This window comes from Pinus tabuliformis, chromosome Q (genome assembly GCF_031772625.1).
Source record: "Pinus tabuliformis cultivar Carrire ecotype Pingquan chromosome Q, CPIR1, whole genome shotgun sequence".
In the NCBI taxonomy this organism is placed as follows: Eukaryota; Viridiplantae; Streptophyta; class Pinopsida; order Pinales; family Pinaceae; genus Pinus; species Pinus tabuliformis.
Genome location: NC_142296.1, coordinates 189052257 through 189196435, shown reverse-complemented (window position 1 = coordinate 189196435; position 144179 = coordinate 189052257). Strand labels below are relative to the sequence as shown.

The 144179-nt window shown below is 35.5% G+C and overlaps 1 pseudogene; it reads left to right on the top strand.

Moving 5' to 3' along the window:
• Positions 1-39172: 39172 nt before the first annotated feature.
• On the top strand, positions 39173-128326 carry LOC149218851 (uncharacterized; annotated as a pseudogene).
• Positions 128327-144179: the final 15853 nt, after the last annotated feature.

Here is a 144179-nt window from a genome sequence, read left to right as displayed (position 1 = left end):
TAGTTAAATGATGATAAAGACTGAGTTATAACTGAATAACTAATTCTTTCATGTGCGGGAAGTAGTTCGCTATGACTTAGGTAACTTTTCTGGCTAAAAAAAAAGGAAGAGAGGGAGGAGAGGTGAGGCTGGGATAGCCAAAGTTATCAGCCTCCAGGCAATTGGAAGGCCCTGAAAGTTGAATATCTGGTCTGGGAAAGGCAGAGTTTGTAAGTAGTTTTCATTGTTAATATGAAGACTTTGTTTTAGAACTGCATTGATTAATTCAGAAATTGTGTATTTAATTCCTATGATTGGGGCTTGAATGGTAAATCCATGTGAACCGAGTAAGAGATGAAGGAGTGATAGATCACTGTTAATTTAAACCTATGTTTGCATTAAATGGGTGCATATCTGCTTTAAGCTCTGTCTATTTTGAATAGAATCGTTTCATGTTTCATGCTACTGTGCAGCAATATAATTCTGGTTTGAAAAGCGTAAAGTAGGAACAAAGGTTTGAAATTTGATGTTAGAACCATTATGATTTACAGGCATAGAGAAGTTTACATTTTGAATGGAAGGACGTATAACGATTGCTGAGAGTTTAATTGGCAAATGGAAATCTCCTGTTATGAATCGTAGGCATTGAGTATTGGAATGTGTTAACTCTGTTAAAAATTAAACAGCATTTTATATCTGGTTTGATAAGTTAAGTTCTGGCCTAGGATTGAACCATTGACATGTAGAACAGGGTAATGGAGCAGTGTTGGCTTGATTGAAGTTTTCGTTGGATGTGCCATTGAATGAGGCGTTCGATCAAATAGTTGACAAGTTGTAGTTTGATAATGAAATGTTTAATTCCATGTGGGAACTACAGTTGATGTCGATTGTATTTATTGCCAGACGTGATAAGGCAGAGGTCAAATTATATAATTGCCGAAATAATGGTTTGCAGAAGTGGCAGATTCGACGGATGAACACAAATCAATTTACATAAATCGATGCTCATTTGTGTTAGAATTCCTACACCAGGAGTCAAGGGCGCAGAGAAGGAGCTGTCAATTCGAGCATGATGGATGAATGGTAAGTCATAGTTCAGTGTTGGTGAAAACTGGTACAGAACGAGTACCATAATGAAGATTGTTGAGTATATGACTTGAAATTCAGGAGCTTCAGCAATTGAGGTGTGTACAAATTGCCAGAAGGAGTCTTATCTTGGAAAATGTTTAGAGATGCATTTTTATATGCATGAGAAGAGTAAAGATTCTGGGTTTGTAGGGTAGACCTGCATAAACTGCATCTCTAAACATTTTCCCAGATAAGACTCCTTCTGGCAATTTGTACACACCTCAATTGCGGAAGCTCCTCAATTTCAAGTCATAAACTCAACAATCTTCATTATGGTACTCGTTCTGTACCAGTTTTCCCCAACACTGAACTGTGACTTACCATTCATCCATCATCCTCGAATTGACAGCTCCTTCTCTGTGCCCTTGACTCCTGGTGTAGGAATTCTAACACAAATGAGCATCGATTTATGTAAATCGATCTGTCTTCATCCGTCGAATCTGCCACTTCTGCAAAACATTATTTCGGCAATTATATAATTTGACCTCTGCCTTATCACATCTGGAAATAAATACAATCGACATCAACTGTAGTTCCCACATGGAATTAAACATTTCGTTATCACACTACGACTTGTCAACTGTTTGATCGAATGCCTCATTCGATGGCACATCCAGCGACAACTTCGATTAAGCCAGCGCTGCTCCATTACCCTGTTCTACGTGTCAATGGTTCAATCTCAGGCCAGAACTTAACTTATCAAGCCAGATATAAAACGCTGTTTAATGTTTAACAAAGTTAACACATTCCAATACTCAATGCCTACGATTCATAACAGGAGATTTCCATTTGCCAATTAAACTCTCGGCAATCGTTATATGTTCTTCCATTCAAAATGTAAACTTCTCTACGCCTGTAAATCAATAATGGTTCTAACATCGAATTTCAAACCTCTGTTCCTACTTTACGCTTTTCAAACCAGAATTATATTGCTGCTCAGTAGCATGAAACATGAAACGATCCTATTCAAAATAGACAGAGCTTAAAACAGATATGCGCCCTTTTAATGCAAACAAAGGTTTAAATTAACAATGATCCATCACTCCTTGATATCTCATTCGGTTCACATGGATTTACCATTCAAGCCCAAATCATAGGAATTAAATACCCAATTTCTGAATTAATCAATGTAGTTGTAAAACACAGTCTTCATATTAACAATGAAAACTACTTACAAACTCTATCTTTGCCAGACCAGATATTCAACTTTCAGGGCCTTCCAATTGCCTGGAGGCTGATAACTTTGGTTGTCCCAGCCTCACCTCTCCTCCCTCTCTTCCTTTTTTTCAGCCAAAAAAGTTATACCTAAGTCATAGCTAACTACTTCTCGCACACGAAAGAATTAGTTATTCAGTTATAACTCAGTCTTTATCATCGTTTAACTAAACTAGACCACTCTTAACTACCTACCCTTACTGAAATTAACACAAATTTAACAACGAAGTCTTCCTCAAGTCTTGCATTAGCCACAACATGTGACCAACCCGTCACATTGTTGGCCCAAGTCTAGATGCTCCTGCATCAAATATGTTGAATTTGGGCGTATCCATGCATTAGAGGCTCATAACCCCTTAAGTTAAAAGGACACATTGGATATCACAATTAATGTAAATAGTGTTTCTAAAATGTATACAAATAAGAAGGATTCTTAGGGTCTTGGAACTCTTGATATCAATCGTACCTTTGAGGGTTATTAGGTTTAAGTCTTAAAATAATTTCCACTCATATTGAGTGAATAACCTAGGTAAAGCACTAGTATTTTACCCCAAAGTTGAGGAATCATGTAATTTAGGGCTTAAGGCATATGCTCTAATTGGTAGAATTCGAAGGAGGCATTCAAGGGGGTTTCTTTCCATGGATAAAACATGGAGTTTCATGGCATAACATATAAATTCTTTTATAGGAAATTGCTTCATGTTTTAGTATATCACACAAAACAAAATCACACATTATTATGGTGTATCACATGAAAATAATGTCCATGTGATTTATGGTTTATTACATGAAAATAAATTTCACACAATATAGAGGAATCCATGAAAGGTTTGGGGCGAGAGAACTATGCGGTAAAATGTTTATCAACATAAAATATTCTTGTAGTGCAATGTATCACAACACACAATTTTGTGGTGTGATACACCAACACCATCAATCATTTTCAAGGTTGCAATATTTTCATGTTGTATGACATAGCATGTCGTAAACTTTTATGAAGTAATTCCTTGATGCCATTTTTTTCCAATGATGCAACAAACTAGGACCATATTATGACATGGTCGAAAAAGATCAGTAGTGCATTAAGGAGCTTTGAGACCTAGGCCACATAACATGAAAAAATTTCTTTGAGTCAAATATATCACTCCATATGTAACAACCCTGGTATAGTCCCCCTAATTTTTGAAATGTAATTGTACTTTGATTATAAATGATTATAAAATTATTTGACTGACCTAATGAGTGGGACCATAGATCCAAGATTTTACGAGGAAGAGGAAAAAGGGCCCCAGTGGTGTTGTTTAGCACCATGATTAATCAAACATGCAACTAGAAAGAAATATTTTGAAGAATGTTCCGTGAGGAACATGAAGAAATACACATGAAAAGGATTAAAAATATTTCAAACATAAAAAAAATGACTCTCTCTCTGTCACGAGGATGAAATAAATTGGATGAAGGACATAATTTGATTTTTGGGGTTGATAAACCACCTGTAATGAAAATTACCGTACTCTTTGTGCTGAGCATAATTTCCAACTGAGTTTTCTTGAAAAATCCCCTTGGATAATGTATCTCGCTCACGGGTGACTACTCCAAGAAAAACACGTCCTGGTTAGTCTATGGTTGGGTGGAAAATCGAAGTCGCACCTTCTGTTTCAGCTATTGTTTCATCTAAGATAATGTTATTATTTGTGACCTATGAATATGATGATTAGTTCTTTATTGAAATTAATTGATAGTTTTGTCATAATTTTGCATGGTTGTAGGAAATTGTTACATGGAATAATAGGTAGAATGCCTTGAATTTGTTTTTATTATATTCAAATTCTACCTGGAGGTTGTAGAAAGATGCCTTCATTTTTATGTGGAAGTTAATATGTTGGATGTGAAGATTCAGGGCTCTATGATTACTATCTCTCACTTTTCTACTATAACTTTTCTTATGTATGGTTCTAGAGATTGATAATTGGTCCATAGTGAGGGAAAATATTTCTAATCAGCTGATCCAACTTTCAAATCTTGGATCATGTTGTTTAAGGAGATATTATCAGAGGAATTTGAGCTTCCTAATTGCTCCTGAATTGTGCATCAAACAGGGCACGCTGGAATTTTGGGAATAACTTTTCTTCTAGAAGGTTCCTAGAGTAGAAAATTAGCCCATAGTGAGGGAAAATCCCACTAATCATTAGGTCCGACATTCATATCTTAGATCATGATATTCTAGGAGATATAATCAGAGAAGTTCGAGCTTTATAAATTCTCCTGAAATCATGCATCAAACGGTCATGTTGACATTTTTTATATAACTTCTCTTTATGGAGGTTCGAGAAGTTGAAACTTGGATTATAGTGAGGGAACTCCCACTAATCATTAGGTTTAAATTTTAGACCTTGGAAAGCTATAATTCAGAATATATGATATGTGGAATTTTCTATGTCAATTTTCATGAAAAATGTCTAAAGAAAATTCTAAACGGTCTAATGATTCATTGCATACAAACTGTTTGATGAAATTCCACAATGAAATTGTTTTTCTGTTATTGGGAATATTATTGTTGTAGCTAATATATTCCTATTTTCATGCAAATAAATTGAAGAGATGTGTTAAAGGTATTTTATTAGATTTTGGATACAAACTATTTGATATAATACCCCAAAGACAAAAATCAAAAGTTGCATGATTGAGTGGCATAACTCAGCCAATATGTTACAAGTTGAATAAGAGAAATGTTTTAGATTTGATTTCATACAAAATATTTGACAAAATGTATACAAGAAAAATACTACTTAATTGGTTGTATACAAAGTATTTCAAAAAAGGCTTACATGTGAAGTGCTTGACAAAACTTATGAGAGATGAAAATGAAGTTTATGCAAGTGTGATTATGATAAATATAATAGAGTTTATGTAATAAAGTTGTGTTAGAGCCTATTCTAAAGCCAGTAAAAGAAAAAATGATATTTTGGGTACTTTGTAAACTATGGAAGTCATTAAGGGAACTAATTATGTTACAAAGTGATATCAAAGCTTCCATGTTCAACACTTGGATTGGGTGGCTCTATGATAGATGAAATGAAGAGTAAATGATCTATACTAAACATTTGGAGATTAATAAAATGGTAGAGCTCACTGTTATTTAAAAAATGATTGTTTGTTGAGTGTGATTTTTTGTTGTTTGTTGAATTTCTTTGGTGACTATTTACTACATGCATATGTGGTTATGTGAAAAAAATTTGTTGCATATATGAATAAAAGTATGCTACTTAAACATTCTTTTGCGTTGATGCAACAATACAAACATGTAGAATACTGAGTAGATTCCCTAGAGCATCCCAACATGATTGCAAACGTTCATGACGGAATGATGTAGTGAAAATTATGAGGGGGATATAGTAACTTATATCTTGTTAGCTTATACTTTTATTTGATACTTTGAGACATTGTCATATGGTAATAAATAATATTATAGGCATAATAAAATGCAAAAGATGAAACAATTTAGAGAGGCATAGTAAAATGCAAAATATGAAACAATTTAGAGAGGCATAGTAAAATGAAAAAGATGAAATAAGTTAGAGAGGCATAATAAATGGCAAAAGATGAAATTGTTTCTAGTGGCATGTCAATTGAATATATATTAAATAGTCATATTCCAAGATGCATGAAGGTATCGTAGGTACATATAGTATTGGATGTCTAGGAACCAAGATTATGAGTAGTTCTTTATCATAACTTAATTCAAATGACTAATAGTGTTTAATGATAAAAATGTAACCAGGAGGAGGATGCGATCACAGTTGGGAAGCTAATGAAAGTGTGGCATGTAGTATTGAGGAACAAAGTTTACGGAAAATATGGTGCTAATGAGAGAATGGAATAGGTGATACCTATGCCTGTTAATATACATGTCATGATAATGTGGCAAGTACATTAATAGGAGGTTTTCAACGAGTCAGTGGTATTTTCTAGATAATTTTATTTATTATCATTCTTGAACCTTATGCACATTTAAAGTAATTTTGGAATGCTTCATTAAGTGCATGACATAAGTATGGGACTATGATATTACGTGAATGAATGACAATGTTTTAACATAATAGAACTAATAAAATGTGTGTTGAGATAGTTGATATGCATAAGAGTGCAAATGGGTTCAAATTGTAGCACTATGGATGATGACTATGAGTTGATTATAGACTATGTCATGGATGAAAGCGTTGGTAATAGGATGATTTCAAAATTTTATGATACTTATCTCGGTAAAATGTTGATTTGGAATCTTGTGAGAAGATGGTTATAAACATGATGATATGAATTCTTGATTCTTTGAACATGTGACTAACATGAATTTTAGATGTGTGAATAATTGCAGTTTAATAAGCTTGGTATGAGTTGCTTATAGACTATGTCATGGATGCAAGCCTCGGTAATAGGATGATTTAAAAATTTCATGATACTTATATTGGTAAAAGGTTGATTTGGAATCTTGTGAGAATATGGTTATAAACATGTTGATATGAATTCTTGATTCTTGGAACATGTGACTAACATGAATTCTAGATGTGTGAATAATTGCAGATCAACATGATTAGTATTAGCATAACAAGGTGTTGGGTGTGTGTAACAACATATAACAAGAATCAATTGCAAGTGTAATTAAAAGCACAGACAATTGTATGGTGCAACATAACATGGAGCAAGTCCATCATGAACAAGAAAGAGGAAGTTCCCCTGAAAGAGTAGATTCCTCCAAGAGTTATTTCGAAGGATGTTGAAAGCTTATGGGTGCCATAAAACCTTTGGAAGGCTTGGCGAAATTATATATATATATATATATATATATATAGCTTAAGGTTGGCATAAAACCTTGAAGGAGAATCAATTTTATGGCTAATGATAATAGTATTCTCCAAAGTTTTATGACAACCTTAAGATACACACACACACACACACACACACACAAACATACATGGTGGGGTAGACACATTGAACATTGAAACTCATGGGATTGAGTTGTTTTGGGTTGATGAATGTTTTATAGCTTTTGAATTTTAATGATTGAGTTCATATATTCTTCGTTGTTTTGATTGTTAACTTTGATCATGGCCATGATGATTTTTTTTTCCTTGTCTTGCCATTGTGGTTTTATATGTTTTCATCCTTTTTTATTGACATTTGTTGTTTCACCTTGGTGGTTTGTTGGTTGTGAGAAGAGAAGGAAAAAGGAGCTTTAGACAAGATGGATATTAAAATAAAACAATTGGATGTGAGAGACCTTGGCTAGACCTTGTTGATAAGATAAATGGTAGTAAGTGGAGAAAGAAGATGATATAGAAAATTAAATTAACTTGGTTGAATCTACATAAAAAAAATGGAAACAATGTAACATCCATGAAAATGGCATAAGAAGGGAGTTCGCTTAAGTGAACTTGCACATGGATAATATATGTACTTTTTATTTTTTGAATAAGAGAAAATGCATTGAAGCTATAAAAATATGTTTTGGTTCAAAAGGTCACTAGTTAAGAACAATGATAATAGTAAGATAAGTGGTGAATATTTAAAATATGATCACTGTGTGAATGGTGTGAATATGGAATTTTCATTTTCCAAGTTATTGGTAACATTGTGAATTTACTTAATTGATTCCATGCCACATAAAATATCCATGAGGCAGATATGAAAAGTGACCTAATGATGTAAACTACCATTGTTAATGTCTTATGTTGACACTTATGACCTTTGTTTTATGCATGAATGAAAATAATGAAGGTTGGAAATTAAGATCATGTGTTTTGTATGGATTACGAAATGTTAGAAGTGAATGAAAATGTAAATGCCTCTATGAAGCTTACACTGAAATCGATAAATAGATAATTTCATGGAATTATGACTAATGTGTGTGATTCTATGATCATTTCAAGAACCGTTGAGGATTTCAGACGATAGGAATACCATAAGCTAGTTGGACCCTTCAAAAGGTTTCAGATAAAAATGATGGGAGTGATAAGCGAGTAAGAACCTAGCTAAAGAGGTAAAAATGAAGGAATTGGGTAGGAATTCCTTCAGTTGAAGTTGAAAATTTGTTGTTTCCAAATTGTTCATAGTTGCATGGAAACAAGGAAGTGGTGTAATGAAGGAAGGGGTCCTTCTGTATGAAATATTACAACAACTTTTACAATGCTAGATAATTGGAAAGGTCAATTAAAGTGCTAGTGAATTAAGAGATATTCATTTGTCGGTCCCAATAAATTATTTTGTTGGAAAGAGTGCTTGAAATAAATGTGATACACATGTATATTACCATGTCAATTTATTTCAACTGAAGTGATAGATTTGTTATGGGTGTGACAATTTCAAATTCAGTTTCGACTATTGAGAATTTATGTAATTATATATGTATGTATGATGATGCACGTGTATAGGTCGAGCATAAAAATTGATGAAGACTGGACAAGAGATGTCAATGTGATGGGGTGGTTATATGGTAATGTTGGGAGAAATTTTTAAATGTTTTGTAAGCAATTGTAAATATTTAACTTAGGAGTGATTTTTTTTTAGAAATAAGTTGGAGAAGTTATTTTCTAATGTAAAAATAAGTTTTTAGTTACCTTCTTTTGTGGATAAGGGTAAAGGATTCATATTTTTGTGACTCTTGTTTGTCATAGATAGTTTCTTTTGAGAAACAATACAGATAAAGTGTTTGGGAAGTTCCTAAGGTTGGGAGAAGCTCTAGAGAGGAGAAGAAGAGCGGAGAGAGAGGAGAAGAGGGGAAATCATTGTTTCCCTATGTAACTAGAATTCTGAACATTTTCAGATGCTTGTACTTTCCAATCTGTATGAAGCGAAAGGTATTTTAGTGTGAATTGTATAACAAACAAAAATTGGGTTGTAAGTTGTGTGATTGCTAAATGAAACGAAGCTCTGTGGTTACACTGAATCAAATTTTTCTTATAAAACATTATTATTTGCAGTGTTATTCCTATGTGTATTGAACAATTTCAGAGTCTGTAACTTATTGAATCAATTTAGATTAAATATTTGAACCTCGTGTCTTTATTGTTGTGGTAATCTATTTGTATTTTGATTATTTTTACATTAACTTAAAAAATCCCACAAAGGATCATATCAGCTATGTTATCGAATAGTGATTCCATGGTATTTACAATGATTTGAGAGTAGTTATAGAGATAGAGTACCGTATTGGGAATTCTTGAAAAAAAATCTCTTTCACTATTTCTTCGATTGGAAAATTTAGCATTGAAAACTCTAATGAAGGAAGGTAGCGGAATTGTATATTGTGTTAAGGAGAAAGTTAGGGACATTGGGAGTAAATCTGGGAAAGAGTCGAGTCATTTATTCTTCGCAGAAATTGCAATACCAAATTTTAACGCATGCTATAAAATCATTTCATAGCGACAAAACTGTAAATTGGAGAATATGATCTAACAAATCATTTCGTAGCAACTGCACACAAAATATTTGGGATTATGTATTCAGTTTTTAAACCCCCTTTTGGCTTGGACATTGTGCCATTTTTTAAGTTGGAACGTATGTAATTGGATTTATGAAATGAGGTGAAATAAAGAGTGGGAGGTGAGAGGGAAAAATTTCATGAAATTTATCATAATAAATTCATATTATTATATTGAAGGCATATGTTAAATGTTTCATGAAATATTTTTGAATTGGATGTAAATATAGAGGTGTGGATGGGGTAGATTGGGGATATTGGCACCAACATGGCTTGGCTTCCACTAAGTGGAATCAGAGCCACTGAAGTCTCTTTAGATTGACATATCTCAGAGGGGGAATATAAATCTTATAAAGAATATGATTTTTCACCAAAAGAGAATGGAAATTTGAAAGAAAGGAAGCGAGTAAAGTCGAGAGTTCGCAAGATTGAAAGAAACAATCAAAGTTTATGAAAGGAAATCTACTTTAGGAGAAGTAGATCTAAATTTATTTGAATATAAATTCAAAAAAATAATATTTTGAGTTGAGGTACATTAGAATACTGTAAAATTGAATGGAGAGCCAACAAAGAAAATACAACAACAACATATGTTCAAAGAGAGATTTGGACGATGAGTTGATTACTCTATCCAAGAACAACAAGAGTTTTTGATGAAGATGGGAATGAAACTTCTAATGAAGAAGGAGGATAAAAACGTTCTAAAAGGCGAATGGTGAGCAGTTAAATGAAAAATCTAGAAGAGGAGGGAGTGCTCAAATGAAGATTCTAGAGGAAATATTCAGTAGAAATAATCATAGAAGAATAGGAATGGAAGAGCCTAGTATGGCATTTAAAAGTACACTGATGGAGTCATCTTTTTGTAGTGGCTTGTTTGCAGCTCACAGTGAGGAGGGATAAGTTCATAGAAGAAGGAGATTTGTGTCTACTGAGATTCATAGTAAAGGTTTTCAGAGAGAAGCCATAGTAGATCAAGTCAAGAAAAGCTTGATAAAGAAGTAGAAGTAATTAAATATTAGCTAGAGATGATGAGAGGACTGATAGACAATGATGAGGAAGACCAAAGTTATAGACGGACTCTCTGAAAGAGAGTAAGATGGAATTTTTAGTAGGTGAAGCTAAGATAGAGATCAAATGCTCATTTGATTGACAAACTCAAGGATCTTGAATAGAGGTTAAATGCTCATTTGGGAAGAGAAATGGAACAAAAATAAGGGAAAATTAATGAAGAGACTTTTTATGAACCAGAAAAAGGATCTATCCTTGGAGCGGATGATAGTGATGAATAAGATGTGTATGAGGGACTCACTGGGAACTTCATAGATTATTTGGAGAATGAATATTAGCATGAAGAAATGGTATACGAAGCATAAAAAGAGGCTACAAGGGCTTGTGATTTTGAAACTGACTAATTATGTGTGTTTGTAGGTTGCACAAGTCAAAAAGAAAGAAATCCATTGAAGACTATCATAGAGGTGAAGCTAAATGAAAAAAAATGATTTCTATTCCAAAGGCTATGTGTCCTCAAAAGAATGTACATAAGGTTTTTTCTAGGAGATATTTGCGACAATATATTTTTGTAGAAAAAAAGTGGAATTGACTTATGTAGCTAGCCAAAGGAGAAATGAAGAGAATTATTTAGATGTAATGCTTAATAAATTTGGTGAAGAAATTTTGTTGTTGGAAAATTTGCTACAGAAATCTGAGTCTAAGCTATTATTAAAACGACTAGTTGAACATTCAATTTTGATGTTCAAGAATTTTGAAGAACAAATGGGATTTTTTGAAATTTTTCTACACAAGGATTCAAGTAATGAAAACTATAGGAAGTTAGTAGACTCAGTTGAAGAGAAGGAGCATACTAGAGTACCACACAATAGTGATATATAAGAGGAAGGAATGCAACGAATAGTGTGCATGACAACATAAATTTTCCTTAATATGAAGAAGATCTCATGCAACACAGTACTGTTGAGAATAAGGGAAATGTGAGAGTGGACAATTTTGAAGAGGACAATAATCTTTTTGTTGGAAGAAAGCAAGGAGGAGGACATTCAAATATCTTGAGTATCTGTGGAGAGGTGTACTAAAGAGGAGGGAGATAAGAATACTAAAAGTCTTATACAAAGAAAGATACAAGTACAAATTGATAGTATTTGTAAAGATAGGGATGAAATGGATGTTGAAATTGTAAAATTGAGAGAATTGATGATGAAAGAAGTTCCTAGGAGGAGGTACATTGATGTGGAAGTAGAGAAAATAAGGAATTTGATGTTGAGGAAGCCTTAGTTGAAGAGGCGTTAAGGGTAGAGGAGAATAAAGGACAACATATTGTAGATGGTAGAGAAAGTTTTCATAAGTAAAAAAGGAGGAAGAGTACAACAAGAGAAAACAGTAGAGCAGGCACATGACAAGGAGAAGGACCAACTACAATATAAACTTTGGGATCAAGGAATATTCAATTCATCACTACATCGTCAAGAGATTATAAATGTTTTTCACCTTGGGAGTCATCTGCATGTACATAGGCCAACCACAAAAAATGACGAAGACTGGACAATAGCTACCAATGTGATGGGGTGGTCACATGGTAATGATGGGATAAGTTTTTAAATGTTTTGTAAGAAATTGTAAATATTTGATTTATGAGTGAGTTTTCATTTTTTCTATAGATAAGTTGGAGAAGTTATTTTCTAAAGTAAAAATTAGTTTTCAGTAACCTTATTTTGTTGAGAAGGGGAAACAATTCACATTTTTGTCACTCTTGGTTGTCACAGACAGTTTCATTTGTGAAAGAATAAGAAATTAGTGTTTGGGAAGTTCGTGGGGTGAGGAAAAGATCCAGAGAGAGGAGAATAAGAGAGGAGAGGGAGAAGAATAGATGAACTTCTTATTTCTCTATATAAGTAAAGTTCTGAAGTTTTGCAGACACGTGTACTTTCCAATATGTGTGAATCAAAAGGTATTTATGTGTGAATGGTGTAATGAGCAACAATTAGGATATAAGTTATGTGATTCTTAAATGAACTGAAACTTTGTGATTAAATTGAATCAGTTTTTGATTTTGAACCATTATTATTTACAACTTTATTTCTATGTGTGTTGATCAATTTGAGAGTCTGTAACTTGTTGAATCAATTTACATTAAATATTTGAACCATGTGGCTTTAATCATTGTGATAACCTATTTGTCTTTTGATTATTGTTACATCAACTTCAAAAATCCCACAAAGGAACATGTAAAATGTGTTATGAAATAGTGATTCCCTGGTATTTACAAAGATTTGAGAGTTGTTACAGAGATAGAGTACACTGTGGGGAATTCTAGAAAAAAAAAACCTCTTTGATTGTTTGTTCGACTAGAAAATTTAGCACTGCAAACTCCAGTAAACGAAGGTAGGTGAATTGTATAGTGTGTCAAGGATAAAGTTAGGGACATTGGGAGTTGATATGGGAAAGATTTGAGTCATTTCATTTTCCCTGAAATTGAAATACAAGATTTTAAGTGGTGCTACAAAATCATTTCATAGCGTCAGAACAATAAATTAGAGAACATGCGCTACCAAATCATTTCATAGTGATTGCACAAAAAAAATTCAAGATTGCGTGTATGGTTTTTAAACTTGCCTTTGCCCTAACCATTGAACCATTTATTAAGTTGAAAATGTATGTAATTGATTTATGAAACGAGGTGATAAAAAGAGTTGGAGGTGAGAGAAAATTCTCTCATGGAATTTATCATAATAAATTTGTATTCTTATATTGAATGTATATGTTAAATGTTTCATGAAATATTGTTGAATTGTATGTAAATACAGAGTTGTGGGTGAAGTGGATTGGGGATATTAGCGTCGAGGTGGCTTGGCTACCATCATATGAACACTAAAAAGTGTTAGATGATCGAAAGATTAGGCTTGCAAGAAAAGTGTTCGAATGGTGCAAAATCAAATCCATCATGACATATTAGCACCACCTACAAAGAATCCCAATAACATGATTAAAAGTATCACAATTATGAGATTGAACATCTCGATGAAGATATGATTAGGAAATTAAAATTTATCCTTTCAAATTTTGAGTATATCTCATGAAATAAATTTAATGTTCTGATGTATGTGGCATGATGAGTTGCAGCCTTACGAATAATATTCTCATGAAGGAATTTCAACCTATGGCACCTTTCTTTAACTCAACAGAGAAATTCATAATTGAGGCCTTGACTATAAGATCCCATGATCAGTTCAAAGGAGTACGCTATCTTTGGACTTCGCATTAAGACTCCATGGACATTTCATTAGAGCATGACACATGGCTATTGGATCAGCAGATTTCATGAAATTGGTGTTGCTTGGCTTCGAAAGGGTGATTGACTAACAAGGGCCCACACAAGAAAGCCTTTTTCTAGGTAGACTGCGTGGAATGAGGGTTGCTTGGGACTATAAAATTGAGAAGCTAATGGGCAAATAAACATGCCTATCTTGATTATGAGGTGAGAATGGGGAAGCCAATTGGGAGTTGTTGAAGAGACGACATGGAGCAATGTGACTGTCATTGAGTGCTTTCCTTAGGGTTGAGAACCACTAAACAAGTTAGAGTTGAAGATGGACCTAGTTGAAATTGTGCGGAGCAAACATAACACATAGTGTTTGCTTCAACTGATAAACCACTTAGTGTAGAAGCATAGAGGAAGCCAAAGTGATAAGTAATAATTATTGATTTAAAATATATTTCTATTCAAGATATGATTTAACATATTTTAAAGTTTTTATGATTAGCTATCATAATATTCATATGTTTATCATGTAGGAGAAAGAGTGAACTTACCAACACATGTGTATGAGGCTAACTGCAAGGTAAACACCATCAACTTAATGACATTAGAGAGGCAAGTAGCATAATGGAGGTAAAGGATTTAGAAATTAGGTTGTAAAAAATCATTTGATTTTGAAGAGAATTTAATCAAAACACACCTTTATTTTAGAGCATACTTTTGAGACTTTACATTTTCTTATGTAATATTTTTTAAATGTTAGTGATTTTCATGCCAATTTGAAAAGTGTTGATGCAACATCAACCTCTTTAATTTGGGCTTATTTTTGACACTCTTTTTTTATATTAATTATGGATAATTTTTATATAATGTTGGTGATTTTCATACAGACTTTGAAAAGAAGGAAAAACATCAACCTCTATTTTTATGGATATTTTTGTCACTCTAAAATTTCTTATGTCCTAATTTAACACATTTTTTAATAAATGTTGATTATTTATCCATTTTTAAATCACGCTTATTCATTTTCTTGTTTTTCGTCCTAAGACGTTTGTTTTTTAAGGGATTTACAAACTTGTGTTTTTTTTATTTTTCTTTGCAATGTTTTTTATAATGAAATTTTTAATTCTTTTTGTAAAGTTTAAAAAAATTAATAAAATTAATATTTTGAGGTTATCATTTTTATCTAATTACGTATCGTTGATTAATACTTCAATACATAAAAAATGTTTGTCACTAAAAAATAATTAAACGCTAAAAAATGCACATTTTGCATATAAATATAATTAAAAAAATTACGTAGTTTGGGACCTCTTCGATAAAAATGACATGTTATTTTGTTTTTTTGAAAAAATTGAATAATTTTTTTGGAAAAATAATGTCTTTTATGAATCTTTTTTTTTATGAATATTGCATCAAAAAATCACAACATTCGAAGTTTAAAATTTAAAGTAAAAATAACAAAAAAAAATTAAAACATAGAAATTAAAAAAAAAACAATAAATTTAAATAAATAAAAAATCTTGAAAATTAAAATAATAAATAAAAAATAAAAAATAAAAAATACAATTAAATTTAAAAAAATAAAATATTAAAAATAAAAACACTAAACAAAAAATTAAAAAACAAATTAATAAAATTGAAAGAAAAAATGTTAAACTAAAATATAAAATATAAAATATAAAAAAAAAAAATTAAAAAAAAAAATTAAAAAAAAAATATAATTAACCCCCGCCCAATGACATATGGTTGACTGATTCCTAGAATCAGCAGCCCTTGCCCAACCGCATAAGGGGCCACAAGCCAGCGCGACGGGAGTTGATTGTGACTCCCACTACCATGACCCACAGACTTTCGTTAGGCTAGTGTGTGTGTGTATATATATATATATATATATATATATATATATATATAATTGTTTTTTTATTTTTATTTTTAGTTTTAATCATTTATTTCTAATTTTTTTTTAATATTTGATTTATTTATTAATTATTTTTGTTTTCCTTCATTTTTTTTAATTATCCAAATAGGTATTATATATTTTATTGTAATTTTATTTTGCTAACTTTTTTCTTTTTTTTTTACGTGTGTGAATTATATTTTTTTTGAAATTTCTCTTGTTTTTTCATATATATATATATATATATATATATATATATATATAATTAGTTTTTGGATTTTGATATTTTTTAATATTAGTATTTGTTTTTTTTTTTTTAGGTCTTTTTTTTTTTTTTTTTTTTTTAGTTTTAGTTTTGTTTTATTCAACATTTTAATGTTTTTTTGTTTTGTATTTTTTGTTTTTATTTATTTATTATTTTGATTTGTTTTATTTTTTTGCAGGGTTCATGTCGATCTTTGAGTAGCAACTCGATCCCATTATGTGCCAATTTGATAGTTGATTTTAATTTTTTTGTTATGATAGATCGACTTCACTCCCACAATGTGTCAACTTCAACGTTGGTTTTTAAGCTTTCATTGCAATGGGTTGACTTCACCTACACAACGTGTCAATTTTAATGGTTGATTTTTAATTTTTTGTTTCAATGTTTTAAGTTGTCTTAGAGTTAGATTTTAAAATAGCTATAGTTTTAACATTTAATAAATAAATTACTCTTGATATAATGATTCTTTCATTTAGGTGTTCATTTTTAAAGTTTTTTTAGTCATAATTTTTCCGTAATGCCATGGTTGAAATATGTTGAAAACTTAAGGTTTTCTATAGTAATTATCTTTGGTTTTAATTTCAAGGTTGAAAATTTGTGAAAATTTTAAGGTTTTTTTCAGTCATGATATTTTGTTTTTAATGCTGTGGTTGAAAACAATTATACGTATTTTGTCTTTACCCTTATCAAAAATCGTTAGAATTCTAAGACTTTTCAAAGATGTGATATCTTATGTTTAATGATATGCCTAAAAATCGTTGGAATTTCAACGTTTTTTGGAGTCATGATATTTTATCTTTAAGGTCATTGCTAAAAAATATTGAAAATTTACCAAATAAAATTTCAACACTTTCCATTTTTAAAGTTTTTTTGCACAAAAAAAATTGTTTTCATGGCCATTTTTAAAAATTATTATAAATTTAGCCCAAAAAAAAGTTCTTATTCAAGGTAAACAACTTTTGAAGAACACCTTTTTGCTTTCAAGCTATTTTTTCTGACTTTTACTTTCTTTTACTAAAGATCTATTCATTTTTAAAAATTAGTTCTCGTTTGATAACGTCCGATATTATTAATATATTTGAAACATAAATATTTAATATTACTCTGAATGAATACTGCAATTTATTTCCACTCACGAAAATATTGTAATATGTCATCCGTCTTATGATATGATCATTGCCTTTCCTACCTTATCCATTTAATCATTATGATATCTAAGTTGATTCAGTCGCTAACCAAACCTTCTCGCGACAATTAAAATGCATGATTAATATCTCAAGCATGATTGGAATTAAGAAACGAAGGCCTCATAAACAATATTTCAATTAGATTCAAATGTTGTAACCAAGCAATCTGAGGATTACCGGATGGAAAAAAAGTTGGGTGGTGTGTTATGAACTTCTAGCAGCAACCATTGAGACTATAACCATATATTTCAAAGAGTCGTTTTGCAATTGTTGTATGCAATATTGTAGGAATATAATGTAAATGTGATTTAGGAATTTGTAGAAACCTCTGATGGAATGTTTTCAAACTAGCAATCTTATGCATGTTTTAGGGAATTCATTAGTTGTGAATACAAGATTAGCAAGGAATGGGACCACATTTATGAGTAGAGCATGGAAACATCCAAATTGGGAAAGTGGTACCTCAAGAATGGTTAGTAAACCCATTGCAGGAAATAATTTTCTTCGTCTAAAAGTTTATAAGGGAGGTACAATTTTATTTACGTATGTCATATTTTAACTCTCATTTATTGGAAAGTTAATCAAACAATCAAAGTAACATTGTATTTGTTGAGGAGTCTGAACAAGATGGAAGGAAATTTTGAGAAGAAACCGAAGAATGAACGCAATAGTTTGTATCATTATTAAGTAATTAAAAATATTGTTATGGTTGAACTGCAGCGAAGGAATCTATCTTCGTGACAATTATTGACATAAAATGGAGTTCAAAATAGACCCATCACGAAAGGTTAGGGATATAAAAATAAAGATCTAATTTCCGAACATAAAAGGTATTCAAGTTTAGATAAACGATGAATTAAGTCAAGAATTCCAAGAAAACAAAAGAATTAATTTTCAGAACAAAACCTTCCGTTTAGAGAAAATTGCTAGTGGAATGTTTAGAAAAATAAATTAGAGCTATACATAACAATATTATTGGATAATGAGGAACATAAGGAGAAGGTTTCAACTTTTAGCAGTCCATCCAAGAAACATTGAAGTATATATTTTACAAAGCCACCAAGAAGTTTGGTAATAGGCCTTCATCAACAAAGCTTTTACGATTATCTGGAGTCTTAGGGAATTGATGAAAAGGTACCATCTCAAATAATTTCTAATGAAAAGGTACCATCTCAAATAATTCCTATTGATATTCAAGAATCTCAAGTAGCTAACAATGAGGTATTCCCTCCATATTCTCCTAATGTTTTCTTTATTTCTTTTCTTTATTATATTTCTTTTTCTTTTTATAGGGGAGGGAGAAAAAAATAATGAATTTAGATATTTATGGAAGATATATAAAAAAAATGAGAATGAGAGTTAAAAACAAAAAATCCAAAATCATAGAAGAAAATACATATTACAGTATGAGAATAAATTACTAAAGAACTATGTTTACAAATGTTACAAGGAAAATAATAAAATGAAGCTTCAAAATCACAGAATGAAGACTAAAGGTTTAATGTAGATACTCGAAATATATATTAGCACACATTCCACTTGTTATTTGGTGATGGGACCAGCCCTAAACACCTACGGCTTATAATTAATTGTTGATTGTATTGTTGATTGCTTTGTGGTTGGCTGACTTTATGGCGCGGTACTGTGCTTTGATTGATTTGAGGACAAGTGTCCTGGTCTTGGGGCTCACTCCTCCTGCCTCTTACTGTACCCAAGAAACCCTAGCTCGGCTCATTCCACTGTTGCTCCGGTCTTCTGTTGCGCTGTCGAGGTGAGTGTTTCCGCTCTGTCTCACATCGCAGCTCCTCAGGGTTTCGCTTACACACTCGGCAATGTCCTCTATTTTGCACCCTATTTTGAAGTTTTGGGACCCTTGGTCTCAGTCGTGGGTTTCTGTTTATTCGGCTCTGGTTATGGTCTTGGGTCCTTGTTGTTCTCTGGTTTCGATTATGCTACTGGTTTTCAGATGTCCACCTCGTTGTTTGACTGTAAATTTTGTTTTTTTCTGTAGGTCATGGTTGTAGGGTGGCTCGTCTCTCGGCTCTCATTCGACATTTCACTAGAGGTGAGTTCTCCTCCTTTACTTTGTGTTTCTGCCTCGTTTTCTTCTGTCACTGATTGTTCTTTCTCCTTGTGAGTAGTGGCCACTCTGCGACTGTGACCTTGGTCCGCGGCTTCCTTCCTCATTCACACGGGCTCGGCTCCTTTGGTAAGTCTCTCCTTAAACCCTTGCCTCTGCTTTCAGTTCTTTGTTTTTGTGGCTCCGTTTACTGGGTTCTAATGACCCTGCTTGTTGGCCACGCAGGTATATAGTTGGGCTCTCCATTCGCTAGTCTCGTGCCCTGACACCTACACTTGTATCGGGTAGGGTCGCTCCTTGTTTTGCCTCTGTCTATCTATCCGAAGTGTTCTCTGTTGGCAGTCTTCTTTGAGTTTGTTGTTGGGGGTTTCGCTTCGGCCACACTGTGTCTTGGCCTGTGTATTTATGCCTCCAGCTATTTAACTTATGAATTGTAATTATATCGGTCCTATGTTGACCTCGTGGTTGTATTTTGGCGTTGTTACTGGAGGAACTCTGTTTTCATGGCTTATCTATATTTGGTGACTATATAGTGGACTGTAACTATTCAATATTGATATATGAGTTCTATTGGTACCTGTAACTATTTGCTTATTCCTTCAACAGTGATTTACTTGATTCTTCTGCAAGCTCACTCCGTTGTTTTGCTAAAATTGTCCACATACTCTTTTTTCTTCTGTGTTAGTTATTCATTCTTTGTCTTCGTTATAAAATGGTTAAATGATCTTTGTTAAGTTAGAAAGAAAATACTCAGGCTGCAATATATGGATTTAGACTTTCTTGTGTTTCAAAATGATTTCATGCTTGTTTCTATTTAGCAGTATGATGATCCTTACAGTAGTTGTTTCCTTGTTTTTTGTATAGATCATTGTATAGTTATTGAACTGTCAGTAGTTACATTTAGTTATTCCTTGATAACTAATAATTGTTCTTTCTTGACTGTATTCAAAAAATAACTTTTAAACAAAAATAAAAAGAACGTAAACAAAAACAAATAGTGGGCTGAGACGACCTCAAACTTAACATAAGGTCCTAAATGCCATCACTAGAAGTTTAAATGAAAATGAATAAATAAATTAATTAAAAAAAGAAGTAGCTAAAACTCATTCTATTTGCAAAGACAAACACTCCAGCTATGACCTCCCTTAGCTAGATGCTACGGCATCAAGCTCCTGGGGTAGATGAAAATTCATGGCTCTGGTCCATGAGCTCCTCAATATAATCCCCTGCACATTGTATCTATCTTGCGTCAAGCCACGAACTGTCCTCAATAGGGCAGTTCTTCCACTTGATGAGATACTGTAGGTACTCCTTTCTTCGAGTCTACTTCGCCACCTGTGTATCGAGGATTCCTTTGATTTCAAGATGTTGAGCTAAAGGCATTTGTCTCATCCACGAACTACTCTCTTCCTGGGTATCCCATTCTTGTTGCGCCGAACTGTCCCCATTAGGACTAGCAGTTTATGGGAATAAATCCTCTACATTAAATATGGGTGATATTCCTATACCTAGAGGCAATTGCAGCTCATAGGCATTTGAAAAAAATTTACGTACAATTTTGCAAGGTCAAATTTTCTTAAATTTCAACTTATTGTATTCGCCCTTACAGAATATTTCTTTGCATAGATGCGCTACGACTTGATCCCCTACGTTAAAGTGAACCTCCCATCGTTTCAGATCTACTTTCTATTTGTACCTTTGACTGTTGTCCTATAATTTTGACTTCACCTGCTCATGTAGGTTGTTAATTGCTCTTTCGAAATCTTCCTTGGTAGCACTTCTTCTCTCTAATTGTCCCAAATCTCATAACTCATGCACTCCTCGGGGATGTGTTCCATACAAGATCTGGAAAGGACTACTTCGTGTGCTTCGATTTAGTGAATCGTTGTAAGCAAATTCCACTTGGGCAAGTACACGATCCCACATTCGTGAATTTTCTCCAACTAGACTCTGTTGTAGGTTCCCTAAACTCCTGTTCACCACCTCCGTATTCCCATCGATCTATGGGTGATAAGTAGAGCTGAAATTTAACTTTGTATCTAGATTTTTCCACAAGGTGTGTCAGAAATTTCCTGTGAATTTCAGATCCCTGTCGAAAATAATGGACTTGGGTAAGCCATGCAGTCTGATGACTTCAGTGAAAAACAAGTGTGCTACATGGGTAGCGTCATTGGTTTTCCTACAAGGGATGAAGTGTGCCATCTTGGAGAAACGGTCCACCACCACCATGATGGAATCGAAACATCATTATGTTTTTGGCAGACCCAGGACAAAGTCCAGACTGACTAAATCCCACAGTCTGTTTGGAATAGGTAAGGGTGTATACAACCCTGTGTTCTGACTGTGCCCTTTCACCAACTGACATATCTTACACCTGGTCACACATTGTTGCACGTCTCTTCACATCTTTGGCTAGTAATAGAAATGACTGAGCTGATCCAAGGTCTTATCAATGTCAAAATCTCCAGCTAGGCCTCCACTATGTTTTTCCTGGAGGATGTTCTCCCTCATCGAACATTCTGGAAGACATAGTTGTCCTCCCTTGAATAACAGCTCTTCCTGTAATTTATTGTCCAGCCATGCACTATTATTCCTCAACAAGGGATTTTTGTAGGCTTCATAAGCCTCCTTGAAATCTGCATCTATTTGATACAAGTCCTTCAGGTGTTCAAAACCCAACACTTGTATCGTTCTCTCCTACAAGAGTAAAACTCTTCTACTTAGTGCATCTGCTACCTTGTAGGCTTGACCACTGATATGCTTCAATATGAATGTAAAACTCTGCAAGTACTCCGCCCACTTTGCATGTTTATGATTTAGATTGTGGTGGTGCATAATATACTGTAACGCGGAATTATCAGAAAACAAGACAAACTCATTACCCAACAAATAATGTCTCTAATGCTTCAAGGCTTGGACGACGGTATAAAACTCCTTGTCGTATGACGTGTATTTTTGCTTGCTTTCATTTAATTTCTCACTGAAATAAGCTACTGGTTTGTCTTCCTGGCCGAGTACGGCTCCAATGGCTATACCACTGACATCACAACGAACTTGGAAAAGTTTGTTAAAATCAGGCAACCTCAAAATTGGCCTTTCAGTGATCTTTTTCTTCAATGTCCAGAAGCTCTTCTCTGCAGCTTCAGTCCAATGGAAAGGATGACTTGCCTTTTTGATGGTATCCAACATGGGTGCGTAGATCCCACTAAAATCCTTTATAAACTTGCGATAGAAACTTGTCAACTAGTGAAAACTCTAAACTTCGAACAGACTCTTAGGGGATGGCCAGCTAAGTATAACTGTAACTTTTTCTGGGTCCATTTTCAGCTCATTTTCTGCAATCACAAAACCCAAATAGACTAACTCCTTTTGAAATAAAGAACATTTTTTCAAATTTATCAGCAACTTATTTTTCTGCAACTTCTCAAGAACATATCTAATGTGTCGAAAATGTTCTTCCCTGGTCTTGCTGAAAATCAGTATATCGTCAAAATACACAATTACGAATTTCCTAATGAACTCCTTCAACATCTCATTCATCAGGCGCATGAAAGTGCTAGGGGCATTATTCAACCCAAATGGCATCACTAGCCATTCATACAGACCTTCATTGGTTTTGAAAGTTGTTTTCCATTCATCCCCCTCTCTTATTCTAATCTGGTGATATCCGCTCTTGAGATCTATCTTCAAAAAATATGCTGCTTCACTCAAGCGGTGCATCATATCATCAATTCGTGGCAATGGAAACCTGTACATGATACTAATTTTATTTATTTCTCTCGAATCTGTACACATCTGCCACTCGCCTTCTTTCTTGGGAGCTAAAACTACCAGAACTGCACAATGACTTAAACTTTCCCGTATCAATCCTTTGTCCAACAATTCTTGTACCTGCTTCCTGATCTCTTCGTTGTCCTTAGGACTCATCCGGTAAGCAACTTTGTTTGGTAAACTAGCTCCGAGGATGAAATATATGTGATGATTGATACTCTACTTTGGTGGTAACTTATCCCGTAAATCATCCACCTCAATTTCATTGAATTCTTGCAACAAATCCTGGATTTCTTCAGGTAAGTCAGAGATTTTAGTATGCAACAACACTGCTCTCGGTATGCTTACAACGGCATACTTTATCTCATTATCTTCAATGTATTTTAAAAATTCTTTTCCTCCCATCAGTAGCACTTTTGTCCCACTAGTTTCTGTTGTTTCTTCTTCCTTGATGGGTACTAGTGTATACTTAACCCCATCCTTGACAAACTTGTAACAATTTGTTTTCCCATCATGAACAAATTTTTGGTCTTACTACTAGGGTCTACCTAACAGAATATGACACACGTCCATGGGCATGATATCACAAATCACTTTGTCCCTATACTTGCCAATATGGAACTCCACCTCACACTGCTCATCAACTAATAGTTAATGTCCTTTCTGTAACCAGGACACCTTATAGGGAGTTGGGTGCTTCAAACTTTTCAAACTCAATTTCTCCACCATCTCCGTTGCAACCAGATTATCAACACTTCCACTGTCTATAATCAGTTTGCAACATTTTCGATGTGACTTGCACACAGTCTGGAATAATGCCTTTCTCTGGGTTTGTTTAGCTATCTCCTTTGCCTGTTTTAGCAATACCTTATTCAAGACTAAGGCCTCTCCTGTCTCTGGTACATTCCTTACCTCTTGGGGCGGTGCCTCTGCTTCCTTCGTTTGAGCAACATATGCTCCTCTTTTTCCAGCCTATTCACCTTCAGGACACTCAAAGGACATGTGCCCCCACTTGTGGCACTTGTAACACTAGTAGGTAGCTCCTCTTCCTCTGCCATTACCCCTTCCTCTCTGGTATGGCCTTCCTCCCCTAATGCTACCTTCCTTTTCTATTGTCCCTGAGGTCTTTGAACTATTGCCTTCTTCACTATTGTTGGCAGTGCTTCCTCTACCAAAGGATTGTCCTTTCCCTTTGCCAGATACACGTCCTCTTCTAGCATTTTGCTTCCTTGCGATCTTTTCTTCTGCCTTCAAGGCACTCTGGTATGCTTCCTCTATGGTTTTTGGAGAAATAATACTTATCTCATCTAATATCTCCAGCCTTAGGCCATTCAAAAACCTTTTTGTCTTTTCTGGGGTGTCTTCAATGTAACCAACTCTCAGATTCACCCGATAAAATTCTTTGGTATATTCTTTCATCGTCATTCCTCTCTACTTAAAATTCTACACCTGCTGATATAGAGCAATCTCGTAATCTTTGGGAAAAACTTACCCTTCATCTTGGCAACCATTCTGGTCCACTTTTTAATAGGTAACTTATTTGATCTTCTCCTTTCTGCTTGGACATTGTCCCACCATAAGGCCACATGTCCTTTTAACTTGGTGCCAGCGAATTTAACTCTCCTATCTTCGATGATTTCCTCACATTCAAAGTATTTGTCTAGCTCACTAATCGAGTCTAATAGCACTTCTGTGGACAAACTACCATCATAGTTTGAAATCTTAGGCTTTGTCTTACTACTAGCCAATAAAATTGATCTTAACAATCTAATTTCAGGTCCTTCATCATCTGATCCATCTTTCGTAACTACAACTTCTTCATCATTGTCGTCTCCTCCTTCTGGATCCCTTCTCCTTCCTTCTTCTACTGCAGCCAAATGGGCATTCAGGATCCTAATTTCTTCTCTTAGTCCTTCTTCTACTACCCTTCGGACAACTCTACCACAACCTCTTCTTCCGACTTCCATTTTGTAAAGAAAAATAGATTAACTTTAACCTACTCTGATACCAAAAATTGATGGGACCAGCCCTGAACGCCTACGACTTATAATTAATTGTTGATTGTATTGTTGATTGCTTTGTGGTTGGCTGACTTTATGGTGTAGTACTGTGGTTTGATTGATTTTAGGAAAAGTGTCTTGGTCTTGGGGCTCGCTCCACCTACCTATTATTGTACCCAAGAAACCCTAGCTCGGCTCATTCCATTATTGCTCCAGTCTTCTGTTGCACCGTCGAGGTGAGTGTTTCTGATCTGTCTTAGGTCGCTGCTCCTCAGGGTTTCACTTACACACTCGGTAATGTCCTCTGTTCTGCACCTTGTTCTGAATTTTCGGGACCCATGGTCTCAATCGTGGATTTTTGTTTATTCATCTCTAGTTATGGTCTTGGGTCATTGTTGTTCTCTAGTTTCAATTATGCTACTAGTTTCAGATGCTTGCCTTGTTGTTTGACTGTAAATTTGGTTTTTTTCTATAGGTCATGGTTGTAGGGTGGCTCGGCTCTCGGCTCTCATTTTGCATTCCACTAGAGGTGAGTTCTCCTTCTTTGCTTTGCATTTCTGCGTCATTTTCTTCTGTCACTGACTGTTCTTGCTCCTTATGAGCAGTGGCCACTCTGCAACTGTGACCTTGGTTCACAACTTCCTTCCTCGTTTGCATGGGCTCAGCTCCTTCAGTAAGTTTCTCCTTAAACCCTTGCCTCTGCTTTCAGTTCTTTGTTTTTGTGGCTCTGTTTACTGGGTTCTAATGACCCTGGTTGTTGGCCACGCAGGTATACGGCTAGGCTATCTGTTCGCTAGTCTCGTGCCCTGACACTTGCACCTGTATCAGGTAGGGTCACTCCTTGTTTTGCCTCTGTCTGTCTGTCCGAAGCATTCTCTATTGGCAGTCTTCTCTGAGTCTGTTGTTGGGGGTTTGGCTTCAGCCTCACTGTGTCTTGGCCTGTGTATTTATGCCTTCGGCTATTTAACTTATGAATTGTAATTATATCGGTCCTATGGTGACCTCGTGGTTGTATTTTGGTGTTGTTACTGGAGGAACTTTGTTTTCATGGCTTGTCTGTATTTGGTGACTATATAGTGGACTGTAACTATTCGATATCGATATATATACACAGTGATTTCTTTTTGTTAATTAAATAGCAAAGGAGAATGATATGAGTTCTATTGGTACCTATAACTATTTTCTTATTCCTTTGACAGTGATTTACTTGATTCTTCTGCAAGCTCACTCTGTTGTTTTGCTGAACTTGTCCACATACTCTTTTTGCTCCTGTGTTAGTTATTCATTCTCTGTCTTCATTGTAAAATGGTTAAATGATATTTGTTAAGTTAGAAAGAAAATACTCAGGCTGCAATATATGGATTCAGACTTTCTTGTGTTTCAGAATGATTTCATGCTTGTTTCTATTCAACACTATGATGATCCTTACAGTAGTTGTTTCCTTATTTTTTGTATAAATCACTTTACAGTTATTGAAGTGTCAGTAGTTACATTTAGTTATTCCTTGATAACTGATAACTGTTCTTTCTTGACTATATTCAAAAAGTAACACTTAAACAAAAATAAAAAGAATGTAAACAAAAAAAAATAGTGGGCTGAGATGGCCTCAAACTTAACATAAGGTCCTAGATGTCGTCACTAGAAATTTAAATAAAAATAAATAAATAAATAAAAGAACTAACTGAAACTCATTCTGTTTGCAAAGACAAACACTCTAGCCATGATCTCCCTTAGCTGGATGCTCCTGCATCATTTGGACATTTATATTGGGGTAACAAAGCATGTTTATGTATTGGAAGGAGTGCGCTACAATTTTCTTCCAATTTCAAAATTACAACATTACATGCAGACCTGCAATGTTCTATCGGGGAATGTTGAAATTACATTTTGCCTTTAGTTGTACTATAAGCTAAAATAATATTGCCCCTTTTCTCTCTTTTCTAACCTCAGGAATAATTATTTTCAATAAATTCCTCGTGATTTCTAACAATTAAGCTATAAAGGAGCATATAAAGTAATAACTTACTATTTTCTCTTAATTCCTATTTTGATGGTTTGAATTATTTTAAAACATAATTTACTAACCAATGAGTGTAGGAATTACATGATCTACTAATCCATTATTGGTTTGACTAGTTGCACTTATTCAATAGAAAATCTTCGACTTAGATGTTATTAGTAATCTTCATTGCATGGTGAGGTTACAATCAAATCATCCTAAAGATGATGAATAGTCTGTAGTAAGCACTTTGTTAATGATAGTTGTGTTTTAGAATCACGATTTCAATAGGATATTTCGGGATTGACCATTTCATTCCTAATATCATGGGGTCATGAGAGTATGATGCTGCAATTATTTCATTACAGAATCAACTAAGGAATCATATTAATAAACTAAGCAAGGAATATAAGGATATTTTATCCTCCATATTGAATGCTAATAGAAACATAATATCTCGTAGTAACGAAAAAATATGTCTTACTCTTCACATAATTTTATTATTTTGTTGTAAATTTCATAAATGGGGATGGGTGATTGAGGTACAACTAGCAAAAGTAAGAACTAGAAACCAAAGAATCATGCTATAACCTATTCCCCACGCTGCAAATACAAGAAGATTTATGATCAAATAGTGTGTTGATATTCCTAAGTACTATTACTCATTATGTAATGTGTGTCATATTTGAAGGGCCGCGTTTTCTTATACATGATGTATCTTTTAACATTTTTCTCTATTTGTTATATATTTAGATTATCTAGGTCTGGTATAATACAAACTCATGATAAATATTGAGATACTCTATTATGTTTTTGCTATAAAATTAATGATTTCGTAGATTGATAGTAGAATTCATGAATGTAACCCATAGAAAATATTCATTTCTAATTGTTATTAGATTAGTTAATGACAGTATTCCCACAAGAAAAACGCGTTCCACAAAATTGTATCAAGAATTATAACCCGTGTTCCTAAGAGATTATGGTTGGAGGATTGGATTTCATCTCATATTGGTTTGGTTATTTACTCAATCTTTTATAGTTGATTACATTAATTTTATTTTTCTTGTATTTTGAATTCACATTATTATTTTATAGTAGTGTGCTGATTGACGTATCAAAGTGTCTTATGAAATTATAAGCTGAATTAATTGAAACAAAGAGTTGTTATAGACAATACTCTCACAAATATTCTTATGAACCTAATACTAGAATCATAAATGAAAGTAGTAAATGGTTGAAAGATAACTTTCACTGCATCTTAATCATCAACATTCTTTATTTTGATTTCTTACATTAAGTTTAAATATAAATAGAGTAGCTCATACGGTTCTAAGTGTTAAATAAACCAATTCAATACATAGAATGCTGGCATCCCATAGGTTTACATACCTTGGTAAGTAAGTAATTTTGGTAAGTAAGTAATTAAATATTGTAAATTTTATGAAAATAAACTATCTGATAATTATAAAAACATACTTGGGAAAACAAAAATAAAAGCATATATAACTTTATTATAAAATTGTTTCTTTGCTCACATTTTAAAATGCAATATCAAAACAAAATACCATATAATTGCTCAATATTGACTTGAGTTACCAGCAATTGCATTTTCCATTGTATTACACACGACATTTTTGATTCTTTGTAATCTTCGTAGCTCAACCTCCTGCCTTCCTAATTAAGAATGATCGCGCGTATGCATTCACTTTCTCACTATTATCATTATGTATATACAACTCTTTGTCCATGTACAAATATTTTATATATGATGTCAGCTCTAATATAACTAATAACTCTTGTATATGACATAACTAAAATATATGTGCATTTATGTACATACATGTGTGTTTGCATGTCCTGATATAACCACATTCAATGTTGTATTAGTAACATTATGTATTAAATAATGTATTTACTCAACTAGGCCAAGACCTGCTTTTATTAGAAGAGCAATGGCTCAAGTTAAGGGAACTTTCGTAATTGCAAAAAGCTCTCATAAAATTATATCCCTTTTAGGTTAAGAATGCGCTTAACATGAGGTTTGCTGTCATTAAAACTGTTTTTAATTTGCTGGAATATGACATAGATTTTCCATGCCAAAAAAATTATCCTGGTCTCTTACCTACTCGAGTGAACTTCATGTTAGAGAAAGGTAGCCAACTAGTAAAGACCCATATACCTATTAGCACATATCTTGAACATACGTCATCTAATTAGCCAAAGGCTTCCCTATATTGACCCTAGGTGGCGTTGTTTACTTATATTTTTTTTATTTATCGACGGTCCTAATTGAGTTTTAAGGGAATATGCTTGTTCTGGATTATTAGTGGACGGTTGGGCAGGATGGGAATCCGAAGAGTTGGACTAAAACATATTATTTCTCCACTATCTCCTTTTGTTCCTTTTCTACGTTAGGATCCATGCACCAACTTGCTCTGTAATGTATTCCCCTTAATATTCCTCTATGTGGATGGGAATTGGACCTTTTCATCTTCAGGCGTATGCGTTGCCCCAATCATTCTTCAGACGTATGCATTGCCCCGATCAAATTGATCAATATGCGTTTCCCCAATCAAATTCATTAGATCGTCAATTGACTGCAGACCTTTGGTAACATTGAAGTGAAAAATGTGTTCTAATGGTTTCAAATTCGCAAAGATGGCGAGCAGCAAAGACAAAAACAAGAGAGAGTGGCGTCCATAATCAGTTTCTTCAACCACCTTTCTTCGCAGGCACATTGCACAGAAGTGATAAAGCTCTTGGACACCTTATTCAATCTTGGTCACCTTTTTCCCATAAGCTTTCGCTTAGGATTTGATACCCTTGGATACACATTTTATCTGTACTTGCTTTATGTAGGGTGACGACACAGTGGGGAGTACAAGATAAGTTCGGATGGTCTCGCAACTTCCAACGAAGAGCAGCACTAAGCGGCTCAAGATTATGGATTACCAACATCAACGGCAGAAAAACTATTAGTGCACCACAGTTCATGAAGTAGATAAGAAGGACGAGACACTAGCCATTGAGTTATATGTGGTGGAACTGGACATTCCGGAGGGGAACAACCCGAGTGATATGTGCCTATGTACACCATTATTAAATGCAATATAGTCGCTGGCTCACATACATGAGCTTTTTCCCGCATGTTGCGAACCAAAGCCTATGGGGTTGATGGAAGGAGAAACGTGCACCATGCCTCGCTGTTGGCTGTTGACCTCGGTATAAAAGTCTTCTGTAATGAGTTCCCCATGGCGTGTCATTTTTGTGAACTGTTTATATAACATTTTTAACATGAACTAACATTGCTAAGATGCAATTGTGTGTTGTTGATTTGGTTGAAGTCTCTTGTTTCATTACCTGAAAAGGTGGCGGAAGCCATCCCAACCCCGAACAGAAAGCCGCTGAATTAGCCCGTTTCTTGCGTGTATCCATTGAAGGGTTTTGAAATCGGGGTGCCTTTATCCTCGACATATATTCAAATGTTTTTACATTTGAATGTATGTCGAGGATAAAGGAACATGAATAAATATCCAATCAGGAAATTTCAATAAATATTCCATTTTCATACAATGAAATTTCAATAAATATTTCATTGTATGAAAATGGAACGATATAGGATCTTGACGAACAATATACTATTTTTATGAAATAGTATAGAAAGAGGTAATATAGAAAAAGCAATAAGTTAAAATAGAACTGGTACTGATATGTTGATTTGAAGATTCTCATGTTCGAAATTTCATGACAGAAACATGGAATTGCTTAACCACGCATTTTTGGAGCGTCTTTATTTAGTGTTTATTAATGTTTTAGATCTTAGAGAGATGTTCTGAAGCAAGATTTTTGGAGCGTTTTTATTTAATATTTTAGATTTTAGAGCGACGTATGAGGGAATTTGTTCATACCATTAAAACAACCACCAAGACATGAAGTCGTTATGTTGTCGTTCTAATCTCTTCTTTGTTTTATAATTTTAGATGTATTTGATTATAACAAATCAATGGCCCAATTTGATTATATTAGTTCTTCAACCTAGTTTATTTATAATAAATCATGGAATGGTGAACCCTTGGTGTCGAGGAAATAACAAAAATATTTTGATGAGGATTTAGAAAATCCTCATACCTAGCATGTCATTGAAGAGCTACAATCTGCCAATGGCAATGTTATACATGTTTAAGATTATATAGGTTCTAACTGCCAGTGTGGAGAGATACCATTTGCAAGGTATCATGTAAAAACAGCCGAGAGACGAAACACGGCTGGAGGCTTGTTACGTCAAATCCTAAACACCCTGAGAATAAGTATCGCTGCTACACGTGTGGTTGACGTTGTTGGTTTCTTTGAATCTGTTGATCGTATCACCCGCCTATTGCAAACTAGAATTTAAAAACACCTCAGTGTAGTCGAAATGTTTTTGTCCTTTCATTCAGCATAATTGTTAATAAATTTTAGCTAACATTTCATTAAAAATTATTCGAATTTAAATTTTTTTAATTGCAAACTAGAATTTAAAAGCAACTTAGTGTATTCTAAGTCTTTGTTGAATATGTAATTTCAACTGCGCAGCCGTACTATCGCCAGAAACTGTTCAGCAAACCCGCCTGAGATTTCTCGGACCACTTTCCGGCAAAGGGATTTTCAGTATTTTTGAGCCGGATGCAATATGGTGCAGACGCGTGGCTCTCCCCATACGTAAGCAAGTCTGACATTCTTGGGACATAAAGCTCTGCAACAAACAGCCTCCCGATATTCTCCTCCACCGTTCGATTGTTTCCATCGCTCTCCACCGTCGATTGTCCGAAGATGCATACGAGCCTGCAGTAAATGTTGCGTGGAGTAAAATAAAAGCTTGGTTGACTGCAGACTTCTTTTTTAATGAAGACATTTAATGAAAGTAGGTGAATATTGAAGTTTTTATATACAGCACGTAAGTTTTTTTTTGTCGAAGGTAAGGTGCATTTAAAGAAAGGCATGGTAAGTTTGTTTTTCTTTTTACGCAATGTAATATTCAAAAAAAACAAAGGAGCTCGTATATTATGTTTTTGTTGGTTGACTTTTTGTAATGAGACTTGAGGTTTGCACAGCAGTGCAATATGTGAATGAAAAAAATGGAGACAAGCATTGTATAATGCGAAGGCGAATATGGCACAGCAGTGCATAAAGACAGAGGGAGGAGCGCATAAGTTTTTAGAAAGGTTTTAATGTGACCAGTGTATGAAGTAAAGAACGCATGGTGTGAGTTTTTTTATATAAGTGAATGTAATGAAATTTTTACTGTGTATGTAAAAATTTGTTTTACAGCAGTAATGTAAAAAGGGTTTTACAGCAGTAAACCCAACTCAGTAAATTCTCAGGTGGAAACAGAGTTTTGTAGAATGAATTATTTTTGGTGAATCACTCTCAGCAAAGAGGATGAATATGTATCAGACATTTTGTTTTAATCAATGGAAATCTTTTTATGGTGGTGAAATACTCTGTTCCTCGGTAATTTTTCTTTAAAAGCTTCCCTGTGCACAAAAAGATCCTGGAGTAAAGGAAACAGAGCATTGCCTTTGTGAATTTATTTTCTTTGTTTTTGGGGTTTTATCAGAAAAATCCCCAACAGTGGTATCAGAGCAGGTTTAGGCTCTTTGAAGGTGTTCAAGAAGCTGAAGGGAGGAGTTTGTTGTAGTAGTAAAACTTCTCAAGCAGAGTGAAGGCTCAGTCAAGAAAATACTCAGGGATTTCACAAAGTTTTTTTTGGTGTTGCTGAAGAAGCAGTCAGTTGTTTTAAAATACACAGTCAAGAAATTGAAGCATAGTTGAGGCTGCAAGAATGGCTGGCACAAGCACCAGTAATAGCATGGGTATGCAGCTCCCATTATTTGATGGTAAAAACTATGACTATTGGGCAATAACAATGAAAGCCTTGTTTGCTTCCCAAGACTTATGGGAAATAGTTGAGGAAGGTTTTGAACAACCAGCAAATGAAAATGAGTTTAATGCATTAACTCAAGGAGAGAAGGATCTGTTGAAGAGCTGCAAGAAGAAGGATTCAAAAGCCCTTTTCTTCTTGTATCAAGCAGTGCATGGAAGCGTGTTTCCAAGGTTAGCAGCAGCTAAGACATCCAATGAAGCATGGAAAACCCTCAAGACAACCTATCAAGGCATGGAGAGAGTGAAGACAGCAAAACTACAATTGCTCAGGAAAGATTTTGAGAATTTGTGCATGAAGGAGTCAGACAACATTGACTCATTCTTCACACATGTAATTGGTTTGGTCACACAGATAAGGACTCATGGAGAAACCCTTGAAGATAGGAGGATTGTGGAGAAAATATTGAGGGTGTTACCCTCAAAGTTTGATGCGATTGTCACCACCATTGAAGAGACAAAGGATCTCTCAAAATTTTCAATTGATGAGCTACATGCATCACTGATAACACATGAGCCGATTTTGAGTAGAAATGATAACTCATCTCTAGAGCAAGCCTTCAAGACCCAGATGTCCTTTGGAAGAGGAAGAGGTCAAGGCAGAGGAAACAAAAGAGGAAGAGGCAGAAGCCAGAACAGAGGTGGAAGGAACAGCCCAGCAAATGCTCAAGGAAGAGGCAACAATCCAAATCAGAACGAAGGCCAAGGCAGCAGCCAACAAAGAGGACAACATCATGCTCAAGGACAAAGGTATGAAAAATCCAATGTCCAATGCTATTATTGTAAAAAATATGGGCATTATGCCAGTGAATGTAGGAAGAAGCAGCATGATATGAACAATAGATCAAATGCAAATGTCACTAGAGAAAACAACAACCAAAATAATGTGTTGTTAGCTTGTAACATGGCTGAAACAAACAGTGAAGACATATGGTTTTCAGACTCAGGTTGCAACAACCATATGACAGGAAACATAGCCTTCTTTTCTGCTCTAGATCAGAATGTGAAATCAGAACTTACACTTGGAACTGATAACAAAATCTCTGTTATGGGAAAAGGGGAGGTAAAAATATTTACAAAGCAAGGAGAAAGGAAAACCATAGCAGATGTCTACTATGTCCCTGGAATGAGATGTAACCTCTTGAGTATTGGACAGCTTGTCCATAAGGGGTACAATGTTTTCTTTAAAAATGATGTATGCACCATCATGGATATAGCACCCAGCAAACGATGCATTGCTGAAGTAAAAATGATAAGGAACAGGATGTTCCCTCTCAGGATCAGGGTAGATTTGAAAAACAAAAATGTAATTGCAGCAGTTACCCAAGAGGCTTTCCAAAGCATGCCAAAGGATGAAAATTGGTTGTGGCACTTGAGATTTGGACATCTCAATTTTGGAGGTCTAAATTTGTTGAATAGGAAAGGAATGGTAAGAGGACTACCATTGATAGAGAAACCGGACAGCCTTTGTGAAGGCTGCATATTGGGAAAACAACATAGAGAAAGTTTTCCATCAGGGAAGAGCATAAGGGCAAAGGCACCCTTAGAGATCATCCACTCAGATTTATGTGGACCAATGCAAGCTCCATCATTAGCAGGCAACCAATATTTCCTAACATTCATTGATGACTTTACAAGAAAAACTTGGGTATATTTCCTTAAAAACAAAAATGAAGTGTTTGAGAAATTCCGAAATTTCAAAGCACTTGTGGAGAACCAAAGCGGGCTGCATATAAAAGTTTTGAGAACTGATAGAGGAGATGAGTATATCTCCAAGGAATTCCTAAGATTTTGTAGAGAAAATGGAATTCCTAAATAGTTTACAGCAAGGTACACTCCGCAGCAAAATGGAGTTGCTGAAAGGAAGAATAGGACCATCATGGATATGGCGAGGAGCATGTTGAAGGCAAAGCATTTGCCAAATGATTATTGGGCTGAAGTTGTAAATTGTGCAGTGTATATTTTGAACAAGTGTCCTACAAAAGCAGTGTTGAACAAAGTGCCGGAAGAAGCATGGAGTGGGAGAAAGCAAGGAGTCACCCACATGAGAGTTTTTGGATGTGTGGCTTATGCACACATTCCAGATCAGCTAAGGAGAAAGTTGGACAGCAAAGGGGAGAAATGCATTTTCATTGGATACAGTGAGGAATCCAAAGCCTACAGGTTGTATATCCCATCTACCAAGAAGTTTTTCGTCAGCAGAGATGTTCAATTCATTGAAGAGGAAGCTTGGGATGGAATCATAGAGAAAACAGTGAATGTTAAAAATTGTTTGTCTCATGATGAAGATGAAGAGGAAGTGGCTGAAATGCATCCCCAAACAGCAGCGCCAACACAAGGACAGCAAGGGACACCATTGAGGATAAATGAGAGTGCTTCTCCAAGCACACCACAAGGAGGAAATTCAAGTGCATCTTCAAGCACTTGCACACCAAATGAAAGAGGTAAGAAATTTAGAAATCTAAGTGATATTTATGATGAAGGAATGAATTCCTTATTTGCCTTGTATTGTCAAGTTGATGATCCTATTCATTTCGAGGATGCAATTAAAGATAGGAAATGGATAGAAGCTATAGATGAAGAGATGAATGCCATAGAGAGAAACAAAACATGGGACTTGGTTGAGCTACCAAAAGGCAAAGAAGTCATTGGAGTAAAATGGGTTTACAAGACCAAGAGCAATGCTGAAGGCAGGATAGAAAGGCACAAGGCAAGGCTGGTTGTCAAGGGGTACAAGCAGCAGTATGGGAGAGATTATGAGGAGACTTTCGCACCGGTTGCAAGAATGGAAACCGTGAGAGCAGTGCTGTCCATAGCAGCACAAAACAAATGGAAAGTCTACCGAATGGACGTGAAGTCAGCATTCCTAAATGGAGTGTTAAAAGAAGAGGTGTACATTGAATTGCCTCTCGGCTATGAGAAGAAAGGTGAAGAGCACAAAGTGTGCAAATTGAAGAAGGCTCTTTATGGGCTGAAGCAAGTGCCAAGAGCATGGTACAGCAGGATAGATTCTTATCTATTGGATAATGAATTCAACAAGTGTGAAGGAGAACCCACCTTCTACATCAAAGAAAAGAATGGTAAAATTTTAATTGTTGTCTTATATGTTGATGATGTTATTTTCACAGGTAATGATGATCAGGTCATTGAGAATTTTAAAACAGTCATGAAGGAAGAATTTGAAATGACTGACATGGGTTTCTTGAGATACTTCTTAGGCATAGAAGTAGAACAAAATGAAAAAGGAATTTTTTTCTCACAAGCAAGATATATAAATCAAGTATTGAGCAGATTTAACATGCAAGAATGCAAGGCAGCGATCACTATCACAGTAATGGGATTAAAACTCAGCAGAGAGGACAACAACAAGGATTTTGATCCTAGTTTGTACAAGAGTATTGTTGGCAGCCTTATGTATTTAACAACTACTAGGCCTGACATTATGTATGATGTTAGTTTAATTTCCAGATTTATGGAGAGGCCAAAGGAGGCACATTGGCAGGCAGCAAAAAGAATTTTAAGGTATGTCAAAGGTACCAAAATGATTGGAATTTTATATAATGTCTCAGAACATTCAGATTTGGTTGGATACACTGATAGTGATTGGGCTGGAAGTGTAGATGATCGGAAAAGCACTTCCGGTTATGTTTTTGATATGGGTTCAGGAGCCATTTCATGGGATTCTAAGAAGCAGTCCATTGTAGCATTGTCTACAGCAGAGGCTGAATATGTGGCAGCTACAGCAGCGGCATGTCAAGCAGTGTGGATGAAAAGAATGTTGAGGAGCTTAGGCCAAGAGCAGGCAAAAACGACAATGATTTTTTGTGACAATAGCTCAGCTATTGCATTGTCAAAGAATTCAATGTTTCATAAGAGAACAAAACACATTGATACAAGGTTTCACTACATCAGAGAATTGGTGAACAATGAAGAAATTGTCTTAGAACATTGCAAGACTCAAGAACAGGTTGCAGACATCTTGACAAAGCCATTGGATCAGAAAAGCTTTGAATTTTTGAGGAAGTGTCTGGGTATGACCGAATGCCCACCAGTTGAAATTAAAGGGGAGTGTTGAATATGTAATTTCAACTGCGCACCCATACTATCGCCAGAAACCGTTCAGCAAACCCGCCTGAGATTTCTCGGACCACTTTCCGGCAAAGGCATTTTCCGTATTTTTGAACCCGATGCAATATGGTGCAGACGCGTGGCTCTCCCCATACGTAAGCAAGTCTGACATTCTCGGGACATAAAGCTCTGCAGCAAACAGCCTCCCGATATTCTCCTCCACCGTTCGATTGTTTCCATCGCTCTCCACCGTCGATTGTCCGAAGATGCATACGAGCCTGCAGTAAATGTTGCGTGGAGTAAAATAAAAGCTTGGTTGACTGCAGACTTTTTTTTTAATGAAGACATTTAATGAAAGTAGGTGAATATTGAAGTTTTTATATACAGCACGTAAGTTTTTTTATGTCGAAGGTAAGGTGCATTTAAAGAAAGGCATGGTAAGTTTGTTTTTCTTTTTACGCAATGTAATATTCAAAAAAAACAAAGGAGCTCGTATATTATGTTTTTGTTGGTTGACTTTTTGTAACTAGACTTGAGGTTTGCACAACAGTGCAATATGTGAATGAAAAAAATGGAGACAAGCATTGTATAATGCAAAGGCGAATATTGCACAGCAGTGCATAAAGACAGAGGGAGGAGCGCATAAGTTTTTAGAAAGGTTTTAATGTGACCAGTGTATGAAGTAAAGAGCGCATGGTGTGAGTTTTTTTTATATAAGTGAATGTAATGAAATTTTTACTGTGTATGTAAAAATTTGTTTTACAGCAGTAATGTAAAAAGGGTTTTACAGCAGTAAACCCAGCTCAGTAAATTCTCAAGTGGAAACAGAGTTTTGTAGAATGAATTATTTTTGGTGAATCCCTCTCAGCAAAGAGGATGAATATGTATCATACATTTTGTTTTAATCAATAGAAATCTTTTTATGGTGGTGAAATACTCTATTCCTCAGTAATTTTTCTTTAAAAGCTTCTCTGTGCACAAAAAGATCCTGGAGTAAAGGAAACAGAGCATTGCCTCTGTGAATTTATTTTCTTTCTTTTTGGGATTTTATCAGAAAAATCCCCAACAATCTTTTTTTCCTTCATGCAGCATACTTTATAACAAGTTTTACCCAACGTTTGATTAAAAATTGTTAGAATTTATAAACCGGTATATATTGCATAATCTAACCCCTATGCATAATTTCTGATATATATATTTATCTAAGAAGAATTTCTGAGTCGGTTTGACTGTGTTAAATAATTAGAATTTTTAATTATCTTTTTTTTTATTATATTGAGATTGACATTGCATCCTCATATATATTACATGTTTACAATTTGTCATATACCAGATTATGTTAGCATTTTCTCGATGTTTATTAATCATAAATTATTGCGTTTTTAATATATAAATTGATCTTAAATTAATTTAAATTAAATAAAAATTCTTACAATTGTATATAATATAAATACGAAAATAATAAACGACATTATGAATAATATAATATATGAAATTAAAAGATAGTAGATAATGTAATTTAATTAGTTATTAAATAATTAAATATGTCATTTCCTAAAATAAATAGGATACAATCTTAAATATGTCAATTATATAGTATCTTGAAGTTATACAAAGAAGCAGAAGAAGAAAAAAGATATCAATATAAATAGTAAAATAACTTTTGGATTTATTTTTAATCTTTAAAATTTTTAATTTCATATTAATTAGTATTATTTACATGAAAATTTTTATTGTTATTATTATTTTAGATAAGAGATGATGTGAGGGTTAAAATAGGTTAACCATGACTCATAGTTGAATGAAAATATGCATTGTGACGACAATTAAGTAAATGATAATATAGATTGCTCAGGGATCTCTGAGGAACTAGGGTTTTGAACAAGGGGCGATAGGAGCGTGCTAGTAACTATGGAGAGGATTGGAGGAGGGAGCTCCACTACCTCCTACAATAACGTGGTTTCAAACAGAAGCAAAGAGGCGAGTCTGAACAATTTCCGAAAACCTGTGGAGGCAAAGACAAAGACAACCGGCACTCACAAGCGAGAAAGCATGAATTCCCCTGAAAAGGAAGGGACCCATAAGGAAGCTAAGAGGGAAATGAATCTTGGAGACAACAGTCTGAGAACTAGGAGAATGTCTGCGATGGGACCCTGCAAGCCCAAGGCTAACATTAAACCCTGGGTGGTTTTTAATGATCCTACACTACATGCGCACAGAGATCACATGGCAACTTATGCGGTCATTTTCAAGTTCATGGGCATATGGCCCACTAAGAGAGCATTGTATACATGGATAAGAAACAACTAGAAATGGAAGGGAGAAATAAATATACATCTTGGCTCCAAGCGCTTCTTCACAGTGGTTTTCACTAACCTAGAGGACAAAGACAGAGTCTTCGAAGGAGGACCCACCTTCTATGTTGCGCAAGCCTTTACATGCGACCTTGGGTGATGAACTTGTTCTGGAGTGGGAAACGTTCACTTCGGTCCCAATATCGATTAGATTATACTCCTTACCTTTACATTATTGGCTACCGAAATCTTTGAAAGCTATAGGTAACAAATTATGGCATTTTATAAAGATATCAGAGGTGACTCTGCGAGGAAAATATACCTGCTTTGCTCACATATGTGTAGAGATGGACCTATTAGGAGCACTTCCAAATGAAGTCATCCTAGAAGTATATGACGAGGAATGGGTACAGGCAGTCGACTATGAACACATCCCATTCAGGTGTCATAAACGTCATGAACATGGGCACCTCTTCAGAGACTGCCCACTCAACAAAAGGGAGGACTACCCGAAAACTAGCAAAGGCAAAGACCCTGAAGGTTTACCAAAGTGGGAGGTGTTATAGACATTTTTTGGCACTACAAACCCAAGAATAAATGTCCATAAACCAAGGGCTCCTAAGTCCCTAAAGGTGTTGTTCCAACCCCTAAAAGAACAAGGTCAACTGATTACAACATCTCCCAAAAGTTCTCCATGAAAAACTACTCAGAACTGATCAAAATTGGACCATTTCACCTGCTCCATAGGAAAAGTAAGTTGCATCCCACCTCAATACACACAGTAGGTGAATTGCATTTCAGAAATCCCTTCTATATGGTGCGATGGGCGAGAAGGGACAAATGGCAGGGTCAATCCGCAAGGTGGAGAAGCATGGAATCTTCCAGAAACTTCTCCTATGACACTTGCCTCTCTGAATTTGACCAGGGATGAGTAAGAGATCACCAATTTCCATGTGGAATCAAGAACTATCAGAGGGAAGACACTAATCAAATCTCGAGATGACTCACCTCCCTTGCAGACATCTATATATGGATCCCTCATCCCAGAGATCCGGAGGCTAGAATTCTGCATCTTGTAAGGAATTGTTGTTGGTTTCTTGAGACAACATCATAGTGTTGGGTGATCTAAGCTTTTCATGAGGTGGAGAAGGGCTTTCTTGCTGAGAGGATGATGCTGGGTCAGAACAATTGGTTGTAATTCTCTTGGCTCTTTCTTGATTATCAATAAAACTATTCAAGTTTTCCTCCATACACTTGTGTGATTGATGTTTTATGCATTTGTTTGGTTAATATAAGTTTGATCCTATATTGCTTATGATAATAGATCCATGTTCTCGTATAGTGTTATGCTGCTTTGATTCTACAGGTACTCTCTGAAGCTGGGTACGAAAAAAAGTAGCAAAGGACTATCAGAAGAGAGAGGAATCGAGCAAGGAACCAGGCACAAGATAGAGGTTGGTCTCCTTTATTCTTCTCTCATCTATCTTTCATAAAGGAAGACGAAAGTGGTTTTTGTTTGTTTGTTTCTAAGATAGCTACCAGCCTTAGTGGGATTAACAGTTTTGCATAGACACTATTCCCGGTAACAAAATGGCGACTCCACTGGGGACCGAGTAGATTGTTTGTTCATCTACATTTGTTTACTTTATAAACTTACAGATGGAGCCTGAAGTCAAGCCAGCTAGCTCTCGAACTACATTTTCTATGCAAGTGCAAAGTAGATCAACGATGCTTTAGTTAATCTCCGGGTTTTGTTTATGAACTAAACAATTGATTTACAAGCTCTCTAATTGCCCTTATGGTGGCTCTAGTAACCTCCTTAGATCCACCCCTGTGATTGATTTACTAATTACCATTTGCTTTGCCTAAATCCCTGAACTGAACTGCAAACTGTGACCCGGAATTCAATCAAAGTCTCGTCCCTGGTCTAGTGCACTATCAGTTTTGTGAACTTCAAATCCAGCGCACTTCCCGACTGTAGTAGGTGCATTGCATTTCAATTTCACTGTGATACAGGTGCGCTGATCAGACAAGGCCTTGTTCCAGAATTTTGGTTTCTGTGTTCACTCTTTTCAAATCTATTTAGGAGTTTTGCTACCTGTAGTCAATACACCTATGTTCGAAACCCCTTTCCTTGCTGTTATTACGCCTCCATTGTGCAAGGAACTGTAAATGTTTTTATGTATTTTTTGAGTCATTTTCAGTTCTCCTTTACAAAGAAGTAGCGTAATTGTACTGTCGTTTCTTGATTTGAAAGTGTCGCAAGTGCCGTTTTCAGTCATAGAAGAGAATCTGATTGTTCTTGATAGTCGATTACACAATTACTATTGTATTTGATCTGAATTAATAGTTTTTCTAGTCTCGAAAGCAAGTTTTCAACTCCAAATCGCAAAGTGTTGCCATTGTCCTCATTTTGTTTTGAAAAGAAGCTTGTTAGTAATTGTCGCTTTGAAAAATAATTCAAATTTGCGCATTAGCTTTCTTTTTATCATTTACACATTAAGAAGTCTGAAAACAAATACATGCACGTGCATTTGCATTTAGACTGCTTGTTGGTTTGATTTAGGATAGTGCATATAGTGTGTGCTCTTTGATCTTGGTTGAAAGAAAGCCATCTCTCTTTCCTTAGTAGCTAGGATTTTCATTTGCAAAAAGAAGATTAAACGACTGTTTATCATCTTAGATTGCATTTTAGGAATTGTACATCTACATCACGCGGTGAACCTGAAAGGAAAATTTCTTAAGCAAGATCAACTATAAAATAGATTTAATGAATCTAAAAATGCTTTGGAACCTAACACACAACATTTCGAATTCTAGGCTAGAGACGTATTCCGAGGTCGTTAAGCCTGGTAACTATTGTTTTCACAGTTGGTTGGGTGATTCATCCACTTTGAGATGATAAGTGCTAGTACGGACTTGTGCTCCCACGTACCGACGAGTATATTTTGGGAGACCACAGTAGGCTTTATCCTTTATCTAGAGGAAGCTGTGTCTGCTACCCTATCAATCTCAATGCACTGAACACAGCATTCGGGAAGATAAACTACCCTACCGTAAAAAGTATTTTGCAGTTTTGCAATTGGTTTGGTAATCCCTCTGCGTAGATTTCCAGAGCAGTCCCTTTCGTTCCTTTTCAAACTCCTTAACGGAAAAGGTTCATCTCAGCACTTGTCACTTTAGGCTCATTAAAAATCGAAGGCGACTAGAGTCATCTCTTGTTTTTTCTCGACTCTTAAAAATTGAAAAAATAAGTTGTGTCAAAGCGTCTAAAATTTATTTTAAACGAAATAATTATCACCTTTCCTACGTTGATCTTAGGTTGAGGAAAATGGATTCCACCCACCAAGGAGTTCCCCCTGGAAGAAATCCTAGTCCCTTCTCCTCTTGGGGAGATGTTGGTGCCCCCCATATGGCCACATTGTCACTTCCAGGATTGATAATTGGCTTGCCCGTATGGATCTTCTCAACCTCCGTCGTTCAGAACACCGCGATTCCTGAACAATCGAGTCAGCAACTAAACGATTCCAGAGTTACCCCCCAACCCTCTACTTCGTCCAATTCTTCCTCTCCTCCTTCCTCTTCGCTTGATGAAGCTGGTAAAGCAAAAAATCAAGTACATGAGAAGAAGAAGGAAAGGAAGAAGAAATAGAAGAAGAAGAAGGTGCCAAAGGCGAAAAGGGGCAACCAAGCGTCGTCTAGCAAAAATCCACACACTGCACCGACCAGGCCTAAATCACCATGTGTCATCTGCAAAGGAGACCACTGTCATCGAGATTGTCCTTGCATCCCTCGGACCTTAAGGGACTGGTCTACTCATTTGCACAATCTGGTGTTGTCAGCCTCTGATGATCATGTTGAAAATACACCGTCAACTAGTGAAAGTGAAGCCCCTGGACAAAAAGGAAAATGTAAATTTCCTTGTAAACTGTGTGGAGGCGATCACGCCGTCCACCGTTGTCCCTTTTTAGAGGAAGATAAAAGAGTCTTGGATGACTGTCCGGTTTCACCATTACGGTTTCCTCCTAGATACAAGGAACTCTTATCGAGTTAGTCACTAGTTGAAAATCCGGCTGACATGCCCTTGTGATCGGCCGAAGCTTCTATCATTAACGATAAACCATCTGAATCCATACCAGATGAAAGTCAAAAGGTCGAGACGACAGTTGACCTGGTCATGCCTCCAGAGGATCAATCTTTAGATGATACAGTCACCAAAGACAACAAGAATGATACCGTTCAAATTCTCTTCGTAGACACAGACTCCGATGAACATGGGGGCAGTCTACCCATTCCTTTACTTCAGGAAGGAAGTTCTTCAAAGTCATACCCGTCCGTCTATTCGGTCCCACCTCCAAGCAACCTGGTTGTTTCCTTTGACTAGATTCTACTAGGCAGACCCCGTTTACCGGCTAGTATACCATTCCAAATCATCGCTCAAGTATATAGAATGGTCATGGTCGATACCATCATAGATGAAGGGGCTTCTGTGAGTATCCTTTCCTAAATTGCTTGGAAAGCGCTTGGTTCGCCATCGCTTTTGCCTGAAATGAGAAATCTAACAAGCTTTGAAAAAGGAACCAGTCGATCGTTAAGGATCCTTCCCGATGTGCCCATAACATTGAGAGGGAAAACCATTCACATGAATGTAATGGTAGTCCAAGGACCCCTGGATTATAATCTACTCCTTGGACAAGACTATATTTATTGCATGGGAGCCATTGTCTCCTCACTCTTTAGAGTAATGTGTTTTCCGCACGAAGGAAGAGTGGTCAAGCTCGTAGACCAAATTTCATTCCCCAGTTCACGCATAGAAAATAGTAATATACCATCCGAGAATGGTCTTTTTACGTAAGGAATGTCTCATTAATCCCCAGTCCATCCTCCTGATGAGCGCGAGTGATTCAGAGGGCATGACTAAAACCCAGGGGGCATGCACCCTGGCCTATTTCAACAGGAAAACTCCAGATATAAGGTAGGTTTCCAGGAAGGATATCTGACTAGTCTGACACTCCCATCCATTTAGGAAAAGGGGATTAGACTAGAATAAGATTCCCTCATCAAAGTTATGTGAGTGGAGGCTTCTGCACCACTCACATTCGCCTATTTTGGTAGACATCGCCGAAGAAATGTTTTGTTTGTGACACAAATAGAACAATCTTTGGTAACCTGAAAAAGGTATGCCTTTCCCGATAAAACAAATGTTTTGTCTGCAAATTGAGGGGTAATCTGAAAAGGTAGGCCTTTCCCGATAAAACAAATGTTTTGTCTGCAAATTGAGGGGTAACCTTGAATCTCTATTTCACTATACCTGGGGGCATGCAAACCTTTTGGTTTGCAAGTGAAGAGCGACCATTCATTTTTTTAAATTTGTAGGTCCTCTAACCCTCTAAACTCGTAGGATTGGTCGTTTCCTAACTTGCATAAAGAAAGGATGTGGGTCAAAGCTTTGAAATAATGTCGTTTTATGTATGAGACATCCTTATTATACAACTCGATTAATCGATCAATTTTATCACGGAATTTAAGCTCGTTAAAAAATAAACATAAGCCATGAGCAAGTGTTTCCCCCAGCGTTTAAGCTCATTAAAAAATGAACCAATTTCCGGTAAATAAACATCGTGAATGTAGTAATTCAACCTTTAAAGCCTTGGTCGTGTTCTCATCATCACGTCCACTTGATTGTTTACCCCTTTTGAGGAACAACTGCGAAGAGTGATCCTGTTGGCCGTCCTTGTAACACTGCCGTGATTGGAAAATTCCAAACCTTACCTAGAATCAGCTCCTACCTGAACCTATCACTCGTTCCTCAAAAACCGAGTCTCCTTTAAGCTCTTTTCAACTGACTCGTAAAATATGAAAAGATTGCCGAGCCATTGGCCTCTCCAGCTCATTAAAGTGACTAGAAGTGCTATCACTCCTTTAGATTTTAATATTTTTGGACCTGATGGATTATTACACAAAAAGATCGAGCGCTTGTCTTGTTCAGCTCGTTAAAAGTACCGAAAATTCATCCCTTCCGTATTATGTTATACTTTTTCGGACTTAAGGGATTAGATGATGAGAAAGGATTTTGGAGTTTCATTTACGTTCCTTTTCAGACTCTCTAAGATCGAAAAGCTCTGAGATATCTTTGTCGTTAAACTCGTTAAAACCTAATCCTGACAAAATAGTCCATAACAGACAAGAACGAGTTTCACTATCGCTAGGCTCGTTAAAACATAGCGATGGGTTTGCTCGAAGGGAAAATTATAGAACAAGCATATGTTATCATCCTCAAGCTTGGCAAAAATAAAGAGGTATTGGTTAGCAATAACTAGGGAAACATTTGGAAGAAAACTTGAAGAAACATTGTTGGTAGCAAGAAACTCTTGAACATGACACTTTCACTCCACATCCTAGTCGGGCTGGGTTGTTCCATTCACTGGTCATATCACCATGGTTCCATCATACCATCCACATTTGGGGTTAATGCTACCAATCCATCATGTCAGTGTCGCCAATATGTTCAAGAAAAGTCACTCAGAGAATTCACCTGTGTCTCACCCACTATAATACATTTTCTCTCCATTCTTTCATGACCGCCACCCTGAACCATATATCACCAGATTGTTTTCACCTCCATTAAAGTCATTTTCTCCGTTCTATGTCATTGATGTGGGATTCATTAAGGCCCTCCTATGACAAATCGCTTCTTGTCGACATCAGCTCATTATCCAAGAAGTCGATCTAGGAACAACCCTTTCAGTACTTTGAAGCTTGCGTGCCTCAATGGCAAGTTTCTCACTTCTAGTGACAGGTTTACATCAATGGCCTTTGACCGAAAGATTTTACGTGGTGTTCGATGCAAAGTCCCTTATTCACACCACGTGAATTGTACTGCAGTACCTTGAGGATCATTATCATTATCGGTGATTCCTCTAGCGCCTGTTAACAACTTACATCATTGGTTAGTAATGAGGCGATGTCTTTCCATGTTTGACTCCAGAACATCTCTCACATGGATTGACTTGTACTTTGATTGAAGATCGAACGAGATTGAAGACCCCGGATCTAGTTTCATCTATCCGGTTTGCGATATATATTCAGGAAAATAAAGTCATCAAATGTACATCATTGCTGCATGAATAATCATCCAATCTAAGGGATGATGTCTCTACCATAATCATCAGTCTACACTCAGATGATTGTCTATCCTATGTACATGAAAATGAATTTATAAAGTTGAGCATGGGAATGCCCGCCTCATCTAGATCATGAAAATATTATGAAGATAATGTATTGTATTTTATCTTATTACAGGTCTCCTTCCAGCTTGAAAGAACTTCGGATCCTCATGATAAAGCATTTCACCCGACATCAAAATATTAACGACCTCATGCTTTAGGGGGCAACTATTATAGACATTTTTGGGCACTGCAACCCCAAGCATAAATGTCCATAAACCAAGGGCTCCTAAGTCCCTAAAGGTGTTGTTCCAACCCCTAAAAGAACAAGGTCAACTGATTACAACATCTCCCAGAAGTTCTCCATGAAAAACTACTCAGAACTGGTCAAAACTAGACCATTTGACCTGCTCCATAGGCAAATTGCATTGCATCCCATCTAAATACACATAGTAGGTGTGTTGCATTTCAAAAATCCCTTATATGGGGTTTGATGGGCGAGAAGGGACAAATGGCAGGGTCAATCCGCAAGGTGGAGAAGCATGGAATCTTCCAGAAACTTCTCATGTGACACTTGCCTCTCTGAATTCGACCAGGGATGAGTAAGAGATCATCAATCTCCAAGTGGAATCAAGAACTATCAGAGGGAAGACACTAATCAAATATCAAGTTGACTCACCTCCCTTGCAGACATCTATATATGGATCCCTCATCCCAGAGATCTAGAGGCTGAAATTTTGCATCTTGTAAGGAATTGCTATTGGTTTCTTGAGACAACATGATAGTGTTGTGTGATCTAAGCTTTTCATGAGGTGAAGAAGGGCTTACTTGCTGAGAGGATGATGCTGCGTCAGAACAATTGGTTGTAATTCTCTTGGCTCTTTCTTGATTATCAATAAAACTATTCAAGTTTTCCTCAATATACTTGTGTGATTGATGTTTTATGCATTTGTTTGATTAATATACATCTCATCCTATATTTCTTATGATAATAGATCCATGTTCTCGTATAGCGTTATGCTGCTTTGATTCTACAGGTACTCTGTGAAGCTGGGTACGAAAACAAGTAGCAAAGGACTATCAGAAGAGAGAGGAATCGAGCAAGGAACCAAGTGCAAGACAGGGGTTGGTCTCCTTTATTCTTCTCTCATCTATCTTTCATAAAGGAAAACAGAAGTAGTTTTAGTTTGTTTGTTTCTAAGGTAGCGACCGGCCTTAGTGGGATTAATAGTTCTGCATAGACATTATTCATGGTAACAGGAGGGGAGGGGGAAAGTCCCAAAAAAAACCTAGCGAAAGCAAGATACTAAGTCATAACAATTTCAAAATTTTAGAAGACGGGGGGGGGAATGGAATGCACAAGAAAACAGACTATCAAATAGAGAAGGAAAAAGAGGATAGCATGGAAATCATAGAGGAATACAATGAACAAAAGGAGAACCTACTAAGCACTATGTAACTTGGAAGGGACCATGAGATGACCCCAAGCGAAGGAGGTCCAAAGGATCAAGACCTAGAGGAGATCCTTGACAGGGAGAACCTTGAACTAAAAAAAATTCTAGAGCAGGGAATCAGCAAAGGAATTGACTATCTACCTCAAGAGGAGTTTAACAGAGTACAACAACTATTCCTCCGAGGGTCTCAAACAAAGGTTGTAGGAGTCAAAAGGAACCATGACAGCCAGGCGAACATAGGAGTTAAAACAATGGAGATAATATCAGGACACTCCATGAAAAACCCAGGCAAGAAAAGAAGAAGAAAGAGACAGAATGAACTGCTGACAAAATGTTGAAAACTCGTGATTAATTCAGGTAAGATGAAAGATCTCACTAGTTACTCTTTTACAAACGCATCATTATGAAGCTTACAACATGGAACATTAGAGGACTAGGGAGTAAAAGAAAACAATGAAATCTCAGTAACAAAATAAAAGAAAAAAAACCAGATATGGTGTTTATACAGGAAACAAAATGCTCAGTAGATAAAATTAGAGAAATGCATAGAAAATGGATTATTAAGTATGAGTACCTAGAAGTCAAAGAAAATAATTCGGCTGGAGGAGTTCTCACTCTATGGAATCCTCAGAAATTTGGAATCTTGGATGCTGAGGTATCCAAAAACAACCTTTCAATGGTTATCCAACATTTGGGGGACAAGGATTGTTACATGACCACAAATGTCTATGGTCCTCAACTTCTGGAAGACACATTCAGGCTCCTCACCTCTCTGGAGGAGCTTAGAGAGAGACACCCAGCAATGCCCTGGATTCTAGGAGGGCAATTTAATATGATTAGATATCTCACAGAGAAAAAGGAGGAACCAAAACACTTGGTAGGGACTCAATAACCTTCCAGGCCTTCCTTAACAACATGAGAGTGGTGCATATGGATACAATAAATGGCATCTTCACGTGGAACACCAAGAGAGAACAATGTAAACTTTGAAACGGGAACTATTAACTCAAAATGAGAACTCTGCCCAAAAAACCCCCAAAAAACATAAAAAACACTACTAAAAACAAAAAGTGTGTACACTAGAAAGATGGTTTTTTTTAGGGTCAATTTTGAACATGTTTTAAAAATGGCAGTGAGAACGAATTTTTTGTGCAAAAATTGCTCAAAAAACAACTTGAAAATGAAAAGTGCTAATAATGGAACGATGGATTTTTTTTTAGGGGTTAATATTCAACATTTAAAAAAAATGTCGGGAGAACCGAATTTTTATGTGCAAAAATTGTCCAAAAAACACCCTCAAAACGAAAATTGTTGATGCTCGAATAACACTTTTATTTTTTTTGGGTAAATTTTCAACATTTTGGAATAACGGTGTAAACGATTTTGTTATGACTCCGAGAAACATTAAAATTTCAAAAAAATAATGAAAAAATAAAATTAAAAATAAAAACAAAAATAAAAACAATGAAAAAAACACAAAAAAAAAAAAATTAAAAAAACCAAAACATAAATAAAAATATATTTTCAAAACAAAACATAAAATTAAAAAAAAATCAATGATAAAAAAGAACAAATAAAAAAAAAATGAAAACAAATAAAAAAAATTAACCTATAAAATATAAGAATTAAAAAATTAAAAAATTTTAAAGAAATAAATAATAGGAAAAATATATTTTCAAAAAAATAACATTTTTTTTAATGTGGTAAACCATAAAAAAATTTGGAAAAAAATAAAATTAAGTAAAATAAACTATAAAATGAAGTAAAAATAGGAAATTTTAAAAAATCATTAGGAAAAAATAAAATAATAAAATAAAATTAAAAACAAACTAGATTAAAAAAATAGAAAAATAACAAAAAAACGAAATAAAATTTAAAAACTACAAAAATTAAGATGAAAAACATTTTCAAAAAATCCTAAAAAACAAAAATATGCTAAAATTAATAATAAAATAAAAACCTGAAAAACACAATTAAAATTAAAAAAAATAGATATTTTCAAATAATAAAAAAAGACGTTTAAAATTTAAAAGAAAACAATATATTTTTGATTAAAAAAAACATTTCAAATTTTATCTTAAAACATTTAAAATTTAAAATTTAAAATTTGGATTTGACAATGATTTAAAATTTTGATTTAAAAAATAAATAAGAAAAACATTAAAATTAAAAGACGCTAAATATATATTTGATATTTTTTAGAATAGCACTTAAAATATATATATATATATATATATATATATATATATATATATATATATATATATATATATATATATATATATATTACAAATATATATAAAATTAAAAAAACATTATATATATATAACAAAATTTATTCTTTATTTAAAAAAAAACAATTTTATCCGCCACCTCCCCCACGGGCGGCCGGGCAATGGCTATTCAATTCCGAGAATCGAATAGTAACTTTCTGTCCACCCCCATGGATAGTTGGGTGGTGGCTATCCGATTCCAAACGGGCGTTGGCTATTCGATTCTGAGAATTGAATAGCCACTTCCTAGCCAACCTCCAGGGGCAGTTGGCCGGTGGCTATCCGATTCTCGAAATCGGATAGCCACCACTCAGCTGCTTATGGGGGTGGCTGGGTGGTGGTTATCTGATTCTAAGAATCAAATAGCCACCGCTCGGTCGCCCGTGGGGGCGGTCGAGTAGTGGCTATCCGATTTTGAGAATTGGATATCCACCTCAACGATGGTCAAAGGGTGGTTATCCGATTCCAAGAATCAGATAGCCATCACCTAATCGGCGATAGGGGTGGCTATCTTATTCTTGGAATCGAATAGCGATCGCCTAACTGTCCATGGGGGTGGCTATTCGATTCTTGGAATCTAATAGCCATCGCCCGGATGCCCATGGGGGTGGCTATCCAATTCTCAGAATTGAATAGCCATCGCCCGATTGCCCATGGGGGTGGCTATCCGATTCTCGGAATCGGATAATCGGATAGCCACCCCCATGAGTAGTCGAGCGGTGGTTATTCGATTTCGATTACAGGAATTGATACTGTTATGCGTTCAATATTTGTAATATGTGATTTTCGCATAAATTTTTAAGTTAATCATTTTTTTTTTTTTAAAAGTGATTATTATTATTTTTTGACATGCAATTCATTAAAAAAACTATTATTTAACAATTTTTAGTTAAATTTTTCATACAAAATTTATGATTTTGACTTGTCAACTCTAGAAAAAAATTATGAAAACGTGTAGTATTTTAGTTATATTTACGTTAAAAATCGTTATTTGTATGTCTGTTGTTAAAAAATATTGTTTCTTAGAAACAATTATTTCATCTGGATTGAAAACGTAATTAAGGATGTCTAAATATGTAGAATATCGAAAATTCAAAATATCGACTCTAATTTAAAAATGCAAAACAATAAAAACCTCACTACAAAAAAATTAAAATTAAAATAAAAAAAAAAATATGAAGAAAATGACCACTTAAAAAATTATTAAAGTTACAATATAATTATTTACATTTCATACATTAGAAAGTTTAAAGTCAAAAAATAGGTCTTTTAAAAAAGGGTCTGATGCAGAATTACCAGTTTTTTAAATCAACATGAAAATCGCTACCATTCTAAAACACAATGTACATAAAAAAAAAAAATTAAGTACCAAAAACTATGCTGTAAAAAAACATGTGTGTTCTGCATCACTCATTTTCAAAATCAGGTCACTTTTTTGCTATCTCTACGAAATGGGTAATAGTATCAATTCCCATTTCAAAGTTTACATTGTTAGAGGATAAACTTCCCAAGTAGCCATGAGATTAGAAAGATTCATCATCTTGGAGGATCTCCTTCTCACCGGTCGCATCATGACAGCTTTCATCCTCCCTTTCGGAGGCTCGGATCACTGGCCCATCTAGCTAGAAGCTTCCTTTATTGGAGCCCCGAGGAATAGACCTTTCAGGCTTGAAAATGTCTGGCTTACTCCCCCTGACTTCATCACTAACATTGGAAATTGGTGCGTGGAAGAAATGCCCGCCCAAGGCACAAAAACATTCCTCCTGCATCAGACACTCAAACACATCAAGAGAAGCCTCCAAGAATGGAATAAAAATGAGTTTGGCAAAATTTTCAAAGCCGAAGGAGAAGTGGAAAAAAAATTACAGGAAATTAATCAAATTCTCATCACAAAAGGCTTCACAGAGGAAAGGAAAATGCAAGCGGACTCACTTCAACAAGAATGGTAGAAGAGATGCTAGCGGGAGGAAATCTTTTGGAGATAGAAATCCATAGTGCAATGGATTAAGAAAGGGGAGAGAAATACTAGGTTCTTTCACAAGTATACCATGGAACACAGGACACATAATTGGATCACAAACTTATAGATCCTTAAGGAAAAGAGCTAAATACTCACAAAGAAATGGAAGTTGTATTGGTTCAACATTTTCAAAGTATAGCAGAGGAAACCATGGAAGACAGATCTCAATTTACTAAAATTTTTACTGTGCATATTCCAAAAATCGTAACTAGGGAAGACAATTATAATCTCAATAGGCCAGTGATGGAAGAAGAGATCAATGAAGTAATTAAAGAGATGCACAATGGAAAAGCTTTAGGCCCAAATGGTTTCAATGTAGACTTCTTCAAAACGTGTTGGGAAACAACCAAATATAACATTCTGGATGTGGTGGAGGACTCAAGAAAATCAGGATCAGTTCTAAGAGCTCTTAATTAATCCTTCATAGCCTTAATCCCCAAACAGGAAAAAGCCATGACTCTAGACAAATTCAGACCCATAGCTTTATGCAATGTGGTGTACAAAATCATTTCCAAAGTAATTGCTAACATACTCAAACCCCTTCTCCCAACACTTGTGTCACAGGAGCAAACTGGATATGTGGAAGGTAGACAAATTCTCAACAATATCATTCAAGCTCAGAAAGTGGTGCATTCCCTCAAGACCGATAAGCAAGTAGGAATAATACAGTTGGACATAGCGAAAGCTTATGATAAGCTAAGCTGGTCTTATATCAGGGAAATTCTTAAAGCATATGGCTTTGACCACAACTGGATAAGATGGGCCATGGCTGTTGTCACCACTACCAATTGTTCAATTCTTCTTAGTGGATCTCCATCTAGAACCTTCAAACCATTGAGAGGCCTCAGAAAAGGAGATCCTCTCTCCCCCTTCCTCTTCATTCTCATGATGAGAGGAATGGGCAAAGGGATCATTTCAACCAAGGAGGAAGGAAGGATCAAGGGACTCAGACTCACTCATAATAGGGACACATTGACTCATCAACAATTTTTGGATGACACCATGCTGCAGGGTACACCCACAGTCAGGAAAGCCAAAGCTTTCAAACAAATCCTATATGAGTTCGCAATGGTTACTGGTACTGAGGTAAGCCTCTCAAAATCAAAAGTTTTCTTTTTAAACACTGATATTTCAATTCAAAAAAGTCTTTATAGAATTCTATGCTTTCAAAGAGATCATCTTCCCCCAAATTATCTGGGAATACCCCTTATTGACAAACCTCTGAGCAAGGAAGTCTGGGAGTCAGTAACTAATAAACTAAACGACAAAGTCTGTAAGAGGACAAGCAAATCCTTGAATTTAGCAGGGAGGCTAGTTCTCACAAAGGAAGTATTAAACACCATTCCAATTTACATGTTATCAGCCCTTCTGAAACCAACGGGAGTCTTATAATAAATCAAGAATATCTAAAGGGATTTTCTTTGGGGTAAAAGGGAAGAGAAAAAGAAATAGGCTCTGGTAGCTTGGGACAAGCTCGGCAAACCAAAAACCCATGGTGGTTTGGGTCTCCATGACTCGGATATTATAAGCAAAGTTTTGGGGGAAAAAATTTGGTGGAGATGGCTAAAGGAAGGGAGAAACCCATGGGCCAAACTCTGGAAACAAAAATATGCAATGGATTTGCAAGAAATAAACCGCATTAGAACGACAGACACATCAGGGGTTCCCATATTTGGAACAAGGTGTGGGAGAATAGAGTCTTAGTTCGGAAACACAGTTTCCGGGAGATCAGAAATGGGAATCTTGTCTAGTTCTGGGAGGACATCTGGTAGCAGGAACATAACCTTTGTAGAAAAGGACTGGATATCATAAAGAACGATACCATCAACAAAGGACTGAAAAATGTAAGTGACTATTGGGATAATTCAAGGGACACTGGTAAATGGAGAATTTGTAAGGTACGAGATTATAGGAGAGAGACCCCATTGAAAACCCAAGCTAAAGTTCTGGAAGCTATTCTGAAAAAGAGGAAAATTTTGACTTCAACCTCGAATTATCTACTAAGATGGGGGAGAAACAACGAGGGAATCTTCAACCCCAAAGAAGCTAAAAGAATATCCATGAGACTTAACTAACCAAGCCTTGACAAGACATGGAAAGACCTATGGCACAACCCACACTAGACGAAGATCAAACTATTCAGGTGGCTGGTTCGGCACAAAAATATTCTAACTTGGGAAAATATCAGAAAGATAGGTTTTGCTGGTCCATCATTTTGCCAACTATGTGGCTTGCAGGAAGACACTATGGATCACCTTCTCAACCTCTACTGTTTCACCTAAACCTTATGGAACTAGGTGGCCCATATCTTTAATCAGACAAATAGGAACGAAAATGACATCATTGATACTTTAAAGAACTGGAGGAAGGACTTCTTAGATAATGAGACAATAAACACAACTTGGATTCTAATTCCAGGATTTTTTATCTGGGATGTTTGGAAAGAACGTGATAGCAGGATCTTCAAAGATAAATCTGGCTTAGCACAAAGTATCATAACATATATCCTAAAATAGCTCAAAGAAACTGTCAATGTCCTTCGGAAGCAACGTCCTGAGAAACCCTTAGGTCATCAGGATTCTCACATTCTAGAGCTTTTGGGGCTCCAGTAACATGTCCCTTAGGGCAAAAATAATATAGAAAGTCACATATCAGAAGGAAAGCCTTTCTTGCAACCCCCTCCCCATGGCTTTTTAAAATTCAATATAGACGGAGCCTCAAGAGATAACCCTGGGGACACTGGTTATGGAGCAGTCATAAGAGATGAAGAGGGAAATATAAAAGTCATCTTTCATAGTCATCTAGGGAGGGCCACTAACAATATGGCTGAACTCATGGCCATTGAGCAATGCTTAGAGATTTTGATTGAGTTCAATTCACATAATACAATCATTGAGGCAGACTCAGAATTAACAATTAATTTCGTCAAATGACTAGGCACGGGCACTAAACCAGACAAAATCTTGAGACACTAGAGACTTTTGCAGGTATATTACCAAATTCAATCGCACCTAAGAATTCTATTAACCCTTAGTTTTGTACATGTGCACAGAGATGCCAACAGAGTAGCGGATTGGATAGCTAATGAAGGGGTGAGATGCACAAGAGACAACGAGTGCCGCTTGTGGGAGTTGGTCCCCACAAGACAACTGTCTGAGGGCTGCTACACTCTAGCCTGCATAGACAGGGAGAATTATTAGTACATGAAGGGGAATTAGCCCGTTGACCATTAAATAGATGGACGATAAGGGAAGCTTGGATAGCAAGTGGGTAGTCAGAAAAATTGTGACAATCTACTCAAAGTTGTGAGGTATTGGTTGAAATGGGTGGCTCAATTGAATGGATGGAAGTGGGTGAGGAGTTTCCAGGTTTTCCAGCATTAAATAAGTTTTTGGATTATCGGGCGTGCTCAAAACCCAAAGTGGTTTATTAGAAATGAACCCAATGCCACTAAGCATTCAGCACGTGGCTCTCGGAGGAGAGAGAATACCACCTTCATCAGTCGGGTATTCCTCATGCTTCTTCTTCACCAGATTTTTTCCTCAGCCATTGGATCACGTAGCCAAATATCGATGGCTTAGGTTCGATGTGCAGGTTAGTGGGTCCGGGTGATCCTTTTTCTTCCCTATCAGACCCAAAATCTTTATTCTGTGCTCTCTACTCCCCCTCTTTGGGTTCGCTAAAAGTTTTTTCGGGTCCACATGTTTTCGGTCCATTTTGACCCTCGACCGCTTGATCTTGGATCATAGTTCGGGTAGTGGAGGCGGTGTGTTTTGTTTTCTTCTTAGGCCCAAGGCCTGGTTCTCGAGATGTTGACTCTTTTCCCAAAGCTTGAAGTGATTTCTAAATTTTTTAGCCCTCTTTCTCTTTGGGTGCGCTGTATTTTATGTAATCTATTTTTTTAGTGCTAAGATAATAGAAGGACCAACACTTGCTTTAGCAAAAAAAATAAAATAGGTTAACTGTGGTCAAATTTCAAATTGATCAAATGTGGTCGAATGTCAAATTGTATTAAAGATTGTCTCAATATGAAAATCAACCATGGTCGAGTGTCACATTTAGACAAACATTGTCTCAAAATGAAAATCAACCATGGACACCCATGGCTAGTCGTATTCAATCATTGGCAACCATAGTTAAGAATGGTTAACCATGGTCCAACGTTGCATTGTGGCAAATATTGGTTGAATATGAAAATTAATCATGATGAACCATGGTGACCCATGGATCAACATCACATTGTGCCAAAGATTGTGCCAATATGTAATCAACCATAATAAACTATGTTTATTCTAGTATCTATAATATTTATAATAGGGTTTATATACCTTGGTTTATAATACTTATCTTAGGGTTTATCATTGGATTTTGTCATTACGAAAATAAATCATGCTCAACCATGGTCATACATTTTCCAGTGTCACATTATGACATAGATACATTTGAATATGAAAACCATGGTCAACCATGGTCCAACGCCACATTTTGACAAATATTGTCTCAACATTAAAATTAATCATGGTCAACCATGGTCAACCATGGTCTCATGTCACATTATGACAAGGATTGTCTCAATATCAAAATCACCCGTGGTCAACCATTTTCTAACGTCGCATTTTGATAGAGATTGTCTTAATATATAAATCAACCATAGTCAACCATGGCCAATCATTGTCAACCATGGTAACATTGTGACAAAGTTTGTCTCTTGGACAAACGTCACATTGTGACAACCATGGTCATTCATGGTTAACCATGTTCCAACGTTGCATTCTTACAAATATTGTCACAATATCAAAATAAGAAAATGTCAACCATGGTTAATCATCTCCAACCATGGTCAATAACTATGGTCAATCATGTTCAACCATGGTCACATTGTGACAAAAATTATCTCTTGGTCCAACATCACGTTGTGACAACATGGTATTCCATGGTCACCAATGGTCCAATGTCACATTGTGTCAAAGATTGTCTCAATATGAAAATCAACCATGGTCAACCATTGTCAACCATTGTACAATGTTGCATTATCATAAAGGTTGTCTCAATATGAAAATCGATCATGGTCAACCATAGTCCAACATCACACTATGACAAATATTTTGTCAATATGAAAATAAACCATGGCCAACCATGTTTATTTTAAGATTTATAATATTTATCTTAGGGTTTATATACCTTGGGTCAATAACCATGCTCAAAGATAGTTGGCCATGGTTAACTATGGTCAACCATGGGCCAATGGCACATTGTGACAAATATTGTCGCAATATGAAAATCAACCATGTTCAACCATGGACCAACATCGCATTCTCACAAAGATTTTGTCTATATATTAAAATCAACTGTGGTCAACCAAGATTTTAACCTTGTTTGTTTTAGGGTTAATAATGTTTCTCTTACAGATTATATACCTTGGTTTTATAAACCATGGTCAACCATGGTCTAATGTAGCATTATGACAAAGATTGTCAAAATATGAAAATTAACCATGGTCAACCATGATCCAACATCACATTCTGACAAATATTGTCTTGACAATAAAATCAATCATGGTCAACCATGGTTCAATGTTGCATGGTGACAAGGATTGTATCGATATGAAAATAAACCATGGTTAATAATCATCATTGCATAACAATAGTCATCCATGGTCAACCATGTTCCAGCATCACTTTCTGAGAAATATTTTCTCAATATGAAAATAAACCATGGTCAACAACGGTTAATCATGTTTAACCATGGTCAATAACCATGGTCACATTGTGACAAACATTGTCTCTTTATCGAACATCACATTGTGACAACATGTTCATCCACGATCAACGATGGTCCAACGTCACATTGTGGCAAAGATCGTCTCAATATGAAAATCAACCATGGTCAAGCATTGTCTAACATCACATTGTTAGAAAGTTGTCTAAATATGAAAATCAATCATGGTCAATCATAGTTTAATGTCGCATTTGACAAAGATTTTGTGAATAAGAAAATTAACTTTGGTCAACCATGTTTATTTTAGCGTTTATAATATTTAGCCCTTGTGAATAATATTATTCGCTTGGGTCTATAATCTTTTGGGTTTGTAGTATTAATCCCTTGGTATTATTATTCCCTTGGGTTTATAATATTTATCTTAGAATTTGTATACCTTGGGCTTATATCTTAATCACTTAGATTTAATATTATTCCCTAAGGTTTATAATACTTTGGGGTTTTATAATTAATCCCTTGGGTTTATCAATATAAGGGTTCATATTCCTAGGGCATAATATTATTCATAAGGTTTATAATATTAATACTAGGGTTTAATGTAAATCCCTTGGGATTATAATCATGGTCAACCATGCGTAAGCATGGTGCAATGTCACATTATGAAGAATTTTGTCTCAATATGAAAATCAACCCTGGTCGACCATGGTAAACCATGACTGAATGTCACATGGTCACAAAGATTGTATGAATAGCAAAATCAACCATGGTAAAACATGGTTAACCAGGTTTATTCTAAGGTTTATAGTATTTATGTTAGTGTTTATACCTTGGGTTTATAATTTTCATACCTGGGCTTTAATATAAAACCCTTGGGATTTAGTATTAAATTGTTCAGTTTATTATCATTGCTGAGGCCCAACGTCACATTGTGACAACCATCGCCATCCATGGTCAACCATTTTGCAATGCCGCATTTCAACAAAGAGTGTTTTAGTATGAAAATGAACCATAGTCAACCATGTTCAACCATGGTCACACCATGACAAATACTGTCTCTTGGTCTGACATCACATTGTGACAACATCATCATCCATGGTCAACCATGGTGCAAAGTCGAATTCTAACAAAGATTGCGTCAAATGAAAGTAAAAAATTGTCAACCATGCTCAACCTTTTTCCAACGTCGCATTTTGAGAAAGGTTGTCGCATTATGAAGATCAATCATGGTCAACCATAGTTTAATGTCACATTGTGACAAATATTTTGTCAACAAGAAAATCAAACATGGTCAACCATGGTTAAACATGTTTATTTTAGGCTTTATAATATTTATCTTAGGGTTTAGCTACCTAGGGATTATAATATTTACCCCTTGGGATTAATTTTATTCCCTTGGGTTTATAGTTCCTTGGGTTTTTAGTTTTAATCCCTTAGCTTTACTATTCCCTTGGGTTTATAATACGTTGGGGTTTTAGAAACAATCCCTTGGGTTTATCAAGATAATGGTTCATATTCCTAGGGTATAATATCATTCATAAGGTTTATAATATTAATACCAGTGTTTAATATAAATCAATTGGGTTTATAATCATGGTCAACCATGCACAACCATGGTGCAATGTCACATTGTGACAAAGTTTGTCTCAATATGAAAATATCCCATGTCCAACCATGGACTATTGTCACATTGTCACAAAGATTATCTCAAGATAAAAATCAACCATGGTAAAGCATGGTCAACCATGTGTCTTTTAGAGTTTATAATATTTATGTTAGGGTTTATATACCTTGGGTTTATAATATTAATCCCTTGGGTTTAATATAAAGCCCTTGGATTTTTAGTATTAATCCCTTGGGTTTATTACTATTGCTGAGGTCCAACGTCATAGTGTGAGAAAGATTGTTTCGACATTTAAATCAATCAAGGTCAAGCATGGTCCAATGTTGCATTGTGACAATGATTGTCTCAATATGAAAATCAACCATGGTCAACCATGTTCCAACATTGCATTCTGAAAAATATTGTCTCAATATGAAAATTCACTATGGTAAACCATTGTGAATAACCATGGTCACATTGTGACAAATGTTGTCTCTTGGTCCAATGTCACATTCTGACAATCATGGCCATTTGTGGTCAACCATGTTCCAACGTTGCATTCTGACAAAGATTGTTTCAGTGTGAAAATCAACCATGGTCAACCATGTTCAACCATGGTCGACCATTGTCAACCATTGTGCAATGTTGCATTACGAGAAAGTTTGTCTCAATATGAAAATCAATCAATTGGTCAACCATAGTCCAATGTCACGTTGTTACAAATATTTTGTCAATATGAAAATAAACCATGGTCAACCATGTTTATTTTAAGATTTATAATATTTATCTTAGGGTTTATATACCTTGGGTTTATAACCATGATCAAACATACTCGGCCATGGTAAACTATGGTCAACGATGGTCTAACGTCGCATTCTCACAAAGATTGTCATATTGAAATCAACTGTGGTAAACCAAGATTTTAACCTTGTTTGTTTTAGGGTTAATAGTGTTTATCTTACATTTTATATACCATGGTTTTATAAACCATGGTCAAGCATCGTCTAATGTAGCATTGTGACAAAGATTGTCTCAATATGAAAATTAACCATGGTCCAACATCACATTGTGACAAAGATTGTCTTGACAATAAAATCAGTCATGATCAACCATTGTTTAACGTTGCATTGTGACAAGGATTGTCGCATATGAAAATTAGCCAGGGTTAATAACCATCGTTACATCTTGACAAAGATTATCTCTTGGTCCAACATCACATTATGACAAAAATGGCCTTCCATGGCCAACCATGTTCCAGCATCACCTTCTGAGAAAGATTTTCTCAATATGAAAATCAACCATGGTCAATGACGGTTAATCATGTTCAACCATGGTCACATTGTGAAAAACATTGTCTCTTTGTCTAATGTCACATTGTGACCACATGGTCATCCATGATCAACGATGGTCCAATGTCGCATTTTGGCAAAGGTTGTTTCAATATGAAAATCAATCATTTTCAATCATTTTCCAACATCACATTGTTAGAAAGGTTGTCTAAATATGAAAATCAATCATAGTCAACCATAGTTTAATGTCACTTGTGACAAAGATTTTGTCAATAAGAAAATTAGTTGTCGTCAACCATGGTCAACCATGTTTATTTTATGGTTTATAATATTTATCTTAAGTTCTATATACCTGGGGTTTATAATATTTAACCCTTGGGATTAATATTATTCCCTTGGGTTTATAATACATTAAGTTTTATCATTAATCCATTGGGTTTATCAATATAAGGGTTCATATTCCTAGGGTATAATATTATTCATAAGGTTTATAATATTAATACTAGGGTTTAATATAAATCCCTTGGGTTTATAATCATGGTCAACCATGCGCAACCATGGTGAAATGTCACATTGTGACAAATTTTGTCTCAATATGAAAATCAACCATGGTAAACCATGGCCGAATGTCGCATTGTCACAAAGATTGTCTCAATAGAAAAATCAACCATGGTAAAACCTGGTTAACCATGTTTATTCTAGGGTTTATAGTATTTATGTTAGGGTTTATATATCTTTGGTTTATAATATTAATAACTTGGCTTTAATATTAATCCCTTGGGTTTTTAGTATTAAACCATTCAGTTTACTACCATTGAAGATGTCCAACATCATAGTGTGAGAAATATTGTTGTGACATTTAAGTCAATCAAGGTTAAACATTGTCCAATGTCGCATTTTGATAAGGATTGTCTCAATATGAGAAGACATCATGGTCACCATGTTCCAACATTTTATCATGACAAATATTGTCTCAATATGAAAATCGACCATGGTTAACCATGGTCAATCATGGTCAAACATGGTGAATAACTATGGTCACATTACGATAAAGATTGTCACTTGGTCCAACATCACATTGTGACAACCATCACCATCCATAGTCAACCATTTTCCAACGTCGTATTCTGACAAATATTGTTTGAGTATGAAAATCAACCATGGTCAACGATATTCAACCATGGTCACATTGTGACAAATATTGTCTCTTGGTCCAACATCACATTGTGACAACATCATCATCCATGGTCAACCATGGTGCAACATTGAATTCTAACAAAGATTGTGTCAAATGAAAGTAAAAAATTGTCAACCGTGGTCAAGCTTTTTCCAATGTCGCATTTTTAGAAAGGTTGTCTCATTATGAAAATCAATGATGGTCAACCATAGTTTAACGTCGCATTGTGACAAAAATTTTGTCAATAAGAAAATCAAACGTGGTCAACCATGTTTATTTCAGGCTTTATAATATTTATCTTAGGGTTTGGATACCTTGGGTTTATATTATTTAACCCTTGGGATTAATATTATTCCCTTGGGTTTTTAGTTTTAATCCCTTAGCTTTATTATTCCCTTGGGTTTATAATACGTTGGGGTTTTAGAAATAATCCCTTGGGTTTATCAAGATAATGGTTCATATTCCTAGGGTATAATATTATTCATAAGGTTTATAATATTAATCCTAGGGTTTAGTATAAATCCCTTGGGTTTATAATCATGGTACACCATGCACAACCATGGTGTAATGTTACATTGTGACAAAGATTGTCTGAATGTAAAAATAACCCATGGTCAACCATGGACTACTGTCACACTATCACAAAGATTATCTCAATATAAAAATCAACCATGGTAAAGCATGGTCAACCATTTGTATTTTAGATTTTATAATATTTATGTTAGGGTTTATATGCCTTGGGTTTATAATTTAATCCCTTGGGTTTAATATAAATCCCTTGGGTTTTAGTATTAACCCCTTGGGTTTATATCATTGCTGAGGTCCAACATCATAGAGTGAGAAAGATTGTCTCGACATTTAAATTAATCAAGGTCAAGCATGGTCCAATGTCGCGTTGTGACAACGATTATCTCAATATGAAAATTAAACATGGTAAACCATGGTGAATAATGATGGTCACATTCTGACAAAGATTTTCAATTGGTCCAAAGTCACATTGTGACAACCATGGCCATCCATTGTCAGCCATGTTACAATGGTTCATTCTGACAAATATTTTTTTAGTATGAAAATAAACCATGTTCAACCATGGTAAATAACCATGGTCACATTGTGACAAACATTGTACCTTGGTCAAACATCACATTGTGAGAATATGGTCATCCATGGTCAACCATGGTCCAATGTCACATTGTGACGAAGATTGTCTCTATATGAAATTCAACAATGATCAAGCATTGTCCAACGTCACATTTTCAGAAAGGTTGTCTCGATATGAAAATAAAACATGGTCAACATAGTTTAATGGCACATTGTGACAAATATTTTGTCAATAAGAAAATTAAACGTGGTCATCATGTTTATTTTAGGGTTTATAATATTTATCTTCGGGTTTATATACCTTGGGTTTATAATACATCGGGGTTTTAGAATTAATCCCTTGGGTTTATCAATCCAATGGTTCATATTCCTAGGGTATAATATTATTTATAAGGTTTATAATATTAATCCTAGAGTTTAGTATAAATCCCTTTGTTTTGTAATCATGTTCAAACATGCGCAACCATGGTGCAATGTCACATTCTAATAAAGTTTGTATCAATAAGAAAATCAACCATGGTCAACCAGGGTAATCCATGTAATGTCACATTGTCACAAAGATTGTATCAATGTCAAAATAAACCATGGAAAAACATGTATTTTTTAAGGTTGATAGTATTTATGTTAGGGTTTATATACATTGGGTTTATAATATTAATCCCTTGGGTTTAATATAACTCGCCTAGTTTGATAATCCATTTGGTTTTTAGTATTAATCCCTTCGGTTTATTACCATTGGTGAGGTCCAATATCATAGCGTGAGAAATATTATCTCGACATTAAAATCAGTCAAGGTAAAGCATGCTCCAATTTCAAATTGTGACAAAGATTGTCTCAATATAAAAACCAACCATGGTCAATCTTGTTCCAATGTTGCATTCTAACAAATATTATCTCAATATGAAAATAAACCAATGTCAATCATCGCCAATCGTGGTAAACAATGGTGAATAACCATGGATGCATCATGAAAATGATTGTCTCTTGGTCCAACGTCACATTGTGACAATCATGGTCATCCATGGTCAAAAATGTTCGAATGTCACATTTCGACGAATATTGTTTATGTATGAAAATCAACCATGGTTAAACATGTTCAATCATGGTAAATAGCCATGGTAATATTGTGACAAAGTTTGTCTCTTGGTCCAATGTCACATTATGGCAGAATGGTCATCCATGGTCAGCCATTGTCAAGCATTGTCCAACGTCACATTTTGAGAAAAGTTGTCTCAATATGAAAATCAATCATGGTAAACCATAGTCCAATGTTGCATTATGGAAAATATTTTGTCAATATGAAAATCAACAATGGTCAACCGTGGGAAACCTTGTTTATTTTAAGGTTTATAATATTTATCTTAGGGTTTATATACATTTAGTTTATAACTATGGTCAACAATGGTCCAACGTCGCATTGTCCCAAAGATTTTGTCAATATGAAAATAAAGCAGAGCCAATTGTGTTTATTTTAGGGTTTGTAATATTTATCTTAGGGTCTATATACCCTGGATTTACAACCCATGGTTAACCATGGTCCAATATCAAATTATGACAAAGACTGTCTCAATATGTAAATCAAACATGGTCAACCATTTTCCAATGTTTCATTGTGACAAAGATTGTCTCAACATTAAAATTAATCCATTGGGACTTTAGTATTTATCACTTGTGTTTATTATTCCCTTGAGTTTATAATATTTATCTTACGATTTATATACCTTGGGTTGGTAATATTAAGCCCTTGGTTTTAATATTATTCCGTTGAGTTTATAATACATTGGGTTTTTATAATTAATCCATTGGGTTAATAATACCAATGTCTTGTGTTTATCAATTTAATGGTTCATATTTCTCGGTTATAGTATTATTCAGAAGACTTATAATATTAATCCTAGGGTTTAATATAAATACCTTGGGTTTATAACTGTGTTCAACCATGTGCAACCATGGTCCAATGTCACATTGTGAAAAATATTATTTCATTATTTCATGGTCAAATGTCGCATTGTGACAAAGATTGTCTACGTATGAAAATGAGACATGGTAAAACATGGTCAACCATGTTTATTTTAGGGTTTATAGTATTTATACTAGGGCTTATATACCTAGGGTTTATAATATTAATCTTTTTGGTTCATCACTTGATTTTAATTTTACCTTCTCAGGTTTATAATCCCTTGGGTTATTATTATTAATCCCTTGGGTTTATTATTCCATTTTGTTTATAATATTATTCCGTTGGATTGAATTAAATAATAATGAATGAAAAATGAAAAATGAATTATTAATAATTATTAATGAATTAACTATTCATTATTAACTAATAATGATTTTTTTATTGAATTAATTCATTAATAAGGAATTATTATTATATATATATATATCTATATATATATATATAAACTATATATAAACCATATATTCAATTTTATATTAATTTTTATTCAGAGTGAACTATATATATTGTTGTCATATATACACAATTTAACATTTAGATTACTTATTAATATGGGTAGGTGTTTATTAAGAACCTTTATATATATATATATTCAATCGATATTATTAATTTTAATTTTTTGTTACTTAAAAAAATAAAAATAAAAAAAATATGAATTGAATATTATTAGATATAACCGTTAGTTGGTTAACTAATAAAATTATAAATTATATATTTATATATATTTTATTAATTTAAATATTACCAATCTGTCCCCTCTCCCTCCCATAGTCAAACATAGTCGTTTTCTTCTAGCTGTTAGGTTGACCTGTCTTGCTATTTAACCCTATTCCTAGATCTATTTCTTCATCGTGTCGTGAAGATGAACCACACTTGCTGGTTCGAAACACGTTAACCCAAATCTTCAATATGACTTCTCCGAAAAAACTCTTTATATATTGAATTACTAATTAATTAATTAATAATGAATAAAATGCTACATTAAATAACAATATTTATGAAATAAATAATTTATTAATATACAATATATTAATAACCATATTTAATTAACAATATTTTTATTAATAATATTTATTAATGTGGTTGTATATAAACCTCCATATATCAGTCATATTTACTATATAGTTGTGCTACTAAAATAACATCATCTAATAAAATACTTTAAAGAGATTTTATAAAATTTAATGAAATCGTTCAAGAAAATAATGTTTTCCTATAATCTTCTTAACAAAGCATATAATCATCACAAAATTGTTATTTTAATATATAAATTTATTAAATAGTTCAAAACAACACATATTTAAATAAAATTATTAAGTAATTCATTTTCCCACTTTAAATATATTCCCAAACTTTTATTTTATATATTTTATATGGCAGTTGTCTATAATGCGACTTTTTGAAAGCCTTTCCGACAGGTTTTTCCGGTCGAAATCCGGCAGGAATTTATTGGAATCGCAAGTTTGATAGCTAGTTTCTGCACAATGAAAGCGTCCCAGGGGTTTTCCAGGGTGCTGAATCCAAATATGCAGTTGAAAAACCATTTTAACTGCAACAAATCAAGATTTAACCTGAATTTCTTCCGCCGGATTCCGTCACCGGAATCTCCAAAAAATCGCATTATAGACAACTCCTTTTATATGTTTTCATAGTTCAATATAAATGAAAAGAAAATATCGATATACTATATTAGTGTATATGTATGTGTATGTGGACATATATTCTAAACTATCGTGAACTTTGAAAAAGAAAGAAGAATACAATAGTGATTGAGATGACAAATGACCATATTCGTCTTGGTGATAATCCCTATAACTCTCAGAATTTTGGAATAAAGTTATGTCGATAAGAAACCAAACACAGTCTGGAATAATCAATATTTAAAGTCAATCTTAATGCAGAATAAAACGTGCTTCAATGGTACTCGTAAATAACTTGCTGCATTAGCAAGCAAGGAAGATACCATAATGAACTTGGTTGGAAAAGAGAATGTGCTGGGAAGTTCCGTAAAAGATGAGAAGTAAAAACAGCGAACAGAGAATGAGACAAAATAAAGAATAGGATAGGGAGGGTCACACAACGACATAACATTGACGTTACTGTCCATGATTGAGAATAATGCAAATGGAAGTGCTGCTCATCACTTTGACTAATTTTTCACGTAAAAATAGATTTAACATTGAATATTGAAGAAAGAGAAACCTAATAGATTTACCATGGAATATTAAAGAAAGAGAAACGTATGGTTATTCGTAGATAAAGACAATCATTACAATAAACAATAAACATTCTGATGTGATTTTTTTTTCAATATGGTAACGTTTTGTTGTTTAGGATGGATGGATGGATGGATGGATGGATGGATGGATGGATGGATGGATGGAAGGAAGGAAGGAAGGAAGGAAGGAAGGAAGGAAGGAAGGAAGGAAGGAAGGAAGGAAGGAAGGAAGGAAGGAAGGAAGGAAGGAAGGAAGGAATTTTTTTTTAAAACATTATAACATTTTAATTATTGGGATTACACTATTGAAATCTGCGATTCAAATAGATATCTAACAATTTTCCAATAAATATCTAACACAAAATTCACTCAAAGATATGCCAAAATGAATCGAAAATAGCCTAAAAAGTAAAAACATGGACATCGCTTCGGCCTGAATCCAACAAACCATTGCATTGTAAAGCACTGTAAGAAACTGACCTAAAAGAAATATGTATCAGCTAGTTGTCTTTCTTTTTTTTATCCTCTCCTTATCCGTAAGTTAGTTAAATATATTTTGCATGCTTATGTCTTTTTCATGTTGGGTTAAAAGAATTGCAAATCCCATTTCTGACAAAAAATGAAGAGAACAGAATGTGGAGCAGAGGACTACTCTTCCCAGTATTACAAACCACTTATATAAGATTATGTTGGAAATATCAGTAATAAATGACTAGAGTGAAACACGACTAAATTAGAATTAATTGAAACTAAATTGTGACACTTGGATGGACTTTTTTGACACCTAACAAGTGGTTGGAATTAGAATCCCAAACAATCCCCCTTAATTTTCAGCCACATAAAATTTAATTAAGTCACCTGCTAGTCTATGTCTCAGTTAATTTTACAATTTAAAAAATTGACTTTAATTACATTTAATTTACTTCTTCTCTTCTTCTAGATCATATAGCCTCTAAATTGTTCCAACTTTTTCTCTTTGTTGTATACTTCAAACCTCAGTTTCTTCATTTGCTGGTGCAGGTCTTTTATTCTTCGAGGTTGTCTAAGCATGTTCTGGACTTCTTAAAAAAACTACTTGTATGTGGGATGTTGCCACGTATTATATTATGTAATGCACGTTTCATCATCAATATATTGCAACACCATAATACAATTTCATCTCTTCAGGACTCCAATACCTGAAGATTTCATTAATTTCTTCATCATGCATGATGTCTTCAACATTCATTTCTACAACTTCTATGCAAACCTCATCTAGACATGATGTTGCAAGCCATACTTCAAGGAATTTTAATTGTTCTTCATAATCATTCGATGTTCCTACACAGTGGAAATCTTAGAATTAAAAACATTTAGAAAACCACATTGGTTAAGTTCCTTCTCCTCTGTAATGAGAGATTTATGTTGTTGCACTCCCAACTCTACTTTTGCCTACGTTTATGTTTTCTATTTTTAGGTTTCCTTCTTTGTTTTTTCATTTATCTATGTATCTGTCTCTGTGTCGTTCACTTCTCAACTAACTCGTGTTGCTACAGACAAGTTGTCTTCCTCTGACTTAAGTGGGCTTTTCTCATTGAATAACATCATGTCTATATGATGTTTTTGTTGCATCACCTTCAACCATTCATCATTAGCCAACAATTCTTCATCAAATTTTACATAAGAGATATTAATTACTAGATTCACCATAGCATTGACTGCTCCAATGACAACTTAACTGTCATGAGCAAACTTTGTTGCTGGATTCACCAAAATTTCATCGAAAATTTGAGCATATATTTCTCTTATCAATATTCAAAATGGTTAAATACATAACATTTTAAACATAAATAATAAATTACTGAAGTAAAATTCGACACCTATGGAGTAGAACTCATGTGAAACTGGACTGTTTATGACACCTAGCAGAGAACACAATCAGATATGATGATACCTAATGGATAGTGAGCTTAATATCTCAACATCCCCTCTTAATATTGATTGTTACATGTAGTGATACTTACAATGCCTAATTGTTCTTTTTGAAATTCAAATACATTCTTGCCTAATGGCTTTGCAAAAAGATATTCTAGTTGATCTTTGGAACCACAAAAAGAAAGTACTTTGTCCCCATCATTTTTAAGTTCATGGATGAAATGAAAATGGGCTTGAAGTGATTTATTTTTTGTGGAAAACAAGATTTTTTGGTAAGGAAATTGTTGAACTATTATCACAGTAGATTGGAGTTGGCTCCTTATGAATATTTGGAATATCTTTCAATAATATTGTAAACCACACAACTTGACAAGCTGCTCAATTTTCTACTACATATTATTCCTTTGCAAAAGATGTTGAAAAAATTGACTCTTTCTTGGATAACCATGAAATCAGATTAGTTCCAAATGAGAAGCATACCTTGAGGTGCTTTCGGGATCATCTAAACTCCCTACATAATCAATGTTTGTATAACTTGAAGGTGAACAATTTTCAGAATTTGTATAGAACAAACCATAATGTATTGTCCCTGCAATATACCATAAGATCCTTTTTGCAACATTATAATGAGAAATATTAGGTGACTACATAAACCTAGAGACAAAAATTGCTGCAAGCATAATATCAGGTCTAGTTGAAGTGACATATAACAAGTTAGCAACTAGAATTTTATATAGTGTGGAACAACCTTGTGGTGCTCCATCTTCCTCCCTTAGTTTTGGGCCTTGAGAAATTGATGTATCTGAAGGATTGAAATTTGTCATTGTGAACTTTTGGATGATATCACTGGCATATTTTTGTTGACCAACAAAATTGCCATCAGCAGATTGGTGAATTTCAATGCCTAAGAAGTATTTCACGACTTCTATATCTAGCATATCTAGCCCTATTTGCATTTACACTTTGAAATATTCTAACATCATATATCCTGTATAAAAATGGTCATCTACATAAAGGCATATAATAAAAAAATTTCCTTCATGCATTTTGGTATACAAAGTTGGCTCATGATTTCTTTTGCAAAAACCACTTTTGATCAGTTAGATATCAATGTGAGTGTACCATGCACTTTGAGATTGTTTCGAACCATATAGGGATTTCTTCAATCTATCTACCTTATGCTCCTATCCCGAAACTTCAAAACCACGAGGTTAGTCTACATAAACTTCTTCAACCTTATGTTTCTCTCTCAAAGAGTCTTATGTAGGCTTGCCTCTTCTCTCTACTTCTGTCACTTTTCTCAGGTTGCTACTCTCTAATCCATTCTTATGCAAACTAGCTCTGATACCATGACAAAAATTGAAGATATCAAAATGTGGCGTAGAGGACTACTCTTCTCAGTATTACAAATCACTTAAATAAGATTAAATTCAAAACATGAGTAATAAATGACTGAATTGAAACTCGACGAAAGTGGACTTAATTAAAACTGAATTGGGACACTTGGATGGACGATTTTGACACCTAACAGGTGGTTGGAATTAGAATCTCCAACATTTTCATCATGCCATCAACCACCCTCTATGGACAGGGTTTCTAGATCATATCTCGCTATTCCAAACACCATCAACTAAAAGGGAACAACTTCGTGCTTTATTTCCTGCTACGATTTCAATTGGGCTTTTGTAAGAGAGGGATATAATAAAGCACCCATGTCAGTGAATTCTTTTGATTATTACATTTCAAGCGTGGATTAAATTTGAAGATAAGGTTTACATTTTTATTTGAATGGTTAATTTAATTTTAGCTTTCAATATTGATAACTTAAAATAATATATTTTTTAATATCATATAAAAATGAGAAATAATTTAAAATTTTATGCATATTTTACATATGGCATATTTTATTATATCAAGTTGTGAAAATTTCAAACAAATAATTTTAAATTTAGATAAGAAATCCATGTATATTTGAACAAATATGATGTAACTCTAACTCATATTTGATGGGAGTTGATCTTGCAATCTCAGACAATTTGCAGAATCGACACTTCCCTCAACCCTTGGGATACAAATCCCATTCAAAATAGTAGTGGGAAGATCATTTACAAGTGCAAGGCTTTGAAAGGAGTAATAAACTTTGTCTGATTATGGCTTCCATGAGTCAAGGTGTCTGATGCTCATTTAAAATTCCAATTCCCAGATGGTTATGGGCTCCCGACATTTCAAGTATCGGACCCTCCGATCTTGAGACTTATGATTTGAAACTTTTGGTTTCAATTTCTCTAGGCTGGCCCATTATCCATCATTTCCCAACTCTATACACTCCTACCCTCTCATTCCCCAGCTATCCCAATGTTGGGGGTGGGATCCCCCCAAGACAAATTTTGTGGCTTAAAGCCCAAGTTTTGACTAAGTCCAATGTAAAGACTTCGCGATTTGTGGGCGCAAAGTGCAAAGATGGTAAATGAGTCAAAGGGTTCTCCACCCTCATTTTTGTAATATAATGTCGGTTTGAGAGATATACCCATGGTCCATGGACCATGGGAATGTATAAATAGAGCGAGGCTCTAAGTTGTAAAAGGAGAATAAGGAAAACAGATGAATCATAATGAATTGATTCTGATCTCAGTGTAGAGTCATGTCTTTGGGTCGTAGAGTAGGAGAAGGCTCTACAGTTGAGTGTGCAGAGGCCTAGTACTCTGCAGCTGAGTGCATAGGGTAGGTTTAGTATGTAACCCATTAAACCATTGATAAAGAGAAATTTTACAATATTTTTGTGTATCTTTTCCTATTTTATGCATTGAAGTATATCGTGTATGAATTGCAAGTTTATTTGTTGTTTTCTACACTAAATTATATGAATGTGTTGAATAAGTGAATATAATATAAGGTATCTGTTTACGAAAAGATAACTAACTATAAAAAGATAAGTAAGATCCATGGTGTGACTTGGGGAAATAGCGCAGATCTCTGCTCTAGCAGCGCGAAAGCTCCACAGCCACTAGATAGGGTTGGAAAAGCGAATATAACAATGGCACGAAGGCCTCGTAGGTCAGGAAAGTGCACGAAGATATTCACAGTTGGACTAACTTGACCCCTCAGAAATCTCAAGGGTGCGGAAACCTGGTTCCAGCATCCCCCCCCATACTGCTTTAGATGAGGCCTTAGTCCCCACTCCGTGGATTGTTGCCGAAAGGGCCAGTAGTATAGGGATTTATTTGGCTAATTAACTCTCAACCTAGATCAGGCCCCAACAAGCCAACAAATGGTTCCATTTTCAGGACACGAATCTGTATAGAGATATTTGATGTCGTATCATTAGAATCCAACTAAGAAAGAAATTGAAGGTTGGATGGATAGGATAATTTAGGAGTTTGCGGTGCTGGAGAACAGGAATCCGTTACTATTAAAAGAAGAGTGGTTAGACTGCTACCTATACACAAAGATCCATGAAATTTCTTCACATCTTTCCTTACCAAGTTGTACGAGTGGATAGCAAAGCTAGAAGATAGCTGAGGAAGGTGTAAGCTTGACAATCCTATTGTGTGGACCCCAGAGTCGGTGCGTAGATTGGAAGCATCAAAGGATAATATTGTGTGCGATGTTGATCACTGGCTTGATCAAATTATAGGAGGATTTATTACTAAGTTCACAGTAGACAATATGGTAAGCTAGAGTGAGGCCGAGCGAAGCTTTCTCAAAGGACCGTGAGGTATGTACGTTAAGTCTCTGAAAACTTGGATTAAAATTCTACTATGCAAAAAGAAAATTATTCGAATACATTGATGTTCGAGGCTACGTGAAGTGGCAGAATTTATAGAAACGAAGGTAGTGCAGAACTAGAAACTAGCCCCTTGATTTCATCTCCACGAGGGGATGAGGAAGAGCTCGCGAAGGTCTCACCAAGAAGTGTGGTAAGTTTGATAAGGTAGAGGATTCCACACATACCACCCCCACCCATGCCCCCACCAGATTCACTACCTTCACCCCATCTTCTCTTGTACCACCTTCGCCACCACCATGAGTTATTATGGCAAAAACAATAAAGTTATCGGTGTTCAAGGGAGTAGGAAAGGAAGATCCGAACCAGTTTTGGTTCTTGATAAGGGTTGCATGGGAAGCACAGGGAGTTAAATATGATAACATAAAGAAAGCAATGTTGGTCAACGCTCTGTAGGATCGCGTGCTGACCTGGTATATTAAGCATTCTAATGAAAATCTGAATGTGGGGATCACGGATATCCAAATTTCACTGAACAGAGAATTTAGCAGGCTAAAGTTAGAGCTGCAGATGATTATTGGAATCAAAGAGATCACAATTCTACTAGGTGAGACTCCTTAGGAGTTGGATTAGAGATTGAAGTGCATGATTCGTGAAGCTAATATGACTTTGAAAGATGGATAGCATTGCGAATGGTTTGTAGCATCGCTAACGCTGCATTTGAGGACAACAAAGGTTGACAACTGAGGCAGAGGCCTTGGAGATCACAATGAGGCTACATGAGACCCAGATATAGGATCCTAACTTACGAGTTCAATAGATTCACGCGCAGTTGAAAAACTTATGCCTTGAGATGCAGAGTCTGAAACAGGAGAGGACAACTCAACCAGAAGTGGCGAAGAGGTTTGGTGTGTTAAATATAAGGGTCAGTGTCATGAAAAATATTGTTCCCCGATGTTTAATAATTACCTCGTGGGAGGAGGGTTGATGCCATTAAGACCGTAGGCACAAGTAGGACCTAGCACGACTCCTTCTTTATGCTGCGAGATTTGTCAAATAGGAGGAAAGCATGTTACAGATGACTGTCATCTATTGCAAAAGTACACACAGAATTCACAACAGTTGTTATGTAATTTCTGTAGATCAATGGGACATGATGAGTGCTCATGTAGAATTTATGAGTTGAGGATGGATTAGACTCCCACCTACAGAGTTCAAGCTAAAACGCGGCCCCTTGACTAGAACATGGGAGTGGCGTGAACCATATTTGAGGCTTGCAGATCAGGCCAAGGTGGAGGAGGACCTGGAAGAGGTCGTAGACAGCTAATATGTTACAATTATGGGGGGCTAGGAGATTATGCCCATGATTATACAAATCCAATGCGCCCATCATGTCTGTATTGTACCTTGTTTGATAATGAGGTGGAGGATTGTCCCACAGTGATAGCTAGGCTACGCGACAAGGGAGCACTCCAACTTCTCCTAACTCAGAACCTACATATGATGAGGTCTGAGCTGCACGAGGAAGATGCCAATGTGAACATTGTGCTCCGAAGTCGAATTATGACAGGATATGATAAAGGCAACCAGAGTTTGATTTGGAGTACGTTAAGGAAACCTCCATGGAACCTAGGAAGAGCTTCGCTCATGCCTCCACTTCAGGAAGCAAGACAGACCAGACCCAGAAATGGACCCATCGATGCTCATGACATTCCTAGAAACACGCATGAAGCTACTACGTGACAGTAAGGCTATAATGGGATTGCGGGAACTCATTAATAGATGCATTGGGACTGTGCAAGGAGAACCGCGTGTAGTCCAAAAGATTGGAAAGCATGCAATGAGGATAGGAAGAGAAATGAGGTTGGCCACATAGATTGGAGAATATGAGATGAACCATGTAATTCTATACCTTAGGTTAGATGCAATCGTTCTGCCAAAACAGACATGGGAGCACATGGGAAGGCCTAGACTGCAATGGTCTCCTATCTAGCTACGAATGGAAAACTAGCAAAACATAATACCCATGGGGAGATTGCAAGGAATCACCATGGATATTGAAGGAGCAAGTGTGCTAGTAGACTTTGAAGTGAGAGAGATTATTGATTATAACAATCTGTATCTCATGCTCTTAGGAATCGATTGGGCCATTGACATGAACGATGTGATAAATCTGAAGAAGTGCAAGATTATTTTTGCTAAAAATCCTCTACACGTAGTCATACCTTTAGACCCTACAAAAGGATCATGTTGCACAGAGCCGATGCATCACTATGAAAGCAATGATGATTTGGACTCCATATACAAGATAAGCACGTGAGACAAAGATTGGGTAAATCCCACTACGGATGGACGAATCTCATGGGAGCACGAAAGCTCTTGTACGTCAGATTCAGATGAGGAAATAGAGTGATGGAAAAACCGGTTGCACAAGGTGACCATGTTGAACTATAATATGATGAGAATATCGTTGCACTGCATATCGACCGAGGTGAGGGATCTGCCTACTTATGATGGGTTAAGTGAGGTAGATGCTTTATTGAACAGATTTCAAAGGGATGTGCCAGAACAACAACATTTCAAGGCTTTGAAATGGGTACTACATGTTATGCCTACGAGATGGTGGGGTACACACCAATGAAGCTCCGAGGATTGGCGTAAATGCAGGAGAATGATGTGCATGCATTTTGGGAAGCCTCAGATGCGATTAACAAAAAAAAGCGATGATGGGATGATTCGCGCATGCATCTGTCCAAGTGGGTATAGGCATATGGTAAACAACCTGCAAGGATGCACATGGACTTTTCTTTCGTGAAAACGATAAATAAGCATATTTTGGCAAGGAAATTTCTTGAATGGTCCCTCTGGTTAGGACAACAGAGTGTGAAAAGAATGAGTGTGTAAAAGGTTACCCATGCAGAGGCATTTAACAAAATGTGAGAAGCACTAAATAGGGTATATAATGCGCAAAGAAGTGATTGGGACCTATGCGTACCAACAGTTTTGTTGGCTTATAGGAAAATGTGCAAGAAACTGATGGGATAGATGCCTTCTAAGCTGGCCTATGGAGTAAACGTTGTAGTCCCAATAGATTATAATATGCCTAGTCTGCGCATAGTAGCACTCGTGGATATGACGGTTCGCGGAGCCTAGGAAGAAGGGATCACGCAGTTGAATGAAGAAGAACACTTCGGACCTGAGGAAGAAATCTAATAGGGTGATCTTAGGCTCAAATAAGTCATGATAGAAAGAGTGTGGTTAAGGGATAAAAGTGCTCTAGTGGAAGTAGAAGTTAAGAAGCTTGAGGAAGAAATGAAGAAGGATTTTCTCGATAAGAATAATGTGGTGATAAAACAGGGTGCGCACGATTACTTTGACAAATTTTTGGACTATTGCCAAGAGTTGATCAACCTGATGCCTTGGATTAGACTATATGTTACTAGAGGGATCACCAATGATGGCAAGCTGCAGATGGTAAAGTGTGTGATGCACACAATAAAAATAAAAGGTGGATTTTTTCTAGGAAAAGTGATGGATGGTCAGTTGAAGCCGTATACAAGTGGCCCAACCACCTGACTAGTTGTGGGAAACACAATCTTAGTGCTCCAGGTAGTTGAGAGGAGGCTTGGGACTGTAAACTATTTTGCTCGAGAGCTGCGCGATGTCGGGGTTGTCCGCAGGAGCAAAGTGTCACAAGGTTCGTGACTACGCAAGGGTGTTTGCACTACCACGTGGGTTGGATGGAAGGTGACCCTCTTAGTTACTATTCAAAATGTGATCCTTGACTTGAGACCAAATGCAGCTGGCAGGAGGCATTTAAGACAAGCTTTATGGGAAAGATTTCGGAAATATGCTGCCAAGGTAGTATTAATGGTCTAATTGGGGGGAACAGTCGAATTCAAATTCAAAAGGCGCTATAAATTGGAAAGGGATGCCTAGCAAACAACACTTGGTCATTTGCGATTTGAGCTATCATGCGCCCTCAGTCTTCTGAACCGAGATTTATTCACCCTTTGGAGAGCGTTGTTTGAGCACCTGATTGAACAATTGAGATATTTTCGGACGAACAAGATGACAACGTCTGAAGAAGCCAGTGAAATCGCAGAAATGACAGCTAAAGAAGCTGCCCATGACCATAGAAGATGCCCTTGAGAGTGTTAGTATTGTTGTGCAAATCCATAAATCACCAAGCATGCCTAGACCGAAGAAAGATAAACAACCCATGATTCTAGTGCATGTGTCCCCTCAAAACCCGCTATGAACTACATTAACAATGAAGGAAAAAGGGAAAGCGGTTAACCTGGAAACTGATGAGGAGGAAGAAGACCTTGAGGATATCATAATTGAAGAGGATGAGGATGAAGACACGGAGGAGGAAACCATGCCTGTGCACCCTCCAACCAGGTTGATCGCTTATGTCCCTCTGCGAAAGGGGAAGGAAAAGGTGACGAAGGACCTTTATGAGAGCAAGAGCTCTCTGTAGACTACGCTCCTGCTGGACGATATCATTTTTTAAGGAACACACCTGGGATAGGTCTTGAGTTTCAAGTTCAAATATTGCGATATCGTTAACCACGAGAAATTCCCTTATGCAACACGACATAGAGAAGCGGTTTTGAAGGCACGTGTTCAGCCTTGGATCGATGAGGCCTTTATAATCATCGAAATAATTGAAGGCAGTATCACACAAATGCAGGGGATAAAGGAACAGATGTAGGGGATCATTTCTGACACCGTGATCTCGGAGCAATGCGTACCGGAGATACAAAAGGCAGTGGCTCAGTGCATTGTCAACCTGCCAGCTGTTCCAATAGAATTGAGAGGTCTCCATGTGAAGATCTTTGCATCGACAAAGTGACTCGAGGGCGAGTCACGATGTTTGTTTTGGGGGCTTGTTGGGCATGGTATCCCCCCCAAGGCAAGTTTTGGGGCTTAAAGCCCAAGTTTTGACGAAGTCCTATCTAAATACATCATGATTTGTGGGGTGTAGCACGAAGATGGTAAATGAGTTAGAGGGTTGTTCGCCCTCATTTTCATAATGTAATGCCACTTTGAGAGATCTTCCCATGGTCCACAGACCATGGGATTGTATAAGTAGAGTGAGGCTCTAAGTTGTAAAAGGAGAATAAGGAAAACAGATGAATGATAATGAACTGAATCTGATCTAGCTGTAGAGTCATGTCTTTCAGTCATAGAGTTGGAGAAGGCTCTGCAACTAAGTGCTCAGAGGCCTATAAGTCTATAGCTGAGTGCACAGAACCCTACAATAGAGTGCACATGGTAGGTTGAGTTTGTGACCAATTGAAGCATTAATAAAGATAAGTTTTACAATATTTTTGTGTATCATTTCCTATTTTATGCATTGAATTATATTAGGTATGAATTGCAAGTTTATTATTTTTTTGTTGTGTAAAATTATATGAATGTGCCGAATAAGTGAATATAATATAAGGTATGTATTTACACGAAGATAACTAACTATAAGAAGATAAGTAAGATTCGCATGTGACTTGTGGGAATAGCATAGATTGCTTCTCTAGCAGCACGAAAGCTCCACAACCCCTAGTTAGGGTTGTGCGAAGGTGAATATAAAAAGGGTGCGAAGGCCTCACAGGTTAGGAAAGTGTGTGAAGTAGCCTGCACGAAGGTATTCACAGTTGGACTAAATTGACCCCTCACACATCTCAAGGGTGTGAAAACCTGGTTCCAACATCCACTCCATACTGCTTCGGGTGAGACGTTAGTCCACGCTTCGCGGACTGTTACCAAAAGGGCCAGTAGCACAAGGATTTGTTTGGCTAATTAACTACAAGCCTGGGTTAGGGCCCAACAAGCCAACACCCACTTTCCACTCATAACGAAAAAATTTTGCCAACCAATTCTTCGCTCGTCGGTCCCACAACACTGGAAATCTCATATTCAAAATTACTTCTTGAATTTGAAAACTTAGAGTGATGGAAAAATTCTTATTTGCTGTCATTGCCATTAATAAATGATTCCTAGTGCTCAACTCTTTTTGGAAATGAAATTTTATAAATGTTATGGGGTTCTAGGATTCCGGGCCTTCTGGGCCTCCAAGAAAAATATATTACAGGAAGCCTTACAGGCTTCCAGTCTTTTCTGATTTTTAGGAAACTATGTTATGGGTCCTACTAGATGACATTTACAGGTTTATTAATTGATTTCACAACAAATAATTTTTTTTCTAAATGTTGGTATCTTCGGCTTATTCTGTGGTTCTGTATAGTGGCTCCTCTCACCTATCCTCTTAGCTTGGCACCCCTCTTCTGATCACCACTTCTTTTTTCCTTATCTAACAACCCTCTTCTTCTCCTCCTACAATCACTCCAATACATGATGTATATGTGTAATACGTTTTTCGACACTATCAATAAAATATAGTGGCCTTACAAATGTGATTGAGCATCTTTCAATAAAAACAAAATTGTAGAGGGATTGTTTATCAGGGATAACTTGCACACACCTCAGAATCACTCATAATTTCTATATTGAATCAAAAGAACATAAATATCACATTGAGGAATTCGATCCAGATCCATGAATATAGGATCTGAGGATGAATTTATGGAAAATTAATCAAATTACAACAAACTTGGACGAATTTGCCTAATTAAGGAATTACATAACAATCTAGAATAGATTATCTCCTAAAAAACCACTCATTGAGGAACCAACTCACCTACAAAATGATTTTTACCTCTTAGTCATTGAAATTATTGATGCCCCTACATCATACTCCCAACAAAAAATGATCTCATGGAATCTTGTCCATGAGTTCTTCAACAAATTTCCACTTTTCTATATAAATGTGGAATTCATCTAGGTTGCATCTGAAATTGGAAGGTTTTCCCACTTCACCAAGTATTCATAATACTCTTTGTCCTTGGTCTTCTTGATCAATATTTTGGCCAAAATCCTTTCAGGCTGCAAAGGTTTAGCTAATCACAACTGCTTCTCCCATTGTACTAGCTGCTACTTTTGATCATTACTTGTTGGTTGCTTTTTCTCAGGCTCATACTTGTATAGATATTCTACATTAAGTATCGTTGAAATTCCAACTCCATGTAGAAATTCATGTTCATAGATATTAATAGAGAATTTCTTCAAGATCCCATAAGGTCCTATATTCTTGAATTTTAATTTCTTGTATTAGCCCTTTTGAAATATTTCCTTTTACAAATGTGCGAGTACCAAATCTCCTACTTTAATTTTTTTCTCCCTTCTCCTGAGATCTTCTCTACTCTTATATGTAAGACTATTATCATGAATTTTATGTTTTACCTAGTCATGAACTCCTCTTGGGATCATTCCATACACGATATGGAAAGTGCTATGTTTGGTTCTTCTATTGGAGTATCATTATATGCATATTTATATTATGCCAAAATTTAATCCCACCATTTGGGATGATATCCAATCAAGTTTCGTAGAATGTTTCCTAAAATTTTATTCACTACTTGAGTATGGTCATTAGTCTGTGGGTGATATGTTAAGCTAAAATGAAATTATGTATCAAATTTATTCTAGAATGTTCTCTAGAAATGTCCAAAGAATATAGTATCTTGGTTTGAAGTAATACCCTTGGGAATTCAATGTAGTCTTATCACCTATTTAAAGAACATATTAGCAACATGGCTAAAATCACTAGTCTTAGCACAAGGAATAAAATGAGCCATTTTTTAAAATCTATCTACAAACACAAAGATAGAGTCATTACCTTTCTGAGTTCTTCCTAGTCATAAAACAAAATTCATACCTGTTGAATCCCAAGGTCTCTTTAGAATCAACAATGGGGTATAAAACCCAACATTCTAGCTTCTCACTTTGGCGTATTGATATGTTCTACATTTATTTACAAAATTCTGCACATTAGTTCTCAACTTTGGCCAATAATAATTTCTCCTCAGTAGATCATAAGTCTTATCTTGCCCAAAATGTTCTCCAATACCTCCACTTTATCTTTCTTTAATTAAGTTTTCTCCCAAGGAACAATTGAGAACATATAACTAGTTATTCTTAAAGAGAATTCCATCTTGAATCATGTAGTCAAGCCATGGAGTTTGATTTTCAGAAGTTGGGTTCATATAACATTCAAAGGATTCTTTGAAATCAACATCCTTCTCATATAATTCCTTTATGAAATCAAATCCCAACACTTGAATTTGAATTTCCTACAACAATAATTGTCTCTTACACAAAGCATCTGCACTTTTTTTAGATTTTCCATTGATTTTCTTTAAAATGAATGTAAAACTCTGCAAGTCCTTGACCACCTAATACTATTTGGATTTAGTTTAGGCTACTGCATAATATTTTGAAGTGCATGATTATCCGTATATAAAATAATCACCCTTGACAATACATATTGCCTCCATTTTCTTAATATCTTGAACCACTTCATAGAATTCCTTGTTATAAGTTGTATACTTCCCTTTGCCCTCATTTATTTTCTCACCATAATACCAAATGGGTCTATCCTCATGGTTGAGTACTACTCTAATCACATCATTTATGACATCATTTTTCACTTTCAAAGGCTTATTAAAATATGGAAGTGCAAGGACTGACTTATTTGTAATATTATTATTTAGCATCTAGAACCCCTTCTCAGCTTCAGTGGTCCATTGTAATGGTTGTTGATTCTTCTTTATTGTCTCCACAATTGGTGCACTCATTTTACTATAGTTCCTGATGAATTTCTTGTAAAAACTTGTGAAACTAAGAAAACTTTTGACTTCTAAAATATTTATATTAGAGGAACATTCTAAAATAGCCTTTACCTTCCCTAGGTCCATCTTCACCCCATCTCTCGAAATGAAAAATCCTAAATATACAATCTCTAACTTTAAAAATGAACATTTCTTCAAATTATTTGTCACTTTTCCTACCGTAATGTCTCCAACACATACCTCTAGTGTCACAGATGTTCCTCCTTTTACTAGTTGTAAACTAAGATGCCATCTAGGTAAACAATTACAAAATTCCCTATGAATTCTTTCATTACTTCATTGATCAACATCACGAATGTACTAGGTGCATTAGAAAATCTAAATGGCATAACCATCCATTCATATAATCCTTCACTAGTTTTAAAGGTTATTTTCCACTCATCTCCCTCTCTAATTCTAATATGATCGTATCCACTTTTCAAATCATTTTTTTAGATCCAACTAATGCCAGTTAAAAAATCTAAAAAACCATTAATATGTGGCAAAGGAAAATAACACTTGATTGTGATATTACTCAAATATCTCGATTTTGTGCACATGTCCCATTTACCATCATTCCTCAGACTAAAAATTGTAGGAACTACACATGGACTACAACTTTCTTGAATTGTTCCTTTCTGTAACAATTACTGCACTTATTTCCTAACTTCTTCATTCTCCATAGGTGTCATGTCGTAAGAAAAAACTTTGGGAAAAAATTCTCCTTGTATGAAATCAAAATGATGGCTCATACTCATTATAGGTTGTAGTTCACTTCGAAAATAATCCACAACCATGTCATTGTGTTCCTCCAACAATTCTTGGATTTCTAAAGGAAGATCAAAAACAATAGTGGAGGAAGGAACTACTCTAGGTTTGCATATAATAGAAAAATTTACCTCATGTGTCTTCAAATCCTATAAAAATTCTTCTCTCGTCAACAAAGCCTTTGGATCACTGGTTTCAAAAGTCCTTTCTTCTTGTAATGGAAGAAAGGGGTGATTGATGCCATCCTTCTAGAACTTATAAGTATTCTTCTTGCTATCATGTAAAACTCCTCTGTCAAATTGCCATGGCCTACCCAACAAATATGACACGTCCATCAACATCAAATCCCACAAGAGATTATGCTTGTAATTTCTAATCTAAATTTGTACCTAACACTACTCATTCACAACAATTTGATGCCCTTTCTACAGCCAATACACCTTAAAGGATGTTCGATGATTTTTCCTCTTCAACTTGAGTTTGTCTATAACCTCTATAGACACTAAGTTGTCCTTGTTTCCACTATTAGTCAACATTTTACAGAAGTCCCCTTGAACTTTACAAACAATTCAGAATAAGTCTCTCCTCTGTACTAGTTAGACAACTTGTTTCTACTTCTTAATCAATACTTTTTTCATCTTCAAGGCCTCTTCTATCTTTGGAACAATCTAAACTTCCTACACCTCTACTTTATCTTCCTCTACTAGAGCAGTGATATTGTTCCTTTAGTATATTTCTATGTCTTCTGGAAAATCACATGCCATATGTCCAAGCTTACCACACTTGTAACAATAAGCCTCTCTTCCTCTGCTGCTTCCTCGTCCTATGGAAAAGGTTCTTCAACCCTTGGATTCTCCCTCTTGCTCTCAATGTGGAATTTAGTTACGAGCTTCATCTCTTGGTGTAGTAGACCTTCCTCTATATATTTTCTACCCTCTTCGTCTAGCAACAACCTTTGCCTTTGTTAGGTTGCTTCCTTGCAAGTTTTTCTTAAGTCATCAAATCCAATTGATATGCCTCGTCTACTATCTTGTGTGAAAGTACACTAATCACATCTTTTCTATGAAATCTAAGATCATTTATATATCTTGTTTTCTTCTCTTTCTAATCCTCTAGATATCCTTCCCTAATATTCTCCTTGTAGAATTATTTTGTGTACTCTATGACTATCATAGATCTTTTTTGAAGGTTTTACATACTCTTGAAAAAAGTAAGTTGGTAATATTTTGACAAAAGCCTATCTCTGAATTTCTCCACCATCTTGTCCTATATTTTAATCTTCTTATTGTTATGCCTCCTTCTCTTTTCATGTACACCATCCCACTAGAGATTTGTATGACCCTTCAATTTAGTTAAACAAACTTGACCTTCTTTTCCTCATCTATTTCTTCATCTTCAAATAATTTTTCCATCTCTATGATCCAATCAATAAGCTCCTATGGATTCATGCTACATGTATAAGAAGACAGTTCTAGTTTGGGTTTCATAACATATCACAAAAATGCTTTGAAAACTTTAAATTTTCCAAGCTCTTCCACTATGTCTTCCTCTTCTGAATATTTGTCTTCTGGACTCACATCTCCCACTTCTAGTTCTCCTTAAAAACTAGTCTCCATTGAATTATTTCATGTCTCCACCTACTTCATCACCCACAATAATTCTCTATGTGAAATTTGCCTTTGTCTTTTTCCTCCTATGCTTCATTTAACGCCTTGATCAACTCTAGGTGGCATGATTCATTCTTGTTCCTAAAGCAGACACATGGTCTTCTATGATACCACTTGATGCAATTCTGACTTAGATTCATTGGGAGTTGGTGCTACCATCTAAGACAATTCATATAATTGATGCTTTTGTCAACCCTTCAAGATACAAATCCCATTCAAAATCACAGTGGGCAGATCTTTTACAGGTGGGAGCATTCGAAAGCAGTAGCAAACTCTATGCAATTATTACTAAATCTATGCATATAATTATCTCCAACACTTTGTGTTCCTATGCCCGTGTCCCCATATGCCTGAGCTTATGACCTTCCAAGTATGGGACCCACCAATATTGAGACTTAAACTTTGAAATTTTGGGGCTTAATATCTCTCTGCTAGACCACTCTCCACCATTGGCCAACATAGTACACTCCTCCACTCTTACTCCCTGGCTGGCCAAATTTCCACTTATAATGGAAAAAATTCACAAACCACTTCTTCACTTGTTGATCCCACAACAATGCTCGAATCCTATTCAAAATTACTTCTAGGGTTTGAAGACCCAAGTAAAGGGTAAAATTCTCATTTGATGTCGCTTCCGTTAACAAATGGTCCCTACTATCCGACATTTTTTGGAAATGTAATTTTATAAATGATACTAGGTGTTCAGCTTTTGGGCCTTCTATGCCTTCTGTGCCTCTAGGAAAATAGTATTACGAGAAGCCTTATGGGCTTCCAGGATTTCTAGGTTTCTGGTCAACTCTATTATGGGTTCTATCACACGACAGTTCTAGGATTGTTAATAATCAGACTTCTCCATAAAGCGAAAATTTTCTAATTGTTGGTTCCTTCAACTTATATATATGCTTCTGTACTATGACTTCTCTCATCTCTCATGTTAGCTTTGAATGACTCTTCTTATCACCAATTCTTCGCGCTTTCTCTCACAACCCTCTTCCACTCCTCCTTTAATCACCTGAATAAATGATTTATATGTGTAATATGCCTATTGGTAGTGCCAATGAAATAAAATCATCTTACAAATGGGACTGACCATCAATCAATAAAAAAATGCAGAAGGATTGGTAATCAAGGAAAATTCTCGCATCCTTCACACTTAATCATAATTTCTTTATTGAATCAAAAGAATATAAATATTAGATTGAGGAATTTGATCCTGATCCGTGAATATAGGATCTAAGGATCATTTTATGGAAAATTAACCAAACTAGAACAAATTTGCAACAACCTGCCTAATTAAAAAATTATGTAAAAATATAAGATAAATTTTCTCCTAACAAACCAGTCATTGAGGAATCAAATTCTCTAATAAATTATTTTGACCACTTGGTCAATGAAATTACAAGTTCCCTTGATCGGAAAATGGGGCACTTAGGCTTCTTGTCTAACTTGCAAGAACCTCTCCCACTTCCAAAGCTTAAATATTCCCAAGGCTATATGATTAGCCAATGCGGAATTAAATATATGCTTGAAAATAAGGTGTATGCTTGTGTTTGTTTTAAACTATTTGTGTATTTTAAATTTATTTGATTGAGCTGATATAAAACATATAACAACAAATAAAATAGTAGATACAATGTAGCAACAAAACTCGCACAAAACAATAATTTAATATGGAGTTCACGCAAAACTCTTGGGCTACATCTCCTTGAGCTCTAGTCAACTCAACTAGCCTCTTTGGGATTATGGTCCAAGTTCTTTTACAAGCCCCACACTTAACTCCATGGGTTTACACAGAACAAAATGGGTTCAGAACACCATCTTATCCCCTGGCTCTGAAGCTCTTGGCTTTCTGGCTCTAGCTTTGGCTTTCCGCAACTTTGAGCTCTCTGGCTTTTCACTTGACCTCCATGTCACTCCAAAGACTCCCTCAGCTACTCTGCGCATTCGATTTTTCGCTCTCTCTGCTCTCTCTTTTTTTTCCTCAATTGAGGTCTTTGCTCCTTTGAGGTAATTTTTTGTCCTTTCAACTACCTCAGTTGTTTCTCTGCGATTCATTATCCCTCTGCGCTCTGTGGCTTCTCTGCTCCCTATTAGTTAAGTTGGCCATCTGGCTCTATGGCTTCGTGGCTTCAAAATGATTCATTGCTTATAAAAATGCCTGCTTGTAGGGTGGCATGATGATCATGAGTGGTTACAGAGGTTTCAAGACCGTCTCATATCCAAAAACCCCAAAATTGAGAAAATCCCATTACATAGAGAATGTCCACAAAATGCACTATCAAGCATGATTTTCAGACATGGAATCCCATTCAATCACCCCTAAAATCCCTATCGAGTCTGCAATTAGGCATTATATCATATCTCATAAGTGTTTTGGGTAAAATCCCAAATACATGGGAAAACGTGAAAAACCTGACAAAACTCTTTCTATCGGACTTGAAATTATGTGGAAATAGCCCTAATATTACATCACGTCCACCTTGAGTAGCTATCGTAATCCCCACCATCAATCTATGGGATCTCTAATCAATGGTCAATATGCAATTTTAGGCAGCTTAGGAGTATGTGGGTTACCCACCCGAAAAGGTGATTTTCCTCTCTCCTTCACCAGCCATGTGTCGACTAGTGTGTGGAAGCAGGTGGAGCCAGCTCAATATTGCTTCCCGGCTGAAGCTCACCTGAAATCCCACCTTTTTGGAACTCAAATATCATTCGTCATGTTTATAATTCCCTTTCGTTTCTGCTTTATTGCTTTGGGGGCTTTTTCCTTTTTATTTCGGTTTTTATGCCGAAATGCGCCAATGCATAGAAAATCCCTTTACATCGGAACTCAAACATTATGAAGTTGGGTTTATAAAACCCATCGGGTTCGGCGATCACATGTGCATGTATTATTGCCCATTTTATAACTGCGATGTGACATTGCAATGCGATATATCGCAATCAGTCATTGCATAGCCTTGGGCGTCCGCCCTTTGTCTTATGCCATCGCTGATGCTGATCCGCCGATCGACAATCACAATGTTGCATCGGCCCGGGTCCTTTCCTCATGTTATATGCACTAGCCTGCCTCTGACTCGATATGTCAGGGATCAACAATTGGGGGTCTCTTCCCCTTTCTGCTTAAGTCCGCTCCTGGACCCTCTCCGATACGATTTCCATTTATAAGGGTTTTTTTGCCCATTTTAGGGGATTTTACCTCTTTTTCTAAAGAGAAAAGGGCATCTTCTTTCTGCGATAACTTCTGCATCCTAAGTCCACTTTTTCCCATTCAAGTCATAGTAGATTTAGAATGAGATGATCTATGCAATGGGGCTGTTTCCAGGAACTTCCTTGGACTTTCATTTTCCTCTGTGAGGAAGACTTAGACTTAGGAGTCTATCCAAAATCCATTTTGGATCACGCCTTCCCACTAAAGAACTTTTGGTCTCCAAAAGACTGATATATAGATCTAAATAGTAAATAAGAGTAACAACACCCTCTTCTTTCAGTCTCCATACACTTGCCTTGCATAGTGCCTTTGACCACTTTCCTTCCTGGATATGTTGGTCCTCCTGGGAAGACTGTCTTCCTCCTTACCTTCCTATAGAACCCCATTGAGATGGTCATAGAAGGTAGTTTGAACTTCTTTGTGTTCATCATTGATCCAAGGTCGCTCAAACAATTGTGAAGTACACCTGCTCCACAGAACATGCCCTTAAACAAATGACCCTTCAAGTCAAGCATGTAGGAAAAAGAAGACCATTAGAACTCTTTTTCAAAAGATGAAACACTTCATCATTATCTCCATCTTGGAGACCAAGTTAACTTCTCCCAATTAAACATTGCATGCATGTTTAAAGCAATTAGCCCTTCAATTTTATTACATGTACATGTTCAAATACAAGGAAAACATCAACATCCCTCTATTCATGCATCTCATGCTGATGCATGCATTTCATCCTACAACTTTCAGTTAAGCACACTGTACTTTCGAAGTTGAAATGAAATATAATGTTGCACCAACAAAGTGAGCCTCTTGCTCAACTTTTCCATTCACCTTCTTGGTAGAAACCTACAACTTGCATTCCATTAACACAAAAATGCAAATAGATGCATCAATAGACATGCAATCTTAATTGGATAAGAACTCCAACCATTTCTTACCAACCCATTTCAAAGGTCCTTCCTTTGTCTGCACATCAACATCAACATGTGAATCATCTTGAGACACATTATTCAGGGAATCTTCCTTTCCATTTTTTCCATCTTCTTTTTCCACCTTCTTCAACTTTTGTGGAAGCATGGCTGGATTCAGAGTCCAACACCTTTCAACAAGATGCCCTTGCTTATGGCAGTATGTGCAACACATGTGCATCCTCTTGACAGCATGGTTTGCTTCTTTTCCTTCAAAATTTTCCTATATGTGGCCATTCTCTTCCAACATCTAGAAACATGATGGTTATCCAAACCACAAAAGGAACATGTAATTCTTTCCCCATATCTATGTGTAAATTTACCATGCATTGCAAAATCAAAATGGATATGTTTAGAACCAGATTTATACCTTTCTCTTTCAGCTATTTTACCTTCATGAGGAGGTGAATTGAGTGAAGAAGTAGCTCCATTTGGAACGCCATCAATCTCTTCAAGACTTTTAGAGTTTCCACAACTCTCTTGTTCAAGTGTGTGCTTTTGAGCACCTTCATCCTGCAAAAGATGTTTCAAGCTATTGCATTCCTCCTGAATATAATCTCCACACTTCTAAGGTAGAGGACATGAAATGAAACTCCTTCTTGGGACTGTTTCAATAGCCTTCATGACAGCTTTGGAACTTTCTCCATAAGATTGTCCATAGCCAAGACCCAAACACTTAGGCCTTTCCTCAACCACTATTGGCTGAACAATACCTTGTGCATGCTTGCCCAAGCCTTTTCCTTCATAGCCAATCTTGGACATTAGCTTGGAACCTATGCCTCTAGTATTTTTTTCAAAAGAACCAATATAAGCATTCTTAGAAGAATTTGAAGACAAATAGGAACTATTTACCTCTTGTTCAAGTACTTGACCAAGGATTCTTTGGAAACAAAGTGCTGGGACTCCAACTCATGCATCCTCTTCAGGTTCATATTTGCAATATGAAGTTGCCTCTTCATTTCCTGCAATTTGTCAGAAAGCATCTACTTCTCTTCCTCCACAGAATTCAACTACTCTCTAAGTATGCTGCTCTTCCATCCATCCTCATACATTTCTCTGACCTTGTCCATCATGATCAACAAGTCTTGCTTCATGTCTTTGTCAAAGAATCTTGTTATGTAGGAGGAATTTGAGGATACACTTGTAGAAGTTGTCATTATGCAAATAAACAAGAGAACTTCAAACAAGGTTAATAAAGAGCTTATTCAACAACATTTTGCAGCAAACATCTTATGCTTCAAGGATTTTCTTGACGTCCTTTGGGAGAAAATAATGCCTTCAACACTTCTTCCTTCTTGTCCTTCCTAGACTGATCTATAAATAGTTTTCCCTTCACCTGTGCAAACTCGGAAAATAGTCAGTCTGAAAACAAGCATACAATCAACCTCTGACTATTTAAACACCTTTCAAACAGGCAATCTTTGCTCTGTCAATCAAGCATTCTGATATAACCTTCTTTGTAGGTGAGTTTAACAAATCTCAGGCTTTGATACCACATAATCTAAAAATGGGTTACTTACGCTTCTTGTCTAACTTACAAGCACCTCTCCCACTTCCAAAGAATAAATATTACCAAGTCTATATGATTAACCAATGAGGAATTAAATATTGCTTGAAAATAAGGTGTATGCTTGTGTTTGTTTTTAAATTGTTTGTGTATTTTAGATTTATTTGCTTGAGATGATATAAAACATATAACAAGAAATAAAACAGTACACACAATGCAAAAATAAAACACACAGAAAACAACAATTCTATATGGAGTTCACCCAAATCTCTTGGGCTAGATCTCCTTGAGCTCTAGTCAAGTCAACTAGGCTCTCTAGGATTATGGTCTAAGTTCTCTTACAATCTCCATGCTTAACTCCACTAGTTTACACAGAAGACAATGGGCTCAAAACACCATCTTATCCCCTAGCTCTGAAGTTCTCGGCTTTTTGGCTCTAGCTTTGGCTTTCTGTAACTTTTAGCTCTCTCACTTTTCACTTGACATCGAAGTGACTACAAAGACTCCCTCAGCTTCTCTATGCATTCGATTTTTCGCTCTCTCTACTCTCTTTTTTTTCCCAATTGAGCTCTTTGCCTCCTTTGAGGTACTTTTCCAGCTTTTTAGCTACCCCTGCCATTTCTCTGCAATACATTATCCCTCTATGGCTTCTCTGCTCCCTGCTATTTAAACTGACCATCTAGCTGTGTGGCTTCGTGGCTTCAAAATCCATCATTGCCTATAAAAATGCTTTCTTGTAGCGTCGCATGATGATCAAGAGCAGTTACAGAGGTTTCGGGGCCTTCTCATAGCCAAAAATCCAAAAATTGAGAAAATCCCATTACAGAGAGAATGTCTACAAAATGCATTACCAGACGTGATTTTTGGACGTGGAATCTGATTCAGTCATCCCTAAAGTCCCTATTGAGCCTGCCAATAGGCATTATATCGCATCGCATAGCTGTTTTCGGTAAAATCCCAAACACAAGGGAAATCATGAAAAACCTGACATAACTCTTTCTATCGAACTTGAAATTATATCGAAATCGCCCTAATATCACATCGTGCCTGCCTTTTGCCACTATCGCAATCACCACCATCGATCTACAGGATCTCTGATCAATGGTAAATATCCAATTGCGGGTGGCTTAGGAGTATGGGGGTTACCCACTTGAAAAGGCAGTTTTCCTCTCTCCTCTGCCAACCACGTGTCAACTAGTGTGTGGAAGCGGGACAAACCAGCCTAATACTGCTTTCCACCTGACGCCCATCCTTTGCGGAACTCAAATATCATGCTTCAAGTTTATAATTTCCTTTCGGGTCCGCTTTATTGCTTTGGGGGCTTTTTCCTTTGCATTTTGGTTTTTATGCTGAAATGTGCCAATACACAGAAAATCCCTTTACGATAGAACTCAAGCATTATAAAGCCGGGTTTATAAAACCCATCGAGTATGGCGATCACATGTGCATGTATTATCAACATTTTTATTGTTGTGATATGACATTATGATGCAATATATCACAATTGCTTGTCGCATAGCCCCGAGGGTGCATCACTTGTCTTATGCAATTGTTGATGCCGATCCACTGATCGACGATCGTAATGTCGCATCGGCTTGGGTCCTTTCCTCATGTTATATGCACCAACCTACCTCCGACCCGATATGTCGGCGATCAGAAATCAGGTGTCTCTTCCCCTTTTCGCTTCAGTCTGCTCTTGGACCCTCTCCGATGTGATTTCCATTTATAAGGGTTTTTTGGCCCATTTTAGGAGATTTTGCCTCTTTTTCTAAAGAATAAAGGGCATCTTCTTTCTGCGGTAACTTCTACATCCTAAGTTCATTTTTTCCCGTTCAAGTTGCAGTAGATTCAGAATGAGGTGATCTCTGCAATGGGGTTATTTCCAGGAACTTCTTTGGACTTTCATTTTCCTCTGTGAGGAGCACTTAGACTTAATAGTCTACCAAAAATCCATTTTGGATCATCCCTAACATCAAGATACACATATATCATAATTATTCCTCAACTTTATAGTTTATAGATAAATCATAGAGAGGCAATTCAATTAGACCATTTACGTATAGTCTACGTAGGAATTATATAAACAAATTTCAATCAGGCTATTTACTCTTTCATCTCTCAGATGCCATTCCTTTAAATAAAACCTTAATTTTTTTCGTTTGATCAGAACTCCGAGTATATTTCATCAAATACACATACATGATATTGGTTCCTCAAATTATAAGTTATAGAGAAATCTTATAGAGGGAATTTAATTAGACCATTTACTTAAAGTCTATATATGAATTATATAAAGGTATTTCAATAAATATATGTACTCTTTCATCTCTTAGATGTCATTCCTTAGGACACAATCAAAATATAGTATTATCTACACATATTACTACATGAGAAAAAAAAACTATTTAAAACAACCAACAACTCAACTTTTCATAAGAGAAATATAAATTAGTAGAATCTTTTAACATAATAATTTTATATCTAATTATTGGTGCACATGTGACTTTTGTTGCAAAACACCATTTGCAAGGAAAGAAAGAAATAACCTCATTTTTCTCAACCCAAAAAAAGTTTATATTAAATAGTACTTATTCAACATTCAATTTATCATAATAAGGAATAAAATCTCCATTGAATCAATCTTGATCCTTGCTGCTCATTGTGGTGTCTTCATATTAAGTATGGATAAAGAAAACGTGAAGGCATTATTTATAAATCCAACTAGGTGGAGCAAGCAAAGTAGGCAATAAATAGTGGCAAGTGGAGTAGGTAGAAAAAAGATCCACAGTGGACCCACAAAAGATTAGTAAGTACCCTTAGTTAATCAAAGCAACAAAAGGATGAGTGTTGATTTCAATTGAAACTTTTTCTCCTATGTGAAGAGTAGACGATTCACCAGAACTAAATATTTTGATCTTCATTTCCCACTACTTAAATGTAATTTCAATAAATAGGCTTATGCATGAGCTCCACAACAATATAATTTTATTACATAAAAATGATAACATCTATTTTTTGATCATTCATGATACAAAGAAAATATGTTTAACTTTCTTATTTTTGTTTTATTTTAGTGGTATATATAAAAATAAAAATTTATAAAAATTAATCATTAACAAATAAAAATAGAATATATTATGAAAAATTTAGATACCCATTAATTGAAAGAATATTAGATAATTTTCATTTTAAATTTAATAAACCAACCTACATCTATCTTAACTCTGATCTACCAAGTGCCCAAAGGGATCATATCTCTTGAGTTGCAAACCATTTTTAGAGTGAAAGGAGATTTGATCCCTTGAGTTGCAAACCTTTTTTAGAGTTAAAAGAGATTTGATCCCTTTATGGGGTTGGTAGATCTGAATATGGATCTATGCCAGTATAAGATATATATGTAGTTGACACTGAAACATTTTTTTTATAATTCTAGGTCTCCACATTAAAATGTTAAAACATGCCTGCTCATATTTTTCCTTTGCCTATTGAAATATCTTTTTTAGAACTCACATTAAATTTTTCTCTGTTATTAATATTTTAAAATCATATATATCAACTCTATATCAAATATGAAATAATCTTATATATCAACTCCGTATTAAAAATGAAATAAATTATACATCTTTCTAATTGTGGAAAGTGAAAATATAAGAACTTTTTTAACTTAAATTACTTTATCCTTTGTTATTAATATATTTTTGCTTTAAAAATGAATTATACATCTTGTAATATCAATAATACTATTTCTATCATATCCATTTTAAGTAGTGAATTTTTCTTTATTTTTTTTTAAATATTCATCTCCATTTTATATAATGAAGAAACAACATTTCTCATCATACTGAAAAGGCAAGTATATTTTTACTTTTTGTTACATTATATATATCTTTATATAAAGTTATGTAAAATTATAATATAAATTGAAATATTTCAATTATAGTTGAAATGATTGACATTAACTTCTTTTGTTATTATTAGTTTTAATTTGTTAATTTAAAAAAATTATTTTACTATTTTTAAATGTACCATTATGTGACAGATAATTGAAATGATTGACATTAACTTCTTTTGTTATTATTAGTTTTAATTTGTTAATTTAAAAAATTATTTTACTATTTTTAAATGTAAAATTATGTGACATCTCTCCTATACTGAATTGCAGAGAACCTCTAGTTTCAATAATTTTTCATTTAAAAAGTGGCAATGCTATGAAAGAGAAATGGAGAATTCAATTTTTAACCCTGATTCCCAGCTTTAACGTACTTCTTTCGCGAAAGATACTGTTATTCCCAGCATTAAAGTACTTGTTTCACAAAATATGTTGTTATAAATCCACTTAACAAGTAGTATAAAATTAGAAAAAAAGGTGAGCTGTTTTGTTGATGAATCCATGTTGCTATATTTTTAATTATTATTAGCTTTAATTTTTCAGTTAATTATTTTGCTTATTATTGTTTTTAAAATTATTTTTTATCTAATTAATTTGATTTAACCGAAAAGCATCAAAAATCTTTAACTAACTTCTCACTGTACGATTGAAATTTTTTTAAAATACAGAATGCACGTAGTTTTCAGATTGTTGAAGTGGAAGTGCCCATTCGTTACCATGGATGCTAATAAATTATACGCGAAGCTTTGTCTAGGCTCCAAGGTATCCCGTGTGTCTATATATATATAAGAAGCATTCTACAGAGCAATTTAATGTCTCTTTAGATATTCAATTCCCCATTGACATGTTTGAGTCTGTAGATCTGAGTTTAGGCAAATAATGAATTTATGAAATGATGTGTAACATTGCAGAACCTCAATTGTATATCAAAACCCTGTCTAGATGGATCTCCTCTAATTTGTATAACCTTAAAATTTTATATAAAAATCTTGTGGAGAGGGGTTTGATAATTGGTGTAATCTCACTAGAGTTTCCATACCTACAGCTGCCCATCATGACCTGTTTAGATAGGTCTCTGATCCTATAAAAAAGGAGCTGTTAGGTAAGATTAGACAACTTATATTGTTGTTATATTTTGTGCTGAAATGGTTATCTGATTTGATACATGAATTTAATCAGGAGTGGAAATGATAGACATAGGCATCCAGAAACAGAAATTCGTAGCGGTAGCCTATGTTGATCAGATGCTTGTCTTCGACGCTATGAAAAGTACCTGAAAGAAGGCACAATTCTGGTCTTATCCTTATAACAGACACATGGTTCATATGCTTCTCAATATCATTTTCAGCAGAGTAGTAGTCAGGGAGCCTCCACATACAATTAAGAAACACAAAGATACAACAGTGCTACTGTCCATGGCTACCATCATTCCGAACTTCTTCCTTCGCAGTCATAGTTGAAAAAGCGACAAGTCTATTCAGAGATGAGAATCCTCGGTATCAAGTCAACCTTTGGCAAGGCGTTGTACAAGTAATTTGTAGTTAATCTTTTTCGAACTGAGAAAATCATGTGTGGAATAGCTCTAGAGTCTTGCCCAGGATTAGACCATAAGAGATGTGTGGTAACCAAACCTCCCCATCTGTGTTTTAAGAGATTTGTGGCAACCACACCTCTCCACATGTGGTCTAAGAAATTCGTGGCAACCAAACCTCCCCACCTGTCTTTTTTCAGGTAATTTGTAGCTAGTTTAACCTCAAGTTTAGGTGTTTAACAGATTCTTCCTTTCAATTTTGTTCCAAGGGTAGCATGTCTTCAGCAACATTATGTTGTATGGAGTTTGATGCCTCACAATTGCTTCAGGCTTAGTGTAACTTATAAAAGAAATGTTGTTTTTACTTGTTCAAACAATTCCAAACAAGATTGTGATTTGTTGTTGTTTAGAATGCTATTTTGAATCCTTAAATGGATTCAACATCTTGAAAAGTAAAATTCTACATATTAGACAATTTATAGTTAAGTTTTAAAAAAACTTGGAAAATATAAATCCTACTTGTCTTAGTTGTGATTCTTTTTATGTAAAGGTGTATGCTCATGTTCTTTAAGAGTTGTTTAGATCTAGATGTTTCCTAGATTGGTTTATGATTCAGATTTTCTCTCAACCAAGTGATTGTGTGTCATCATTGTGTGTCTAGAATAGTTTATCGATCTTGAGACAACCCTATATGTATTTGTATATAACATTATTTGATTAATGAATGTGGTGAGAAATTTTTCGAATTGGTATCAAAGCCCGTGAGGGCCTAGGCCTTGGCCCTTTTGGGCCAAGGGAAACAAAAAGTTTGATGAGTATTTTGTTTGTTTTCCTTTTTTTTGTTTGCAGATCCTTTGAGATGGAATAATGTGGAAATGATATGTCCATGTGGAGTTGATGATTTGTGTTCTCATAGTTAGTGTTTGAGTCTCTTTATCATGAGTTGTGTTTTTGTAGTTTGTGTTTTGAGTTGCTCATATGAATTATTTGGATCTTGATTGTTCTAAAAGCTATCTATGTGTGCCTATATAATGTACTCATTGCCCAAGCAGTTTGATCAATGAGATGTGATTTCATTCTTTTGCATCTCTACTTTGGTATCAGAGTTGAAGGTAGTGTAAACTGAAAGATCCCGTGTCGAGAGATGTTGGAGGTTTGTTGCCTTGTGTTTAAGCAGTGAATAGTAGTAAAGTCAATGAGGCATGAATCTTCGTGAATGGTGGCATCCTCTTCCTATCAAGGGAGAACTTTTACAGTGATGCAAGCAGGTGCTATGGATATCAGTGATGATGTGATAAGATGAAGGCCTCAGTTTTGTGCGGCTACGTGGTAGAGAAGCATATTCGCATCTCCGACATGATTGGGCTAGAGTGAGTAATAGACCTGTGCAAGAAATTAGTGTTGAAATGGGGAGAAGAGGAGCATCATTGTTAAAACCTGTTGATAAACAGTTATTTCCAACTAATAACTTACGGTGCATATGGAGTGAGTTGTTGCGTCGATACAATTGTTCTGAAACCTGTGTAACTGTCGTTAAGGAGGGGGATGCACTTAGAAGCTAGTGAGGTGCACAGGCAAGATGCAGTGAAGTGTTAGATGTGGAGTCATGGATAACCACAACATCTCATTTTGTTGTGCGTGAAAACGCATTTAAAAGGGGAGAAGTCGTCGATGAAATTCCTTGTTGAGGTTGTTCTTGTTGATGTTAGATGTTAGCTACAGAGTAGGAGCTGCACATTTATTCATTCATATTTTGTCTTCTATCATTTCAGTGTCAAGAAAAAGCCTCTTCCATATTGATTGAGTGGTAATTTGAGTATGTCATACTCAATCGAGTCTCTACCTTTTGGTGATCTACTGTGGAGCACACGTCGGTTGAAATTGGAGATTCGAAGCCGAGGTGAGATTCTACATCTATGAAGCCCATATCATGGATTTGTTTGCTATAAGCTTCCTGCTCTGGACAAGAGTCAAAGATTGGTGATTGGTATGATATTTTTGATTGAGATTGTGTCAAAGATCGCTCAAATCTATGAAACGGTTTTCTTTTCCTGGATCTACGTGTTGGGTGAGAGATCTAAGTGCATGAAAGAAACTTGTAAATGTTGTTGCTGGGTGAAGGTCATCTGATCTTAGATATTTAAGTCACTTTGTACCTTATTAAAGCTATTTGCCCATGGTTTTGGTCTGGGGTTCAAATCACAACCAAGTGCCATAAGGACCACTATTGTTTCTTATTGCTCAATTGTGCTGGAATTAAGGTGCTAACATAGCCATTTTATTTTTCAATGGGTTCGAAAAGTAAAATTAAACAATTTTGAAGAGAATTTAAATAGTTTAGGAGAAAGTATCATGGGGCTGAGGTGGAAATGAAATGCAGTGAGAAAACTCATGAGATTCCAAAGGAAAAAATTGTGGATGATCCAGCCACAACAGATGAATTTTAAATTAAATTTGATGATGGATATTTGTTTTATGAAAATGAATTGCAAGTTATATTTGAAAAGAATTTGATCAATAAATTGTTGTTTTCCTCAGATGACCAAGAGGTTAAATTCCTACCGATAATGGTGGAAATAACAAAAAATCATAATGACAATCTTATCACAATAACAAAGAGAAAAAAACATGAATACAAATCCATAGCAACAATTAAGGGAACAAGCAAGTTTGAAAATGTTGAAATTTATTATGATGCCCACATAAAGTTTATTGAAGAATGGTTTGATAAACCTTTTTAACAAATTTATGAAGGTCTCAAAGTGGCAGCTAGAATAGTGAAGGCTCTTGAAAATGAGCACAATGGTAAATCAATGAATGATTCATATGATATGGAAATGGAACTAGTGGTTGACACATTTTATGAAGTTCCTGGGATTTTAATGTATTGGAGACCAGAGGAAATAAGACATTATTATGTATTGATGAGGAAACAACCAAGTAAACATGAAACTATTGATGATGAAAATGAACTGGTTGAGAAAGGAGTTGAGATGGATTGGTATCATCCTAGTTGGAATAAGAAGAAATATCCATACTTGATGATCTGGCATAAGAAGAAGACTAAACAGGTTGAATGTATCAGAGTTTGTAGTAGCAAGTCGAAGAAGAAATTTCATCAATATGTCGATGGAGAGAAAGTTAAAATGAAGTCACATTTGTAAGCCTACTTTAGGATGACACGAGAAGGCACTGTTATGTTATAGAAAATTCATTTCTCCATTAAGGGGGGATGTTGGAATAATGTATAAATGATATGTCCAGATAGAGTTGATGAGTAGTGTTCTTGTAGTTAGTGTTTGAGTCTATCTGTCATGATTTGTGCCTCTGTAGTTTGTGTTGTGAGTTGGTGATCCGAATTATTTGGATCTATATTGTCCTAGAAGCTATCTATGCGTGCCTATATAATGTACTGCTTGTCCAAGTAGTTAGATCAATAAGATTTTATTTCATTCTTCTGCATCTCTTGTTGGCTGTTGAGCATGATTATTTAGAGGTCTTTGTTTCAGCCGGATGTATACCCTAGGAAGTTTGTACACCCCTCCATGTGGTGGGGTGTGGGGGGGGGAACTTGTCACCCCGTCAGGAGTTCGGGGGGGTGCATCCCCCTAGCTGGGGGGTACGGGGGCCGGTGGTACATGGTATTTGTTTCAGGGGCACTGCCCCCGAAGCTAAAAACAGAGGTAAAATTGCCTTGTAAAAGTATAGTAATTTCTAGTTAGTCTGGGTCGTTCATTAGGCGGATGATCTGACGATAGAACTTATGTTTAGTTTTGGTTTTTTGCCCTAGAAGGCAACCCCTCTCTTTGTATAAGGGCATTGTATTGAGGTTTTGTAATAGATGTTTATTCTCCGAGCGAGAAACAGAGAGGTGAGACTGTGAGAGAAAACATAGGATATTACAACGGATCTGTTGTAGGTTGTGTCTCTTCATTTTGCTGGATAATAGAAAGGAAGAACTGGCTATTCGGGGTGGACGTAGCCTAAACTGGGTGAACCACGTATATCTATGTCTCTCTAGTTTTATGCGTTTTCTGTGTTTATATTTATGCAATATTCTATGTGTTCCATTGCTCTGTAATATATAATTTTCTAAGCACTGGTATGAGAGGCGATGGTCTATTTGGCTGATAAACTCGCAGGAAAGAAGGCTTCCTCATTCGAGTGGGAGCAATGGTGGAAGATGGTAAGTTTAGGATTGAGAAATTTAAGGGCAAAACTTCTCGCAGTGGAAGATGCAGATGGAATATTATCTGTATCAGAAAGATATGTACCTACCATTGTGCAGAAAAATAAAGATGCCGATGGGTATGACAAATGAAGAACGGAACCTTCTTGATAGAAAGGCACTCGGAACAGTATGGTTGTGCCTCACAGCATCGATCACCTTCAACATTTTGAAGGAAACAACGATAGAGGGTTTGATTAAGGCATTCGCGAAACTATATGAAAATCCCTAGGCCTCAAACAAGGTATTTCTTACGAAACGGTCATTTAATATGAATATGTCGAAAGGTAGATCTGTTGCAGACCATTTAAATGATTTTAATACTGTTACAAGTCAATTATTTTTTGTAGGGGGAAACTTTGATGATGAAGTTAGAGCTCTGTTATTCTTGTGGTCATTGCCAAAAAGATGGAATGGTTTAGTAATGGCCATTATTAACTCTGTTTCTGGATCTAGTACTTTAAAGATTGATGATGATGTTGGTGTTATCCTTAGCAAGGAAATGCGATGGAAAATCTCCGGTGAGACATCAGATAATGCTTTAAGTGCAGAGTCTAGGGGAAGAAAAATTGAAAGAGGAAAGATCTCAGGATATCACAGTAAATCAAGGAAAGGTAGATCCAAGTATAGATTGGGGCTAGTGTGCTAGAAATGTGGAAAGAAAGGACACCTAAAGAAAGACTGTAGATATCAGAAGGGAAAAGAAGGATATGCACAGCAAGAAAACAATCACGAAACAAATGTGACTGGTGAGGTCTTACAAGATGCTTTGATTCTTTCTTTCAAAAATATTAATGATTCTTGGGTGGTACATTCAAGGGCCTCATTCCATGCCACACTTAATAAGAAATATTTTCATGAATATGTTCAAGGAGATTTTGGACAAGTCCGTTTGGGTGATGATAAACCCTATAAAATTGTTGGAACAGGTAAGGTTCTTGTAAAACAGTAGAATGGAAATGAATGGCTACTAAAGGAGTTAAGGCATGTTCCAGATCTGAAGAAAAATCTGATTTCAAAAGGGTAGTTAGGCACTAAAGTTTGTGTGACAAATTTCACAAATAAATCTTGGAAGGTTACTATTGTATTTATGCAATGGTAATTCTAACTTTGTTAATGTTTTAACTTTCAAAAGAGCAGATGCAGCATTATGGCATCATAGGCTTGGACACATGAGTGAGAAGGGGATGAGGATTCTTCACTCAAGGAATTTGTTGCCGGGTTTGAAGAATGTTGATGTGGACTTCTGTGAGAATTGCATTTATGGAAAACAAAAGAAAGTCAGATTTCTTAGAGTTGGGAAAGAAAAGAAGAGCGAAATATTAGAGCTTGTGCATATAAATATATGGGGACTTGCTCAAGTATCATCTCTCAGTGGCTCTCGTTATTATGTTACTTTTATTGATGATGCAACTAGAAAAACTTGGATATATTGTATTAAGAATAAATTTGATGTATTTGATACTTTCAAAAAATGGAAAGATTTGGTTGATATTGAGACAAGAACGAAATTGAAGTCTCTCAGATTAGACAATGGAAGTGAATATTACAGCAAAGATTTTGATAGGTTTTGTTCAGAGCATGGAATTCACAGAGAGAAGATAGTTCCAAGAACACCACAAGAAAATGGTGTGTCATAAAGGATGAACAGAACAATCATGGAGCGTGCAAGGTGCATGAGATTGCATGTAGGATTTTCTTTACAATTTTGGACAGATGCTATAGATACTGCTATTTATCTAATAAACAGAGGACCTTCAAGTTCCTTGGATGGTGGTTTTCTAGAGAAAGCATGGACAGGTAAAAAGGTAAACTACTCTTTTTTTAAATACTTTTGGTTGTGACGCGTTTGTCTATATTAATAAAGAAAATACAACAAAGCTTGAGGAAAAATCAAAGAAATGTACCTTTATTGGATATGGTGCTAATGATTTTGGTTATCGCTTATATTATTATGAAAATCAAAAAATCATTAGGAGTAGAGATGTAATATTCAATTAAACGGTCTTGTATAAGAATCAGTTGCAAGAAAAGAAATAGGAAAAAGAAAACGAGGAATACACAGTTCTTGATGAGATAACTGAAAAAGTAAAGGTGTTTGAAAATAATAATAATCAACAACCACAACAACAACAACCACCACAAAAGAAACAGGCACCCCAAACACCTGAAAGTGGTGTTAGAAGATCTACTAGGATAAGTATACCCCCTGAACGATAGTCCCCTCCATTATATTATTTATTCTTGACTGATTCTAGTGAACCCGAATGTTATGAAGAAGAAATGTAGGTTGAAAGCAGGAAGAAGTGGCAGCTAGCAATGGAAGAAGAGATGGATTTATTAATTCATAACCAGACTTGGGACTTAGTCAAATTTCCTGCAGGGAAAACTACAATGAAGAATAAATGAGTTTACAGGTTGAAGGAAGAAGATGGAGGAAAACAAAGGTACAAAGCTAGACTTGTGGTGAAAGGGTTTACACAGAAGAAAGGTATTGATTTTGATGAAATATTTTCTCTTGTTGTTAAAATGACTTCAATCAAAACTATTTTAAGTCTATTAGCAGTTGAAGATTTGCATCTTGAGCAGTTAGATGTAAAGATAGCGTTTCTCCATGGGATTTGGAGGAAGAGATATATATGCAGTAGCCACAAGGATATGAGGTAAGAGGGAAGGAGAAAGTAGTGTGCAGGTTGAAGAAGAGCTTGTATGGCTTAAAAAAAGCTCCAAAGTAGTGGTATCTAAAATTTGACAGGTTTATGTCTGAACAAGGTTATATTAGATGTCACTCTAATCATTTTGTTTATCTAAAAAAACAAAATCATGGCAACTATATTATATTGTTATTGTATGTGGATGACATGCTTGTTATAGGGTCTAACACGCATGAAATAAATGTGTTCAAAATAAAATTGACAAATTCATTTGCAATAAAGGATTTGAGAGCTGCAAAACAAATCCTTGGTATGAGAATAACTAGATATAGGAAAAATCACAAATTAACATTGTCTAAGAATGAGTACATACAAAATGTGTTGAAAAGATTTAATATGCACAATACAAAACAAGTTAGTACACCTTTTGCTACCCATTTCAAACTTAGTAAGGAAATGTGCCCCAAGACCCAAGAAGACAGATTATGTGTCTAAAGTTCCATATGCATTAGCAGTTGGAAGCTTAATGTATGCAATGGTCTGCAAAAGGCCTGATATTGCACATGCACTGGGAGTTGTAAGCAGGTACATGAAAAATCCATGAAAGAAACATTGGATGGCAGTGAAATGGATTCTCAGATATTTGAAAGGTACCACAAATCAAGCATTATGCTTTAGTGGTTCAAACATTTCTCTATAGGGATATGTTGATGCAGATATGGCAGGTGACAAAGATAACAGAAGGAGCGCTACAAGTTATGTATTTACTATTGGTGGAACATCTGTCAGTTGGGTTTCAAAAATCCAAAGCGTTGTTGCACTTTCAACAATAGAAGCAGAGTATGTTGCTGCTACAGAGGCTAGTAAAGAAATGATTTGGTTACAAAGGTTTATGGGTGAATTGGGTAAGGATCATGATATGGGCATGTTATACAGTGATAGCCAAAGTGCCATTCATCTTGCAAATAACTCAACATTTAATTCTAGGAGTAAACACATATAACTCAAGTACCATTTCATATGATCAGTGTTGGAAGATGGAGAGTTGAAGCTGGAAAAGATACACACTAGCTAGAATCTTGCAAATATGCTAACAAAAGTTGTAAGCAGGGAGAAACTGAGAATATGCTCAGTTTCAATTGGTCTTCAAGGATGACAATGAAGATGAGAAGAAACCAGGTCCAAAGAGGAGTCACTGTCCAATAAATGAAGTAGCAGTGGAGTTGCTACAATCATTCTCCAAGTGGGAGATTGTTGGGTGTGGAGCATGATTATTTAGAGGTCTTTGTTTCAACGAGATGTATATCCCAGGAAGTTTGTACACCCCTCCACATACGGGGGATGGATCTGGGGGGGGACATATGCCCCCACGTGGGGGTTTGGGGCGTCCATCCACCTGGCTAGGGGGTTCGGGGTCCGGCGGTCCCCTGGTGGGGGTTTCGTAGGCAACGCCCCCGAAGCTAAAAACAGATGTAAAATTGGCTTGTAAAAGTATAGTAATTTCTAGTCAATCTGGGTTTTTCATTAGGCAGATGATCTGACGGTAGAACTTATGTTTAGTTTAGGGTTTTTTCCCTAGAAGGAAACTTGCTCTCTTTGTATGAGGGCATTGTATTGAGGTTGTGTAATAGATGTGTATTCTCTGAGTGAGAAATAGAGAGGTGAGACTATGAGAGAAAACATAGGATATTAAAGCGGATCTGCTGTAGGTTGTCTCTTCATTTTACTGGATAATAAAAAGGAAGGACTAGCTATTCCGGGTGGACGTAGCCCAAACTGGGTGAACCACGTATATCTATGTCTCTATGGTTTTATGCATTCTCTGTGTTTATATTTATGCAATATTCTATGTGCTCCATTGCTCTATAATATATAATTTTATAACATCTCTTTGGTTATCTCTTTGAATTCTTAAATGGATTCAACATCTTGAAAAATAGAATTATACATATTAAACAACTTAAAGTTAGGTTTAAAAAAAAAAGTAAAATATAAGTCCTACTTGTCTTAGTTGTGATTCTTTTTATGTAAAGGTCTATGTTCTCGTTCTTTAGGAGTTTTTTAGATCTAAATGCTTCTAAGATTAGTTTCTAGTTGAGATATTCTCTCAACCAAGTGATTGTGTGTTGTGCTTGTGTGTCTAAAATAGTTTACCAAACTTGAGACAACACTATAGGTATTTATGTGGTATTTATATGTAACATTATTTTATTAATGAATATGGTGATGCATTTTTAAAATTGGAATCAAAGCCCATGAGGGCCTACGCCTTGTCCCATTGGGCCAGGTGATGAACCTCATCATTGGATAATTATATGGGTCTTAATTCACCTCCTAGCTTAGTCAAACACACGTTTCTCACAACTTATTACATGCATGTTATTATATTTTTTTTGTGAGATGAGTTAGAGTGGGATATCATGCCTAGTGGACTAATATGCATTGAATTCAGGTTTGAAGGAGAAAATCAAGGAATGTTGGCAAAGACTAAGGTTGAAACTTGAATGGAAAAAGGGATAGGGATTGCAGGAGGCAAATCCTCCTCATTTACTTCTCCCCCGATCAAATATTCGTCCATTTATCACACCAGCTCGGAATGAAAGTAGCCAAGTCATGAGGATTGGAAGGCAGCCAAGAAAGTGAGAGACAAAGAGCTAGTATATCTTGAGTTTTGGAGCCGATCCTCCTTAATTTTAAGGAATTCACTGGGGACTTTAGTTTTATATGTAGAGAGGCTTAGAGATTCATTAGGATTTGAATTTTCATTGTAAAACTCCAAGTTATTTTCAAGCTCTAGACTTGTGGAATATTTTGATGTAATTTTATGTTTTGGTAATAAGAATGAGTTTTGTTTTGAGCCAGCGCTAAGTAAACTAATAGGGCTGAAGGTCTTGGGTTAGGGAATAATCCTAGCAGCCAAGGCTCGTCTTTTTTTATTTGTATGTTTAGCTAGTTTCATAGCTTCTTTGGTAATTTGTCTTTAGAGGTATTTTCATTGCAAGTAAGTGTAGATTTGATCGGTTGTTTATTAGTTTTCTTCCATTTATGCCTTACTTTAGTAGTAGGTTGGTAGGGATAAAATAATCATCAGAAGGCTGTCAGCAGGTGTCTTGGCCTCACTTCTTCCCTCTGGGATCATGATTTGAGGAAGGGACCCTTATGTAGCCCCAAAAACACAGATTTCTATTTCTTTTACAAGCTTTAGATTTTACAGTATTGAAGCTAGAATTTGATCAGTTTTGGAAAGTAGGATTGCATTTCGATCTCTTCTATCTTCATTCTTACGGTAGATCTCATCCTTGATTCCATTCCTTTCAACTTCTTTCCTCGTGGATAAGGTAGACAATTAGTTCATCAATTCTGCTTTTCTAGCTTATGAGAATGCTTCTTGTTTACAGGACTTTTTGGAAATTATACATGTTTGATGTAGAGCAGCTGCTTCAAGAGAAGATGGGGACCTCATAGCCAACAATCACTTTCCACTTCATCCACCATAATCATTCCTTGCCTTCACCATTTCCTTCACTAATTTCATCATTTTACATAGAAATTCTTCTAGCAAGCACATTGAGAAAATCCAACCATATCCTAACCTTTCTGTTGACTTCCGATTGATCCTAGGTCTCTTATGACTCTATTCCATCCATCAACCACCTTCCCTAAGCTTTCCATCACCTCCAACACGCATCATTTTCCTCATGGCTGCATCTTGTAGAAATACATGGAATCTTGTAGGTTTCTAGTACATCATGTAGGTTTTCCTGTAGTGGCCTGTTTTGAGTCCAAATTGAGATTAAATGTCTAGGAATTCCACAAAGGTCACCCAAGGGTCTCCCACACCATCCAACCATCTCCTAAGCCTTCCATCCATCCTCATACACTGCTAAACCACCTACCACATCACTGAAAGAGATTAGTTTTCATGTTTGATTTTGCATGAAAAGAACAAAAACACAAAATAGAGTTATTTTAGTCGCTTTTCTTGCACAATAGTGATGTTTGATGACTTTAACTTCCACACTTAGACAATAGCATTTGGTTCATGTTAATTTAGAATTAATGCAAAGCATAGTTTCTTAGTATTTAATTAGGAAATGTTGTGATTTAGCATTGAATTTTGGTCTTTTTCATTATTGAAATAGATCAACTCTCTCTTAGAGTAGATTTCCCTTTCTTTCATCAAGAAATAAAGCTTCTTCTAAATCCATAGAATTTTGGCTTGAAAACCCCCAGTGGTCTCTCACCAGTTGAACAAGTGACAAAAGGCAAAACCATCACTTTTACTGTCTATACAGCACTGCCACCTCCATGTTTGTACAAACCCATGGTTGATAAAGTAAAGCTGGTAGCCAAAGAGCTGTAGCTTTTTTGTTGCAATACTGCTACTCATCACTTTTTAGCACCATTTCCGGGGAGGTGTCTGAGTAATATTTTATTAATGTGTTCTTTCTTCTACTTCTTGTTTCTACTATTCTTCCATTAGTTTCATTTCTACAAAAGTAATTTAGTTTTCTTTTGATTTTGCATCCTTTACTTTCCTTTCCATTCTGCAAGTTAGATTTCAATAAATTAGCTAATCTTTTCATTCAGTTAGTAGTTCTCATTTGCAATTTTAATTCTTCAAGTTAGATTTCAATTCAACAATTAGTTTTTCATTTAGTTAGTAGTTTTCATTCCATCTGCAAATTCAATTCTCGAAAGCACTTTCAAAATTTGAAAAAAATCACAAAAACAAACCAAAAACATTTCCTTTCATGCCTCGTAGGAATAGGGATAACTTAGGGAATTTTTCTCCAAATACCCCCAATTCATCCAACAACCAACCTTCCTTCTCCCTCTATGGTTGTGAACTAGAGGAACCCTTAGGTTAGCAACCAAACATATTTGAAGGACCTACACGGGAAGAAGAAGAAACCATTCCTACCAAGCTAATGGCTAAAAATAGAAATGACAGGTGGAGTCGAGAGAGAGTTGAGGGTTCTTCTCTAAAATTGAAAAGGACTGAGTCATCTTTGTCGTTAAACTCATTAAAACCGAATAGCGACAAACTTGTCCATATAGACAAGAATGAGTTTCACTATCGCTAGGCTCGTTAAAACATAGCGATGGGTTTTCCTGAAGCGAAAATTATAGAACAAGCATATGTTATCCTCCTTAAGCTTGACAAAAATAAAGAGGTACTGGTCAGCAATGACTTGGGAAAAATTGGGAAGAAAGCTTGAAGAAACTTTATTGGTAGCAAGTCGCTCTTGAACATGACACTTTCACTCTGCATCCGAGTCGGGTTGGGTTGTTCCATTCACCGGTCATATCACCATGGGTCCATCATAACATCCATATTTGGGTTTAACGCTACCAATCCATCATGTCAGTTTCGCCAATATGTTCAAGAGAAGTCACCCAGATAATTCACCTATGTCTCATACACTACAATACATTTACGCTCCATCCTTTTATAACCGCCACCCTGAACCTCATGTCGTCAGATTGTTTTCACCTCCACTAAAATCATTCCTCCGTTCCATGTCATTGATGTGGGATTCACTAAGGCCCTCCTATGATGGATCACTTCTTGTCGACATCAGCTCATTAGCCAGGAAGTTGATCTAGGAACAACCCTTTCAGTACTTTGAAGCTTGCATGTCTCAATGGAAAGTTTCTCACTTCCGGCGACAGGTTTACACCAATGGCCTTCTACCGAAATATTTTGCATTTTGTTTGACGCCAAGTCCACTATTCACACCACGTGAATTGTACTGTAGTACCATGACGGTCATCATCGTTATCGGTGATTCCTCTCGTGCCTGTTAACAGCTTACATCATTGGCTGGTAATCAGGTGATGTCTTTCCATGTTCGACTCTAGAACATCTCTCACATGGATCGACTTATACTTTGAGTGAAGATTGAACGAGATTGAAGACCCCGGATCTAGTTTCATACATCCTGGTTGCGATATTTATTCAGGAAAATAAATACATCAAATGTACATCATTACTGCACAGATAATCATCCAATCCAATGGATGATGGCTCTACCAGAATCATCAGTCTGCACTCAGACGATAGTCTGTCTTATGTACATGAAAATGAATTTATAAAGTTGAGCATGGGAATACCCGCCTTAGCTAGATCAGGAAAATATTATGAAGATAATGTATTGTATTGTATCTTATTATAGGTCACCTTATAGCTTGAAAAAACTTCGGATCCTCATGATAAAACATTTCACCCGACATCAAAAGACTAATGACCTCATGCTTTAGGGAGCAACTGTTATAGACATTTTTGGGCATTGCAACCCCAATCATAAATGTCCATAAAAAAAGGGCTCTTAAGTCCGTAAAAGCGTTGTTCCAACATCTAAAAGAACAAGGTCAGTTGATTACATCATCTCCCAGAAGTCCTCCATGAAAAACTACTCAGAACTGGTCAAAACTGGACCATCTCACCTACTCCATGGTCAAAGTGCGTTGCATCCCACCTAAATGCACACGAGAGGTGCAATACATACTAAAAAGCCCTTCTATGGGGTGCGATGGGCAAGAGTGGACAAATGGCAGGGTCAATCTGTGAGGTGGAGGATCATGGAATCTTCCAGAAACTTCTCCTGTGACACTTGCCTCTCTGCATTCACCCAGGGATGAGTAAGAGATCATCAATCTCCAAGTGGAATCAAGAACTATCAGAGAGAGGACAGTAATTAAATCTCAAAAGCTGACTCACCCCCCTTGCAAATATCTATATATGGATCCCTCATCCCAGAGATCCAGAGGCTGGAATTTTGTATCTTGTAAGGAAGTGCTACTGGTTTCTTGGAGTAACATCATAGTGTTGGGTGATCTAAGCTTTTCATGAGGTGAAGAAGGGCTTTCTTGCTTTGAGGATGACGTTGGGTCAGAACAATTGGTTGTAATCGTCTTTGCTATTCTTGATTATTAATAAATCTATTCAAGTTTTCCTCCACATTCTTGTATGATTGATGATATATGCGTTTGTGTGGTCAATATATATCTAGTCCTGTATTGTTTATGATGGTAGATATATGTTCTTGGATAGTGTTATGTTGTTTTGATTCTATAGGTGCTCTTTCAAGCTGAGTAGACGAGGAAGCGAGTGGAAAAGATCTACCAGAAGGGAGAGGAATCAAGCAAGGAGCCAAGCGCAAGATAGAGGTTGGTCTCCTTCTTTCCCCTCTTATCTACTTCTCATAAAGGAAAACGAATGTGGTTTTCGTTTGTTTGTTTCTAAGGTAGATACCAACCTTAGTGGAACTAGCATCTTTTCATAGACACTAGATTTCTCGATAACAAAGTGGCGACTCCACTGGGGAGTGAATAGATTGTTTGTTTGTCTATATTTGTTTGCTTTATAAACTTACAGACAGAGCCTGAAGTCAAGCCAGCTAGCCTTCGAACTGCATTTGCTATGCAAGTGCAAAGTAGATCAATGTTGCTTCAGTCTATCTCCAGGTTTTGTGTATGAACTGACCAATCGATTTACAAGCTCTCTAATTACCCTTATGGTGGCTCTAGTAACCTCCTTAGATCTACCCCTGTGATTTATTTACTGATTACCACTTGCTCGGCCAAAATACCTGAACTGTGCTGCAAACTGTGATCAAGAACTGGATCAAAAGTCTCACACTGTACCATCGCACCCTCTCTTGAAGGATCTCAGTATGCATCACACTTCCCGTGTGCTGTAGGTGGGATGCATACTGGAATCCCTGTGTAACAGGTGCGCTAATCAGAAAGGGCTAATTTTTCCTGCAGACTTTGGTTTTTTCACTCTTTTCAGCTCTATTCAGGAGTTTTGTTGTCTGCAGTCAGTATACCTCTGTTGGAAACCCCCTTCTTTGCCATTATTCCACCTCTATTGTGCAAAGAACTGTAAATGGTTTTATGTGTTGTGATCCATTTTCAGTTCTCTTTTACAAAGAAGTAGCGTAATTGAACTGTCATTTCTTGATTTGGAAGTGTCGCAATTGTCGTTTTCAGTCATAGAATAGAATCCGATTGTTCTTGATAGTTGATTACACTGTTACTCTTGTATTTGATTTGAATTAATAGTTTTTCAAGTGTCGAAATCAAGTTTTCAATTCCATATCACAAAGTGTCATCATTGTCTTCATTTTGTCTTGAAAAGAAACTTGTTAGTAATGTGTCTTTGAAAAACAATTCAGATTTGCGCTTGGCTTTCTTTTTATCATTCACACATTAAGAAGGCTGAAAAAAATACATGCATGTGCATTTGCGTTTAGACTATTTGTTGGTTTGATTTAGGACAGTGCATATAGTGTGTGCTTTCTGCTCTATGTTGAAAGAATATCATCTCTCTTTCCTTAGTTGCTAGGATTTTCATTGCAAAAAGAATATTAAATGATTGTTTATCATCTTAGATTGCATTTTAGGAATTGTATATCTAGATCACACGTTGAACCTGAAAGGAAAATTTCTTAAGCAAGATCAACTGTAAAATAAATATAATGAATCTAAAAACACTTTGGAACCTAATGCACAACATTTAGAATTCTAGGCTAGAGACATATTCCGACATCGTAAAGCCTGGTAACTATTGTTTTCATTGTTGGTTGGGTGATTCCTCCACTTTGAGATGATAAGTACCAGTACGGACTTGTGCTCCCACGTACCGTTGAGTATATATTGGGAGACCACAATAGGCTTTATCCTTTATCCATAGGAAGTTGTGTTTGTCGCCCTATCGATCGCAATGCACTGAACACAGCATTGGGGAAGATTGACTGCCATACGATAAAAAGTATTCTCCAGTTTTGCGATTGGTTTGGTAATCCCTCTGTCTAGATTTCCAGAGTAGTCTCTTTCATTCCTTTTCAGACTCCTTAAAGAAAAAGGTCCATCTTAGCACTTGTCACTTCAAGCTCATTAAAAATCGAAGGCGACTAGAGTCATCTTTTGTTTTTTCTTGACTCTTAAAAACTGAAAAAGCAAGTTGTGTCAAAGCATCTAAAATTCATTTAATTCGGAAACATTTTTCCCCTTGATTTTTAGTTGATCGAGTAATCTGCAATTACGGAAGAAAGTCAATTGAAACCTCGTCGTTCGCGGAGACTTATGAGTCAACCATCTTTGTCTCCAGAATCAAAACTATTGCGGACAAAGCGAACTCATTTAACCGGTTCCAAATCCCCTGGTAAAGTTAGAACAAGTGTTCCAACACCATCGGAGACTCCGGTTACTCCAAACATTTCTGGTATACCTGCCTTTATAGAAGAAGTTCCGCAGCCACCAAAGGACAGTATAGTTGATCCTAGTATGAAGGTAAATACTTGTATTACTGAACCAGCTCCATCTACAACTCATTCGGAAGGTGTTATTCCCCAAACATTGGTCGCAGCAGATTCTATACCTTCTTCGGCACCAGAAATATTTTACAGACCTGACGGTCTACCTCTTCCACCTGGTCTGATTGCTATAGAAGAGATTATGGAGGATCCTCCATCTAGTAATCCATCGCAATTTGGAGTCAGGATCACCCTATATCATTCTTCATAAGAAATTAGTCTACCATTATCGGAAGCTCCTGTAGAATCGCTAGGAAATCTTTTGGATAGACTAGAAATGTTTGAACAACCGTCGACATCTAGGACTGTGTCATCCGACACAGCAACGGTAGAAGTTCCTGCTATCACTCCAACAATGTTCGCCAGCATACCATCTGTCCCAAATAGCTCTAAATCGCTAGATGGAGCCCACTCAGGGGATATTTCAACAGTATGGTCCGTTCCCATTTGTTCATCCGGAATAATATCCGGGAACTCTTATGTTGAGTCTCAGCAAATTGATCCTTCACGGTGTTAATTTAGGTAGTCTGGTCCTCAAGGAAAAACAATTCTTTTGAGTACCGGATTATCGTTGTATGGGGGCAATATACCCTTTCATTGTCTCCTCTGGGAGGACAACCATACGAGAGTTCACAACAAAATTTAGGTTATGCTGGAATTACATCTAGCGGTTGGGTGCCAATACTGCCTCAACAACCAAGGGTTGTATACTCAATGCAACGATGTTTACCTATCTCAAATATACCAACTACGCCAGATATTGTGACAGTGTCACAAGTACAAGCGTTGCATGTTGTATGCCAACCTCATGTTTCTCAGGTTGTAATGCAACAGTCTCTTGTCCCTGCGACTCAACCACAATCGCCTACTAGTGGAATGACATAGACCCAAACGGGTACAATTACCCCTCATCTTGGTCAAACCGCCAGTATTGGACAACAACACATGGGTTCACAACCATGGCTGGTGCAATCTCAACAACCACAATTCCAACAAGTTTACCAAGGATCTGAGCAACAAATCTTTGCAAACAATGGGCAGCCGTATATTCAAAACGGTCAAAATCAACCATTCTACAATGGTTATGCCCATCAACCTTACCAAAGTTACTAGCATCAAATGCATTATGCTGGTATGCAAAGACCAACTACTCAGGAAATTCCATCTTATCTTGGGTATGCTTCGCCAAACCTAAATCAATGTTTACCCTTTGTGGCAACTTTAGAGTTAGCGCATCTAAATCAGTTAACAAACGATCCAATTGCTTAGCCCCTTGGTGGCCAACGATTCCGCATAAACTTCCGTCAGATATTCCTAAATTTAATGGAAATCCGGGTGAAGACCTATCAAATCATGTGATGACCTTTCATCTGTGGTGTTCATCAAACACCCTAAACGATGATTCGACTAGGCTTCGCCTTTTTCAGAGAACGTTAACTGGTCCGGCAGTGAAATGGTATATCGAATTACCTAAAGCTTTGTTTGGTAAATTCAATACCCTAGCCACAACCTTTTTAACCCATTTTCAGTTACCCATAAGGTACGAAACAGGAATAGAATTTCTTATCAATTTCAAGCAAATGACGGCCACTCACATATCTAATCATATTCATGAGTGGCGACATCATCGTAGAATGGTAAAAATGTATGTTCTCAGTCAGCTTTTAGCTGAATGGTTTATTAAGTCATTATTACCTTCCATTACAGAAGATGTGGCAAAGGGAGGATTCATCACTGAAGAGCAAGTTATTGCTCGTGCGCAATATTTAGACTTGATTTATACTCAGTTTGGCACACTCTACGATAAAATCCCTGATGCTTCGAGGCCGGAATTTTCTGTTCCTCCGCCTCCTAAATCAAAAAATGACTCTCATGCTAGAAATGGCATGATTGGTACAGCAAACATGAAATCAACAAAGGCTACATCTAAAAAGGCCCGTAAGATTTCTAGTCAAAATGCAAAAGAAGAACTTCTTGCCTCGGAAGTAAATGCCGTCTCAATTGACAAAGGCAAAGAAACTAAGCAACCAGGAGGCAAGAAGAAAAACAAAGGGAAGAAGAAGAAACAGGAGCAAACATTACCTGAAAAATCTTCTGCAAACCCTTCTATAGATAAGAAACCAAATCATCCATGTCTAATATGTGATGAGGATCATTGGACAAGAGATTGTCCATATAAAGCTGAGCTAAAATTCTTCAAGAATTCAAAAACCACGGCAGTATTAACTGATCCGTTTCCAAATCCAAGAACAAATTTGGTTGCCAGTGATAATGCTTCCCCATCCCAAGTGCTGATGTTGTTGGTTTCAAAATAGAAAAATTATTCTTTGATAACGACAAGGAATAAAGATTACAGGAATCCACAGTTGTCGAATAATAAGGATAAAGATCAACCCAGTAGTTCGACAACAACCTCGATAGAAGTTGCACCACCCATCATTCTGAAGCTAACAATAAAACTACAAAAGGGAGTAGTACACAAGTCAACATTTAATCCTCATGCCAAAGAAGCACAACATTATAATATAGTGGAAGATCTGGCCCAATCTCCATCCGCTATGTTGACACTTGAGGTACTGCAATATTTCCCCTCCCAAAAGCAAGCTTTATTATCAACAATAGGTGGGATAGACCCAAAGGATTCTAATCTTGTGTCCTTTAAACACAAAGGATATGATCCTCAGTTACCAACTCAACTAGCTTTCCTCATTCAAGTGAAATCCCTCAACAAAATTGTTTAATTCGATGAGGGGGCATCTACATGTATTATGTCGATGAGTTGCTGGGAAACTTTAGGATCTCCAACCTTGTCACGATCCTCGATGACATTAAAAGCATTTGATGGACGAACATATACTCCATATGGGATTCTAGGTAACTTGCAAGTTGAACTGGGGGGGGAAATAGTAGAAATAGATGTCGAAGTAATCGATCGAAACCTCAATTACAACATCCTACTGGGAAGGCCCTGGATATATGCCATGGCTGCCGTTGTGTCAACCTACATTAGGAAGATTGCATTTCCTTTTCAAGGAAGAATTACAATTGTCGACCAACAAACATTTCTCCCCAATAGTTCCCAATTTACGGGAAGCATTCCGATGATCCATGGAAGCCCCCATTCACCTCAAAATATCGGAGTAGGCCTACTGAAAGACCCTGCCTTAATGGGTACTTTTTCCCTACCACCTCTGAGTAATCTGGAGGAAGTGGCCACAGTGGAAACCTGCAATATGAAATCTTCTATATCTAATGGATTCGCAAGATTCCTAAACATTTTTTCAGCATGGACCATCGCCATTTTAGACATATTGTAGCAATCAATTTTCTTGGCCTTGGGGGCAAACCCAAATCAACACTCATCAAGTGTTTGGATAGATAGGTCTAAGGAATATAGTACCTCTTAAGATCCTTGGTCACATGTACATTCTACAGACAAAGGAATCATTAAGTCAATGATGTTAGGAGAGGCACCATGGGAAGATTACCACCATCGTTCCCATCTTCCGGATTACAACGAAGATTATTCCAATGACCTTAATCATCGTTCAGTTTTTTATTTTCTATTAAATATTGTAAATACGATGGATTTCGAGGATGGTTCTTATCTCGTGTCGACCTCGTTAAAAAATGAAACAAGGAGTCATGAGGATAGTTCTTTTACTGTGTCAACCTCATTAAAAAATGAAACGACTCCCTTTTCAAATCGAGTCTTTGATTACGATCTCGTAAAATCAAAGTCGAGTCTTTAGAAGATCTCGAAGGTAAACCTTCATTCCAACCACCAATATGAATGCAATGAAGCTTGGGGGGCATGCACCTCGATTTGCATTATTATGCTGGGGGCATGCAAACTTATCATGAGAAGTGTTATCGCAGGGTTCAACCTCATTAAAAAATAAACTTGCCACGAGCAGTGTTACCGCAGGGTTAAAGCTCGTTAAAAAAAAAACCCACCTCGAGAAGTTTTAATGCGGAATTCAAGCTCGTTAAAAAATAAACATAAGCAATGAGCAAATGTTCCCCCAGAGTTTAAGCTCATTAAAAAATTAACTAATTTCCGGTAAATAACCATCGTGAATGCATTATCATCAGCCTTTTAAGCCTTGGTCATGTTCTCATCATCACCTCCACTCCGTATTAGCCGATCATTCACCTCCATTTGATTGTTTACCCTTTTTGATTAACCGCTGTGAAGAGTGATCCTGTTAGCCATCCTTGTGACACTGATGTGATTGGAAAATTCCAAACCTTACCTGGAAATAGTTGCTACCCAAATTTATCACTTATTCCTCAAAAAATGAGTCTCCTTTAAGCTCTTTTCAACTGACTCATAAAATATGAAAATATTGCCGAGTAATTGGCCTCTCCAGCTCGTTAAAGTGACCAAAAGTGCTATCCCTCCTTTATATTTTAATCTTTTTGGACTTGAGAAATTATTACACAAAAAGATTGAGCACTTGTTTTGTTCAGCTCGTTAAAAGTACCGAAAATTCATCACTTTTGTATTCTTTTATACTTTTTTGGACTCAAGGGATTATATGATGAAAAAGGTTTATTGGAGTTTTCTTTACGTCCCTTTTTAGACTCTCTAAAATTGAAAAGGACAGAGTTATCTTTGTCGTTAAACTCGTTAAAACCGAATAGCGACAAACTTTTCCATACAGACAAGAACGAGTTTCACTATTGCTAGGCTCATTAAAACATAGCGATGGGTTTGCCCGAAGGGAAAATTATAGAACAAGCATATTTTATCCTCCTCAAGCTTGAGAAAAATAAAGAGGTACTGGTTGGCAATGACTGGGGAAAAATTGGGAAGAAAGCTTGAAGAAACTTTATTGGTAGCAAGTCGCTCTTGGACATGACACTTTCTCTCCGCATCTGAGTCAGGTTGGGTTGTTCCATTCACTAGTCATATCACCATGGGTCCATCACACCATCCATATTTTGGGTTAATGCTACCAATCCATCATGTCAGTGTCACCGATATGTTCAAGAGAAGTCGCTCAGAGAATTCACCTGTGTCTCATCCACTGCAATACATTTACGCTCCATCCTTTCATGACCACCACCTTGAACCTTATGTTGTCAGATCGTTTTCACCTCCATTAAAATTATTTTCTCTGTTCCGTGTCATTGATGTGGGATTCACTAAGGCCCTCCTATGACGGATCACTTTTTGTCAACATCAGCTCATTATCCAGGAAGTCGATCTAGGAACAACCCTTGAAGTACTTTGAAGCTTGCATGCCTCAATGGCAAGTTTCTTACTTTCGGCGACAGGTTTAAATCAATGGCCTTCAACCAAAAGATTTTTCATGGTGTGCGATGCCAAGTCCCTTATTCACACCACGTGAATTGTACTGTAGTACCTTGAGGGTGATCATCATTATCGGTGATTCCTCTCGTGCCTGCTAATAGCTTACATCATTGTCTGGTAATTAGGCGATGCCTTTCCATGTTCAACTCCAGATCATATCCCACATGGATCGACTTGTACTTTGAGTGAAGATCGAACGAGATTGAAGACCCCGGATCTAGTTTCATCCATCTGGGCTGTGATATATATTCAAGAAAATAAATACATCAATGTACGTCATTACTGCACAATTAATCATCCAATCCAAGGGATGATGGCTCTACTAGAATCATCAATATACACTCAGACGATTGTCTGTCTTATGTACATGAAAATGAATTTATAAAGCTGAGCATGGGAATGCCCGCCTCAGCTAGATCATGAAAATATTATGAAGATAATGTATTGTATTGTACCTTATTACACGTCACCTTCCAGCTTGAAAAAACTTTGGATCCTCATGATAAAGCATTTCACCCGACATCAAAAGATTAATGACCTCATGCTTTAGGGGGAAACTGTTATAGACATTTTTGGGACAAAACCCCAATCATAAATGTCCATAAACCGAGGGCTCTTAAGTCCCTAAAAGTGTTGTTCCAACCCCTAAAAGAACAAGGTCAACTGATTACATCATCTCCCAAAAGTTCTCCATGAAAAACTACTCAGAACTGGTCAAAATTGGACCATCTCACCTGCTCCATCGTCAAAGTGTGCTGCATCCCACCTAAATGCACACGAGAGGATCATGGAATCTTCCAGAAACTTCTCCTATGACACTTGCCTCTCTGCATTCGCCGAGGGATGTGTAAGAGATCATCAATCTCCAAGTGGAATCAAGAACTATCAGAGAGAGGACACTAATCAAATCTCAAAAGCTGACTCACGCCCCTTGCAGACATCTATATATGGATCCCTCATCCCAGAGATCCAAAGGCTAGAATTTTGTATCTTGTAAGGAAGTGCTGCTGGTTTCTTGGTGTAACATCATAGTGTTGGGTGATCTAAGCTTTTCATGAGGTGAAGAAGGGTCTTCTTTCTGAGAGGATGACGTTGGGTCAGAACAATTGGTTGTAATCTTTGCTATTCTTGATTATTAATAAAGCTATTCAAGTTTTTTTCCACATTCTTTTATGATTGATGATATATGCATTTGTGTGGTCAATATATATCTGGTCCTGTATTGTTTATGATGGTAGATCTATGTTCTTGGATAGTGTTATGCTGCTTTGATTCTACAGGTGCTCTTTGAAGCTAAGTAGATGAGGAAGCGAGTGGCAAAGATCTATCAAAAGGGAGAGGAATCAAGCAAGGAGCCAAGCGCAAGACATAGGTTGGTCTCCTTCTTTCCCCTCTTATCTACTTCTCATAAAGGAAAACGAAAGTGGTTTTAGTTTGTTTGTTTCTAAGGTAGCTACCAGCCTTAGTGGGACTAGCAGCTCTGCATAGATACTAGATTTCCAGATAACACTATCAAAACCAGTAGTTGGACATGGATGTGTTGCATGAACAGAACTTACAATTCTTAATATAACAGAGCCAACACGTTTCATTCATATGTCATATGGTATTACAGCTATCTTGTTTACTATAAATGATATATGTATTTGTTTTCTTACACATGCATGTATGGACTATTATGTATAAGTATGTATGAATCTTACTGATATGGGATGATTTGTTTAACCATCACTTTTGATTGCTCGCTAATTTTCTTTTCAGTTTGTGATCAGTCTTCGCTCATGTGTTCCCTTCCAAGCCACGTACTATTGCATGTTTTGAAGGGGCGCACAGACCCCACTTTTCGTATGTTGGAACCATTAATGTACCTTCCTTAACTCACCACAGTTGTCACACCCTTGCTACCAATAGGGACATCTTTCTTTCCTTTGTGCGAAACTGTGGTCAAGGCAACACCGTATGATCTGCTGCTAGGACTCCTACACCAAATAGTCTGATGTCTAATTGGGACTTCTTACTGGGGAGATCCCTTGTCATGCTGGTGGGTCTAGTAGCATCATCATATGGAAATACTCAAGTGGTAAAGGAGTAGTGTGCTCCAGTATATGAACGGTGCGGTGTATCCAAGATTAGTGGCAAAGGATCCAAAGGGAAGCATAGTTAATTTTTGTGTGAGATAGTGTGAGTTTGTGGGATAGACTCACTATCATGTTTTATTTTGAGTCACACGTGTATTAGTAAGTAAACATAACGTTTTCTAGTGGTCATTGGAAAATATGTTCCTGGTAACTCCACAAGTCGGAGTAGGTATTGTGTCTGAGTAAATTTTCATGTGAGATTTATGAGGCATGTGTACCCCCCATAAAGTCTGTGGTAATCTTAAAACAACTATGTAATTGTAGGTTTGTGGCCAGTTAGAAACCACTTCGGAATTTGAGGTTTGTGATAAGTTAGAAACCACTTGTGAGAGTGTATGTAAGAGTAGGTTTCAGGTAAGTTGAAAACCACTTTAGAGTCTATGTCTGTGGCAAGGCAGAAATGATGTGTGAGAGTGAATTAGACAGGTATTCCTGTAGGTGTGGTTTAGGGTTGGCCAACAAAACGCTCAGCATGGTTTATGGTAAGACGATAAAGCCTTGAGCATGGTTACGGGTAACTTGAGAAAACCCATAATGACGATGATGGAGGGGGATTTGCAGGCACATGTATATGTATGAAGTTATAATGGTTAAAAGGACCATGTATGGGAAGGGCATCCTAGTAGGTTGGCAATTGCGGTGGTTGGGAACCCATGCATTTAGGTACATTGTTATTCCTTTATATGGACGTTGACATATCTTTTAATCAAGTTTGTAAACACCAAAACAACAACTAGATTTTTCTGATTGAGATCGTGAGAAGTAGTCATTAAGGGGGCGACTTGGAAAATATAATTCCCACTTGTCTTAATTGTGATTCTTTCTATGTAAAGGTGTTTGTTCCTATCATTTAGAAGTTGTTTAGATCTAGATGTTTCCTATATTGGTTTGTGGTTTAGATATTCTCTCAACCAAGTGATTGTCTGTCCAAGATGGTTTACCTATATTGAGACAACACTACATGTATTTATATGTAACATTAATTTATTAATGAATGTGGTAATCTATTTTTCAAATGTAACATAATTTGATTAATGAATGTGGTGATCAGTTAAAAAAAAAAAAAAAAAAACTATTCCTGAATTTGGTTAAAATTAACTGAAAAAATGCTTGAAAAGGCTATTTTGTCTATAATTTAGACTACTCCATTGATATATACTTTGAATCCCCTGATTCCTTTTATTAAATTTGACTAAACCTTGAACTTGAAAATTGATTTGATTGAAATTCGTAACTATAAATTAATTACCCTTAATCTTTTCCATAAAATTTGCAAAAATATTAAGCATAAAAAGTTTAACCTCGGTCAAAATAATTAATATATACATAAAAAACATAATTATTTATATTAATTAAGACTGAAATCCAAGGTGTAAAAGATAGGAAGTGGGAAATAGAACATAAAGAAATTTAACATGTTAAGAAAATTGCACACTGAGAGACAAGATTAAGTAATTAAAAGAAAAACTAAATAATAATTCAGCCCTGAGTAGCTCAAATAATAAACTAGATATCAAACCCATAAAAGAAGAAATGAACGTACTAATTGAACTAGATATTGAACTAGGTCATGAGCTCAACTGAGGAGCCCTCAACCTCGTAGTTTCTAGTATAAAAAAGAAAAACAATGAATGGACATTAGAAATAGTAAAAGGTGGAAATTAAAACAACTTATCTAACATAAAAGAAATGGCTGGGAAAGGTACTTTAGCATAAACTTAAATTGATCCATGTTAATATAGGTTGTAATGACCATAAAATAGTTATAGTTAATAAATCTCCAACCCTAAAAGGGTCAAGAATCTTTATCAATGAGGATCTTATTTGAAAAGACAAAGCTCAACTAAAAAAATAAGTCCAAAAGTTAAAGGGGGCGAGAAAGGAAGGGAAATGAGAAATCATCAAGAATATTAATAAATGAGGATGTTATCCTGAGAGACCAAGTTAAACTAAAAAAAATTGTCCAAAAGGTAAAGGAGGCAAGAAAGGAAGGAAAATTAACAATCATTAGAAATAGGAAAGTTAATGTTAGAGATAGAGTCTAAAATACAATGATAAATAGTAATTTGGAACACTCCATATCTTTTTCTGAAACTATCATAGTTTTCCATAGCATAAAGGTCCTATGTTAAGTTGGATCAGTAGTAGAAAATTATGAAATTAATTACTAGGTTAAGAAAAAAGTTAGTCACCGCAAGTATTTCAAGTGAATTACTACTAAATTTGGGAAACTTGAAGTGACTGAACTAAAAATGACTAACTTAAATGACTAATTTAGTCTAGGGATAAAATAGACGACTAGCTAATAAGTGACTAAATTAAAAGTGACTAACTTAAATGACTAATTTAGTCTAGGATTAAAAAATAGGACTAGATAATAAGTGACAAAATTATTTCATGGTAAGACTACCCTAAAAGCCACCAAATTTCTACCATATCCATGGGGTCAACAACAATTTGTGGTTCAAGATATAACTAATTTGGAACAAGCTTAGCTCTAGAGCCTAGGAGTTTTTCCCACCTATAATGATTGTGGATAAAGAGATCAATTTCTAAAGCATATGGGAGCCAAACTATCACCTTTCCCACGTGGACTCCCTCTATTGAACATCACAGAAAATATTCATAGATTAGTTATCCTTACTAAAACAAACATTTCATTGGAAATGATAATTAATCCTATGATGTTACTACGTCACTATACTTTTTGACCACACAAATCATATTTGATGTGTACCCATCTTATTTCATGATAAGACTACCCTACAAGCCACCAAATTTCTATCATATCCATGAGGTCAACACCAATTTGTGGTTCAAGATATAACTAAGCTGGAACAAACTTAGCTCTAGAACCTATGTTATTTTTCCACCCCCAATGTTTATGGACAAAGAGATATCAATTTTTTAAAACATGTGAGAGCCAAAGTATTACCTTTCCCATGTTTACTCCCTCTACTCAACATCATCAAAAATCTCCATAAATTAGTTATCCTTATTAAACGAAACATTTAATTGGAAATGATGATTGATCATTACCATGACATCACTACATTTCTGCACTTTTTAACCACACAAATCTTGTTTTGATATCACCATAATTCAATTTTAATAAATCAACAAAAATACCTCAAATAATATTTGGTGGCACAAAGACCTAACAATTTTCATAAATTAATAATTATTTATAACAAGAAATACCTCCCATTAAACACAAGAAAATACTGAAAATTTTATTTAATAAAATTGTATTCCCCTTCAAAACCACACAAGCATTTCATTTAAGTTCCATTCAAGGTTTCATGGATTTGTTTCTTTCAAATATTTTTTTTATTTCCCTAGATTTGAAAGGTTTTTCTAGGGGAAATAAGAAGAAGGAAGGGTGTGGTTATGCCATCGCACATATGATCTGAATCATGTAGTTGAGTTCATGAGATTGGATTGTTCGTGCCTCTAATCATGGTTCTTTGGTTCTACTGCAGGAATGTGGACAAGGTTGGTCACACTACGGAGCGATGGCCCATACCCAATCCCTCCATCTCTCCGAGAGACTTAAAAATAGTTCTAGAGAAATGCAAAGCGACGCTTAAATAAATGAGATCTATCTGGGTGGATCAGAAATGTTAGGAAACTAGGTTATGGAAACGAGAATGGAATGGGCCTCGCCTCAAATAAAGATAGATGTATCAGGGGCACTACCATCCATTAATCAATATTTCTTGCTGAATTATGTATTTTGGCCTGGAGTGAATACCGACTACTAGTGGGGTTGGGAAGGCACAAACAGGTGCCCAAAATGGGGATTCGAAGGTTAAAGCCCATGTTTCATTATGTTGTTTCCATCATCAGATAGGAATCGATGGAGAAGTTGTTTGGTTGGTGCACCTCACACTACCTAGGAATCATTTCTCTATCAGTGTAATCTAAATAAACTATATGTTTTGTTTTCTCTCTTTTCCTCCATAACTTGTATTATGGGGCTATATCTAGTATTCCATGGACAAAAATGAAACCAATGGCATAAGTGATCATTGCCTCCCCAAAGAAGACGATAAGTGCCCTTTTGACACAAAAAACAACCAAGAAAATAAGCAAATAACATAGCAAGAATGCATTGATTATGAAAAGGAAATCAAATATCTAATACCATAGGTGGTCACAAGGTAGATGATCTAGCACAGATGGATTCTGCCCTAAAAATGATAGAGCCCCAAAAAGGACCTCAGATTTGTGTGGACCTAGGCTTTTGAGAGTCCCAAAGCAAAGAAATTAGATGTCGAGGAAATGGACATAGACTCAGACAAGTAGGATTGAGGCTTTGTGCCAGAGGATAAGCTTCTAGATCCCAAACCCACTGAAAGGGTAGCTAGCTAACTACATTTTATCTTTCTTTTTTTAATTATAATAATTACTTATTCTTTCCCATGAGGAACTTGAAAGAGTCTCAAACTCTCCATGATCAGATTGAAAATCAAACCTTATACTTTATTAAACAAAAAATAAAATGAATGTGTATATATACAATAGGATGAGCCCCATGGATAACCCCCAGAGTGGGAAAATAGGAAACCCACGTGAGCTTATAGCTCACAACACAACAAAGAAAATAAATATGCTTTCTTTAGAAATTACCAACACCAACATCCCCCCAATAAGCAAAACATTGAGAGGAAACAAAAAAATGGGTCCCAACAACTAGGCCTAATGAGGTACCCATGTATAACAACAATTAAGCCTCATAGAAAACGAGAAATAAGAAACTAAATAAAAAATAAAAAAAATAGTGAAGGGAGGAGGATTTAAGAGGACCACCCAAAGACTACCTCCTTCACCCCAAGCATCGAACGAAGTTGAAGAAACCTAGGATATGCAAGAGGTTTAGTGAAGATGTCAACCACTTGCACATCGGTAGGTAGACATTGGAGATTAAAAACTCTACCTTGGATCAACTACTAGATAAAGTGCATGTAGATCTCTATGTGTTTGCGTCGCTGATGCTGAACTGGATTAGTAGAGATGTTGATGGATCTTTGGTTGTCATACCAAAGAGTGGTCAGATTCTCTTTTTCAATTCTAAACTCCATCAGTAACTGTCGAATCCAAGGCACTTCTTTGCTAGCCAAGACTACAACATGATATTCAGCCTCGATGGAAGAAAATGGAATTCCTGATTGTTTCTTGTAGGAACAGGCAATAGGAGGTGAACCAAGAGGGTAAAAAAAGTTTAAGGTAGACTTAAAATCATCAACAAAATCATCATAATCATGTCAGTAAAACCTTCCATCTTAGATTCTGCAATATACTTTGGCACAATTGTAGGTATGTGGCAATACCATCTGCAATATACTTTGTCCTATAGACACATTTGTAATGAACTAGTTTTCGTCCCTTGGGAAGAAGAACGATATCCCATGTGCATTTCTTCATCGAGAAAGAATACTCCTCTATAATGGAAACTTCCCATTCAGGTATCCCAATAACATAAAAAATTCTTGTAGATACTCTGAAAGAGTATGATTTGAAAGAGAAATACCAACTATATTTGGGCTGAATATTGTTCAGAGCAGGAGAACAATAACTAAACTAAAATACATTATAGGCATACATTTCAGGTCGCTTCTTCGGGGAATGCTTCTCCTCTCTTGTTCCTGATTAATATGTTCCTGTGTAGGCTGATAAACTACATGAATTCGTGGTTCTTTTCGATTATATTCATCTTCAGGAGGACGATTCTCATCATTCTCTTGATCATCAAGAATAAAACTATTAACACGGCTTACATCATCATTGTAATCTATGGAGAGAGTGGATTATGTTGAGTGTTTGAATTTATCATAAAAAAACACCTATATGAAATGAAACATACTTTGTAATAGGATCAAACAATATATATGATTTCATGTACGTAGGTTTTCTTTCTTCATGTCTTTACATTTCTCATTTGGAATCAAGGCCCATGTTGCACTGCCAATGACTCTGAAAGTAGAGAGATCAAGTTTGACATGACTCCAAGATTCCTCTAAAGTCACATGTAACAATACTTTATGGGGCATCTAATTCTAAATATAATTGGCACAGTTCATTTCTCTGGCCTAGAAGGAGGATGGAAGGCTCTTGGACTGAACCATGCAATTGGCCATTTCTTTCAATGTCATGTTCTTCCTTTTAGCAACACCATTCTGCTAAGGGGTGTAGGGAATAGAGTGTTGACGCAAGACGCCACATTATCTACAAAAATATTTGAATGCCTGACTGACATAATCCCCACCATTATATGTGCGTAGATTCTTGACTTAAAGAGAGGATTTCTTCCGAGAAAAAGCTTTAAAAGTTTTGAAAGTGGCCGAGACTTCACTTTTAAAAATAAGAAAATATACCCAAGATCTGTGTGAGAAATCATCAATGAAGTTAGCTGCATACTTAGATCCTAAAAAGGAACGAGTTGGAAAGATGATAAGATCACTATGTACAAACTTGAGAGGAACAATAGCCCTTAGTGATTTTCCTTTTGAAAAGGGACCTTGATATTGTTTTCCAGGAGCACATCCTAGCAAACCCCATCTATGCATGGCACCTTAGGAAGTCGAAGAACAAGATTTTGAGAATTCATTTGCTACAAATATTTTTAGTTAAGGTGTCTAAATATTTCATGCCAAATCTTACTTAATGGATCAGAATGTACAATAAAAGAGTTACAAGAAGAAGGATATAAACCTACCAGTATATATAAGAGAGAGTTTTGATCTACCTATCAATATGAAACAACAACTTCTAGATATTGTAGTTATTAAATAGCTAAATCATTGGGAGAAACTCAACTCTTTTCCCATCCCGAGAATGGTTGATCCGATAAATAGAAAGGAAAGTTGTAGAGATGTTAGGCACAAGAAAAAAATTCTTGTTGAAATCATCATCTAAATGCATAATGCTTGATCCATGAACATCAAGTTGTGACAAGTCTCTCATTGTAATATGGGAAACACTAGAATTAGATGGAGATGGAAGAAACTTACTGGAATGAGTCATATGATGAGATGCACGTGAGTCAAATATCCATCTATCTAAGAATGCATCTAAATATCAAGAAAATAAAGCATGCCCTCTACCATATGAAGAGGGTTTATATATTGAAATATTATTCTGCTTCATCTCTTCATTGAATGCTTCAAGTTTCTTATAACACTTGGATTCTGGATGTGCTTCTCCTCCATAAAAGTTGTAGGTTTGATTTCACCTCTTCATCCATGGCTTGGAGGAAGACGTTCTAAACTTGGAAGAGGATGGAGAGGGCTTTGATTTTTTTCTCAAGTTTGGAGGGAGGCTCACTACTTTGAATAAAATCCTTCTTCTTTTGAGGACTAGATTTGGATTTTTCTTTGGAGATATGCACTACAAGAGCTTGAGACATTGAGCTAGAAAGAGCATTTAACTACTAAAGCTTAAATTTTTCACTTATTAAGCATTCACAAAATAACTCAAAAGAATTCATTTTAAAATTATCACCAAGTTAATCAATTGTAGAATAAAATGTAGAATAGAATACCTAATATGGACCCTTCATCTTGGATACAATTAGGAAAATGCACTCACTGTCTAATTTGGTGTCTTCACATCATTTCAGTTGTGTAACTAGTGACTAGAATTTGAAAAGATATTCTTCAATAGAGGTATGCTCATGAGGGATCAATGAAGGAAATTCATCTTCCAATTGTAAGGTCTCGAACTCGTTTATTGTTTCAAATAGAGGACCATCTTGTCCCAACTTTTCTTTAGAGTATCACATTTATCAAGATGGAATAGGAAATTGTTTGAACATGAAGCCCAATTAACCCCGTGGCTTTCTTTGTTGTTTCACATGATAAATATTTCACAGAGGAGTGGGATTGGGAATAGGGAGTTAATATCTTTGCAAAATTGTTGAATTATGGTAGGGAATTAGTGCAAATTAGAGCCACAATTACGGTTGGGAGAATAGAAAAATCCGCTCTAGAGGACATTTTAGGAGAAATAGTTCCACATTTGATTTCCATTCTAAGTCTTCCCTCCAGTGGTGGGTCTCCATTTTTTCAAGAGACAACCTCGTTTTGGTTGGGAAGGCTTGCACGTAGAAGGGATCATTTGAGCTCTACTATTGGAGATTCTGGAACTATTCCCTTCCTTGTAAGAGCCTTGCTATAATTTGAATGGAGAATAAAGAGGGTGGTGGTCAAGGCTTTGAGGGATCTTGTTGTATGCACACATAGTAATCAAGTAATTTTAGTTGGGAGTGGAGCACAATTAATAATGAATCTTATAGTTTCATCCCATTATGAGGTAAAGAAAATTGGTGGAGAAATATTGACTTCATTAACACATTTGAAGGACATTCAATGAGAAATAACTAGTTTGGGTAGAATCCCCCTGTTAATCCAGTCAACTAAATTAGGCACGATTGCATTTACGATCATGGCAGCTTAGGTAACTAGACAACTAGGAGTCATCAGAAGGGTCAGAAGGATTCCTTTGAATGTAATTGCTATTTATTTTTTTGATTGAGTTGATAAAAGAAAATAATTTGGCTACAAATATTGTTGACGGGAATTATCTTGGCATAATATCGGTCGATGTTGATTATCTTAGGCATGTTTCTCAAGATGGTGCCATTCCCCTCTTTGTGGAATTGCTTGAAGGAACCAATCCCCAGGGGAAATAATTTTTTTGAAGATGTATTATGCATTTGGGTAGTTGCAGAAGAGAATGTTATTGTTATTTCGGAGCACTTAGTGAGGATACTACAAGGTTCCAATGTTGAAGCAAAAGCTGTAGAAACAAATGTTTTATGGGATCTCTCTAGCTACAAACATTATGTCTCTGTTGTCAAAGCTTTAGGTGCAATCCCTCTACTTCTAGTACTATTGGAGGATGAGAATGATGATGTTAGATAGAAGGAATCTGGTGTTATTGCATAATTCAGTAATGATTGTGCCGACAAACTAGCATTAACAGAGGCTCGGGTCATCCCCATACTTCTGTCATTGTTGCAGAATGAATCAGAAGAGCTCAAAGATAATGTTGTTGAAGGTCTAATCAATTTCTCAAAGGACCCATCATTAAGAGATATCATTTCAAAAGCATTTGATGTTCCTCCATTCCGAGATATACATCAAAGACTTATGAGGATACAACAATTAGATGAGCATACTGCTCACTCTCAAAGGTATATGGGGTTCAAATAATTTACATCCTAATTATGTCTAGTTCATAAACAATTCTGTATAATATGAATATTTATCTTTATTCATGTTTAATGACCAATCAATCCTTTGTACAATGAGAGACATGACTAATTTGATATTCTCTCATTCTTGAATAGAATAGGAAAATGGAACCAATCGTTTCAAAACGCATTGTAGGATATTATATTATTCGGCTAGTGTCACTGGATTCAATTCAGCGACTACCAAAATTTCTTAGTCCTTTTAAACTAAAACCATGACCAATTCAAAAGGTCACCAAAATTATCTACAAGGGAAAAAACTTATCTTTCAATTTAGGAAATACAACTAAAGATAAGTTTCCATGAATTGCAGACAAGGATATGCACTACAAAAAATTTAGCTGTGGAATCTGAAAGAAGACAAAAAATACTCTCTATCATTTCCTTTCATAATACAAGTTCCTAAACTACCGCATGTAACATAATCTTTTTTCTTTATTTCACTTCTCTTACAGAGAACTATAGATGTTCATTCAGAATTATAGAGGTTTTAGCATTGTGTTTTCAAGGGACTACATTCTAGGATTCCTATAGTTAATTTTACATATTGTACATATATGACTAACATTGATGTGCATACCTACAACTCTAACTTAATCATAGTATGCAATGCTCTTGACAAGTCAATATGACTGAAATATTTAGCAACCATCATTTGTTGGCTCAATGGAACTAAGCCACTTCCTTGAAGCTGTGTACAATGTTCTTCAGCATCAACCTGAGCACAAATAATTATGAATGCGAGGCCATTGTAGTGGGATTTTTGCAATATATTAACAACAATATCAACAATTTTTCATACCATAACCTCCATCAAAACATTCTCATCACACTCCCATTTGTTATAATTTTCATTGTGCACTAATACACTATATGGTGGACATGTCTTCCTTTATTTTCTTTTATTGTAGGTACAAGAAAATAACAATAGACTTAGAAGATGCATCGAAGGAATTGGAAATTCTAAAGACATCATATATATTTCATTGACAATGGAGATAAAATTAAAGTAAAAGCTAGTGACATACAATATAATAACCATGTACTTTGGAGTAGATACCTTTATTTGAAAAAATTTCTACAAAAGACAATATAATGAAACAATAATCTTTCATAAGTCATCATTCTATTTACCGTAGATCAAACTCCAATTCTCGACTAGGTGTAGTTTCTCAATTGTTGGTGCCTCTATCAATCCACCACCTTTTCCCCATGGTGAGGTTGATATGATTTAAAAAAACACCCATTTCATGCATGTCCCTTTTCACTGTGATATTTGGTCATCTTGAAGACTTTTCAACATTTTTTTGTTTTGGTTGTTCTCCTCACATTTCCTTCTTTGTACATGTAGTAGCTCACACGTTCTTAATTTCTAGTTTGCGCATAAGTAGCTCACATATTCTTAATTTCTAGTTTACGCATAAGGGAAAGCTGATTTATGTTGATATGATTCGCAATAGGGAAGAATTAATCTCGAAGATATCAAACTGTTCATCACTTCTGAACCTACTTGAGAGTATAAATTCATGTTGTACATAATGAGAGGACAACTCTAGAATCATGGGACTCTTTCCATTATTCCCGTTTCATTGTTCTTTGTTTCAATGAACACTTTTTTTTGTTTCCTTCTTTCCATTGATTTTTAGTTGGAGAATACTTTGTGCATACCCATGGATTGAAGGTCTCACCAGTAGTAAACTATGGTTGAAATTTTGGCCTCTGAGATGGACTAGGCTCTAGCTAGTGAAGAGTAATCTCCTCAAGGTTTTGATGCATGGGAGGGCTCTGTTGGGGCTATAGTTTGCATGTTGAAGGCATAAGAGCAAGAGATACTTGTCTGCCACCATTTAGAAAAACCAATAAGGGAAAAATCTCCAATGATTTTCCATTATTCTCTTTTAGTTGTAGATCCTTTGATAATGATATGAACACTTATTTATGTTTTCTATTGATATGATGATAATCAACAAGATCTTTCATGTATATCTATTTTTGGGTTCTTACACATTAAGTTTGTTTATGTTATTATAATGTAACTAGAGATTTGATAAGGCTTCTAACATAATAGGAGTTGATGGACAACTATAATTTTAACCATATGCATTAAATATTTATATCTATAACGTGCTTATTTCTTTATATGTGTCTTTTACTTTCATATTTAACGAGAAAAAATATTAGAGTTTCAGTTAAAGTTTGTAAAACTCTCCTCAAAGATTTTGTTACTAATAAAACGTATGATATGGAATTTCATAACATATGGGTGAATGCCATCTTCCATTTTTAAAAATAGCCTTTACTCCCTGTGGTGTGGTTGGGATGGTGACTATCCAACAATGGTGATAGCATAAGTATTGTGCAGTTACAAGTTGATTGGCCCTTGTAGAGTAGACTCAAGACGGAATTAATTGCATGCATAATAACTTAGTTAAAAGTAAAACATTGGTAAAGTCTCCATATCTTGAACACTCTTTCAATTTCACCATAGCAATTCATAAGCATATTATATCCTCTATCAATAGATGATTCATATATAGGAAATAAGTATTATTCCATAATAAGCTATGAGAATCTTATTAGTGCTAACGAGTTACCAAATGGTGTGAATGGGGCTACAAAGTATATGTTATGAAACCAGCTCAGAAAAAGATAGAAAAGAGGGATCAACGCCTTAGAATTCAGCCTCTTCGAGGGGGAAACCTCCTTTACATTACACAAATGAGCAATTCCTTGATGATACAAATGAAAAGACCTCCTTTCTATATATAGGAGTCTAAGGGGTCATAACATAATCAGAGCCGACATAACAATAATAATATAAGGGCACAATAATAACAATAGTGGACCTCTATGGGGCACAATAGTAACAATATGGGCACTACATGGGTACATCAATATAATAAGTGGGTTGTACTAATAGCAATGAGGGGTTACACTAGTAGTATAGGGACCTAACATGCCCCTCTCCTTCAAAAAGTGTTGTCCTCAACGATTGAGTAGTTCTTGATGCTTCTGTATAAAATTCTTGTCCTCCCATGTGGAATCTTCAATGGGTAAGTTCTTCCACTTGATGAGATACTATGAAATTGATCGATTTCGTAGCTGTCGGGTTCTTTTTTCTATGACTGCTCTAGGTTCCAATATGATTGTTTGAATTGGGATCTTTTGCAACTTTTGAATAAGTGGCCATACTTCTTCGTCCTTCTTCCATTCATCCCTTGCTTCATTTATCCAATCTAGTTGGATAATAGAAATAGCACAAAACAATGCTTCCAAATCCTCATCCTTGAAGAGTCTTCCCATTCGGTAAGGTCACCATTTTTTAAGTGCATGTGGTGTTGCCAACATTTCCTTCTCATAAATAGCTTGCTTGAGATGTAGCAATAAAAATAATCAATCACCTACATCAAAACCTTTTTCACTACAATGTTGATCTACCTGTTGTTTCGTTTGATTTTGCACCGAAGTGGCGTTATCCTTTAAAATTTGGAGAACTTTTTTTTGATGCTCAATGTGGTCTTTCATTGCTTGAACCTTTTTCTTCTTGATATGTCCTTCTATCTCTAGAGTTTGAGGAGTGGTAATTCTTGCTAATGCTTTACAAGATATGGTCTGATTCATTTCTTCTTTCTCTGGGGTGGGGTCCTAGCGTATATCTTCTTATTTTGATATTTCTTGATCCTTTTCTTCCTCCTCTTCATATTCTATGTAAAATAATTTCTTCTCACCACACTTATGAACTTTAGTGCATTCACTATCACAATTGTAACAAAGCCCTTTTTATCTTTTTTCTTCCAATTGTTGTGGTGTAACCCTTGTAGGTTGTGGAAGGCTAGGAGAAACAACACTTCCATATTTATAGTTGTGAGGGGTATGCTTCCTCGTTCCCATAATTTTTCTTTCCACTATGTCACAATGCCCTTTTACTCTTTCCAATCGTTGTGGTGTTTCTCTAAATAAGGTGTTTCTCTTTGTATCCTCATAATGTGCTATCATTTCCTCCATGAAAATTGACCACATAACAAGTTGTTTACGAGAACAAAGCCCTTCATACCATAAAAATTAATCCGGATCTAAATATGAAGATGTGATATGTACCTTTTGTAACAGTGGTACACCATGTAGATCAAAATATTGCTCCATCTGAAGTATCCAATTTACCAGATCCTTGCCATCAAACTTCTTCATCTTGCTTTTTCTTGATTTTATGACCTCGATCTTGAAACGACTGTAACTTTGTGCTTTCGTATCTTTAAGTTCTGAAATTGTGATCTGTAGTAGCCCTCTGTGTTCTCTTTCCAATGCCTCTAGTTTGATCCAAAGTGGATTCTCCAAGAAAGAGTTATGCACAATCTCCCAAGATGACCTGATTATAGACCTTTCCAGAAGAGAAAACGTGTATGAAGTGCCACGTGTCCCTATTTTGATCTTTGGCTCTGAAAAATATCTACAAGAAACTAAAGTCTGTCCTCTTTTTGTACCTTCTGATGAAATTTCAATCCGATGCTTAGAGAGAAAGTTATGACAATTTTCCCCAGGTCACCTGTTTGGAATGTAATTCAAGAGTCTGCAAAAAGACCAAATTCCTCATATCATATCTCTGCAAATATATCACAAAATGCTCTGAAATTCAGATTCAAGATTCAGGGAGATTTCTTCTCAAATGGGTTTTCTTTTTAGATTCTAAAACATCGTGAAAAAATGTTATAGCGAAAATACCACGATGACCTATTTGGAGCAACAAAACCCTAGAATCCAAAGATCTCATACCAAATGTTATGGTATCAGAACTTAAAGATACGAAAGCACAAAGTTACAGTCGTTTCAAGATCGAGCTACTAAGATCAAGAAAAAGAAAGATGAGGAAGTTTCATGGCAAGGATCTGGTAAATTGGATCCTTCAGATGGAGCAATATTTTGATCTACATGGTGTAACTAGTAGTATAGGGGCCTAATAGTATATTGAGTCAAAACATGAATATTAGTGTTGCAATGCAATGAAAACTCCTTAGTACCAAAAGAACATAAATATAGGGAAAAATAAAGGGGTCTATAGGAAGGTTTTTGTTGGAAGTGTAAACACTAACAAGGAGGAGTACTACATTTTTCTCAAAATATGGATTCATTTCCGAGCTTCACAATTGTTTGTGATTTCTTTGATATCAATTACAATAGGTTATCTAATTGAAACAAAAGAGCTACCTTTGCATAATTCGTGGTGTGTGGAAGCCTTCTCATGAAATTGAAAAGGAATTTTTTATTTGATCATTAATATTGGGTTTCCTGGCTCTAAGAATGAAACTTACATAGCTTGGAGATACCACAACCTAATTTCCCTTTGGATGGCCAGTCTAAGATGCTCAAAGCCTCAAGCACATTCTTTTGGTTTTTCCATCCTTCCAAGTTTGTCCGAGAATGGGTTTAGTTCTTTTCTGGCTAGCTTGACTAGCATCAATCTCATGGAAGATAGCCTTACTATGTGATAAACAACAATAGAATTGTAGGCTTCATGGCATCTTTGGGGAGTGGAAATACACTTTTATTTGTAGGAAAATTAAGGGTGTATTATTTAATCTCATACAACATTGTAAAAGTTTATGTTGGTTTTCCAGCTCCATAATTCATGTGAGTTTGACCATGTAGATACATTTGTGAGCCAAGAAAATGGAGCTTAGGAAGATTCTTGAGTTCTGTAAAGCCTTCATATATACTATGAGCATGAATCCTCCTAGAGATTCTCCTCCATGTTCAACCCAATTGTGACAACCTTAGCATTTAGAAGGTTAACCACAATTGTTGACACAACCATAACTGTTAACCACAACCAGTGCCCAAAACCATAATCGTTAACAACAAATATTGACACAACCATAACTCCACCATCTGGTGAAATTTATGTAACATTTGACTGATGTTTCATCATGTGTGCCAAAGCTTTCTTTTCAAATGTTTAAAGCCTTGGAAGAGAACCACAATTGCAATTATGATCACGTTTAAATGTTTGAATGAATTAATTCCTATGTTCTTATGATAAAATAATCTCGTAATTAAGTAAATGTATTTTCTCAAGGAAAGATAATATCATGAAAGTTGTGTAAGGTACTTTGACAAAGATGATTTCTTAAATAATGCAAATCTTTCTCATGAATGAAAAAGTGAATTTAAGATACTTGTGATTAAAAATATTATTCTATCATAATAAAATGAGTTGTTGGTGAATACATTTTTTGAGGTGATGAAAGTCAAACTGATTAGTGACAGGAAAGACTTTTGCTTGGAAGTGATATTTGGACTTTATCGTTGTTGGTTTCTAAGTTATGTTATTTCAAATTTGCAGTATTTTTAAAATTATTCTAAATCAGGAAATAGATATAAGACCAAGTATGTATCTGAGGTCCCTCAATGACTTTCTCAAACATGTGACCATATTTCCATATATATAGATTTGAATGCATTACTTCCACCAACTATATTTTCCATAGTGTATTGATATAAAGCAAGGTTAATTGAAATGTGTTCCCATGGGTGGATTTTTTGTCCCAATAGAATGATTTTCTGTATAGAATATGAGAAACATTAACATGGATATTGCAACTGTAAATGTCTCTAATTTGAAGTAGTGATAATGACACCTCCAGATCTAATTATGGGTGGTTTAGAATCCTTTAAAGAAAATAAGTGATTTGATGCTTAATCTTGGTGTTGCAACTTACATAAAAGAAGATATTAAACCCTGTGTTCTCAATGTGGTGAAAAAGGTGTCATTGCATTCTTTTTTCCTTTAGCTAATTTGCAAATAATAGTATAAATGTTTTGAGGAATTTATCTTATTTTATATCATTTTGGGGGATATTTTACCTTTATATTATAATTGGAATCCTTCTTATCATTTCTTCTATTTTGTAGGCAGAGAATATGATTTTGGAGAAGGGAGACAATGAAGAGGTATATGTTTCATTTTAGTGAAAAAATTGTTGCACCCTTTTTGTGGGAATCATTTTAAGTTTTTACGTATTTGACATTATCTTGTTATTATTTGTCTACAGGAACTCCCTATTGAAGGTTTAGCTTCTTTTAATAAGGCTATTGTGGAATTGTTGGTGTGATCTAATAATAATGGAAGCAAGGAAGGGTTGTATGTTGTCTTAGAATTACTCTCTGAATTACTTCGAGACATAGTAGGGTGGGGGTGGCAAGGTGAGATGGGTGGTAGAATAGAGCGAGTTATTTTTAACTTTTACGTTTCACAATATTTCCCTTATGAATACTATGCTAGGAAAAGGATATTTGTATCTACGTAGATCGCCTAAGAGATGGTAGAGAAGGTTGTATCATAGATCCCCTTTTTCACACTGCCATTATAGTGCTTTTGTGATGTGTGCATTATGATGATGATATTTTGTGCTTGTGTATGTGGAATTAAATTTACATAATACCCTATTGACCCTTATCCAAGTGAATATTGTCCAAGGCCTTTCGGCAACTGGTTCTCTTTGCCTCGCTTCTACCTTTATTGAAATATATTTCCCTGGAGCACAGATGTTGATTTCTTCTCCAACTGGGGGCAATTATTAGATTTTTTATTATAAGATCTATGTAATATATTTAGAGTTGTGATACTGAACACTAATTTATGTATTTATAGTTTTCTTGCCCATCTTACAATTGAACATTTTTAATCATATTGATGCAAACTAATATTTGTTCTATTTGAAGCTCTTTGATTCTAGTTTGATTTTTACCAAGGAGTCACAAGAACATTTTCAATGATGTTGGGGTTCCATGGTCAGAATACCGATACTATGATCCTAAAATTGTAGAACTAGATTTGAGGGGATGATTACAAACATTAAGGTAAGAAACATTTTTGTTCCTATATCTTTCCATAGAGAGATGATTGGTAAATTCATTGTTAATTTTTTGTTAGTAGACGAGACTGATAGTTCCTCAACTTCCTTAAGCCTGCACTAAGTTGTTGTTTTGTGCTGCTTCATGGTTGTGATCACAATTTAGATGGAATTGATCCAACTCCTAAGAAGTGGGACATGAGTGTTGATGTCATTCAGGAAAATAACCTTACTGCTTTATTTGATGTTTCTTATCATGTTATTATTGATATGGGGTAATGTTTACAACCTTTATATTTTGAATCACTCATTTTATATTATTTTTTTATTTCATTTGTTTACATTTTTCTATATTGAAAAATATATTTTTTTTATTTTTTGAAAATATTTTTTTTAGTTTTTATTGGTCCTTCATTTTCAAATATTTATGATTGCATTGCAAGTTCCCTCAGAATTTAATTATCAATATGAGAATAATGAGAATATCATCAACCTGTTGATTCTAGGATTCAAGGGTCTACCAGGACTTTGTATGATTACCAAGATGCAAGAGTCTATCAAGACAATATAGGGTGACAATGGAACTACTAACATAATAAACACTATAAATTGTACTATTATTGATATGCATTTGATAGTAATCTAAGTTGTCATAACATGCTATAACAATAGCCAATGGAAATAAGGGGTTCATATGGGCTACATTACTGTTGCTCCGCCTATTCTCCGACCTTTCCCTTGTCATGCAAATGAGCGAGGAGAACTTTCACTTGAGAGAGTATGAAAGTTGTAGGTTTTCTTGGAGATTCCCTTGGAAATATTTGTGAATTCTAGCTCCAGATATGACAATAGATCATTAAGAAGGTCTATGAACTTTGTACATCAAGACGGGAGGCCAAAAAAGATCAAATGTGCCACATCATGTCCAAAGTGTTCTTCCTTTAGGTAAGTGTCTCGTGTTCCCAGGACCATTTATCAAAAAATTTGAGGGAGGGATACCTTCCAGACTCTTTCATTTTTCCTCCTATTGTGCCTCCTCATCCAGCCTAGCGACCTCCTGTAGGCTTCCTAAGTGATTGCAATTGAAGGATGACTGTGGGTGTTTATTGCCCACTTTGAAATAAGGAGGATTTCCTTTCCCAAAGACTGAATTCTCAATGTATTCATCAATATCTTATCCAATGTTTGAGCTCAAAGGAACCCTTCTCTCTCGAGGGTAACCTACAGTCCCAGAACTTGGAAATTTATTTCCATGGACAATGGGGGTAGACCACACTTCTTCATCAATTTAGCTCTGACCTCTTCTACATAATGATTGGGATGTGCCTTTCCATGGATGTGGGAGGGTGAGTCCAAATCTTAGCAGAAGATAAGCTCAAATCCATGAATAGCACTAGGCAAGGAACTTCAACCACCCAACAGAGATAAGCAGAGGAAAAAACCAACTACAATGAAAGAAAAAAGGGGTGGTATGTTCACTTATGACCTGAAAAATAAAACTTGTTCATGTTTTTCTCCATAGATGAGGTTTATTGTTAAATGTTATAATTTGATTACTTTTAGGGAGGTGGGTGTGAGGAGGGTATCTTCAACCTTAAAGGATATCAACCAATAATGAGGTGGAAGCCTTGGAATTATACAAAGGTACACTAATCTTAAAATATAAAGGGGTCCATAAAACTACAATGGTGGGGACCCCTCAATAATTCGAACATCAATGTATCAAAAGGATTTTGAAGAATTTCAGTCTATATAGGCTAGCATAAAGAATTTTAGTAGAGGTTAAATACTTTGAAAAAGAATTGATTTTTTTGATGTCCCATGAAAACAAATCAAGGATGTGGACAAGTAGACTAACAAGGGAACTAGGTTGTAGATGGGTGTGTGATTCAAATGGGGCCCTACTATCCATTTATCCCCATGAATGAATTTGAATCTTAGGGCGAGCCCTCATTTAAACACAAATAAAATAATGTAAAGTTTGACACAATAGCAAGTTAATACACCAATATCACCTCTTACAGTTCTTCCTCACATCTTTTGCATGGGTTTTTATGAAGGCTACAATGGGCGAGTAAAGTGTCACTTGTGTGTTTATTTGGCTACAAATTGGGATGAGGACTGTATTATGCTCCCTTGCTTTGGTCTTTTACCCATCTCCAAGTGCAAGAAATGGGTGTGTGGGCTTGTTCTATAGGGAATTGGGATTTTTGTTTGACTTGTTTGTCTCTGCTTTAGACATTTACCTTTAGCGTGAGCAATGGACACAGAATGGTGGTTTGTTGTTTGTTCAAATTTCTACGATTGTGGCAATGGCTCACCACCATTGCAAGAGTGCTCCTTGTGAATTTTATGAGCATGTTAGGTTAAAACGAGGAGTGAAGCACACACAAAAGATATAGTGGAGGTGCAGTGTATTATAACTAATTCCACCATTATTTGATGTAGTGTTATGATGTTACCATTCCTACTAAGCTTCTATTCTTACAAGTGACATGGAAAAGCTTTGAGCTTCAGAGAATTTGGTTTACCTTCTGTAACATCCTCATAATGAAGGAAATTTTTTAGTGGGTTACTTTGAGAAATGGATTGCGTGGAAAAAAATTTAAAGGAAGAGTCTGAGAAGCATTTTCTGAAGAAAAATTGTGTTAGGGACTCTTGTGCAATGGACACAACAATCACATGTTGGAAACATGGGATTGTTAAAATATTGGTGCATTCATTGTGATTTACAACATGATGTATTTGGACTTCAATGTACATGTATGGTCTCTACAGCATATGGTTGGAAGAATTGTGGCCCATTTCAATTTACTTCCAGAAATTGTGTCATATCCCCCTCTTGAAATTGACCTCCTCATGAAACTATAAAACAATAGTGGAAATAATAAAATAAGATTAAATTACATCATCAAATTTTGGAGAGAAAAAACAAAAAACCATTTTTTCAACTTGTATTTTCAACTTATCTCTCTATGGGTTTACTCAAATTTCCAGTAGCAACACTCGTTGGATGCATAATTTGATTCCTAATTCAAGGAGTACCCATATTTCATACTTTCAATGGACCCTGCTACATGAAAAATGAGAAATACACGAAAAATGTGATTGTAATCACATTGTTTCATGCATTTCTCATTTTTAATGTAGCAGGGTCAATCGAAAGTACGCAACATTGGTACTCCTTGTTTGAGGAGTTCAATTTTGCATCTAGCGAGTACTCACACTCGAAATTTGAGTAAAAACCTAGGGAGATAAATGAAAATGCGAGTTTAACAAGTAGTTTTATTATTTTTTTATCTTTTAATATTTTTACTTTTTTACTCCAAAAATTGTGAATCATCCCCCATGGTTGACATCATCATCTTGAATCCTACTGGTTCTGTTGTGCTGTACAACAACCCCCCATTTCTTTAAAATTTTACAAAAAACTTTAATTAGAAATGGGTCCCTTTTTAATAAACTTAGAAAATTACTAATTCAATAAAACCAATTGCCTGACCTTAATCATCCCACACAAAAGGCCCTATGCAATAGAGTTATTACCCAAAACCTTTTGATAAAATGTGAAATAGCCTAAATTGAAAAATCATCATAAGCAACTCTGATGCAATAAAGCAATCAAAGATCGCATATCGTAATGACAAAAGGATGCACTCAAAAAAGGTCCGCATTAAACCTCTGATCTGATAATGTAATCGTAATCAGGAATCAGAGGTATCATGCAACAAATAGCAAGGATAAATTTGAATCTCATGATTTTGATATTATAAAGAAAGGCGCTCATTTCAAGGAAACCTCTTTAAAAGGTATTATTTACAAATATAAATTTTAAAAGCAATAAAACAAACTATTCGCTGAACATACCCCGCCTTATTATATTTTTCTTCATCACAATTGAAGCTATTACTCTGAAATGCTAAACCTGACCCATTGAATCTTCCGATGTAATTCACGATTTATCGTTGATCGCTGATCAAGAAAATTTAGAAACGGGCTCGAAAGGATCATTAAGCATATGGCCGATGCGAGGGGTAATTATGACATTTATTTACTACGATTGGCGGCTATGATGGTTATTAATTTCGCAGTTAAGGGTGAATCCTTCGAGGATTTCACCTGCGGTGATTCTTAATTAGATTTAGTTTATCATATGCACATTACCTTAATTGTTTTCATATCCATATCAAGATTTCAGTAGAAATATTTCTTTGTTACGTTTTCCATTATCTGTGCAGAGCTTCTCTGAACTTATGAATCCAGAAAAGATGGGAAAGAAGGTAAAGAAATCCAAGGCCCCTGTCATAGTTAAAGAACTAGAGGCAAATAAGAAAGGATTGATATCAGATACGACTTGCCTCGGTTTAGGAAAAGCAAGCTGGGAGAGTATCTATAATTTACTAGAAGCAAAAGAGCCTAAAGAACTCGAAGTAGAAGCTATAGCAGATTCTACAAGTAAATCAGAGAATATGTTGAAAGAATTGGCTTGCTCATAACAATGTAAACTTTGAAACGGGAACTGATACTGTTACCCGTTTCGTAGAGGTGGCAAAAAAATGACCCGATTTTCAAAAGTGGTGATACAGAATACACATGTTTTTTTTAGAACATGGTTTTTGGAACTTTAATTTTTTTAAATTCTTGTTATGTACATTGCGTTTTAGAATGGTAGTGATTTTCATGCCGATTTAAAAAAGTGGTTATTCTGCATCAGACCCTTTTTTTAAAAAGCCTGTTTTCTTGACTTTAACTTTTCTAATGTATGAAATGTAAACAATTATTTTGTAAATTTAATAATTTTGGAAGTGGTCTTCCTCTTCATAGTTTTTTTTTTTTTTTTTTTTGTTTGTTTGTAGTGAGGTTTTTATTGATTTGCATATTTAAAGAAGAAGGTCGATATTTTTCATTTTCGATATTTTACATATTTATACACCGTTAATTAAATTTTCAATCCAAATGAAATAATTCTCTCTAAAAAACAAATAAAAAATTTTATATAAAAAAAGACAAAAATAAAAAGTAAAAAATGTTAAAAAAAATATCTTATAAACCATAAAACAATTTGGAAATAAAAAACAAAATTAATATAGATATATATAAGTCAGTAAAAATTGAGAGAAAAAGAAACATGAACAAAAACTAGGGAAAAAATTAAAAAACAAACTAATTAAAAAGAAAAAAAAAAATTAATGAAAAAAATTTAAAAAATAGTAAAATTAATATTAAAAAAAAAAATGTTAAAAAAATTATCTCACAAACCATAAAAGGATTTGGAAAACAAAAAAAAAAAAAATATCTATATATATATAGTAAGTAAAAATAGAGAAATAAAAAAAAAAAAAAAAAACATTAGAAAAAACCGGGAAAAAAAAATTAAAAATAAACTAGTTTAAAAAAAAATAGAAATTAATGAAAAAAATTTAAAAATTAATAAAATTAATATTAAAAAAGAACAAAAAAAAATTTCAAATTATAAAAAAAAAAAAAAAAACCAAAAAAAGTGTATTTTTTATATATATAAAAAAAAAATGTAATTAATTTTTATTAAAAATAGATATTTTGTTTTTTAAAAAAATCAAAATCTAATTATAAAAAAAAAAAAAAACGATTTTTTATTATTAAAAACAAATTTTATTTTTTATTTAAAAATAAAACTATTCAACAATCTTTTATATTTTAAAAAAAAAATAAACCTATATTTTATATTTAAAAAAAAAATTACTTTAAATATTTTTTTTAAACAATGTTTTTAAAATGGATTTTTTTTTTTTTTTTTAACAACTATTTTTTTTTAAAACATTTTTTTTTTGTTATAATTAAGAATAGTTTTTTTTTAAAACCATTTTATTTGTATTTTTTTTTTAAATTTTAAAGAGTATTAAAAAAAAAATTAAAAATTTAAAAATTAAATCGTTTTTTTTTTTTTTTTTAATTAAACATTTTAAAAATTCAAAATTTTTAAATTTTTAAATTTAAAAAATTAAATAAAATTAAAAAAATTAAAATTTAAAAAAACTAAATATCGTTTTTTTTTTTATATATATTATAAATTTTAAAATTTAAAATTTTTAAAATTAATTTTTTTTTTATTAATTAAAAAAAAAAAAAATTGGGTCACCGCCCCAGGCCGCGCCGCCGCGGGCCGCCCGACGGCCGGGCGTCGATTCCCAGAATCGACGACTAGCCACCGGGAGGCCCGCAGCTGCGCGACCCGGGGCGGAGAGCCTGCGTGCACGTCAGGCCCTCCGCCCCGGGCCGCGCCGCCGTGGTCCGCCCGGCGGCCGGGCATCGATTCTGAGAATCGACGACCCGCCGCCGCGGTCCCCCCGGCGGCCAGGCATCGATTCTGAGGCATCGATTCTGAGAATCGACGACCGGCCGCCGGGCGGCCCGCGGTGGCACGGCCCAGGGCGGGGACCCAAATTTTTTTTTTTTGTAATTAATAAAAAAAAATTAATTTTAAAAATTTTAAATTTTAAAATTTATAATATAAAAAAAAATACGATATTTATTTTTTAAATTAATTTTTTTTTTTTTAAATATAAATTATGGCTTTATTTTTTTTTTTAAATATAAAATATCTGTTGAATAGTTTTATTTTTAAATAAAAAGTACAAATAAAACTAAAATTTGTTTTTAATAATAAAAAACGTTTTTTTTTTTTTTTTAATTACATTTTGATTTTTTTTTTAAACAAAATATCTATTTTTAATAAAAATTAATTACATTTTTTTTTTTTAAATAAAAAATACTCTTTTTTTGGTTTTTTTTTTATAATTTGAAATTTTTTTTTGTTCTTTTTTAATATTAATTTTATTAGTTTTTAAATTTTTTTCATTAATTTCTATTTTTTTTTTTTAACTAGTTTGTTTTTAATTTTTTTTTTTTTTCCGGGTTTTTTCTAATGTTTTTTTTTTATTTCTCTATTTTTACTTACTTAATATATATATTTTAATTTTGTGTTTTTTTTTGTTTTCCAAATCCTTTTATGGTTTGTGAGATAATTTTTTTAACATTTTTTGTTTTTTTATTTTTGTCTTTTATATATATTTTTATATTTGTTTTTTAAGTAATTAACATTTTTATTTTTATTTTTCGTTAAAAGACTATCTAAGTTTCTATTATATGTACAAAATCAAATTACAGACAGTAATGCAGGCAATCCAAGGCCAGCAGATGCACCTTGGAAAGGTTAGACTCTGAAACAAGAAGCTCCCTCGCGGGGGCAGCATCAACTGAACCAAAATTCTCCCTTAGGCAACTATTCAAGCTAACAGAGTATTTCCAAAAAACCATTGCTTCTGGAGGAACAGAAGCAGAGAAAAACAACAACCTACAACGTTTCATTGCTAAAAACACAACCATTTCTGCCCACGCAGGGGCTGTCGACCATGATTGACTGAACATAACAGTAAAGAAAAGTAAAGCTGAACCCTTCATACATGGGCCAGATAGACAGACTCAGAAAATTCCAATTAGACCGACGCACAGATGATGCTGTGACCGACTTACCCGCAGGGGCCTTGGTCGTCGCTTCTGGTGGCGAGAGGAGGGACTGAGTGAATTTGGGGCTCGCTGCCGGGTTCCTCGCTAAGGCTTGGGTCCTCCTCCACGTAGCACCATCCCCTTCCTTCCGGGACACCTGCCCACATGGCCTTCCATCTTTCCTCGTCCATGCCTGGAGGTGCCGGCCCCAAGTTTGGTCCGGTGTCTTTGTCCTCCTCCTTTCCCAAACTTTCTTGCTCAACCGGCGGCAGCTCCTCAAGTAATTAACATTTTAATCTTAATTTTAGTAGCTTATATTTTTTTTTTTAATTTTCTATTTTTTTTTTAAATTTAGTTTGTTTGTAATTTTAACTTTTAATTTTTTTGTTTTTTTGTTTTTTTTGTTTTTATTTTTTTTTTATTTTCTATTTTCACCCACTAAATTTTTTGTTTCTTTTAAATGTTTTTTTTTTTTTTTTTTTTTTTCCATAT